The 136,345-nt window shown below is 45.1% G+C and overlaps 4 protein-coding genes and 1 long non-coding RNA gene across 7 annotated transcripts in view; 3 read left to right on the forward strand and 2 right to left on the reverse strand.

Moving 5' to 3' along the window:
* Window positions 1-12,922: 12,922 nt before the first annotated feature.
* ADAMTS4 (ADAM metallopeptidase with thrombospondin type 1 motif 4) lies at window positions 12,923-33,613 on the forward strand. The gene is made up of 9 exons (XM_075843291.1): window positions 12,923-14,038; window positions 28,290-28,628; window positions 28,881-29,013; window positions 29,139-29,309; window positions 29,407-29,693; window positions 29,776-29,962; window positions 30,088-30,263; window positions 30,601-30,776; window positions 31,084-33,613. Exons 1-9 carry the CDS (start codon window positions 13,400-13,402, stop codon window positions 31,517-31,519), a joined length of 2,544 nt encoding a protein of 847 aa, XP_075699406.1. The 5' UTR covers window positions 12,923-13,399; the 3' UTR covers window positions 31,520-33,613.
* A 5,133-nt stretch (window positions 33,614-38,746) lies between these two features.
* Window positions 38,747-58,112, reverse strand: LOC142664476 (palmitoyltransferase ZDHHC3-like). 2 transcript variants are annotated; one of them, XR_012851285.1, is made up of 10 exons: window positions 57,871-58,112; window positions 53,087-53,175; window positions 52,799-52,872; window positions 52,601-52,713; window positions 52,456-52,517; window positions 45,314-45,428; window positions 44,698-44,770; window positions 44,128-44,257; window positions 40,621-40,815; window positions 38,747-38,834 (listed from the first exon to the last, which is right to left on the reverse strand). XR_012851285.1 is itself a non-coding variant. In XM_075843558.1 (9 exons), the coding sequence occupies exons 1-9, from the start codon at window positions 57,987-57,989 to the stop codon at window positions 40,727-40,729; spliced, it is 864 nt and encodes a 287-aa protein (XP_075699673.1). In that variant the 5' UTR covers window positions 57,990-58,112; the 3' UTR covers window positions 38,863-40,726. The 2 variants fall into 2 exon arrangements, 1 of the variants encoding a protein (XP_075699673.1); XM_075843558.1 differs by lacking the exon at window positions 38,747-38,834 and having other exon boundaries at window positions 38,863-40,815.
* On the forward strand, window positions 58,070-121,665 carry LOC142664477 (uncharacterized). Of its 2 annotated transcripts, none has more exons than XR_012851287.1 (3): window positions 58,070-58,205; window positions 59,460-59,625; window positions 121,559-121,665. It is a non-coding gene; the product is annotated as an uncharacterized LOC142664477 (long non-coding RNA). The 2 variants fall into 2 exon arrangements; XR_012851286.1 differs by lacking the exon at window positions 121,559-121,665 and adding an exon at window positions 74,694-74,978.
* LOC142665177 (toll-like receptor 2) lies at window positions 62,431-73,533 on the reverse strand. Its single transcript, XM_075844750.1, has 3 exons — window positions 73,492-73,533; window positions 68,141-68,273; window positions 62,431-66,124 (listed from the first exon to the last, which is right to left on the reverse strand). Exon 3 carries the CDS (start codon window positions 66,096-66,098, stop codon window positions 63,594-63,596), a length of 2,505 nt encoding a protein of 834 aa, XP_075700865.1. The 5' UTR covers window positions 66,099-66,124; window positions 68,141-68,273; window positions 73,492-73,533; the 3' UTR covers window positions 62,431-63,593.
* Window positions 121,666-134,323: 12,658 nt separating the features above from the next.
* Window positions 134,324-136,345, forward strand: part of LOC142664249 (ras-related and estrogen-regulated growth inhibitor-like protein) — a 6,810-nt gene continuing 4,788 nt past the window's right edge. The window contains exons 1-3 of the mRNA XM_075843258.1: window positions 134,324-134,586; window positions 134,759-134,812; window positions 134,904-134,980. Coding sequence (XP_075699373.1) covers window positions 134,466-134,586; window positions 134,759-134,812; window positions 134,904-134,980 — 252 coding nt within the window. The 5' untranslated portion in view covers window positions 134,324-134,465. The remainder of the gene's footprint in view (window positions 134,587-134,758; window positions 134,813-134,903; window positions 134,981-136,345) is intronic.

Below are 136,345 nucleotides of genomic sequence, written 5' to 3' on the forward strand. Positions count from 1 at the left end.
AGGATAATGACGCTGACATTTGGGGTACAGGATAATGACGCTGACACTTGGGGTACAGGATAATGATACGCTGACACTTGGGGTACAGGATAATGATACGCTGACACTTGGGGTACAGGATAATGACACTGACACTTGGGGTACAGGATAATGACACTGACACTTGGGGTACAGGATAATGATACGCTGACACTTGGGGTACAGGATAATGATACACTGACACTTGGGGTGCAGGATAATGACGCTGACACTTGGGGTACAGGATAATGATACGCTGACACTTGGGGTACAGGATAATGACGCTGACACTCGGGGTACAGGATAATGACACGCTGACACTTGGGGTGCAGGATAATGACACGCTGACACTTGGGGTACAGGATAATGACACGCTGACACTTGGGGTACAGGATAACGACACGCTGACACTTGGGGTACAGGATAATGATACACTGACACTCGGGGTGCAGGATAATGATACGCTGACACTTGGGGTGCAGGATAATGACGCTGACACTTGGGGTACAGGATAATGACACTGACACTTGGGGTACAGGATAATGATACGCTGACACTTGGGGTACAGGATAATGACGCTGACACTCGGGGTACAGGATAATGACACGCTGACACTTGGGGTGCAGGATAATGACACGCTGACACTTGGGGTACAGGATAATGACACGCTGACACTTGGGGTACAGGATAACGACACGCTGACACTTGGGGTACAGGATAATGATACACTGACACTCGGGGTGCAGGATAATGATACGCTGACACTTGGGGTGCAGGATAATGACGCTGACACTTGGGGTACAGGATAATGACACTGACACTTGGGGTACAGGATAATGACACGCTGACACTTGGGGTACAGGATAATGATACACTGACACTTGGGGTGCAGGATAATGACGCTGACACTTGGGGTACAGGATAATGACACTGACACTTGGGGTACAGGATAACGACACGCTGACACTCGGGGTGCAGGATAATGACACGCTGACACTTGGGGTGCAGGATAATGACGCTGACACTTGGGGTACAGGATAATGACACTGACACTTGGGGTATAGGATAATGACACGCTGACACTTGGGGTACAGGATAACGACACGCTGACACTTGGGGTACAGGATAATGATACACTAACACTTGGGGTGCAGGATAATGACGCTGACATTTGGGGTACAGGATAATGACGCTGACACTTGGGGTACAGGATAATGATACGCTGACACTTGGGGTACAGGATAATGATACGCTGACACTTGGGGTACAGGATAATGATACGCTGACACTTGGGGTACAGGATAATGATACGCTGACACTTGGGGTGCAGGATAATGACACTAACACTTGGGGTACAGGATAATGATACGCTGACGCTTGGGGTACAGGATAATGATACGCTGACACTTGGGGTACAGGATAATGATACGCTGACACTTGGGGTACAGGATAATGATACGCTGACACTTGGGGTACAGGATAATGATACGCTGACACTTGGGGTACAGGATAATGACACTGACACTTGGGGTACAGGATAATGACACGCTGACACTTGGGGTACAGGATAATGACACGCTGACACTTGGGGTACAGGATAATTACACTGACACTTGGGGTGCAGGATAATGACACTGACACTTGGGGTACAGGATAATGACACTGACACTTGGGATACAGGATAATGATACGCTGACACTTGGGGTGCAGGATAATGACACTGACACTTGGGGTACAGGATAATGACACTGACACTTGGGGTACAGGATAATGATACACTGACACTTGGGGTGCAGGATAATGACACGCTGACACTTGGGGTACAGGATAATGACACGCTGACACTTGGGGTACAGGATAACGACACGCTGACACTTGGGGTACAGGATAATGATACACTGACACTCGGGGTGCAGGATAATGATACGCTGACACTTGGGGTGCAGGATAATGACGCTGACACTTGGGGTACAGGATAATGACACTGACACTTGGGGTACAGGATAATGATACGCTGACACTTGGGGTACAGGATAATGACGCTGACACTCGGGGTACAGGATAATGACACGCTGACACTTGGGGTGCAGGATAATGACACGCTGACACTTGGGGTACAGGATAATGACACGCTGACACTTGGGGTACAGGATAACGACACGCTGACACTTGGGGTACAGGATAATGATACACTGACACTCGGGGTGCAGGATAATGATACGCTGACACTTGGGGTGCAGGATAATGACGCTGACACTTGGGGTACAGGATAATGACACTGACACTTGGGGTACAGGATAATGACACGCTGACACTTGGGGTACAGGATAATGATACACTGACACTTGGGGTGCAGGATAATGACGCTGACACTTGGGGTACAGGATAATGACACTGACACTTGGGGTACAGGATAACGACACGCTGACACTCGGGGTGCAGGATAATGACACGCTGACACTTGGGGTGCAGGATAATGACGCTGACACTTGGGGTACAGGATAATGACACTGACACTTGGGGTATAGGATAATGACACGCTGACACTTGGGGTACAGGATAACGACACGCTGACACTTGGGGTACAGGATAATGATACACTAACACTTGGGGTGCAGGATAATGACGCTGACATTTGGGGTACAGGATAATGACGCTGACACTTGGGGTACAGGATAATGATACGCTGACACTTGGGGTACAGGATAATGATACGCTGACACTTGGGGTACAGGATAATGATACGCTGACACTTGGGGTACAGGATAATGATACGCTGACACTTGGGGTGCAGGATAATGACACTAACACTTGGGGTACAGGATAATGATACGCTGACGCTTGGGGTACAGGATAATGATACGCTGACACTTGGGGTACAGGATAATGATACGGTGACACTTGGGGTACAGGATAATGATACGCTGACACTTGGGGTACAGGATAATGATACGCTGACACTTGGGGTACAGGATAATGACACTGACACTTGGGGTACAGGATAATGACACGCTGACACTTGGGGTACAGGATAATGACACGCTGACACTTGGGGTACAGGATAATTACACTGACACTTGGGGTGCAGGATAATGACACTGACACTTGGGGTACAGGATAATGACACTGACACTTGGGATACAGGATAATGATACGCTGACACTTGGGGTGCAGGATAATGACACTGACACTTGGGGTACAGGATAATGACACTGACACTTGGGGTACAGGATAATGATACACTGACACTTGGGGTATAGGATAATGACACGCTGACACTTGGGGTACAGGATAATGATACGCTGACACTTGGGGTACAGGATAATGACACTGACACTTGGGGTATAGGATAATGACACTGACACGGGGTACAGATAATGATACGCTGACACTTGGGGTACGGGATAATGATACACTGACACTTGGGGTACAGGATAATGACACGCCGACACTTGGGGTACAGGATAATGACACGCTGACACTTGGGGTACAGTATAATGATACGCTGACACTTGGGGTACAGGATAATGATACACTGACACTTGGGGTACAGGATAATGGTACACTGACACTTGGGGTACAGGATAATGACACGCTGACACTTGGGGTACAGGATAATGAGACTGACACTTGGGGTACAGGATAATGAGACTGATACTTGGGGTATAGGATAATGACACTGACACTTGGGGTACAGGATAATGACACGCTGACACTTGGGGTACAGGATAATGATACGCTGACACTTGGGGTACAGGATAATGACACTGACACTTGGGGTATAGGATAATGACACGCTGACACTTGGGGTACAGGATAATGACACTGACACTTGGGGGTACAGGATAATGACACTGACACTTGGGGTACAGGATAATGACACGCTGACACTTGGGGTACAGGATAATGACACGCTGACACTTAGGGTACAGGATAATGATACACTGACACTTGGGGTACAGGATAATGATACACTGACACTTGGGGTACAGGATAATGACACTGACACTTGGGGTACAGGATAATGACACTGACACTTGGGGTACAGGATAATGACACGCTGACACTTGGGGTATAGGATAATGACACGCTGACACTTGGGGTACAGGATAATGACACGCTGACACTTGGGGTGCAGGATAATGACACTGACACTTGGGGTACAGGATAATGACACGCTGACACTTGGGGTGCAGGATAATGACGCTGACACTTGGGGTGCAGGATAATGACACTGACACTTGGGGTACAGGATAATGACACTGACACTTGGGGTACAGGATAATGACACGCTGACACTTGGGGTACAGGATAATGACACTGACACTTGGGGTATAGGATAATGACACGCTGACACTTGGGGTACAGGATAACGACACGCTGACACTTGGGGTACAGGATAATGATACACTGACACTTGGGGTGCAGGATAATGACGCTGACACTTGGGGTACAGGATAATGACACTGACACTTGGGGTACAGGATAATGACGCTGACACTTGGTGTGCAGGATAATGACGCTGACACTTGGGGTACAGGATAATGAGACTGACACTTGGGGTATAGGATAATGACACGCTGACACTTGGGGTACAGGATAACGACACGCTGACACTTGGGGTACAGGATAATGATACACTAACACTTGGGGTGCAGGATAATGACGCTGACATTTGGGGTACAGGATAATGACGCTGACACTTGGGGTACAGGATAATGACGCTGACACTTGGGGTACAGGATAATGATACGCTGACACTTGGGGTACAGGATAATGATACGCTGACACTTGGGGTACAGGATAATGATACGCTGACACTTGGGGTACAGGATAATGATACGCTGACACTTGGGGTACAGGATAATGATACCCTGACACTTGGGGTACAGGATAATGACACTGACACTTGGGGTACAGGATAATGACACGCTGACACTTGGGGTACAGGATAATGACACGCTGACACTTGGGGTGCAGGATAATGACACTGACACTTGGGGTATAGGATAATGACACTGACACTTGGGGTACAGGATAATGATACGCTGACACTTGGGGTACGGGATAATGATACACTGACACTTGGGGTACAGGATAATGACACGCTGACACTTGGGGTACAGGATAATGATACACTGACACTTGGGGTACAGGATAATGACATGCTGACACTTGGGGTACAGTATAATGATACGCTGACACTTGGGGTACAGGATAATGATACACTGACACTTGGGGTACCGGATAATGGTACACTGACACTTGGGGTATAGGATAATGACACGCTGACACTTGGGGTACAGGATAATGACACTGACACTTGGGGTATAGGATAATGACACTGACACTTGGGGTATAGGATAATGAGACTGACACTTGGGGTACAGGATAATGAGACTGACACTTGGGGTATAGGATAATGACACTGACACTTGGGGTACAGGATAATGACACTGACACTTGGGGTACAGGATAATGACACTGACACTTGGGGTACAGGATAATGACACTGACACTTGGGGTATAGGATAATGACACGCTGACACTTGGGGTACAGGATAACGACACGCTGACACTTGGGGTACAGGATAATGATACACTAACACTTGGGGTGCAGGATAATGACGCTGACATTTGGGGTACAGGATAATGACGCTGACACTTGGGGTACAGGATAATGATACGCTGACACTTGGGGTACAGGATAATGATACGCTGACACTTGGGGTACAGGATAATGATACGCTGACACTTGGGGTACAGGATAATGATACGCTGACACTTGGGGTACAGGATAATGACACTAACACTTGGGGTACAGGATAATGATACGCTGACACTTGGGGTACAGGATAATGATACGCTGACACTTGGGGTACAGGATAATGATACGCTGACACTTGGGGTACAGGATAATGATACGCTGACACTTGGGGTACAGGATAATGATACGCTGACACTTGGGGTACAGGATAATGACACTGACACTTGGGGTACAGGATAATGACACGCTGACACTTGGGGTACAGGATAATGACACGCTGACACTTGGGGTACAGGATAATGACACTGACACTTGGGGTGCAGGATAATGACACGGACACTTGGGGTACAGGATAATGACACTGACACTTGGGGTACAGGATAATGATACGCTGACACTTGGGGTGCAGGATAATGACACTGACACTTGGGGTACAGGATAATGACACTGACACTTGGGGTACAGGATAATGATACACTGACACTTGGGGTATAGGATAATGACACGCTGACACTTGGGGTACAGGATAATGATACGCTGACACTTGGGGTACAGGATAATGACACTGACACTTGGGGTATAGGATAATGACACTGACACGGGGTACAGATAATGATACGCTGACACTTGGGGTACGGGATAATGATACACTGACACTTGGGGTACAGGATAATGACACGCCGACACTTGGGGTACAGGATAATGACACGCTGACACTTGGGGTACAGTATAATGATACGCTGACACTTGGGGTACAGGATAATGATACACTGACACTTGGGGTACAGGATAATGGTACACTGACACTTGGGGTACAGGATAATGACACGCTGACACTTGGGGTACAGGATAATGAGACTGACACTTGGGGTACAGGATAATGAGACTGATACTTGGGGTATAGGATAATGACACTGACACTTGGGGTACAGGATAATGACACTGACACTTGGGGTACAGGATAATGACACGCTGACACTTGGGGTACAGGATAATGATACGCTGACACTTGGGGTACAGGATAATGACACTGACACTTGGGGTATAGGATAATGACACGCTGACACTTGGGGTACAGGATAATGACACTGACACTTGGGGGTACAGGATAATGACACTGACACTTGGGGTACAGGATAATGACACGCTGACACTTGGGGTACAGGATAATGACACGCTGACACTTAGGGTACAGGATAATGATACACTGACACTTGGGGTACAGGATAATGATACACTGACACTTGGGGTACAGGATAATGACACTGACACTTGGGGTACAGGATAATGACACTGACACTTGGGGTACAGGATAATGACACGCTGACACTTGGGGTATAGGATAATGACACGCTGACACTTGGGGTACAGGATAATGACACGCTGACACTTGGGGTGCAGGATAATGACACTGACACTTGGGGTACAGGATAATGACACGCTGACACTTGGGGTGCAGGATAATGACGCTGACACTTGGGGTACAGGATAATGACACTGACACTTGGGGTATAGGATAATGACACGCTGACACTTGGGGTACAGGATAACGACACGCTGACACTTGGGGTACAGGATAATGATACACTAACACTTGGGGTGCAGGATAATGACGCTGACATTTGGGGTACAGGATAATGACGCTGACACTTGGGGTACAGGATAATGATACGCTGACACTTGGGGTACAGGATAATGATACGCTGACACTTGGGGTACAGGATAATGATACGCTGACACTTGGGGTACAGGATAATGATACGCTGACACTTGGGGTACAGGATAATGATACCCTGACACTTGGGGTACAGGATAATGACACTGACACTTGGGGTACAGGATAATGACACGCTGACACTTGGGGTACAGGATAATGATACGCTGACACTTGGGGTACAGGATAATGATACGCTGACACTTGGGGTACAGGATAATGATACGCTGACACTTGGGGTACAGGATAATGACACTGACACTTGGGGTACAGGATAATGACACGCTGACACTTGGGGTACAGGATAATGACACGCTGACACTTGGGGTACAGGATAATGACACTGACACTTGGGGTGCAGGATAATGACACTGACACTTGGGGTATAGGATAATGACACTGACACTTGGGGTACAGGATAATGATACGCTGACACTTGGGGTACGGGATAATGATACACTGACACTTGGGGTACAGGATAATGACACGCTGACACTTGGGGTGCAGGATAATGATACACTGACACTTGGGGTACAGGATAATGACATGCTGACACTTGGGGTACAGTATAATGATACGCTGACACTTGGGGTACAGGATAATGATACACTGACACTTGGGGTACCGGATAATGGTACACTGACACTTGGGGTATAGGATAATGACACGCTGACACTTGGGGTACAGGATAATGACACTGACACTTGGGGTATAGGATAATGACACTGACACTTGGGGTATAGGATAATGAGACTGACACTTGGGGTACAGGATAATGAGACTGACACTTGGGGTATAGGATAATGACACTGACACTTGGGGTACAGGATAATGACACTGACACTTGGGGTATAGGATAATGACACTGACACTTGGGGTATAGGATAATGACACGCTGACACTTGGGGTACAGGATAATGACACTGACACTTGGGGTACAGGATAATGACACTGACACTTGGGGTACAGGATAATGACACTGACACTTGGGGTACAGGATAATGAGACTGACACTTGGGGTATAGGATAATGACACTGACACTTGGGGTACAGGATAATGACACTGACACTTGGGGTACAGGATAATGACACGCTGACACTTGGGGTACAGGATAATGACACTGACACTTGGGGTACAGGATAATAATACGCTGACACTTGGGGTACAGGATAATGACACGCTGACACTTGGGGGTACAGGATAATGACACTGACACTTGGGGGTACAGGATAATGACACTGACACTTGGGGTACAGGATAATGACGCTGACATTTGGGGTACAGGATAATGACGCTGACACTTGGGGTACAGGATAATGATACGCTGACACTTGGGGTACAGGATAATGATACGCTGACACTTGGGGTACAGGATAATGATACGCTGACACTTGGGGTACAGGATAATGATACGCTGACACTTGGGGTACAGGATAATGACACTTGGGGTACAGGATAATGACACGCTGACACTTGGGGTACAGGATAATGATACGCTGACACTTGGGGTACAGGATAATGATACGCTGACACTTGGGGTACAGGATAATGATACGCTGACACTCTGGGTACAGGATAATGACACTGACACTTGGGGTACAGGATAATGATACGCTGACACTTGGGGTACAGGATAATGACACTGACACTTGGGGTACAGGATAATGACACGCTGACACTTGGGGTACAGGATAATGACACGCTGACACTTGGGGTACAGGATAATTACACTGACACTTGGGGTACAGGATAATGACACGCTGACACTTGGGGTACAGGATAATTACACTGACACTTGGGGTACAGGATAATGACACTGACACTTGGGGTACAGGATAATAACACTGACACTTGGGGTACAGGATAATGACACTGACACTTGGGCTGCAGGATAATGACACTGACACTTGGGGTACAGGATAATGATACGCTGACACTTGGGGTACAGGATAACAATACACTGACACTTGGGGTACAGTATAATGACACACTGACACTTGGGGTACAGGATAACGATACACTGACGCTTGGGGTACAGGATAATGACACACTGACACTTGGGGTACAGGATAATGACGCGCTGACACTCGGGGTACAGGATAATGACGCGCTGACACTCGGGGTACAGGATAATGACGCGCTGACACTCGGGGTACAGGATAATGATACTCTGACACTTGGGGTACAGGATAATGACACGCTGACACTTGGGGTACAGGATAATGACACGCTGACACTTGGGGTACAGGATAATGACACGCTGACACTCGGGGTACAGGATAATGACGCGCTGACACTCGGGGTACAGGATAATGATACGCTGACACTTGGGGTACAGGATAATGACACGCTGACACTTGGGGTACAGGATAATGATACGCTGACACTTGGGGTACAGGATAATGACACGCTGACACTTGGGGTACAGGATAATGACGCGCTGACACTCGGGGTACTGGATAATGATATTATCTAGTGATGTCATTGGTTGCGGAGCGGTAATTACAGAGGTGTTACGGCATCTTGGGCAGTGTCACGGTGGCCGCTCTCTGTTCCCCGTCACATATAACGCACTTTTTGCACACAGAACCCACTACCTGGATATGGAAAAAAAAGTCCTAATATTGCAGCAAAAATCATTTGATGTTCACGGAGTCTCACCGCAGAGAATGTAACGATTATGACATCATTAAATTGTAAGCTCTTTGGACTGTCTAATTACGTCATCACCTATCATTTTTGAGCTCTGATGTCATCACTTATCATCTGTAACTAATGATGTCATCACTTATCATCTGTGACTAATGACGTCATCGTTTATCGTCTTTGAGTAATGACGTCATCACTTATCATCTGTAAACTGTGATGTCATCACTTCAGCCATATTTGCATATAACACACTTTAGGAGGCCTGTAGACTGTTATATACTGGAGAATACTTCAAATCCATTGACTTGTAATAAAGACTTTTGTAATTTCCTCATAATTCACACAGTGACCCACAACTCCCATCATGCCCGCAGTATTGCAGTCACTATCCCACATATAACGCAAGGCTCTTGGGACAGGTTTTATTTCCATATCAGCACTAGATTGCAAGTTCTTGGGTCATCAGAGTGCATATATCTGCGGGCCACACATTAGTATATCATGATACCCTAATCTAAATGGAGGATCTCATGGGTAGACTGAGGGCATCCTGGGCCCCAAGGCTGTAGCAAGTGACATCACTGAGCCCCAAATGATGATGTCATTAAATATGAACGCCTCAGCCAATCAAAAGCAGCACCTGTTGTTGACAAAGTCCCTGGCACTGTCATGGCCTGATACCTCAATCACTTAGGACTATTCCTTATTATATCCCTATATTCTTCCCATAGTATCCAAATCAATGGTGCCCAGAGAAGTCCGGTGGCAACATGATGCCCACTGTAACGCCCTGACTTGTAATAAATCACAATCCCGCCATGGTCTTCATTGCCACGCTCAAACATCAGCTCAACGTTCCTCAACGACCAAATTCCAGGATAAATAATCTTAGTGGTTCAGTCACATGATAAATAAATACCCCCCGGGCATGTCAATATTATCTGCTCCGTCTTATTTCATTGCCCGTCCAGGGAAAAGGTTTTCATAAGAGATTCCGGTTGTTTTTCCCACAATGTCCATAAACCGCATCTTCCTGGAGCGTCAGAGGAAGGAGACGTGAGAGATGACCAGACTGGGGTAGGCCAGCGATATATTAGGAGGTCTACAGAAGGGTCATCAAGATTACGAGAACATGCCCTAATAACAATACTAGAGGACCCAACGGGGTGGACACGGGGTTCATATATGCTCCTCGCCTCCGTGAAGACTCAGCAGCCATGGAGGTCGTGTGATACACTTTTATGTAGCCCTTTCACCTGGGTCAAGTTTATGAAGAGTCAAGGGGGCGGAGCTTACATTTTCTGGTGCCGTTAAACCAAGTAGTTCAGCTTTGATAGGGCATCGTACATCATTCATGACGGGTAGAACGCAATCTACAACCGCTTAGTGACCGTCACTCAACATTTCTGAACTATGGAGGACAGCAAAACATGGGTGACAAGAACATCAAGAGTTTAGACGAGAGAACATCTCAGGGACAGAGATATCCTTGTTATTTCTTGGTTTTCGGTGGACATGGACTTGGCTCCGGTTTCCACCGCTCATGACAACGTCAAACACCGTATAGAATAGACCAACACTGGAGAACATGAAGAAGATGAGGAGTCGAAAGGAAGACGTTGGTTCATCTTGAGATTTGATGACCTCAGGTGACACTTAAGACCATCCAAGAAAGAAGTGATGGACGTAGATAGAGGATCCTTATCGGTGATATGTTGGGTAGACATTATTATGGGTTTTCAGTCAAAAAAGGGGCCCATGAATGGAGGAAAATGATCTAAACTGGTGACAGGGCATGAAGGAGGATAAGAGTGAAGTGGACGAGACTGGTCGTATCAATAACGGCGGTCGTTAAAGTCTTGTATTACGGCCCAGTGGCCCAAGGACGTCATTTATGAGTGGAAGATACTGTGGCCACATGGGACATCACTCCAGAAAAAAAAATGGTAGACTCATTGGGTGAGATGTATCAACCGTGCCGGGTCAGTTTCAACATCACAGAGAATGGCGCTAATTGTTGTTATGCCCGCCATTTGTTGAAAGAAAGCCTGTTTAGAAGATCCAGCCCACCATATTTTTGTCGCGAGAAGCGCGGGCGTAATGACCGGTCATGTGTATTGCAGCATGGCCATCGGGGTGACATCAAGGCCATCATGTGCCGCCATATTTAGCACAACTATTGAGGTGGTCAATCCTTTCTTTCCAACCTTATCGGGAATTTCTAGAAGGTCCCGGGCAGATCCCATTTCTTCTGTTCCCAGCAGTCAAGTTCTGGAATGGGTTAGGTAAAAATTTGACCTAAAAACGAAAATAATCCAAAAAAGAAAAAAAATACGACCCCGGTGGAGAGACGGGCAAATTGCGCTCAGTAGTACGAAGCTGGGAACGAAGGGCGAGTAACAGACATACATTAAAACAGCTGTGTCAGAAGTTGGAACGAAGCCTCAATCTTTGTTCTCCGCAGCCTCCTGAACTTGGAAGGCTGGATTATGGTGAGCTTAACCCTTCGCGAGCTTAATGACTTCCTTTCAGAGGTACTTTTTTTTTTCCTAGAAGGGGGGTGGGAGTAGTTCGGGTGTGGGGGGGGGGGGTTGCAGGATATTAATCATCATTTATGAAAAAAAAAAATCTCCAGTGTTCCCCTGCGTCTCAGCTACATCAATTTTTGTTTAGAGAGAGGAAAAAAAAAGCTCCAGCCAATCTCGGCACAGCTGAGGCAGCTGTTAAATACAGCGCGCTGCAAAATGATCAGTCAGTTCACAGAACAAGAGGGGAAAGGGAGGTAGTGAGAAGCCAGGAGCGCGCGCACCAGAGAACTTGCTGCAAGGAGGAAAGCCAAGACCGTTTAGAAGGTCCTCCAACTTTTTATTTTTGGGCAAAGAAAAAGTTCTTCACGGGTCGAGATCTTCTCAGGTTTATTCCATCGCTGGATTCACATCTCAAGTTTTTGCAATTTTGGAACAGAATCGGCAAAACTTAAATTTCTAAGAAAAGGAATATTTTATTTTTTTTAAAAACGCCCTAAATTTGACCCGAAGGCTGGAAAGATGGATCTTCTCCCAATGAAAAAAAGTTCTTGAACCTTAGAAGGAATCTTTCAAGTTCTCGTCCTAGTAGGAGCTTCTTCTTGACGTCAGGACTCTTTACTTTGGGTTTGTCATTTTTGGTGCTACATTCGATATATTTGTGGGTTTAGGGCTAATAGATTGTTCTAGGATATTTTGTAGGTCCTCCGAGTGACCGGGTGAAGATGTCCTTCTCTACGTTCATGTCCTGCCTCATTGTTGTTACTGCTGCTTGGGTACACGTGGTTCTGGCTCTTGGGGAGAGACCTCAAGCCGGTTACAAGGAGGAAATTGTGTTTCCGGAGAGACTAAATTCCAGCTTCCGCCAAGAGAAGCCAGGCTGGCCTGGAAATGGTTTCGAGGTATCCTCGGAAAGCCGCCTAATTTTCCGATTCCGTGCTTTCGGTGAAGAATTGGTTCTAGATTTGGAGAGAGATCCTAGCTTCCTCTCTGAGGACTTGACGGTACAATATTTTGGCAGAAACGGACAGTCGGATGCCAACGGTCTCTCTGAATCTGGCAGTTACTTTACCGGCGCTGTAAATTCTGACCCGGAATCTATCGCTGCGGTCAATTACAACGGAGCATCTCTCTTGGGCGTCCTCCAGTTCAGAGGGGCAGAATACCATATCCAACCATTAGAAGGTGGTGGACCAAACAGCGCCGAGGGTGTTGGAGCTCACATCATTCGGAGGAAGGTGCCAGAGAAAGGCAATGGACCTATGTGCAACGTTGGTCCTCAAGTTTCCACGAAAGTTCCAGGAGAACCGGACGCCAATAATCACCATGGGAAACACCAGCCAACCTCATCAAAGAGATCTAAGGTAAGATCACCCAGTGCCCTCATTGTTTCTAGTCCTGAAGGTTGCTTATGACAGATACGATCTTACTGGGCAAGTAATCATGTCATAGTTGGCACCGGTCAGATCCCACTGATGCCTAGTACCACAGGTAGGTCTAGGTTCTTCAATAGTCTGGAATAAACCAGGGTCATCTTTATTATAATCACTTATTTATATAGTATCAACGTATTTGGCATAGAACGGACCCATGGAACTCTCATATATGCATAGACTGGCGCCAGGTAGCATATAACTGGTGTGAGAGGAAACGGGAGATTCTGCCAAATCCTAGTTATATTGGAAACCATGATGCCAGGGATGGACGGCAGCTGTGCCAACCACTATGCCTTGGTCAGCACTGCAGTTCTAACTTGCCGAAACTCAGCTAGCAACATCCACTGTTTGCTATTGGTGGACCTTTAGGAAGGCATCAGGCATGACATATGGAGAGGATGGTGTATCTTGGTTCCAATTATTGCCAATATATAACCATTATTGGCAGCAGAATATTGTTGGCAGAGGTTGTATATATTGGGTCAAATGAATTGGTTTTTTTTTGGGGGAGAAAACAACCATTTGGTAAGAGGGGAGATGCAGGGAGGATGTGGTGGACTGGTCACAATATTCGGGGAGATATCCTAGTCCTGAATTACTCATCTATGGAAACTCAGCAAAGGCTGTATATGCCGAGATGGAAGCCAGTTGAAAAGTAGGTCGGAAAACCGAACTGCTATAGTGGATGACATCTCGTAGGCTTTCATGTATAGGTGAATCAGTTTGTGGCAAAATCCTTGTGTGTAGAAGAGGGCATTGATACAATGGACTGGCATCAATCATAGTGAAGTTCCGGAGAGCTCAGCGTCAGGCTGCCCCTGTAAAGCCGGGTATTTTGATCTATTGTTGAAATCACACATATCGAAATATCTATATTCTTTGCAGGAATGTATTGGCAGCGTGTTTCATGTTTTAGGGAGGTGGGATGAGGTCGTTGTACGATTCCCAGATTAGAATTTAGCCTGAAAGAAAAAAATAAAGGAGGAAGAGCACTAAACATGATGAGATCTGGATGTTATTCCATTATGTTGATGTTATCATCTGATGGCGTGAGGTTATAAGAGACTTTTGCCGTAACTAACGCGGCGGAAGCAGATGACAGGTAGCAGATCTAGAACATACTTTGATGTTTCTTTATTTCTCTGATCTGGTTATTAGAGGGATAAGTCACGAGTATCTAATGCAGATTATTTTGAGCTCCTTGTCCCAACCTGTTCTACATTCCGCTCAAAAGTTCCAAGAAACATTTACTTTGAGCCTCATTCAAGAACCCGTCCATGGAATATCAAGTGGCCCGGCCTCTACTCTAGGTCCTGACACGAGATTGCCGGACGTCTGCCATATTCGGTCACACTTGGTTTAACATTTGGATCGTGGCCCCCTTTCTTTCTTAGCCAGCCCGGTGGGAATCCAGTACCATGGCAAACATCTCCGGTAAGCTTGTACCAGGTGGACACTGAAGGAGAACGTGTCTGGAGATAAGAGGTTTGGGCTGAGATTTCTGATGGCAGGAATCCAACCGTAGAATGTGAAGGTCCTAATCTGGAAGATGATCCATCAGTAGTGGTCACCTAGAACGCCCCCCACACCTCCGGGAGACTGTTTACATACAAGCACGTGCTGCCGCGTCATCAAGAACGTCACAACGAGACCGAACAGAGGACAAATCTATAGATTGTATAATCCACGTAACGAAAGGGTCATACAAGAACATACACTGGAATAAGCCGTCCGATAAGGAAACTCTCCTACCATATTCTTGTATATAGCGTCAGTATTATAGTAGTTATATTCTTGTATATAGGAGGCAGTATTATAGTAGTTATATTCTTGTATATAGGAGAATTATTATAGTAGTTATATTCTTGTATATTGGGGGCAGTATTATAGTAGTTATATTCTTGTATATAGGTGGCAGTATGATAGTAGTTATATTCTTGTATATAGGAGCAGTATTATAGTAGTTATATTCTTGTATATAGGGGCAGTATTACAGTAGTTATATTCTTGTATATAGGAGCAGTATTATAGTAGTTATATTCTTGTATATAGAAGCATTATTATAGTAGTTATATTCTTGTATATAGGGGGCAGTATTATAGTAGTTATATTCTTGTATATAGGGGCAGTATTACAGTAGTTATATTCTTGTATATAGGAGCAGTATTATAGTAGTTATATTCTTGTATATAGGAGCATTATTATAGTAGTTATATTCTTGTATATTGGGGGCAGTATTATAGTAGTTATATTCTTGTATATAGGTGGCAGTATGATAGTAGTTATATTCTTGTATATAGGAGCAGTATTATAGTAGTTATATTCTTGTATATAGGGGCAGTAGTATAGTAGTTATATTCTTGTATATAGGGGCAGTATTATAGTAGTTATATTCTTGTATATAGGAGGCAGTATTATAGTAGTTATATGCTTGTATATAGGAGCAGTATTATAGTAGTTATATTCTTGTATATATGGGGGCAGTATTATAGTAGTTATATTCTTGTATATAGGGGGCAGTATTATAGTAGTAATATTCTTGTATATAGGGAGCAGTATTATAGTAGTTATATTCTTGTATATAGGAGCAGTATTATAGTAGTTATATTCTTGTATATAGGAGCAGTATTATAGTAGTTATATTCTTGTATATAGGAGCAGTATTATAGTAGTTATATTCTTGTATATAGGAGGCAGTATTATAGTAGTTCTATTCTTGTATATAGGAGCAGTATTATAGTAGTTATATTCTTGTATATAGGGGGCAGTATTATAGTAGTTATATTCCTGTATATAGGAGCAGTATTATAGTAGTTATATTCTTGTATATAGGGAGCAGTATTATAGTAGTTATATTCTGGTATATAGGGGGCAGTATTATAGTAGTTATATTCTTGTATATAGGGGGCAGTATTATAGTAGTTATATTCTTGTATATAGGAGCAGTATTATAGTAGTTATATTCTTGTATATAGGGGGCAGTATTATAGTAGTAATATTCTTGTATATAGGGAGCAGTATTATAGTAGTTATATTCTTGTATATAGGAGCAGTATTATAGTAGTTATATTCTTGTATATAGGAGCAGTATTATAGTAGTTATATTCTTGTATATAGGAGCAGTATTATAGTAGTTCTATTCTTGTATATAGGAGGCAGTATTATAGTAGTTCTATTCTTGTATATAGGAGCAGTATTATAGTAGTTATATTCTTGTATATAGGGGGTCAGTATTATAGTAGTTATATTCCTGTATATAGGAGCAGTATTATAGTAGTTATATTCTTGTATATAGGGGCAGTATTATAGTAGTTATATTCTTGTATATAGGGGCAGTATTATAGTAGTTATATTCTTGTATATAGGAACAGTATTATAGTAGTTATATTCTTGTATATAGGAGCAGTATTATAGTAGTTATATTCTTGTATATAGGGAGCAGTATTATAGTAGTTATATTCTGGTATATAGGGGGCAGTATTATAGTAGTTATATTCTTGTATATAGGGGGCAGTATTATAGTAGTTATATTCTTGTATATAGGGGCAGTATTATAGTAGTTATATTCTTGTATATAGGAGCAGTATTATAGTAGTTATCTTCTTGCATATAGGAGCAGTATTATAGTAGTTATATTCTTGTATATAGGGGCAGTATTATAGTAGTTATATTCTTGTATATAGGGGGCAGTATTATAGTAGTTATATTCTTGTATATAGGAGCAGTATTATAGTAGTTATATTCTTGTATATAGGAGCAGTATTATAGTAGTTATATTCTTGTATATAGGGGCAGTATTATAGTAGTTATATTCTTGTATATAGGGGGCAGTATTATAGTAGTTATATTCTTGTATATAGGAGCAGTATTATAGTAGTTATATTCTTGTATATAGGGGGCAGTATTATAGTAGTTATATTCTTGTATATAGGGGCAGTATTATAGTAGTTATATTCTTGTATATAGGGGGCAGTATTATAGTAGTTATATTCTTGTATATAGGGAGCAGTATTATAGTAGTTATATTCTTATATATAGGAGCAGTATTATAGTAGTTATATTCTTGTATATAGGGGCAGTATTATAGTAGTTATATTCTTGTATATAGGGGGCAGTATTATAGTAGTTATATTCTTGTATATAGGGAGCAGTATTATAGTAGTTATATTCTTATATATAGGGACATTATTATAGTAGTTATATTCTTGTATATAGGGGCAGAATTATAGTAGTTATATTCTTGTATATAGGGGGCAGTATTATAGTAGTTATATTCTTGTATATAGGGGCAGTATTATAGTAGTTATATTCTTGTATATAGGGGGCAGTATTATAGTAGTTATATTCTTGTATATAGGGGGCAGTATTATAGTAGTTATATTCTTGTATATAGGGGGCAGTATTATAGTAGTTATATTCTTGTATATAGGGGGCAGTATTATAGTAGTTATATTCTTGTATATAGGGGGCAGTATTATAGTAGTTATATTCTTGTATATAGGGGGCAGTATTATAGTAGTTATATTCTTGTATATAGGGGGCAGTATTATAGTAGTTATATTCTTGTATATAGGGGGCAGTATTATAGTAGTTATATTCTTGTATATAGGGGGCAGAAATATAGTAGTTATATTCTTGTATATAGGGGCAGTATTATAGTAGTTATATTCTTGTATATAGGGGGCAGTATTATAGTAGTTATATTCATGTATATAGGGGGCAGTATTATAGTAGTTATATTCTTGTATATAGGGGGCAGTATTATAGTAGTTATATTCTTGTATATAGGAGCAGTATTATAGTAGTTATATTCTTGTATATAGGGGCAGTATTATAGTAGTTATATTCTTGTATATAGGGGGCAGTATTATGGTAGTTATATTCTTGTATATAGGAGCAGTATTATAGTAGTTATATTCTTGTATATAGGGGGCAGTATTATAGTAGTTATATTCTTGTATATAGGGGCAGTATTATAGTAGTTATATTCTTGTATATAGGGGGCAGTATTATAGTAGTTATATTCTTGTATATAGGGGGCAGTATTATAGTAGTTATATTCTTGTATATAGGGGGCAGTATTATAGTAGTTATATTCTTGTATATAGGGGGCAGTATTATAGTAGTTATATTCTTGTATATAGGGGGCAGTATTATAGTAGTTATATTCTTGTATATAGGGGGCAGTATTATAGTAGTTATATTCTTGTATATAGGGGGCAGTATTATAGTAGTTATATTCTTGTATATAGGGGGCAGTATTATAGTAGTTATATTCTTGTATATAGGGGGCAGTATTATAGTAGTTATATTCTTGTATATAGGGGGCAGTATTATAGTAGTTATATTCTTGTATATAGGGGGCAGTATTATAGTAGTTCTATTCTTGTATATAGGAGCAGTATTATAGTAGTTATATTCTTGTATATAGGGGGCAGTATTATAGTAGTTATATTCCTGTATATAGGAGCAGTATTATAGTAGTTATATTCTTGTATATAGGGGCAGTATTATAGTAGTTATATTCTTGTATATAGGGGCAGTATTATAGTAGTTATATTCTTGTATATAGGAACAGTATTATAGTAGTTATATTCTTGTATATAGGAGCAGTATTATAGTAGTTATATTCTTGTATATAGGGAGCAGTATTATAGTAGTTATATTCTGGTATATAGGGGGCAGTATTATAGTAGTTATATTCTTGTATATAGGGGGCAGTATTATAGTAGTTATATTCTTGTATATAGGGGCAGTATTATAGTAGTTATATTCTTGCATATACGAGCAGTATTATAGTAGTTATATTCTTGTATATAGGAGCAGTATTATAGTAGTTATATTCTTGTATATAGGGGCAGTATTATAGTAGTTATATTCTTGTATATAGGGGGCAGTATTATAGTAGTTATATTCTTGTATATAGGAGCAGTATTATAGTAGTTATATTCTTGTATATAGGAGCAGTATTATAGTAGTTATATTCTTGTATATAGGGGCAGTATTATAGTAGTTATATTCTTGTATATAGGGGGCAGTATTATAGTAGTTATATTCTTGTATATAGGAGCAGTATTATAGTAGTTATATTCTTGTATATAGGGGGCAGTATTATAGTAGTTATATTCTTGTATATAGGGGCAGTATTATAGTAGTTATATTCTTGTATATAGGGGGCAGTATTATAGTAGTTATATTCTTGTATATAGGGAGCAGTATTATAGTAGTTATATTCTTATATATAGGAGCAGTATTATAGTAGTTATATTCTTGTATATAGGGGGCAGTATTATAGTAGTTATATTCTTGTATATAGGGGGCAGTATTATAGTAGTTATATTCTTGTATATAGGGGGCAGTATTATAGTAGTTATATTCTTGTATATAGGGGGCAGTATTATAGTAGTTATATTCTTGTATATAGGGGGCAGTATTATAGTAGTTATATTCTTGTATATAGGGGGCAGTATTATAGTAGTTATATTCTTGTATATAGGGGGCAGTATTATAGTAGTTATATTCTTGTATATAGGGGGCAGTATTATAGTAGTTATATTCTTGTATATAGGGGGCAGTATTATAGTAGTTATATTCTTGTATATAGGGGGCAGTATTATAGTAGTTATATTCTTGTATATAGGGGGCAGTATTATAGTAGTTATATTCTTGTATATAGGGGGCAGAAATATAGTAGTTATATTCTTGTATATAGGGGCAGTATTATAGTAGTTATATTCTTGTATATAGGGGGAAGTATTATAGTAGTTATATTCTTGTATATAGGAGCAGTATTATAGTAGTTATATTCTTGTATATAGGGGGCAGTATTATAGTAGTTATATTCTTGTATATAGGGGCAGTATTATAGTAGTTATATTCTTGTATATAGGGGCAGTATTATAGTAGTTATATTCTTGTATATAGGGGGCAGTATTATAGTAGTTATATTCTTGTATATAGGGGGCAGTATTATAGTAGTTATATTCTTGTATATAGGGGGCAGTATTATAGTAGTTATATTCTTGTATATAGGGGCAGTATTATAGTAGTTATATTCTTGTATATAGGAGCAGTATTATATTAGTTATATTCTTGTATATAGGGGCAGTATTATAGTAGTTATATTCTTGTATATAGGGGGCAGTATTATAGTAGTTATATTCTTGTATATAGGGGGCAGTATTATAGTAGTTATATTCTTGTATATAGGAGCAGTATTATATTAGTTATATTCTTGTATATAGGGGCAGTATTATAGTAGTTATATTCTTGTATATAGGGGGCAGTATTATAGTAGTTATATTCTTGTATATAGGAGCAGTATTATATTAGTTATATTCTTGTATATAGGTGCAGTATTATAGTAGTTATATTCTTGTATATAGGGGGCAGTATTATAATAGTTATATTCTTGTATATAGGGGGCAGTATTATAGTAGTTATATTCTTGTATATAGGAGCAGTATTATAGTAGTTATATTCTTGTATATAGGGGCAGTATTATAGTAGTTATATTCTTGTATATAGGGGCAGTATTATAGTAGTTATATTCTTGTATATAGGGGGCAGAATTATAGTAGTTATATTCTTGTATATAGGGAGCAGTATTATAGTAGTTATATTCTTGTATATAGGGGCAGTATTATAGTAGTTATATTCTTGTATATAGGGGCAGTATTATAGTAGTTATATTCTTGTATATAGGAGCAGTATTATAGTAGTTATATTCTTGTATATAGGGGGCAGAATTATAGTAGTTATATTCTTGTATATAGGGGGCAGTATTATAGTAGTTATATTGTTGTATATAGGAGCAGTATTATAGTAGTTATATTCTTGTATATAGGGGCAGTATTATAGTAGTTATATTCTTGTATATAGGGGCAGTATTATAGTAGTTATATTCTTGTAGATAGGGGCAGTATTATAGTAGTTATATTCTTGTAGATAGGGGGAGTATTATAGTAGTTATATTCTTGTATATAGGGGGAGTATTATAGTAGTTATATTCTTGTATATAGGAGGCAGTATTATAGTAGTTATATTCTTGTATATAGGGGCAGTATTATAGTAGTTATATTCTTGTATATAGGGGCAGTATTATAGTAGTTATATTCTTGTATATAGGGGGCAGTATTATAGTAGTTATATTCTTGTATATAGGGGGCAGTATTATAGTAGTTATATTCTTGTATATAGGGGCAGTATTATAGTAGTTCTATTCTTGTATATAGGGGGCAGTATTATAGTAGTTATATTCTTGTATATAGGAGCAGTATTATAGTAGTTATATTCTTGTATATAGGGGCAGTATTATAGTAGTTATATTCTTGTATATAGGGGCAGTATTATAGTAGTTATATTCTTGTATATAGGGGGCAGTATTATAGTAGTTATATTCTTGTATATAGGGGGCAGTATTATAGTAGTTATATTCTTGTATATAGGGGCAGTATTATAGTAGTTATATTCTTGTATATAGGGGGCAGTATTATAGTAGTTATATTCTTGTATATAGGGGCAGTATTATAGTAGTTATATTCTTGTATATAGGGGCAGTATTATAGTAGTTATATTCTTGTATATAGGGGGCAGTATTATAGTAGTTATATTCTTGTATATAGGGGGCAGTATTATAGTAGTTATATTCTTGTATATAGGGGGCAGTATTATAGTAGTTATATTCTTGTATATAGGGGGCAGTATTATAGTAGTTATATTCTTGTATATAGGGGGCAGTATTATAGTAGTTATATTCTTGTATATAGGGGGCAGTATTATAGTAGTTATATTCTTGTATATAGGGGGCAGTATTATAGTAGTTATATTCTTGTATATAGGGGGCAGTATTATAGTAGTTATATTCTTGTATATAGGGGGCAGTATTATAGTAGTTATATTCTTGTATATAGGGGGCAGTATTATAGTAGTTATATTCTTGTATATAGGGGCAGTATTATAGTAGTTATATTCTTGTATATAGGGGGCAGTATTATAGTAGTTATATTCTTGTATATAGGGGGCAGTATTATAGTAGTTATATTCTTGTATATAGGGGGCAGTATTATAGTAGTTATATTCTTGTATATAGGGGGCAGTATTATAGTAGTTATATTCTTGTATATAGGGGGCAGTATTATAGTAGTTATATTCTTGTATATAGGGGCAGTATTATAGTAGTTATATTCTTGTATATAGGAGCAGTATTATAGTAGTTATATTCTTGTATATAGGGGGCAGTATTATAGTAGTTATATTCTTGTATATAGGAGCAGTATTATAGTAGTTATATTCTTGTATATAGGGGGCAGTATTATAGTAGTTATATTCTTGTATATAGGAGCAGTATTATAGTAGTTATATTCTTGTATATAGGGAGCAGTATTATAGTAGTTATATTCTTGTATATAGGGGCAGTATTATAGTAGTTATATTCTTGTATATAGGGAGCAGTATTATAGTAGTTATATTCTTGTATATAGGAGCAGTATTATAGTAGTTATATTCTTGTATATAGGGGCAGTATATACTAGTTATATTCTTGTATATAGGAGCAGTATTATAGTAGTTATATTCTTGTATATAGGGGCAGTATTATAGTAGTTATATTCTTGTATATAGGGGGCAGTATTATAGTAGTTATATTCTTGTATATAGGAGCAGTATTATAGTAGTTATATTCTTGTATATAGGAGGCAGTATTATAGTAGTTATATTCTTGTATATAGGGAGCAGTATTATAGTAGTTATATTCTTGTATATAGGGAGCAGTATTATAGTAGTTATAGTCTTGTATATAGGAGGCAGTATTATAGTAGTTATATTCTTGTATATAGGAGCAGTATTATAGTAGTTATATTCTTGTATATAGGGAGCAGTATTATATTAGTTATATTCTTGTATATAGGAGCAGTATTATAGTAGTTATATTCTTGTATATAGGAGCAGTATTATAGTAGTTATATTCTTGTATATAGGAGCAGTATTATAATAGTTATATTCTTGTATATAGGAGGCAGTATTATAGTAGTTATATTCTTGTATATAGGGAGCAGTATTATAGTAGTTATAGTCTTGTATATAGGAGGCAGTATTATAGTAGTTATGTTCTTGTATATAGGAGCAGTATTATAGTAGTTATATTCTTATATATAGGGCCAGTATTATAGTAGTTATATTCTTGTATATAGGGGGCAGTATTATAGTAGTTATATTCTTGTATATAGGGGGCAGTATTATAGTAGTTATATTCTTGTATATAGGGGGCAGTATTATAGTAGTTATATTCTTGTACACAGGGCGCAGTATTATAGTAGTTATATAATGTTATATATATGGCGTCAGTATTATAAAGACAAACATTTTTATGAGGTGTAACAGTGAGTATAGGAGGAAGCCCATATCATGGTAAGAAGAATATGAAAACTCTGCTCCATCCTTCAGCTTGATTTGCGGTACAATTAGATCACTTCGCTATTGGTCTTCTACTTCCATTATCCAGATCAGCCTCAAGAATCTTTCGAGTTGCTAAGTCTGAGGGTGAGGAGACCAGATCGTTTATCTTTATTCAATGGAAGGGTTGGATGCTTTTTTTTCTCTGGCAGCCTCCTGGGGTGATGGATACAGACGGAAGGATAGCAGTAGAAATCCCACTCGAGCAAGGAAGGAAGGAACCGGTCAATAAAGACGGCTCTTAACCTGAGTCATTGAAGTCTCCCACTGACTTGTGTCTGGGCCTATTGTGGGGGCCGATAGGAGATGGAAAACTGACATGTCCGTGTCTCCAGGAGCTTTGAAGGGACTCGAGTTGTCTGGTCTCGAGCCAAGGAATGTAAGGGGTTACGTTGGTTAATGCCTTTACCACAAACCTATTTTTCCTACAATCATCCATTTTCCAGCAAGACTCTACCAAGACGTTTTTTCCATCTTAACCCAGATATAGGAGTATAAACGGAAAAACCTTATTACAGATGACGTTCTGCTGAGGGGGATTTTCCTTGCGGTTATATCGTCTACAGCTCTGAGGGCGCTTAATGGGAGTTGTAGTTCCCCAATAGCGGAGGAGCCACAGGTTGGAGACCACGGATCTAGATGTGCAGGACTGTCCCGTCGTGAAGGGACCTACAGCTCCGTCTAGTCTGGTTGAGATCCCTTTTCTGTAGAGATCCTTGTATAAAACCCTCTTCCCCTTAGTCCTGGTTTTCTAGAAACGTGATATTTGGAAACGATCCCCGAATCGGAAACGATCGCCTCGCCCACTCTCTCCTCAAGATCAGCACGATCCGACCCCGCCTGTAGCATTGGCAGTTCCAACGCCATGAGATCGGATACACTCGGATACACTAACAATGTTGTATTTTGCTGGTCGACTTTTAGTAGGCCGACAATGTGAAGGAGAACATTCGGCTCTGGCAGAGCAATTCCGGATTCTTTTTTTTTTTAAATGTGCCGGCGCCGGAGCCCCGTTACCCATCTTCTTCCTAATTCTTTTGACTTCTTCCTATTTGCTCTTATTCCAAGCTGATTTTTCAGGTGGTCCTTATTGTTTGAGCCGAGACATTCGTCCAGGTTGGGTTGACAAAGTGATGGCTCTCAAGGTCTATCTCTGCTTCGTACGCATTGACTCCAGCGATTGCTATGGGTGTATTTCACTCAATACACCCACAGCACATGCGGTTCTTTCATCTTCTCCTCCCGGTCTTCATATCTGTGTAATATGAAAAGGGAGTCTCTTGTATGGCAGATAAAACAAGCCTATACAGCATGCAGTGGCAGTATCCTATAGATCAGGAAAAACAAGCCTATAGCTCAGGGAAAACAAGTCTGTGTCCATGAAGAGGTAGTCTCTTGCATAGCAGATAAAACAGGCCTATATAGCATGAAAGGGCAGTCCCTATAGCTCAGGAAAAACAAGTTTGTGTCCATGAAGAGGTAGTCTCTTATATAGCAGTTAAAACAGGCCTATACAGCATGAAGGGGCAGACTCCTATAGATCAGGAAAGACAAGTCTGTGTTCATAAAGAGGTAGTCTCTTATATAGCAGTTAAAACAGGCCTATACAGCATGAAGGGGCAGACTCCTATAGATCAGGAAAGACAAGTCTGTGTTCATAAAGAGGTAGTCTCTTATATAGCAGTTAAAACAGGCCTATACAGCATGAAGAGGCAGTCCCTATAGATCAGGAAAGACAAGTCTGTGTAACGTTAAGAGGGAGATGTTATATGATTTGCTCTTGCACAGCCGATAACACAAGCCTGTGTAGCGCAAAGTGACAGTCCCCTATAGAGCAGGGAAAGCAAGTCTGTAATATGAAGAGGAAGTGTTTAGTACAGCAGATAAAACAAGCCTGTGTAGCATGAACGGACAGTGTCCTATAGAGCAAGGAAAACAAGCCTGTGTTCATGAAGAGGAAGTCTCTTGCATAGCAGATGAGGCAGTAAATTGTACAGCTGACAGAACATTATGTGACTAGTAGCTCCATGTATCCAATGGTGGTCCCCCGACAGGAAAACAAGCCATAGTTAGACCAATCGAATTCACACACCCTGAAGGATACACAAAGGAGAGGGCTGCGAGGGCAGAAGTAAACCTAGATCATGCAGTTATGTGCACGCACCTATGGCAGAGGATCAGTAAGGATCAGATATATCTACGGGCTCCATGGCATGGCGGCATGATGGTAGAGTTTTCTCTTGTGTTGGCACCAGAGCGTAGACAGGAACCATGAGTGGAGAGTTGCCAGCGATCACTCATCATGGGGTCCAAACATGAGGCTCCGATGTATGATTGCTTACTCAGTCAACCTATACCCCCCCCCCACCCCAGACAGCGAATGAATGAATGTTTTCTTTGTACGTCTTGAAGGAAGGGGTAGGGTTACCGTACAATGCTCAATAGGTGAACAGCATCCAGGGCCAATGACCCATAAAATCCTGTGATGAGCGACAACGCCGAGTAAATGGGATAAGGAGCCTTCGAGGAAATGAAAGAAAGTCGGAGAGGAAATAAGTCCCTATTAGTCTATTGTCTCGGTAACTGTACCGTATCGATAAGATCTGCGGCCCGGCCGCTCGGGGCCTCTTTCACCGCGCTCTACATTTTCTCAGCCTTCGTTGTATCTTGGCTGTAGCTTGAAAGGAGACGTCGGATCATTCTGGGTAATGGCCGTATCAAAACGCGTCTCCTTCCAAGAAATACCCTAATAAATCGAAGACGAGTGACGTGACAGGCGACGTGGTACAGATGAAGATTTTCTGAGAGATTTCAGTAAGACTAGGACGTCCCGTCCCCATCAGTTGTCCCCCCCCGCCCATCCCTCGCATATGTCTTAATACATATCACGCAGCGTTTACGTAACGCGTGGCCAGGACATCTTATTAATACTGGATTTGCGCAAGCCTCGACGAGACATAAACATAAGCAGCCGTCAGCCTTCGGAGGCTTCTTCCAGGAAGCTGTCATCAAAAAAACATTGGGGATGTACTGGTATTAAGAGAATCGGCTCAGTTATTTGCTGGCGGCGAGCGACTACAGTATCGGAGAAACGCGTAAGCAGTGATGTAATCCTTATGGATGGAGATGTAGAAGCCAGGCCTAAGTCCGAGACCCCCCCTTCCCCCACTCATCCACGTTCTTGGGATTAAGGCCTTTCTACGGTCATAACTCATATGTTCCGCGTTGCAACACCGCGCTCCGATTATCTGCTCTCTAAATATCTGTCTGTTCTCGTAACCCTTTCCACGCTGGCGAGGCCAACTCAAGGTTTGACGTCTTCAACCCAGAAGAGTAAAATCTCCGGCGAGCTGCCATTTTGCCTCCCGCCATCGACACGTTATAACAACGTGTTTCATCAACGCGACATAATTGCGCCAATGTATGATGCCATTTCGTTGCATTATCAGATCTCGCTTTCATTCCTCTACGTCAGCAGTTTCCAACCTGGGACTACAACTCCCAGCATTGACAGCCGCAGGTTAAGTGGTTTCTGGGAACGCTACGATATAGGACTAGAGGACGCGGCTTCTGGCATTTTCCATCCAGGAAAGTGGAGTGACAACCGGCGTGGCAGCCATATTAGTGGTCACCCAGCTTTCCCAGAAATAGATCAAAAAAATATTTTTGTAATGAACTTCGTTTTGTTTCTTTATTAAATGTTTTTCCGTTCTCTTATTTTCCGTAGCGTTTCGCGTCCGTCCCTCGTTACGTGGAGACCCTGGTGGTTGCGGATGAGACGATGGCGACGTTCCACGGTGCAGGCCTCAAGCGTTACCTGATGACGGTCATGGCAGCGACGGCCAAATTCTTCCGACACCCGAGCTTGAAAAACCCAATTAACGTAGTGGTGACGCGGCTGGTGGTGATAGGCCGGGCGGATAAAACCAACACCTATGGCGGACTGAAGATGACCACGAACGCTGCCGAAATGCTGAGGAACTTCTGTGAGTGGCAGAAAGGCCTCAACAAGCCCAACGACTCAGACTCTGAACACTTTGACACGGCCATACTCTTCACCAGACAGGTATGTGTTTATCAGGTCTTCTACTCCAGTCACATCCAAAGCTGCATTTACAATTTTACCGAGTCCGTTAGTCACAGCCCTCACAGTTTAGATGATATTACATAATGGCCTGTGCTCCTCATCTTCTACATCGGACAGCCTGGTGAAAAAACAGCAGAACTGTGAATGCAGCTCTGGATGTGACTGGAGTATAAGATCCATTTTAAGGAATGACTGAAACGCGCGTATACTGACTGTATGTTTCGTTGTTAGAACCTCTGCGGAGTGTCCACTTGTGACACGCTGGGGATGGCCGATGTCGGGACGGTCTGCGATCCCTCTCGCAGCTGCTCCATCGTGGAGGACGACGGCTTGCAGTCCGCGTTTACGGCCGCACACGAGCTCGGTAAGTTAAACGAAGGATCGATCGCGGACCACGTGGCTGCGTAACTTGAAATGTTTTCTCCGTGGAGGACAAGCTGATGACGTCATCGGTAACCGTAGTAACACGCGGTCTCTTATCCTCCGTAGGACACGTGTTCAACATGCTGCACGACAACTCCAAACCGTGCGTCGACATCAACCGCCCCGCAAGCAACACCAGACACATGATGGCGCCAGTCATGTCCTATGTAGACCCAGAGGAGCTGTGGTCACCTTGCAGCGCCAAGTTCATCACGGACTTCTTGGACAACGGAAACGGTACGTTTGGCGACCCGACCTCGATCTTCCTCTTTGGCGTCAATGACCTTAAACCATAAAAAAATCTAAAATCCCGACTATGCTTCTCCCCCTTCAGGTCGTTGTCTTCTGGATAAACCTCATTCTCCGCTCCGTCTACCGGTTCCATTCCCGGGTAACGACTACGACTCCGATCGTCAGTGCCAGTTGACCTTCGGGCCGGATTCTCGCCATTGCCCCAACCTGCACACCCCCTGCTCATCCCTGTGGTGTACGGGCAGGATAGACGGTCACTTCATGTGCCAAACGAAGCATTTCCCATGGGCTGATGGCACCCAATGTGGAGTGGGCAAGACCTGCATGAACGGGCGATGTATCAACCGGGTGGAGATGAAAGCTTATAATGTAAGTACTCGTGACCTTGACTCATAGGAATAATCAACACCGAAAGATTTGGGGGGTTTTAACGTGGTCCTTCTCTCGGCAGACACCAGTAAATGGAGGCTGGGGCACTTGGGGTCCCTACGGAGAATGCTCCAGGACGTGCGGAGGCGGCGTGCAATTCTCTCACCGCGGGTGTAACAAGCCCGTCCCGCGGAACGGAGGCAAATATTGCGAGGGGAAGCGGACGCAGTATCGGTCGTGTAATATCCAGGAGTGCCCTACCGGCAACGGTGAGTACAACTTGTCCTACCCGCCAACTTTTTGAGAGTCATCCGCAAAAACAAAAACGGAGGTAGATGGTTGCGGAAACCAAGAGGATGATGGGAATGTGAACAATCTTTTCTTGATATTGCAGCGATGACCTATAGAGAACAGCAGTGCGCCGTATACAACCACAGGAACGACCTCTTTAAGGGGTTCCCATCACCCATGGACTGGGTGCCCCGTTACAACGGAATTGCCGAGAAAGATCAGTGTAAACTCACCTGCCAGTCCCGACCATTGGGATATTACTACGTCCTGGAGCCAAGAGTGAGTATCAAGGACTAAAGAGTAACCAAAACGTTGCTTTATTTCACTACATCGAGTATTTTCCAGTCACATCCAAAGCTGCGTTCACAAATCTGTTGAACGCAACTTGGAATCTGTCGGCACTGTGCTGACAGACACGCCTCCAACAGTTTCATATGAATCCAATGCTCTAACCAGACATGGATCCGGCAAAGGGTAACGGTGTAGGGACCTGAAAGACTGAGAGTTGACAGAAAAGCAGCAGAACTATAAATGCAGCTCTGAATGTGACTGGAGTTTAAGACATGAAAAAAAAAAGTATTTGCCAAGTTACGAACCCTTCTCTTTTCTTGTATAGGTGGCAGACGGCACTCCTTGTACTCCGGACTCCACCTCCGTGTGCGTTCAGGGCCGTTGCGTCCATGCCGGATGTGACCGTGTCATCGGATCCAAGAAGAAATTCGACAAGTGCATGGTGTGTGGAGGAACCGGTTCGGCCTGTACCAAGACTTACGGATCCTTTACAAAACCCCGGTAAGAAGTCGCCGGTGCTGCTTTCTCTACCTATCCCACTTTATAGGACCTAATGGGTGACCGTTTCTGCAGCAGTCACCCCACAATCACCCACTTCCCTCAAAGGTCAAACCAAATGACCGTATGGAAACCTCCCCCAAATTTATGGACGGTCATAAACGAGACAGGAAACGATCACTTAGTGAGACCTTACTAGTACGGGAGTCTATAAAACCCCACACGTGTCCACCAGCTGGTGGCATCCTCTAAAATATAGGTCCACCATAGAGTAGACAAGTAATTTTCTGAATTATGATTTCACTTCCAGGTACGGCTACAACGATGTGGTCAACATCCCGGCCGGCGCCACCAACATCCTGATACGTCAGAACAGCGGCTCATCCTCCACCAGCGACGGGGTCTACCTGGCTTTGAAACGTCAGAATGGATCTTACGCCCTCAATGGTAATTACATCCTGGTGCCATCTGAAACGGACGTCAACGTTGGAGTCGGATTGACCTTACGCTACAGCGGAGCAACCAAATCCATGGAGACCATCGTAGGACGCGGACCTCTGAAGGAGTCCTTGATGGTTCAAGCTTTGGTGGTGAGTGACCAGAGAGCGCCACGTCTCAAGTACACCTTCTTTGTCCCCAAACCGTCCACACGTTCAACCCAACCCAAGAAACCAGCAGAAGACTGGATGAAACGAAGAGCGCAAATTCTCGAAATTCTCAGGAGGACAAGAAACAGCCGAAAATAAGCAAAAGCTCAAGACTAGGTCGGAGATATAAAGAGGCTCAAATAAGTTTTTGGTTTTTTATTATTAGGCTGGAAAGGTATCAAGAAGTTCTTCAAGAACCAAGATGAAGATCTAAACCAACCTCGTTTTCTTAAGTATCTTGGTAAACTTTTAAGGCAACTTGGCCATGTGATGGTCATTCCTACGTCTACCTGGTTGGCTCACAGAGCACATAATCATCCGAAGACTCGTAATAAGGGGTGATCTCCGCAGTGGTACGGACGCCCCACATTGGAAATCTCAAGAGCCTTGGAGACTCTTGTATAGGAACAATAAGACTAGAGACTCCTACCATAATCCGGTGACGATGGCTGGTCCACCACTGGTGGCTTCTCCCACGTCTTCCTCTTGGCCTTCTTCTCTGCCTGGACATTTCCTTACATCCCCCCTAAGAACTTTGAAGGCCAGAGGTATCAAGGGGACCACCCAACTTTACTGCATGTCGCAGAACTCACAACGTTGAGGCTTTCGAAGGACTTGAACATACTCTAAAGAGTTGATTGAGGAGTAAAAAGTAGGGTCTGGATACCCGAAAATATTTAATATGAACATTAATTATATAGGATAAATATGTTAATACCCAAACCTTGAGGAAAGCCCTGAGAGCGCAAGTAGCTATCCCCAAATGCAATAATAACGATGGTGGGTCAATAGAAGGTCTTGATTTGAGGAACATTTTAAAGGTCATTAGAAGGTGCCGGGTCAAAGAGTAAGAATGATAGGTCAATAATGGGAGATCTAATGTTGAGTTGAAGACTTTGACCACCTCAGGATTGGAGGCCTTGCTACTATAAAATCCCACCTCACGAGGTCTACCAAGGAATACGTCTATCCTGGTGGCCTCAATCTTGGTGCTTCTCCCAAGCAATGTCCATAAGATTGTAGATGGTCTCTTCAAGTGGAAGACTTCGATTTCTGGATCACAACCAACAAAATGTAGGACCTACCAAAAGTGTCTTCACCTAATGAAGAGTCTAGAGGAGGGTCAAACCGGTTCCTTAGAACATAACCAAACCTTGCGATGGTGCTGAAGCTACCAAAGTGCGTAGCTTGAAAGGAACATATTTATCCCATTGTCACGAGAAGGGCACGCAAGTGGGCCAAATATCTGTATTACCGGGTGTCTTCAACTAGAACAGGGGCACAATGCCCCCTACTGGAGAGGAGGCAGCCACATTTATATACTATTAGTACAGTCCGGCCCACTGAGCTCAAATATTCTATTCTATTTATGTATTTATTCATTGGTCCGCTTATTATTTTATGGTACAAGAGCCCCTGTAGTACGTCTATGGCACAGGTCCAACTCTCCGCTCCCAAAAACCACATACCGATACTCACTGATGGGACGGGGATACACAGAATCCACCCCCCCCCCCCTCTCCCCACTACTGGAGCACGAGGATACACAAAGTCCCATCAGACGACTCGCGTCGCCCAACCACCAGTAAACAGGATCTTATGACTGTAGCAAATATGATCGTAAGAAGGAGCTCTAGGACCCCCACCTTTCCGAAGCATCTGCATGTATTAGTTTAGTGACCCATAATGCTTTTCACTGAAAACTTTTGGTTTTAATTAATACGGGATAATCCCACATTTAGAGCGTTACTGAACTGACACATTTTTATGGTCTTGTGACCACACAAGGCGTCGCATTGAGACAACGCGATGCCACCAAGCGGCTCTATCTATGTATGGTAGCACGTCGAGAGGACAAGACTGATCCGAAACACTAAAATACCAAACAGCTCCCCCCGGAGAGCATGACACTACTAATCTATAGGACTACTCATAGTCCAGCACATAATCAGACACAACCCTCCTACTGGGGGAGGCAGGTACCCGGCCAGCGCAAAGGTACAATCTGCACCCTCGGTCCACGGAGATGGGACTCTCAGGTCTGGGAAGGGTTAACCGTATGGAGGGATGAAAACCAATCCTCAAGTCCGAAATGTATAGGGATGATGTTTTTATATTATTGTACTTTTTTCTATTGTTAAAAATGCACAGAATTATTTAAAACCTATTTATATAAAATAAGAACAAGTCGCACTTTATTGTGTCCGGTGTGTTATGTTGTGCGGATGGATGAGGGACTCCTTTATTCACATGATGGGGATTCTACCTACAGCGGGGCTGTGTGTGGCACTACCTACAGGGGGGCTGTGTGTGGCACTACCTACAGGGGGGCTGTGTGTGGCATTACCTACAGGGGGGCTGTGTGTGGCATTACCTACAGGGGGCTGTGTGGCATTACCTACAGGGGGCTGTGTGTGGCACTACCTACAGGGGGGCTGTGTGTGGCACTACCTACAGGGGGGCTGTGTGTGGCACTACCTACAGGAGGGCTGTGTGTGGCACTACCTACAGGGGGGCTGTGTGTGGCACTACCTACAGCGGGGCTGTGTGTGGCATTACCTACAGGGGGGCTGTGTGTGGCATTACCTACAGGGGGTTGTGTGTGGCATTACCTACAGGGGGCTGTGTGTGGCACTACCTACAGGAGGGCTGTGTGTGGCACTACCTACAGGGGGCTGTGTGTGGCACTACCTACAGGGGGGCTGTGTGTGGCATTACCTACAGGGGGTTGTGTGTGGCATTACCTACAGGGGGCTGTGTGTGGCATTACCTACAGGGGGGCTGTGTGTGGCACTACCTACAGGGGGCTGTGTGTGGCACTACCTACAGGAGGGCTGTGTGTGGCACTACCTACAGGGGGGCTGTGTGTGGCACTACCTACAGGGGGCTGTGTGTGGCACTACCTACAGGGGGCTGTGTGTGGCACTACCTACAGGGGGGCTGTGTGTGGCACTACCTACAGGGGGGCTGTGTGTGGCATTACCTACAGGGGGTTGTGTGTGGCATTACCTACAGGGGGTTGTGTGTGGCACTACCTACAGGAGGGCTGTGTGTGGCACTACCTACAGGGGGCTGTGTGTGGCACTACCTACAGGGGGGCTGTGTGTGGCACTACCTACAGGGGGGCTGTGTGTGGCATTACCTACAGGGGGCTGTGTGTGGCATTACCTACAGGGGGTTGTGTGTGGCATTACCTACAGGGGGCTGTGTGTGGCACTACCTACAGGAGGGCTGTGTGTGGCATTACCTACAGGGGGCTGTGTGTGGCACTACCTACAGGGGGGCTGTGTGTGGCACTACCTACAGGGGGCTGTGTGTGGCACTACCTACAGGGGGGCTGTGTGTGGCACTACCTACAGGGGGGCTGTGTGTGGCACTACCTACAGGGGGGCTGTGTGTGGCACTACCTACAGGGGGGCTGTGTGTGGCACTACCTACAGGGGGGGCTGTGTGTGGCACTACCTACAGGGGGGGCTGTGTGTGGCACTACCTACAGGGGGGCTGTGTGTGGCACTACCTACAGGGGGGCTGTGTGTGGCAATACCTACAGGGGGGCTGTGTGTGGCAATATCTACAGGGGGGCTGTGTGTGGCATTACCTACAGGCGGGCTGTGTGTGGCATTACCTACAGGGGGCTGTGTGTGGCATTACCTACAGGGGGTTGTGTGTGGCATTACCTACAGGGGGCTGTGTGTGGCACTACCTACAGGAGGGCTGTGTGTGGCACTACCTACAGGGGGCTGTGTGTGGCACTACCTACAGGGGGCTGTGTGTGGCACTACCTACAGGGGGGCTGTGTGTGGCACTACCTACAGGGGGGCTGTGTGTGGCACTACCTACAGGGGGGCTGTGTGTGGCACTACCTACAGGGGGCTGTGTGTGGCACTACCTACAGGGGGGCTGTGTGTGGCACTACCTACAGGGGGGCTGTGTGTGGCACTACCTACAGGGGGGCTGTGTGTGGCACTACCTACAGGGGGGCTGTGTGTGGCACTACCTACAGGGGGGCTGTGTGTGGCACTACCTACAGGGGGGCTGTGTGTGGCACTACCTACAGGGGGGCTGTGTGTGGCACTACCTACAGGGGGGCTGTGTGTGGCACTACCTACAGGGGGGCTGTGTGTGGCACTACCTACAGGGGGGCTGTGTGTGGCACTACCTACAGGGGGGCTGTGTGTGGCAATATCTACAGGGGGGCTGTGTGTGGCAATATCTACAGGGGGGCTGTGTGTGGCATTACCTACAGGGGGGCTGTGTGTGGCATTACCTACAGGGGGTTGTGTGTGGCATTACCTACAGGGGGCTGTGTGTGGCACTACCTACAGGAGGGCTGTGTGTGGCATTACCTACAGGGGGCTGTGTGTGGCACTACCTACAGGGGGGCTGTGTGTGGCACTACCTACAGGGGGCTGTGTGTGGCACTACCTACAGGGGGGCTGTGTGTGGCACTACCTACAGGGGGGCTGTGTGTGGCACTACCTACAGGGGGGCTGTGTGTGGCACTACCTACAGGGGGGCTGTGTGTGGCACTACCTACAGGGGGGATGTGTGTGGCACTACCTACAGGGGGGCTGTGTGTGGCACTACCTACAGGGGGGCTGTGTGTGGCAATATCTACAGGGGGGCTGTGTGTGGCAATATCTACAGGGGGGCTGTGTGTGGCATTACCTACAGGGGGCTGTGTGTGGCACTACCTACAGGGGGGCTGTGTGTGGCATTACCTACAGGGGGCTGTGTGTGGCATTACCTACAGGGGGGCTGTGTGTGGCATTACCTACAGGGGGCTGTGTGTGGCACTACCTACAGGAGGGCTGTGTGTGGCATTACCTACAGGGGGCTGTGTGTGGCACTACCTACAGGGGGGCTGTGTGTGGCACTACCTACAGGGGGCTGTGTGTGGCACTACCTACAGGGGGGCTGTGTGTGGCACTACCTACAGGGGGGCTGTGTGTGGCACTACCTACAGGGGGGCTGTGTGTGGCACTACCTACAGGGGGGCTGTGTGTGGCACTACCTACAGGGGGGCTGTGTGTGGCACTACCTACAGGGGGGCTGTGTGTGGCACTACCTACAGGGGGGTTGTGTGTGGCAATATCTACAGGGGGGCTGTGTGTGGCAATATCTACAGGGGGGCTGTGTGTGGCATTACCTACAGGGGGCTGTGTGTGGCACTACCTACAGGGGGGCTGTGTGTGGCATTACCTACAGGGGGCTGTGTGTGGCATTACCTACAGGGGGTTGTGTGTGGCATTACCTACAGGGGGCTGTGTGTGGCATTACCTACAGGGGGCTGTGTGTGGCATTACCTACAGGGGGCTGTGTGTGGCATTACCTACAGGGGGCTGTGTGTGGCATTACCTACAGGGGGCTGTGTGTGGCATTACCTACGGGGGCTGTGTGTGGCACTACCTACAGGAGGGCTGTGTGTGGCATTACCTACAGGGGGCTGTGTGTGGCACTACCTACAGGGGGGCTGTGTGTGGCACTACCTACAGGGGGCTGTGTGTGGCACTACCTACAGGGGGGCTGTGTGTGGCACTACCTACAGGGGGGCTGTGTGTGGCACTACCTACAGCGGGGCTGTGTGTGGCACTACCTACAGGGGGGCTGTGTGTGGCACTACCTACAGGGGGGCTGTGTGTGGCAATATCTACAGGGGGGCTGTGTGTGGCAATATCTACAGGGGGGCTGTGTGTGGCAATATCTACAGGGGGGCTGTGTGTGGCATTACCTACAGGGGGCTGTGTGTGGCACTACCTACAGGGGGCTGTGTGTGGCACTACCTACAGGGGGGCTGTGTGTGGCACTACCTACAGGGGGGCTGTGTGTGGCACTACCTACAGGGGGCTGTGTGTGGCACTACCTACAGGGGGGCTGTGTGTGGCACTACCTACAGGGGGGCTGTGTGTGGCAATATCTACAGGGGGGCTGTGTGTGGCAATATCTACAGGGGGGCTGTGTGTGGCATTACCTACAGGGGGCTGTGTGTGGCACTACCTACAGGGGGGCTGTGTGTGGCATTACCTACAGGGGGCTGTGTGTGGCACTACCTACAGGGGGGCTGTGTGTGGCACTACCTACAGGGGGGCTGTGTGTGGCACTACCTACAGGGGGGCTGTATAGAGATCCGGCTGGGGTTTGAATCCTACACCCCCGTCCTGTGTATATTGCGCCCGGCAGGCATAGACTGGCAGTGACTGGCATTATTACGGGTGTAGAGCGGCAGACAAGGCTCCTTATGTTCTATGGACTGAAGAGAAGACAAACAACAGTCCAATGACACAATAGCGGTAACTATACGAGCGTGAATTATACCGCCGCCCCTCCCCCGCTGCTACACCTTATAATGTCTCCGGAAAGCACAGGACGGTTGGGAATTATCTACGAGGGAAACAACGCGGCTCATTATGTGGACGGCTGGGACGGCGAGTAACACACGGTATGGCCGCCAGTACAGTTCTCACCGGCACGTCACCCAGCTTTTCCAGAATCCTGCATGTGAAATCTTCCTGGCTCTGGAGCAGGGAACGATCAGACGTGATAATCTGGACTATAGGAAAGCTGGGTGTCAGCCACAGAATATATACGAGCTGCAGCACGGGCAGTGAAGGAGTTAACGAGCCAGATGATGAGGGTTGTTGTTGCTAGTAGTGCTGCAGCCTGTAATACCATCCACGTCCCGCAGGAGGCGGAGTTTTATGGGCGTCCTGCAGCACGATCGGGCCCATCAGAGGGCCACACAACGTTCTAGGAGGGCCAAGGAATCCGCCTGATCTCTCATTATTTACATATCCTCGGATGATGAGGGTTCACATCTGGACTGGTAGATAAATAAAACATCTGCTCGCCCCCCCCCCTCTTCCAGGAAAACAGCCTTAAAGGGCCAGCGCGCCTAAACCACAAGAGCCTCTGATAACAACCCCTAATGTATGAGCTAAAGCCTTAATATCAGTCACCCCAAAACCACACGGGATAAGGGGCCCCATATTTCACCACATTGCAGTCATTGCTCCTTGTTGCCCATAGCAACGAACCAGTGACTACCTTGTTTTCCCATCACAGTTCAGAAAATGAAAGAAGGACTCTGATTGGTTATTATGGGTACACAGGCAGTCATGGTTTCCACCTGGATTGGTCGCAGTCCTGTACGTTCTCTATTATCAGCCATTCAGGCCAGAGATCGGCTGATCGTCGTGATCAATGAGGAGTGACAGGAAGTGCAGAAATCCCTCCCGCGCCGATCACTGCTTTATGTCACATATGTCCGGTGCCGAGACAGTTATATCATATGTGTGAGTGATCTCATCCTCTTATAACGCTACTGACCTTTTATAAGCTCGGGCCTTTAAGGTTACTGGCCCTTTAAATCCAAGCGGTTCTACCTCTTAGGGATGGTGGCGACTTTGTATCGTGACTGCGAGAGACAAGAAGAATAAGACGGAGACGATCATTGGTTTATTCCAGATCACCCCAAAAAAAAAACAGAGGGGGTGGAGTCTATAGACGGCGTAAAGAGAGACAAAGGCGATGAATACACGTCCCAGCGAGCGAGGATGATGAGGATAATACTGCAGTGATAGAACGAATTACACCTCAATGCTAAATAATGCTGCAGCGCCATTACCCACAGTGCACCAGGGCCGCGCCAGAGCTTCCTGCAGTCCAATAACCGCCCTGTACCCCCCACTGGTCTCTATGAACTTCTCAGCTATAAATAATAGAGGTGACCAGTGGCCCGGCTGCGATGTTTGGCAGCGGACGGTGGGGGTTGTAGTGTACAGCTGGCGTCCCTCGTCTATCGCTCAGGAGATGGGATACGTGGCTCTCTCTGTAAATCGACCGCAGCCTCCAAAACCTGCACAAACAGCGCCCTCTGGTGGCCACTCAAAAAAGTGCAGTGATGAAAAAAAGAGCAGGAAATACATATATATTCTTGGGTATTCAATAACCGAGAATATTGTATAACAGCAACTAACCAGCAGGGGGCAGCAGAGAGAGGTGAGGTATTCGGCCTTGTTCACACAGTGCAGGTTTTGCCCGCATTTTTTAATTCCAAACCAGAACGTGATCCAGGAGAGCCGCCCTATAAGACCCTCCTTTGTAGGTTTCGTCTGCTCAGGTGCCGTCCCTGGTTTTAGAAAATCTGCATTGTGTGAACAAGGCCTTGCAGGCAGAGCTGTCTGGGACTGGAGACATAAGACACGATGCAGCTCTGGATGTGACTAGAGTAGAAGACATTATAAAGCCATATTTACTTAGGACCGTCCCCTATAAATAGCCTTAGATTGAAGGGGAACAGATGGGCTGATTTCCAGGAATAAAAGGGGTTGTCTCGCCCGCACGTAGATTATAATACATATTATACACTCACAGGATGAACCACACACAGACATAACAGGAGAGAAGTGGCCGCCTGACACGCTGATCTGTAATAACACTTATTCTGCCTCCTATCATTTACTCACAATGACCCTGGCATCAAGGAGGGCACATCATAGAACTATAGCATCTTACAAACGTAAAGTCTATAGGTTAGCTCCACCCCTTTAAAGAGGCCCCTCCTCCTAAGACTCCTCCCCTCAGTTTACTGATAATCATCTTCTTACTAGTGATGTTTTCCGTTTCCGAGTAAGGAAAGAATTATAAACCATCTCTCCATGCACTGACTTCCTGCTGAGCTTGTGATTATACACAGCAGCCAACCTGAGTGAGAAGTGCTGCAGTGTAAAGCATAGGGGAGGGACAAAGAAGAACCCTGAGCCTCTAATGAGATAGGAGGCGGATATCAGACTTCCTCGGACTCCAGACAGTGTCTTCAAGAATAACGTAGTAAAAAAAAAAAAACAACAATAAATACATTTTAAAAAATTCCAGTGCAGATGAGCGCCCCTACTGGTGAGTGTCGTTAATTACAAGATTCAACTCAAAGCATGAGCGGGTAAATGTCTGTCAGGCTTGAACCGTAGAAAATCCACTCCAGCAGGAAGTAATAAAATCCAACAAGGCCGATAAAAAACAGAGTAACAAAAAAAGGAACGGACAAATCACCCAGTGCATTCTGTACACCGACCACCAGAGGGCAGCAGAGTAGCAATAATTGTACACAAGTAACAATACTTCAGTAGTGCGGCCGATCCCAGGATCCCTACTGTGTGACGCAGGGGGAGCGCTCCAGCTCGAAAACCAACCGCAATACTGACCAGCGACAGGACCCCGAATCCTCAGACGTGGCGGTACCAGTGGTAGATGCGGAGCAGTAAATGCGAACTGGTCAATCCAGAGACTTCAGAATCAGGACAGGCGTTTCTAGACATCATAGTCAGGGAGGTAGCTGTATGCGGGACCACCGGAGGACGGGGGGCTGTTACACGGGAAGAACCAGCAGATCATGAAACCTGCAGGACAAGAATACAGTCTCAGTGATGTCACCGCTGCTCTCTAGTGAGTGGATAGGCTGTATTCTCAGTGATGTCACTGCTGCTCTCTAGTGAGTGGATAGGCTGTATTCTCAGTGATGTCACCGCTGCTCTCTAGTGAGTGGATAGGCTGCATTCTCAGTGATGTCACCGCTGCTCTCTAGTGAGTGGATAGGCTGCATTCTCAGTGATGTCACCGCTGCTCTCTAGTGAGTGGATAGGCTGCATTCTCAGTAATGTCACCGTTGCTCTCTAGTGAATGGATAGGCTGCATTCTCAGTGATGTCACCGCTGATCTCTAGTGAATGGATAGGCTGTATTCTCAGTGATGTCACCGCTGCTCTCTAGTGAATGGATAGGCTGCATTCTCAGTGATGTCACCGCTGCTCTCTAGTGAATGGATAGGCTGCATTCTCAGTGATGTCACCGCTGCTCTCTAGTGAGTGGATCGGCTGTATTCTCAGTGATGTCACCGCTGCTCTCTAGTGAGTGGATAGGCTGCATTCTCAGTGATGTCACCGCTGCTCTCTAGTGAATGGATAGGCTGCATTCTCAGTGATGTCACCGCTGCTCTCTAGTGAGTGGATCGGCTGTATTCTCAGTGATGTCACCGCTGCTCTCTAGTGAGTGGATAGGCTACATTCTCAGTGATGTCACCGCTGCTCTCTAGTGAGTGGATCGGCTGTATTCTCAGTGATGTCACCGCTGCTCTCTAGTGAGTGGATAGGCTGCATTCTCAGTGATGTCACCGCTGCTCTCTAGTGATTGGATCGGCTGTATTCTCAGTGATGTCACCGCTGCTCTCTAGTGAATGGATAGGCTGTATTCACAGTGATGTCACCGCTGCGCTCTAGTGAATGGATAGGCTGCATTCTCAGTGATGTCACCGCTGCTCTCTAGTGAGTGGATAGGCTGCATTCTCAGTGATGTCACCGCTGCTCTCTAGTGAGTGGATAGGCTGCATTCTCAGTGATGTCACCGCTGCTCTCTAGTGAGTGGATCGGCTGCATTCTCAGTGATGTCACCGCTGCTCTATAGTGAGTGGATCGGCTGTATTCTCAGTGATGTCACCGCTGCTCTCTAGTGAGTGGATAGGCTGCATTCTCAGTGATGTCACCGCTGCTCTCTAGTGATTGGATAAGCTGCATTCTCAGTGATGTCACCGCTGCTCTCTAGTGATTGGATAGGCTGCATTCTCAGTGATGTCACCGCTGATCTCTAGTGAGTGGATAGGCTGCATTCTCAGTGATGTCACCGCTGCTCTCTAGTGAGTGGATAGGTTGCATGCTCAGTGATGTCACCGCTGCTCTCTAGTGAGTGGATAGGCTGCATGCTCAGTGACATCACCGCTGCTCTCTAGTGAATGGATAGGCTGTATTCTCAGTGACATCACCGCTGCTCTCTAGTGAGTGGATAGGCTGCATGCTCAGTGACATCACCGCTGCTCTCTAGTGAATGGATAGGCTGTATTCTCAGTGACATCACCGCTGCTCTCTAGTGAGTGGATAGGCTGCATTCTCAGTGATGTCACCGCTGCTCTCTAGTGAATGGATAGGCTGTATTCTCAGTGATGTCACCGCTGCTCTCTAGTGAGTGGATCGGCTGTATTCTCAGTGATGTCACCGCTGCTCTCTAGTGAGTGGATAGGCTGCATTCTCAGTGATGTCACCGCTGCTCTCTAGTGATTGGATCGGCTGTATTCTCAGTGATGTCACCGCTGCTCTCTAGTGAATGGATAGGCTGTATTCACAGTGATGTCACCGCTGCGCTCTAGTGAATGGATAGGCTGCATTCTCAGTGATGTCACCGCTGCTCTCTAGTGAGTGGATAGGCTGCATTCTCAGTGATGTCACCGCTGCTCTCTAGTGAGTGGATAGGCTGCATTCTCAGTGATGTCACCGCTGCTCTCTAGTGAGTGGATCGGCTGCATTCTCAGTGATGTCACCGCTGCTCTATAGTGAGTGGATCGGCTGCATTCTCAGTGATGTCACCGCTGCTCTCTAGTGATTGGATAAGCTGCATTCTCAGTGATGTCACCGCTGCTCTCTAGTGATTGGATAGGCTGCATTCTCAGTGATGTCACCGCTGATCTCTAGTGAGTGGATAGGCTGCATTCTCAGTGATGTCACCGCTGCTCTCTAGTGAGTGGATAGGCTGCATTCTCAGTGATGTCACCGCTGCTCTCTAGTGATTGGATAAGCTGCATTCTCAGTGATGTCACCGCTGCTCTCTAGTGATTGGATAGGCTGCATTCTCAGTGATGTCACCGCTGATCTCTAGTGAGTGGATAGGCTGCATTCTCAGTGATGTCACCGCTGCTCTCTAGTGAGTGGATAGGTTGCATGCTCAGTGATGTCACCGCTGCTCTCTAGTGAGTGGATAGGCTGCATGCTCAGTGACATCACCGCTGCTCTCTAGTGAATGGATAGGCTGTATTCTCAGTGACATCACCGCTGCTCTCTAGTGAGTGGATAGGCTGCATGCTCAGTGACATCACCGCTGCTCTCTAGTGAATGGATAGGCTGTATTCTCAGTGACATCACCGCTGCTCTCTAGTGAGTGGATAGGCTGCATTCTCAGTGATGTCACCGCTGCTCTCTAGTGAATGGATAGGCTGTATTCTCAGTGATGTCACCGCTGCTCTCTAGTGAATGGATAGGCTGCATTCTCAGTGATGTCACCGCTGCTCTCTAGTGAATGGATAGGCTGCATTCTCAGGGATGTCACCGCTGCTCTCTAGTGAGTGGATAGGCTGTATTCTCAGTGATGTCACCGCTGCTCTCTAGTGAATGGATAGGTTGCATTCTCAGTGATGTCACCGCTGCTCTCTAGTGAATGGATAGGCTGCATTCTCAGTGATGTCACCGCTGCTCTCTAGTGAATGGATAGGCTGCATTCTCAGTGATGTCACCGCTGCTCTCTAGTGAGTGGATAGGCTGCGTTCTCAGTGATGTCACCGCTGCTCTCTAGTGAATGGATAGGCTGCCTTCTCAGTGATGTCACCGCTGCTTTCTAGTGAATGGATAGGCTGTATTCTCAGTGATGTCACCGCTGCTCTCTAGTGAGTGGATCGGCTGCATTCTCAGTGATGTCACCGCTGCTCTCTAGTGAATGGATAGGCTGCTTTCTCAGTGATGTCACCGCTGCTCTCTAGTGAGTGGATCGGCTGCATTCTCAGTGATGTCACCGCCGCTCTCTAGTGAATGGATAGGCTGCATTCTCAGTGATGTCACCGCTGCTCTCTAGTGAATGGATCGGCTGCATTCTCAGTGATGTCACCGCTGCTCTTACCTCTACCGAACACCTCCCTCAGGAGCGCCATCTTTGGTTTGCGGCTGTGGGTGACCTCCTTCTTGGCCTCCTTCAGGAGTCTGTTCCTCAGTTGTTCTATGGGAGTCTCATCTGTGATGATCGAGACGATCTGCAAAAAAGAACTTAAAGTGTGAGAAGCCGCTCCACGACCCCCCCAATAATTAGGCCGGGTTCACACTGAGTTTTTTGCTCGTGCCCATGGAGCGCCACGGGCAAATAACGCAGCGGAACACTCTTTCTCTGCCTCCCATTGATGTCAGAGGGAGGTCAGAGACGTAAACGCTCGAAGATGGGGCATGTCGCTTCTGTTTCCCGCGAGACTATTTTTCCGCTCGCGGGAAAAAAACGCCTCCGCCTCCCATTGAAATGAATGAGAGGCATTTCCGGATGTTTTTTGGGGCGTTTTCCGCGTCAAAAAACTGTGTGTGAACTGACCCTAACTGGTCTTGGTGACAAATCCTATTTCCTGCAGCAATATCAAACTTGCAGTCAGCCCCTCCCACCTGAAACGGCAGATAACAGGGAGGAATAGCGGCAGGTAGCACTCACCTGATCATAGAAGATAACGGTGACGAAAAGCCCGAAGAGCGCGGACTCCACGAGGAGGAGGATGCAGTGAGCCCTGAGGGAAAGGAGGATCTCATATAAAAGCTGCCGAGTCTGGTCTTATACTCTAGTCACATCCAAAGCTGCATTCATAAAGTGGTGAGATCCCTGGTAGCTCTCAGGCAGCAGGACCTCTTCACAAGCTATATTCTGCTACACTGCGTTGTGGGAAATGTAGTGTTTGCACCGTGCAATGAGTCCATGGTTAAAAAAACGATACAATGTATCAGTGCGCGCTGTCTGTGAGGACTGATCACGTTGTGTACGCAGCTCTAGAGGTGACTAGAGTATAAGCCATGATACTACACAATTGTGAATGCAGCTCTGGGTGTGACTGGAGTATAAGCCATGATACTACACAATTGGGAATGCAGCTCTGGCTGTGACTGGAGTATAAGCCATAATACTACACAACTGTGAATGCAGCTCTGGGTGTGACTGGAGTATAAGACATGATACTACACAATTGTGAACGCATCATTACCAGGCGAGTAGACGTGACGCGCTCAGCTCACCTGTGTCAGAAATGAGAATATTTCCCTGCGCCCCCATGACTTACATCTGTACGTGGCTGTGAGCGGGCGCCTCCTTCTCTGCACCCTCCCCCGATCCCTTCTTGGTTGGCCAGAGCCAAGCGGCCAGCACTAGGCCCATGGCATAAAGACTTGTCAGGCCTGCAGCAAAAAATAAGATGTTATATCAGGAATAGCGCCACCTGCAGGAGTGCAACAAACACGGACAAGTCTGATATTAGAGACGTGTGTTAGGATGAGAGGCGCCTCCTGCTGGACAGAACCTGTAATACCTAATATCAATGTAAAATACTAGACCAGGGCTAATGAGAGAGCGCCACCTGCTGGACAGAACCTGTAATACCTAATACCAATGTAAAATACTAGACCAGGGCTAATGGGTGAGCGCCACCTGCTGGACAGAACGTGTAATACCCAACACTAATGTATAATACTAGACCAGGGCTAATGGGAGAGCGCCACCTGCTGGAAAGAACGTGTAATGCCCAACACTAATGTATAATACTAGACCAGGGCTAATGGGAGAGCGCCTCCTGCTGGACAGAACCTGTAATACCCAACACTAATGTATAATACTAGACCAGGGATAATGGGAGAGCGCCACCTGCTGGACAGAACGTGTAATACCCAACACTAATGTATAATACTAGACCAGGGCTTATGGGAGAGCGCCTCCTGCTGGACAGAACGTGTAATACCCAACACTAATGTATAATACTAGACCAGGGCTAATGAGAGAGCGCCACCTGCTGGACAGAACCTGTAATACCTAATACCAATGTAAAATACTAGACCAGGGCTAATGGGAGAGCGCCACCTGCTGGACAGAACGTGTAATACCCAACACTAATGTATAATACTAGACCAGGGATAATGGGAGAGCGCCACCTGCTGGACAGAACGTGTAATGCCCAACACTAATGTATAATACTAGAACAGGGCTAATGGGAGAGCGCCTCGTGCTGGACAGAACCTGTAATACCCAACACTAATGTATAATACTAGACCAGGGCTAATGGGAGAGCGCCTCCTGCTGGACAGAACGTGTAATACCCAACACTAATGTATAATACTAGACCAGGGATAATGGGAGAGCGCCACCTGCTGGACAGAATGTGTAATACCCAACACTAATGTATAATACTAGACCAGGGCTAATGGGAGAGCGCCTCCTGCTGGACACAACGTGTAATACCCAACACTAATGTATAATACTAGACCAGGGCTTATGGGAGAGCGCCTCCTGCTGGACAGAACGTGTAATACCCAACACTAATGTATAATACTAGACCAGGGCTAATGGGAGAGCGCCACCTGCTGGACAGAACGTGTAATACCCAACACTAATGTATAATACTAGACCAGGGCTAATGGGAGAGCGCCTCCTGCTGGACACAACGTGTAATACCCAACACTAATGTATAATACTAGACCAGGGCTAATGGGAGAGCGCCTACTGCTGGACAGAACGTGTAATACCCAACACTAATGGGAGAGCGCCTCCTGCTGGACAGAACCTGTAATACCCAACACTAATGTATAATACAAGACCAGGGCTAATGGGAGAGCGCCTCCTGCTGGACAGAACCTGTAATACCCAACACTAATGTTTAATACTAGACCAGGGCTAATGGGAGAGCGCCACCTGCTGGACAGAACGTGTAATACCCAACACTAATGTATAATACAAGACCAGGGCTAATGGGAGAGCGCCTCCTGCTGGACAGAACGTGTAATACCTAATACCAATGTATAATACTAGACCAGGGCTAATGGGAGAGTGCCTCCTGCTGGACAGAACGTGTAATACCCAACACTAATGGGAGAGCGCCTCCTGCTGGACAGAACCTGTAATACCCAACACTAATGTATAATACTAGACCAGGGCTAATGGGAGAGCGCCACCTGCTGGACAGAACCTGTAATACCCAACACTAATGTATAATACTAGACCAGGGATAATGGGAGAGCGCCACCTGCTGGACAGAACGTGTAATGCCCAACACTAATGTATAATACAAGACCAGGGCTAATGGGAGAGCGCCTCCTGCTGGACAGAAGTGTAATACCCAACACTAATGTATAATACTGGACCAGAGATAATGGGAGAGCGCCTCCTGCTGGACACAACGTGTAATACCCAACACTAATGTATAATACTAGACCAGGGATAATGGGAGAGCGCCTCCTGCTGGACAGAACCTGTAATACCCAACACTAATGTTTAATACTAGACCAGGGCTAATGGGAGAGCGCCACCTGCTGGACAGAACGTGTAATACCCAACACTAATGTATAATACAAGACCAGGGCTAATGGGAGAGCGCCTCCTGCTGGACACAACGTGTAATACCCAACACTAATGTATAATACTAGACCAGGGCTAATGGGAGAGCGCCACCTGCTGGACAGAACGTGTAATACCCAACACTAATGTTTAATACTAGACCAGGGATAATGGGAGAGCGCCACCTGCTGGACAGAAGTGTAATACCTAATACTAATGTATAATACTAGACCAGGGCTAATGGGAGAGCGCCACCTGCTGGACAGAAGTGTAATACCCAACACTAATGTATAATACTGGACCAGAGATAATGGGAGAGCGCCACCTGCTGGACACAACGTGTAATACCCAACACTAATGTATAATACTAGACCAGGGCTAATGGGAGAGCGCCACCTGCTGGACAGAACGTGTAATACCCAACACTAATGTATAATACTGGACCAGAGATAATGGGAGAGCGCCTCCTGCTGGACAGAAGTGTAATACCCAACACTAATGTATAATACTGGACCAGAGATAATGGGAGAGCGCCTCCTGCTGGACAGAACGTGTAATACCCAACACTAATGTATAATACTAGACCAGGGATAATGGGAGAGCGCCTCCTGCTGGACAGAACGTGTAATACCCAACACTAATGTATAATACTAGACCAGGGCTAATGGGAGAGCGCCTCCTGCTGGACACAACGTGTAATACCTAATACCAATGTATAATACTAGACCAGGGATAATGGGAGAGCGCCACCTGCTGGACAGAACCTGTAATACCCAACACTAATGTTTAATACTAGACCAGGGATAATGGGAGAGCGCCTCCTGCTGGACAGAACGTGTAATACCCAACACTAATGTATAATACTAGACCAGGGCTAATGGGAGAGCGCCACCTGCTGGACACAACGTGTAATACCTAATACTAATGTATAATACTAGACCAGGGATAATGGGAGAGCGCCACCTGCTGGACACAACATGTAATACCTAATACTAATGTATAATACTATATCAGGGATAATGAGAGAACGCCACCTGCTGGACAGAACGTGTAATACCTAATACTAATGTATAATACTATATCAGGGATAATGGGAGAGCGCCACCTGCTGGACAGAACCTGTAATACCCAACACTAATGTATAATACTAGACCAGGGATAATGGGAGAGCGCCTCCTGCTGGACAGAACCTGTAATACCCAACACTAATGTTTAATACTAGACCAGGGCTAATGGGAGAGCGCCACCTGCTGGACAGAACGTGTAATACCCAACACTAATGTATAATACTAGACCAGGGCTAATGGGAGAGCGCCTCCTGCTGGACACAACGTGTAATACCCAACACTAATGTATAATACTAGACCAGGGCTAATGGGAGAGCGCCTCCTGCTGGACACAACGTGTAATACCCAACACTAATGTATAATACTAGACCAGGGCTTATGGGAGAGCGCCATCTGCTGGACAGAACGTGTAATGCCCAACACTAATGTATAATACTAGACCAGGGCTAATGGGAGAGCGCCTCCTGCTGGACACAACGTGTAATACCCAACACTACTGTATAATACTAGACCAGGGCTTATGGGAGAGCGCCTCCTGCTGGACAGAACGTGTAAAACCCAACACTAATGTATAATACTAGACCAGGGCTAATGGGAGAGCGCCTCCTGCTGGACAGAACGTGTAATACCCAACACTAATGGGAGAGCGCCTCCTGCTGGACAGAACCTGTAATACCGAATACCAATGTATAATACTAGACCAGGGCTAATGGGAGAGCGCCTCCTGCTGGACAGAACGTGTAATACCCAACACTAATGTATAATACAAGACCAGGGCTAATGGGAGAGCGCCTCCTGCTGGACAGAACGTGTAATACCCAACACTAATGGGAGAGCGCCTCCTGCTGGACAGAACCTGTAATACCCAACACTAATGTATAATACAAGACCAGGGCTAATGGGAGAGCGCCTCCTGCTGGACACAACGTGTAATACCCAACACTAATGTATAATACTAGACCAGGGCTAATGGGAGAGCGCCTCCTGCTGGACAGAACGTGTAATACCCAACATTAATGTATAATACTAGACCAGGGATAATGGGAGAGCGCCACCTGCTGGACAGAACCTGTAATACCCAACACTAATGTTTAATACTAGACCAGGGATAATGGGAGAGCGCCACCTGCTGGACACAACGTGTAATACCCAACACTAATGTATAATACTAGACCAGGGCTAATGAGAGAGCGCCACCTGCTGGACACAACGTGTAATACCTAATACTAATGTATAATACTAGACCAGGGATAATGGGAGAGCGCCACCTGCTGGACACATGTAATACCTAATACTAATGTATAATACTATATCAGGGATAATGAGAGAACGCCACCTGCTGGACAGAACGTGTAATACCTAATACTAATGTATAATACTATATCAGGCATAATGGGAGAGCGCCACCTGCTGGACAGAACCTGTAATACCCAACACTAATGTATAATACTAGACCAGGGATAATGGGAGAGCGCCTCCTGCTGGACAGAACCTGTAATATCCAACACTAATGTTTAATACTAGACCAGGGATAATGGGAGAGCGCCTCCTGCTGGACATAACGTGTAATACCCAACACTAATGTATAATACTAGACCAGGGCTTATGGGAGAGCGCCTCCTGCTGGACAGAACGTGTAATATCCAACACTAATGTATAATACAAGACCAGGGCTAATGGGAGAGCGCCTCCTGCTGGACACAACGTGTAATACCCAACACTAATGTATAATACTAGACCAGGGATAATGGGAGAGCGCCACCTGCTGGACAGAAGTGTAATACCCAACACTAATGTATAATACTGGACCAGAGATAATGGGAGAGCGCCACCTGCTGGACACAACGTGTAATACCCAACACTAATGTATAATACTAGACCAGGGCTTATGGGAGAGCGCCTCCTGCTGGACAGAACGTGTAATATCCAACACTAATGTATAATACAAGACCAGGGCTAATGGGAGAGCGCCTCCTGCTGGACACAACGTGTAATACCCAACACTAATGTATAATACTAGACCAGGGCTAATGGGAGAGCGCCACCTGCTGGACAGAACGTGTAATACCCAACACTAATGTTTAATACTAGACCAGGGCTAATGGGAGAGCGCCACCTGCTGGACAGAAGTGTAATACCCAACACTAATGTATAATACTGGACCAGAGATAATGGGAGAGCGCCTCCTGCTGGACAGAACGTGTAATACCCAACACTAATGTATAATACTAGACCAGGGATAATGGGAGAGCGCCTCCTGCTGGACACAACGTGTAATACCCAACACTAATGTATAATACTAGACCAGGGCTTATGGGAGAGCGCCTCCTGCTGGACAGAACGTGTAATACCCAACACTAATGTATAATACTAGACCAGGGCTAATGGGAGAGCGCCACCTGCTGGACAGAAGTGTAATACCCAACACTAATGTATAATACTGGACCAGAGATAATGGGAGAGCGCCTCCTGCTGGACAGAACGTGTAATACCTAATACTAATGTATAATACTAGACCAGGGCTAATGGGAGAGCGCCTCCTGCTGGACAGAACGTGTAATACCCAACACTAATGTATAATACTAGACCAGGGCTAATGGGAGAGCGCCTCCTGCTGGACACAACGTGTAATACCTAATACCAATGTATAATACTAGACCAGGGATAATGGGAGAGCGCCACCTGCTGGACAGAACCTGTAATACCCAACACTAATGTTTAATACTAGACCAGGGATAATGGGAGAGCGCCACCTGCTGGACAGAACCTGTAATACCCAACACTAATGTATAATACTAGACCAGGGCTAATGAGAGAGCGCCACCTGCTGGACACAACGTGTAATACCTAATACTAATGTATAATACTAGACCAGGGATAATGGGAGAGCGCCACCTGCTGGACACAACATGTAATACCTAATACTAATGTATAATACTATATCAGGGATAATGAGAGAACGCCACCTGCTGGACAGAACGTGTAATACCTAATACTAATGTATAATACTATATCAGGGATAATGGGAGAGCGCCACCTGCTGGACACAACGTGTAATACCTAATACTAATGTATAATACTATATCAGGGATAATGAGAGAATGCCACCTGCTGGACAGAACGTGTAATACCCAACACTAATGTATAATACTAGACCAGGGCTTATGGAAGAGCGCCTCCTGCTGGACAGAACGTGTAATGCCCAACACTAATGTATAATACTAGACCAGGGATAATGGGAGAGCGCAATCTGCTGGACACAACGTGTAATACCTAATACTAATGTATAATACTGGACCAGAGATAATGGGAGAGCGCCACCTGCTGGACACAACGTGTAATACCCAACACTAATGTATAATACTAGACCAGGGATAATGGGAGAGCGCCATCTGCTGGACACAACGTGTAATACCTAATACTAATGTATAATACTAGAACAGGGATAATGGGAGAGCGCCTCCTGCTGGACAGAACCTGTAATACCCAACACTAATGTATAATACTAGACCAGGGCTAATGGGAGAGCGCCTCCTGCTGGACACAACGTGTAATACCCAACACTAATGTATAATACTAGACCAGGGCTAATGGGAGAGCGCCACCTGCTGGACACAACGTGTAATACCTAATACTAATGTATAATACTAGACCAGGAATAATGGGAGAACGCCACCTGCTGGACACAACGTGTAATACCTAATACTAATGTATAATACTAGACCAGGAATAATGGGAGAACGCCACCTGCTGGACAGAACGTGTAATACCCAACACTAATGCCATGTGATGCATTTGGCGGCAGGAGACATACCTGTATAAAACAGGAACTGGATGAAATATTTTTGGTTTAATTCCCCGACACAGTTATTTATCCTACGAGAATCCAAAAAACAATCATATTAGCCAAAATAACATGAATAATATTCTCCATGGAGGGGACGGAGGGGGAGACGTACCAGGGGCAGTGGTGATCCATTCTCCGTATACAGCGGTGACAGATGCGGCAGTGGTGAGCTCGCGGGGGGCGGTAGGTCTCGCAGCGGTTGCACACCGTCCAGTCCTCATTACCCTGCGGAGAGATGATGGGGGTTATCCCAGAGTCCAGTTATCGTCTTATGGATGTAGTTCCGGTTCCCCCTGATATCGCCACTTACCCGGTCACTTTTCCGCGGTGTGCTAGAGCGCAAGTCTGAAAAGTCAATGGCGGTTTCCGGTAAAGGGACGGCTCCTGCGGGATTGAAGACACATCGGGGACTGTCACGGGGTTTGTGTGTAAATAAAGTTATTTGTATGAGCTGAAAGCTGTAACGTAATATCTTATAATGTCCCTCCCTGAGCAGATCACTGCAGGCCAGCGGTAAGACTACCACTCCAAGCATGTTCTCCAGCTCTAGGGGCATTCTGGGAGTCGTAGTTTTGCCATAGGTGGTGCCGGGTCTTACCTGGGTCAGAGAAGACGGCGCGGGTGTGACAGGCCAGGAGCAGGAAGACCGTCAGATTGAAGCCGACGGCATGGAGCGGACACCAAATGCTGCAAAGAGAGGAAGGAAACAACCGGAGCGGGAAATAAGGGGAGGGGGAAACAACCAGAGCGGGAAATAAGGGGAGGGGGAAACAACCGGAGCGGGAAATAAGGGGAGGAGGAAACAACCAGAGCGGGAAATAAGGGGAGGGGGAAACAACCGGAGCGGGAAATAAGGGGAGGGGGAAACAACCGGAGCGGGAAATAAGGGGAGGGGGAAACAACCGGAGCGGGAAATAAGGGGAGGGGGAAACAACCGGAGCGGGAAATAAGGGGAGGGGGAAACAACCGGAGCGGGAAATAAGGGGAGGGGGAAACAACCAGAGCGGGAAATAAGGGGAGGAGGAAACAACCAGAGCGGGAAATAAGGGGAGGGGGAAACAACCGGAGCGGGAAATAAGGGGAGGGGGAAACAACCAGAGCGGGAAATAAGGGGAGGGGGAAACAACCAGAGCGGGAAATAAGGGGAGGAGGAAACAACCAGAGCGGGAAATAAGGGGAGGGGGAAACAACCGGAGCGGGAAATAAGGGGAGGGGGAAACAACCAGAGCGGGAAATAAGGGGAGGGGGAAACAACCGGAGCGGGAAATAAGGGGAGGGGGAAACAACCGGAGCGGGAAATAAGGGGAGGGAGAAACAACCGGAGCGGGAAATAAGGGGAGGGGGAAACAACCGGAGCGGGAAATAAGGGGAGGGGGAAACAACCAGAGCGGGAAATAAGGGGTGGGGGAAACAACCAGAGCGGGAAATAAGGGGAGGGGGAAATAAGGAGAGGGGGAAACAACCGGAGTGGGAAATAAGGTGGCCCCCGTCACCCCACGTTCTACATTCTACCCCCGTCACCTCGCATTCCACCCCCGTCACCTCCCATTCTACACCCCGTCACCTCGCATTCTACACCCCGTCACCTCGCATTCTACACCCCGTCACCTCGCATTCTACCCCCGTCACCTCGCATTCTACACCCCGTCACCTCGCATTCTACCCCCGTCACCTCGCATTCTACACCCCGTCACCTCGCATTCTACACCCCGTCACCTCGCATTCTACCCCCGTCACCTCGCATTCTACCCCCGTCACCTCGCATTCTACACCCCGTCACCTCGCATTCTACACCCCGTCACCTCGCATTCTACACCCCGTCACCTCGCATTCTACCCCCGTCACCTCGCATTCTACCTCCGTCACCTCCCATTCTACCCCCGTCACCTCCCATTCTACCTCCGTCACCTCGCATTCTACCTCCGTCACCTCGCATTCTACCTCCGTCACCTCGCATTCTACCTCCGTCACCTCGCATTCTACCTCCGTCACCTCGCATTCTACACCCCGTCACCTCGCATTCTACCCCCGTCACCTCGCATTCTACCCCCGTCACCTCGCATTCTACCCCCGTCACCTCGCATTCTACCTCCGTCACCTCGCATTCTACACCCCGTCACCTCGCATTCTATCCCCGTCACCTCGCATTCTACACCCCGTCACCTCGCATTCTACCTCCGTCACCTCGCATTCTACCTCCGTCACCTCGCATTCTACCTCCGTCACCTCGCATTCTACACCCCGTCACCTCGCATTCTATCCCCGTCACCTCGCATTCTACACCCCGTCACCTCGCATTCTACCCCCGTCACCTCGCATTCTACCCCCGTCACCTCGCATTCTACCCCCGTCACCTCGCGTTCTACATTCTACCCCGCCACCTCCCATTCTACCCCCGTCACCTCGCATTCTACCTCCGTCACCTCGCATTCCACCCCCGTCACCTCGCATTCCACCTCCGTCACCTCGCATTCCACCCCCGTCACCTCGCATTCTACACCCCGTCACCTCGCATTCTACACCCCGTCACCTCGCATTCTACACCCCGTCACCTCGCATTCTACACCCCGTCACCTCGCATTCTACACCCCGTCACCTCGCATTCTACACCCCGTCACCTCGCATTCTACCCCCGTCACCTCGAATTCTACACCCCGTCACCTCGCGTTCTACACCCCGTCACCTCACGTTCTACATTCTACCCCGCCACCTCCCATTCTACACCCCGCCACCTCCCATTCTACCTCCGTCACCTCGCATTCTACCTCCGTCACCTCCCATTCTACACCCCGCCACCTCCCATTCTACCTCCGTCACCTCGCATTCTACCTCCGTCACCTCGCATTCTACACCCCGTCACCTCCCATTCTACCCCCGTCACCTCGCATTCTACCCCCGTCACCTCGCATTCTACCCCCGTCACCTCGCATTCTACCCCCGTCACCTCACGTTCTACATTCTACCCCGCCACCTCGCATTCTAACTCCGTCACCTCCCATTCTACACCCCGTCACCTCGCATTCTACCCACGTCACCTCGCATTCCGCCCCCGTCACCTCGCATTCTATCCCCGTCACCTCGCATTCTACACCCCGTCACCTCGCATTCTGCCCCCGTCACCTCGCATTCCGCCCCCGTCACCTCGCATTCTATCCCCGTCACCTCGCATTCCATCCCCGTCACCTCGCATTCCGCCCCCGTCACCTCGCATTCTATCCCCGTCACCTCGCATTCCACCCCCGTCACCTCGCATTCCATCCCCGTCACCTCGCATTCCACCCCCGTCACCTCGCATTCCACCCCCGTCACCTCGCATTCCACCCCCGTCACCTCGCATTCCGCCCCCGTCACCTCGCATTCCGCCCCCGTCACCTCGCATTCTATCCCCGTCACCTCGCATTCCGCCCCCGTCACCTCGCATTCCATCCCCGTCACCTCGCATTCCGCCCCCGTCACCTCGCATTCCGCCCCCGTCACCTCGCATTCCGCCCCCGTCACCTCGCATTCCGCCCCCGTCACCTCGCATTCCGCCCCCGTCACCTCGCATTCTATCCCCGTCACCTCGCATTCTGCCCCCGTCACCTCGCATTCCGCCCCCGTCACCTCGCATTCCGCCCCCGTCACCTCGCATTCCGCCCCCGTCACCTCGCATTCCACCCCGTCACCTCGCATTCTACCCCCGTCACCTCGCATTCCGCCCCCGTCACCTCGCATTCCGCCCCCGTCACCTCGCATTCCACCCCCGTCACCTCGCATTCCACCCCCGTCACCTCGCATTCTACACCCCGTCACCTCGCATTCTACCCCCGTCACCTCGCATTCTACCTCCGTCACCTCGCATTCTACACCCCGTCACCTCGCATTCTACACCCCGTCACCTCGCATTCTACACCCCGTCACCTCGCATTCCACCCCCGTCGCCTCGCATTCCACCCCCGTCGCCTCGCATTCCACCCCCGTCACCTCGCATTCCACCCCCGTCACCTCGCATTCTACCTCCGTCACCTCGCATTCTACCCACGTCACCTCGCATTCCACCCCCGTCACCTCGCATTCTACACCCCGTCACCTCGCATTCTACACCCCGTCACCTCGCATTCTACCCACGTCACCTCGCATTCCATCCCCGTCGCCTCGCATTCCACCCCCGTCGCCTCGCATTCCACCCCCGTCACCTCGCATTCCACCCCCGTCACCTCGCATTCCACCCCCGTCACCTCGCATTCCACCCCCGTCACCTCGCATTCCACCCCCGTCGCCTCGCATTCCACCCCCGTCACCTCGCATTCTACACCCCGTCACCTCGCATTCTACACCCCGTCACCTCGCATTCCACCCCCGTCGCCTCGCATTCCACCCCCGTCACCTCGCATTCTACACCCCGTCACCTCGCATTCTACACCCCGTCACCTCGCATTCTATCCCCGTCACCTCGCATTCCACCGTCACCTCGCATTCTACCTCCGTCACCTCGCATTCCACCTCCGTCACCTCGCATTCTACCCCCGTCACCTCGCATTCTACCCCCGTCACCTCCCATTCTACCCCCGTCACCTCCCATTCTACCTCCGTCACCTCGCATTCTACCCCCGTCACCTCGCATTCCACCCCCGTCACCTCGCATTCCGCCCCCGTCACCTCGCATTCTATCCCCGTCACCTCGCATTCTACACCCCGTCACCTCGCATTCTATCCCCGTCACCTCGCATTCCACCGTCACCTCGCATTCTACCTCCGTCACCTCGCATTCCACCTCCGTCACCTCGCATTCTACCCCCGTCACCTCGCATTCTACCCCCGTCACCTCCCATTCTACCTCCGTCACCTCGCATTCTACCCCCGTCACCTCGCATTCCACCCCCGTCGCCTCGCATTCCACCTCCGTCACCTCGCATTCTACCCCCGTCACCTCGCATTCTACCCCCGTCACCTCGCATTCTACCTCCGTCACCTCGCATTCCACCTCCGTCACCTCGCATTCTACCCCCGTCACCTCGCATTCTACCCCCGTCACCTCCCATTCTACCTCCGTCACCTCGCATTCTACCCCCGTCACCTCGCATTCCACCCCCGTCGCCTCGCATTCCACCTCCGTCACCTCGCATTCTACCCCCGTCACCTCCCATTCTACCCCCGTCACCTCGCATTCTACCCCCGTCACCTCGCATTCCACCCCCGTCGCCTCGCATTCCACCCCCGTCACCTCGCATTCTACCCATATGATATCCCTATATTACCTCACCATTATCCCTTCCCCTCCCCCAGTATTCTGGCCACATCATTTCCCCACATCTCTAATATCCATAGGAATCTCCCATAGCTGCCACTATCTCCCTCACCCCCCAAACACGCCTATATCTACAGCCCCCATCTTCCCCGCACCTCCCGGTGAAGCTGTGCAGCAGGATGTGCCGCAGGATGACGTAGTCGGCGTAGCCCAGGCTCAGGTAGGTGAGGAGGATACACAGGAGTCCGCAGGGGTCCCGCACACAGCCCGCCATGGCCAGCACAGACACTTCCGGGTGCGAAGCTCCGCCCAGGTGCACTCTACTCCAATCACAGGCCGCAGGCAGCAGCGCGCGCCCGGCTGAATGACAGAAGCGATCAGCTGTCAAAGAGAAGCGGTATACTTCCGGTGTGTGCGGTCGCTATGGAGACTGTGATACTGGGAAGTACGTCATTTCCGGGAAGGAGTTATGTGGCTTATTCCTAGAGAGGTGAGGAGTTTGTCATGTGATCACGTGGGAGGAGTAACGCGCCTATTGTTTCTATACGTCACTCCATGTCAGGTGTATCCTCTACATGAGCCAATCACAGGGGTCATGGTGCGTACATTCCAATATGGCGACTGCCTGGTCATGAGCTGCGAAAACATAGAAGAAATGGCGCAATATGAGGACAAATCTGGCACGTGTTGCAATTACCAAGTTTAACAGTTAACCCCAGAGAATCTAAAAGAGAATATAAAGAAATGTATACAAATCTGAGAAAGTAGTAGTATGGCGGCCATTTTTAGCAGCTGCGGAGCTATGATATAGTCACAGGGTCACCCAGACTTCATAACAATGCACAGTCCCTGCTTGCTCCTCCCTCTTGTTGGCTGCTCCTTCCTTACTGTGCCTGATCTATAGCAGCCTGATAGTGACAAGCTTTAGAGGAACGTCTCACGGCACGTGGAGCTTATTAGCGATGCTTTCCTTCAGTGTGAAAATGGCGTAGACTAAAATTCCTCTAATCCAGTGTCCCCAAGACAACACTTCCGGTCCTGTGTACAGTTCAGCCTTGTCATAGGGATATTGTGTGGGTCCAAATCAGCGTAGAGATCAATATTTGCTAATAACTAGATCCACACAATGTCCCTGTGAAAAGACTACGGGCGAAAAGTGAGGCAGTTACCCACAGCAACCAATCAGATTCCACCTCTTATTTTTCAGAGGCCTTTTGGAAAATGAAAGCAGCAACATGATTGGATGCCATGGGCAACGCGAGAGCCGTTTCTGAAAAACTCTCTGGCGCGTAGAGAGGGGTCCTTAATAGAACATATGGACAGGGGTCGTCTATGTGAGGCGCCGAGAAGCGGAACTTGAAGGTCCTAGACCCAGATGTAAATCCATGAAAGGCCCCCCGACTGTGTACCATTTGGGGTCATCTTACCTGACAGAGGGGGTTTTGGAAAAATCTTCTTATAGGGGTCTTCTTACCAGGATGCCTAACTATTATGGCTGGCGCACCATGTCTCCCTCCAGACACAGCGCCCTACATCGAATTGTGGCTGTGCCTGGTACTGCAACTCACAGCAGCTCAAGTGAATGGCAATAAACTGCAGTACCAGGCACAGCCACAACCAAATGTACGGCGCTGTGCCTGGGGAGACATGGCGCTCACTGGAATGCTGCAGCCGCTTCACCCAGCTGATCGATTACTATCATTATCTTTATTATCATGCCTTATTTTTTGGTCTTTTTCCCCAGATTACCCCCTGCAGAGTATAATAGGACGGGTGCTGTCCGGGTTTATACGAATCGCTGCCGCTGGCTTTATCTTCTATGTCTCAGGAATTAGCCGATCGCTAATCTTCACAAGGATCTTACCGATCACAGGTTATTGCAGTTCTCCGCCAAACCACACGAGGCGCCAGTAAGCAATCTTTAGACATTTTTATGTATATGACTTATGTATATGTAATTGCTTTTTTATCCTTTTTTTTCCCCCCCTAAAACGAATTTGCTGCTTCCCATACAGATAAGAGGGGCTCCTGCCGGGAGGTTCATCTAGACGAGACGCTCCCATGTGTTTTGTGATCCCAATAAAAACAGAAAACCTCTTTTTTACTATTCCTGGACTGTAGTAATCCTCTTTCTCGCCACTAGAGGGCGATAGCAGCACGTCTTTTTACCTTTTAGACTTTTTTGTTTTTTTACATTGTTTTTGTTTTTTTACATGATGAATCCTATTCATTTCTACGCATCTCTCTTCGCTTATATATTCGGAGAGGTGGCTCCATGCCAGATCTGCGAGTCTCTAATCTTTATCTCACCTTCCCTTATCTGCGCAGCTTTTTTTTTTTTTTTTATATATGTGAAGTATTACCGGATCGGTCTCGCTCACTTATCTTTTATACCATACGTTATTTTTAATGGTGCCGTACAGTTTTTTTCTGTCGTCCTGAGAATAGACTCGGAGGTTGTCAGAGCCCCGCCCCTTTCCCAGTCTCTTCTGGTCTGTTATAATATGCGTACAGTTAATTCCGGGCAGATCTGTCTCTTTCGCTGTTTGCATATGGAGAGATATCGCAGAATACAATGTTTACTCAGCAAATTCCAAGCTGTTGTGAAATATTACTAATAGCTGGAGGTTATGTGGGCTGTCATGTGGCTGTTCCTTACCCCAGTTCAGTAGTCACGTCTCTTGTGTACTAATCCAAGCGGGCACAAGGGTGGGACTATGGCAGACACGGAGAAGGAGGAGGGGAGAATCAGTATGTACCTGCATGCAGGCGGGTGGCCGAGTGACCAGAAGACAGCTCCATAAACTCCAAGATGGCTGATAATGATTGCAACTTCCTGTCTCCAATTACAATATGAAGAGCAGCTCCGAAGCACAGACTGCTGCTCTGGTAAGTGAAGTACTGAGCAGTCTGCTTGGAGGTATTCAGTGTATAACTCACCGGTTGTGCGTTTTCTCAGGACGGGGGCACTTACTTTTTCCAGGAGGACGATGAACCGAACACCCTACCGTAAGGTCCGTGTTATGTGAGCTCCGAGTCGTCCACTATCGAGGTGCTAAATATTCCTCCTAGTTATATCTGTTCCATGGGTGACAACCCATCCGGCCGCCATTACAGCTGTCACTGACTCCTGGATGCCACGTGTTATGTTGCCCTATAGGTGCAGAGTATATGACTGAACTTCAGTACCCAATGAACACTAGGTGGCAGCGAGGTTCTCCGCGGTCGTGGCGCGATCATGTCACTGCGGGCAGATATCATTCATATTATACATGGTGGACTGGCGGCCGCCGCTCCTTGTCCCTGCCCCGTCCTCGGATACAAGGCGGTTATGTCAGATGTTTTACCCCAGGCCGTGGCTGGTAACGTCACTCAGGACTGCGATGACACGGCCGTATCCCCGCTCCTTGGTCCTGCCATGGATTGTGCTAATAAAACGGGCACAGATGCCGGCAGAGACCAGTAAGAACCCCCCCCCCCCTGTATACAGGGTCTAGTCCTAGAAACAGAATAAGGAGAGGAAGGAGAACAGACATGAGAAGTCTCACAAGATCGACGTGTCTGCCCTGAGCGGTCAATATCAATGATGTGTGACAGACCTCAAATGTACCAGCAAAACCTGTCACGTAGCCTCTTCTCTGATCATAACGTGTGGCGGCCTGCCACGTCCCAGGATTCATGGAGGCTGTGTATATATATATATATATATATCACAAGGAGGAGGCGGGGCCTGACAACCCAGTGCAGCCTCTGACAACCTAATAACAATTGGATCCAGAGCAGACCTGGCTAACCGATCGTAGGAGGGCAGACCCAGCTAGCCAATCATACAGGGCAGACCTGGATAATTGATCAAACAGTTCAGACTAATCGTACGGGTCAGATCTGGCTGACTGATCCTATGGGGCAAACCCGGCTAGTTGATCATACAGGGCAGACCCGGCCAGTCGATCGTAGGGGGGCAGACCCGGCCAGTCGATCGTAGGGGGGCAGACCCGGCCAGTCGATCGTAGGGGGGCAGACCCGGCCAGTCGATCGTAGGGGGGCAGACCCGGCCAGTCGATCGTAGGGGGGCAGACCCGGCCAGTCGATCGTAGGGGGGCAGACCCGGCCAGTCGATCGTAGGGGGGCAGACCCGGCCAGTCGATCGTAGGGGGGCAGACCCGGCCAGTCGATCGTAGGGGGGCAGACCCGGCCAGTCGATCGTAGGGGGGCAGACCCGGCCAGTCGATCGTAGGGGGGCAGACCCTGCCAGTCGATCGTAGGGGGGCAGACCCGGCCAGTCGATCGTAGGAGGGCAGACCAGGCCAGTCGATCGTAGGGGGGCAGACCCGGCCAGTCGATCGTAGGGGGGCAGACCCGGCCAGTCGATCGTAGGGGGGCAGACCCGGCCAGTCGATCGTAGGGGGGCAGACCCGGCCAGTCGATCGTAGGGGGGCAGACCCGGCTAGTCGATCGTACAGGAAAGACTGATAATACAGGGCAGACCTGGATAATTGACCAAACATTTCAGACTAATCGTACGGGGCAGATCTGGCTGACCGATCCTATGGGGTAGACCTAGCTAGTTGATCATATAGGGCAGACCTGGCTAATTGATCGTAGGGGGCAGACCCAGCTAGTCAATTCTGCAGGCCATGAGTTCTTCTCATATGCTGTGAAATATATGGAGAAGCCAAATTACCAACCAACAAAAAAAAAAGATTTTTCTCATTATTTATAAAAGATAAATATAATTGCATACATGTAACAGCAGATCTTATATACATCATGTATAACGCTGTGCCCTTCATATCACCGTACTGTAACACTGGATATATACGGGGGAGGGGGGGCAGTGGCGTCAATCATATGATCAACACTTCTACAAGCCCCCAGGACCTAGAAATCCTTCCGTCCTCTTCTCCTCGCAAGCGCTAAAAAGTCTATTCAGCCTAGAAAGCTGGGTGACCACGGATACGGCCGCCAGTACAGGGATTACCACCCAGCTTTCCCAAAGCCCTAAACGCCAAAAAAGAATTGATACATAGTAATTAACAAGGTATCACGGTGTAACTAACTAGGCAATTTTGCCATTCAGGAGTCTGGGAAAGCCGGGGGGTCACTCAGCTTTCCTACAAACAGATAAAACTGCACTTTCATACTTCATTGGTCGACTTTGACCACTTACTGTAAAGGTTTAGAATCGCCACCAATCAGCTCGTCCGGCGTAACGAAGCTCCTCCAGCTACTTATAGAAAAATCTGATTAATACGGCAGAAAGAGGAAAATGTGGGCGGAGTCTTGAGGAGCCGCCTCCCCCTTTTTGACCTCCGCTCAGACAGTTCTGTCTTGGGATTAAGGGTCAATCAAAGGCAGCCTGTCCTTAGTCTGTTGTTAGGCAGTGTGTCCCTAGCAACCAGACTGTCAGACCCCATCTCTGCCGGCGTTATTAATCCGATTTTTCGAATACAGCCATATTGACCCGTATAGTTATACAGCAGCTGGAGGACCACGGGCTGATACATGCTATGATGATAATCCACCTATAGACTAAAGGGTTAATTCACATTATATACGGGAGACTGGTCAGCCTCCGAGGTAACTTTTCACCAGCAAGTTATAGGCTTCATCTTTGAAAAATACTCCAGTCACATCCGGAGCTGCATTCACAATAGTGGACCCCTTCAGAGCTGGACTGCGTTGTGATCCTTTTTTTCCCCCCACCTCAATAGAACATGTTCTTTACAGAGATTGAATCAGCAGTGGCAGCAGTAAGACGGGAGGTCCTGCAGCCTGAGAGCTAACAGGAAGACAGCAGTATTGTGAATTCAGCTCTGGATGTGACAGGATTAGAGCTCAATAAATAACGCCAACGGTAACGGCCCATCGTCCGGCTTCAGCTACCGGGCAGGTTTGAGTTACTCTTTGCGGTCTTAGTTACAAGTTCCTCTGAATTATCGTCTACACCCACATCAACCGTCTCATTCACCGATACGTTGTCCTGTCCCGAAAGACTTCTGCTGGCTTTACCAAGGATGTTCTTGAGTTGGACCCAAAAGAACGACTGCCGGTTCTCCTCCAAAGGCCACTCGAGATACGTTTTAGTACTTAGCATTTTTCTCAGCCGGCAAAACTTTTTGGGCAGGTCCTCCATACTGATGTTCTCCTTGACCACCAGAATGACGTCTTCAAAGGCGTGGCCGATGGCCCTCTGGTGGGCGAAGTACAGCTCGTAGTTACACCACTCGCTGTTGACGAAGTTGTGAGACAACACGAAGATGATCTTCCGGCTGTTCTCGATGTTCTCTATGATGTTGTCGATAATCCATTTCCCCGGAAGGAAGTCCCGTTCATGAATGCAAACCCTATACGGAGGGTCGGAGTTCTCCAGACGAGGCAGTAACACTCCTCTTACCCAATCCGCGTCCGAGTAGCTATAGGAGATGAAGGTGTGATAGGCGTAGTCTCGCCTATTCTGACCGTCCTCGGACCGGTATTTGGCTCGAATTATCTGACACGTTGCCCTCAAATACCACGGGACATCAAATCTATAGCAAAGCAACATGCTGACCAGGAGTACGAAAGCGGTCGCCGAGGCGGAGACCGCCACCACCAAGCGGACGTCACACTCCAGCTTCCCCGGGCTGAAGAATTCAATCCTGGTGTCCAATAGGGATGGTGGATGATAGCAGTAGTAGTCGTCCGGCCAGTCCGAAAGAGAAAAGGACTCCTTATTGAGGGTCTCGGTGATGAAGGCGTTGAGGTCACACGTACAATGATAAGGATTGTTCCCGGCAGTCAACTCTCTCAGTTGGACCAAGGTTTGGAAAGATCCTTCTTCGATAACCCCGAATGAGTTCCCTTCGAGGGCCAGGACTTGGAGGTTGGGGTTGTGCCAGCCGGTTGGTATGAACTTGAGTTTATTGTTTCTGAGAATGAGTTGCGTCAGGTTGGTGGCTTGGTCGAAATAACTCATGTTTAGACGTTCCAGTTGGGAATTCGACATGTCCAGATATTCCAGTGTTAGGGGCAGGCACCGAAACACGTCCACCGTCAGCTTATTGTCCATTAAGACCAGGATTTTGATGCTGTTTTTCCACTCACACGACTCGTTGTAGCTCCCGATGAAATTATTGGCCAGGTCCAGTTGGGTGAGCTTCAGCCAACCAGCCGTCAACAACGAGATGGTCCTCAGACTATGGATCTGATTATGGCTGACATTGAAGGTCTCGATGTTGGGCAGCACGTTCTGCTGACACAATAAGTTGAACAGGTACTTGGCAAACAGACGGTTTTCCGATATGTTTAACGTGACGACATTCGCCATTTCACCCCAAGCGTCACAGGGGACAAAGTTGAAGTTGACGTTGATGATGCTCAGGTGGGTGACTTTCCTGAACCACGTGAAGGTCCAGTCAAACCTGAGGATATCTGGGTTAGTGACGTCCTTTATGACCAAGTTCTCCAGAACCAGGTTATCGATGGCCACGTCCGTCCGGTTGACGTTGGGGGAACGAGCAAAATCCACGGACAGCAGTAAAAGGTTTTTGAGATTGGATATCTGAGTGTTCTGCAAGACCAGACGGAGAAGATTCTCGTTAAATTTTCCTCTGTAGAAGACCAGATTTCTCACGTCAATGGCCGGCAAGAAGGAGAAGATGTCCTTGAGACCTTCGTAATAAGAAAACTCAAACAAGTTTCGGAAACGGAGAGTGGCCAAGTTTTTCCCATTCAGGTCCTTTAACATATCGGTTAGCAAATCGGGATTCTTGTCCAGGGCTACGTCCAACCATAAGGCCTCCGTGTTCAGCTCCGAGAACGCCCCTGGTTCATAATGGTCCAAACTTGACTTGGTCTTCAAAGAGAACTTCTTCAGACTGATATTCCGGAGGGCGGCAAAGTCGCGTCTATGAACACTAGAAACTAGAGACCCCCCGATGGATAAATCTTGTAAATTTACTAATTTGCTGAAGTTTGCCCCGAGGGTGGGGCACTTGTAGAAGTTATTGGACAACTCGAGGATCTGCAAGCCCTTCAGAGGTTCCAGGGATGAAATTGGGATCTCCATGAGGGAGTTGTTGAACAAGCTGAGGTTCCTCAGGAGGAGGTTGACCTCGAATGATCCGTTCTCTATGCGGGAAATGTTATTGAAGCTGAGGTTTAGGGTCTGTAGGTTGGGGTAGTGGGAGAACATGCCGGGTCTCACTTCTGTGAGCGTGTTATAGGACAAGTCCAGATATTCCAGGTCCTCCGACATGTCCTGAGGGACATAACCCAGGTTTTTCCCTTTACAGTGGACATGTTTCCCATCTGGTCTAATGTCACAAACCGACCCACACAACGTCACTGCACCGAAGAGAAAGATGAGAAGCAACAGCGGGCGCCCAACACAGTGACACATAGCGAGGTCCTCCGAGTCTTCTATCACTAATCCAAAGAGGGGAAAGGGAGAATTACTTATCTGTGCACAAATCATTATATAACATCATTTCTACCTGAGCCGTGTATCTAATCCCATCATGTGTGATACTGTCTGCTGAGCCGTGTATCTAATCCCATCATGTGTGATACTGTCTGCTGTATCTAATCCCATCATGTGTGATACTGTCTGCTGAGCAGTGTATCTAATCCTATCATGTGTGATACTGTCTGCTGAGCTGTGTATCTAATCCTATCATGTGTGATACTGTCTGCTGAGTCTGTATCTAATCCTATCATGTGTGATACTGTCTGCTGAGCCGTGTATCTAATCCTATCATGTGTGATACTGTCTACTGAGCTGTGTCTCTAATCCTATCATGTGTGATACTGTCTGCTGTGTATCTAATCCTATCATGTGTGATACTGTCTACTGAGCTGTGTATCTAATCCTATCATGTGTGATACTGTCTGCTGAGCTGTGTATCTAATCCTATCATGTGTGATACTGTCTGCTGAGCTGTGTATCTAATCCTATCATGTGTGATACTGTCTGCTGAGCTGTGTATCTAATCCGATCATGTATGATACTGTCTGCTGAGCCACTGTATCTAATCCTATCATGTGTGATACTGTCTGCTGAGCTGTGTATCTAATCCGATCATGTATGATACTGTCTGCTGAGCTGTGTATCTAATCCTATCATGTGTGATACTGTCTGCTGAGCTGTGTATCTAATCCTATCATGTGTGATACTGTCTGCTGAGCCGTGTATCTAATCCTATCATGTGTGATACTGTCTGCTGAGCTGTGTATCTAATCCTATCATGTGTGATACTGTGTGCTGAGCCGTGTATCTAATCCTAACATGTGTGATACTGTCTGCTGAGCTGTGTATCTAATCCTATCATGTGTGATACTGTCTGCTGAGCTGTGTATCTAATCCTATCATGTGTGATACTGTCTGCTGAGCCGTGTATCTAATCCTGTCATGTGTGATACTGCCTGCTGAGCTGTGTATCTAATCCTATCCTGTGTGATACCGTCTGCTGAGCCATGTATCTAATCCTATCATGTGTGATACTGTCTGCTGAGCTGTGTATCTAATCCTATCATGTGTGATACTGTCTGCTGTGTATCTAATCCTATCATGTGTGATACTGTCTGCTGAGCTGTGTATCTAATCCTATCATGTGTGATACTGTCTGCTGAGCTGTGTATCTAATCCGATCATGTATGATACTGTCTGATGTGTATCAATAACGAAAAAAACTCAGCTGGTCATTGAGGGGTTAAAGGGGTTGTCCAGAATTTAAATATATGTCTTTCTACTAAAAACAGCGCCACACCTGTCCACAGGTTGTGTGTGGTATTGCATCTCTGCTCCTAGTTTTATCACCTAGCTGGCAAATGCCTGACCCAGTTCAGCTCCCCCTCCCCCGCCGTCTCCTGGTAAATACTATTGACTTGTGGTTTTTGGGCAGGAGACCAGAGCTCTCCAGGGGGGCAGGAATGTGCCGCTTATCTGCTCTGGAGGGGTTACTGTGTAATCCACGATTGTTTTCCAGGATGTGGGACTCCAGCCACGGTAAATAAAGACTTCTCTGTGTGCAGCACCGCGGCCCATGAGGGATCAGCGGCTGCTTACAGAGATCAGGGGAGCCTCTCACTAGGATTACTGTCTGCAATGAGTCTGTCTGCTGTGAAGGAGTCTGGGGAGGGGCCGGCGTGGGCCAATAACCCACCAAAATGGTGTCTTTATAGGTGGTATGGAGATCTAGAGGGCAGGAGTGGTCTCCCCAATACCGACAGTCTGAGGGACAGCTCCAAATCCTCCTAGGTTCCTCTTACATAGGCCGTGTAAACGAGCGCCGATCAACAAGACAGATCATTGATCGCCGCTTATCATGGGGACCATTTGGCTGGTGCTCGTCATGGGGACCCTTTGGCCGGCACATTTGGGAGTGTATTACTAGCAATTCTCTATTACATTTCCCACATGATCTGACAGAAAACGACATTTACCTCTCAGAACTCATTGTGGGTCCCACAGGCGCCAGGGAAGGACGTAGAATAACATGACCCGCCGTTTATTTCCAGTTTTTTTGTGTTGTGAAATCTGGAACTTCCATCGCAATCCAGAACTCTATACCTAAAACTGAGAATGAGAGAAGGTGTCAGCCAATCAGAGTCCAGATCATACGACGTTCAATAACCTGTAGACCGGCCCCACAAATCTAAACGATAGAGAGGTAACCCATAGCAACGCATCACATGACAGCCCTCATTATACACACTGAAAGCATTAAAGCTGGAATCTGATTGGATCCAATAGATCATGCCTGTATATCATGTGTGAGAGGTTGTCACAGCCCCGCCCCCTGTTACTGACCACCAGCCTGTATATCATGTGTGAGAGGTTGTCACAGCCCCGCCCCCTGTTACTGACATCACTGATATATAATATAATTACACTGTGATCAGACATGAGATCCACACATCTTATGTACAGTAACAGCTATTCATCTATTACTACTGACAACCAGCCTGTATATCATGTGTGAGAGGTTGTCACAGCCCCGCCCCCTGTTACTGACATCACTGATATATAATATAATTACATTGTGATCAGACATGAGATCCACACATCTTATATACAGTAACAGCTATTCATCTATTACTACTGACAACCAGCCCGTATATCATGTGTGAGAGGTTGTCACAGCTCCGCCCCCTGTTACTGACATCCCTGATATATAATATAATTACACTGTGATCAGACATGAGATCCACACATCTTATATACAGTGACAGCTATTCATCTATTACTAGTGACACCAGCCTGTATATCATGTGTGAGAGGTTGTCACAGCTCCGCCCCCTGTTACTGACATCACTGATATATAATATAATTACATGTGATCAGACATGAGATCCACACATCTTATATACAGTAACAGCTATTCATCTATTACTACTGACAACCAGCCTGTATATCATGTGTGAGAGGTTGTCACAGCCCCGCCCCCTGTTACTGACATCACTGATATATAATATAATTACACTGTGATCAGACATGAGATCCACACATCTTATATACAGTAACAGCTATTCATCTATTACTACTGACAACCAGCCTGTATATCATGTGTGAGAGGGTTGTCACAGCCCCGCCCCCTGTTACTGACATCACTGATATATAATATAATTACACTGTGATCAGACATGAGATCCACACATCTTATATACAGTAACAGTAGTAATAGATGAATAGCTGACAACCTGCCTGTATATCATGTGTGAGAGGTTGTCACAGCCCCGCCCCTGTTACTGACATCACTGATATATAATATAATTACATGTGATCAGACATGAGATCCACACATCTTATCTACAGTGACAGCTATTCATCTATTACTACTGACAACCAGCCTGTATATCATGTGTGAGAGGTTGTCACAGCCCCGCCCCCTGTTACTGACATCACTGATATATAATATAATTACACTGTGATCAGACATGAGATCCACACATCTTATATACAGTCACAGCTATTCATCTATTACTACTGACAACCTGCCTGTATATCATCTGTGAGAGGTTGTCACAGCCCCGCCTCCTGTTACTGACACCACTGATATATAATATAATTACATGTGATCAGACATGAGATCCACACATCTTATATACAGTAACAGCTATTCATCTATTACTACTGACAACCAGCCTGTATATCACGTGTGAGAGGTTGTCACAGCCCCGCCCCCTGTTACTGACATCACTGATATATAATATAATTACATTGTGATCAGACATGAGATCCACACATCTTATATACAGTAACAGCTATTCATCTATTACTACTGACAACCAGCCTGTATATCATGTGTGAGAGGTTGTCACAGCCCCGCCCCCTGTTACTCACCTCTATAAATAGTAATATGACTTGATGTGTAATTACAGGATCTTTCCATTCTTTCTATAATTCCAACCTCAAACATAACACCTTTTTTCCCCAACTATAAACAGTGTAAAATGTTGTTAATAACCGCCATTCGTGTAGAAGACGCGTCCTGTAAATCTTCGCGGTTGGTCGGGTGCGATCGTTCTGGTGACTTTACGTGGAACATTCGAACTTCTTCTTCGGACTAAGTTGAGTCAAAGTCAGAAGAATCTGAAGCGTTCACCACCTAATACATGGAACCCACAAGAGTCCGGCCCTCAGCGGCGGTGACTCAGCGGCGCCTCCGGGGATTAACCTCTTCCTCTCTGGTAGGAATCATACAGAGTTATTCCGAGTGGTGACAAAGCAGCGAGTGTCACGGCCCCAGGAGACTTCCAGCGTGACAAACAAACCATAGACTTGAAATGCCGGTTTGTCAACCAGAAAACGAAGCAGAAGTTGTTGTCCCCCCGCCACATAACACATATAATGGCGGCCTAGCGACCGGCGTACAGGAACGACGTGCCACAAAACGGACTGCGGCTGTACGCGGGCACTGTGGTTGCATACGCGCTCACACAGCCGTCCTGCCATCCTGGGTGGCAAATGTCCTTGGTAATGCAAGGGGGGGGGGTGGTCAAGTTTGATCGGAATAAAGGAGAATACCATAAACAAGTAAGGAGAGGGAGGGGGGGGTCGACCATTGTTACTTATTGACTGGTAGTAATATCATTGGTGGAGATCAGCGGGTCTGGCGCCGCTTATCTCTGGAAACAATAATGTTTCTCCGCTTTAAGACTCTGAGGAGGATCGAGCCGCCCCCATAGACACGGGATTAATATTAGGAGTCCTTGAAAAATATCCACGGGCAGCTTCTACGGTTTTTGGCGCCGTTTTAGGTCATCCAAACGCTGCACAGAAAGATGGCGGTGGAAACCCGGCGTAATGTATACGAGAAATGTATGACCACAATTCAGGTTTAGGAAACTTTACGGGAAGCTGCGGCCAGGTGAGGAGAAAATAGAGGAACGTATCCTGAACGGCGACAAAGTCACATGACCGCACGCGGCGCTCGCGGAACATTGAAGGTGTCAATGCAATATTTGGATATGGGCACGGCGGAGATCCTGATATACCGCTATAATAATCGCAGGCGCCCGTCACCGCATCCCCTCCGCTGCTTAAAGAATAACACGAGAAAGACAACAGCGAAAACGGCGCCGTCAATACGCGGCATGTGCCAACTCCGTAAAATGTTGCACAGATTTTGCTAAAAATTACTTTGACCAATCGTCGGCTGGACGTCAATTTTGTAGTAGATAAAAAATGGCAGCCAGATGGCGTACAAATACGGCGCACGAGCAGGTGAGGACTCAGAACGTTTCTCAACAGTTTTGAGGATTGCGGTGACGTTACCATATATGATCTTATATAATACACCGATCCGCCGTAACGTAATACCACTGACGGCTGAAGTGAATAACACTGATGAACCGCTGATAACATCTCGTGCCAGATACCACAGGAACCTTCAGAGCTCTTATGGAGTCAGGACCTGGACGGGGGCACAAGAGGGACCGCGCAATATAATGTGGTACAGAGGGGGGCGCTGTATAGTACTGGACATTATAAGACTATTACAAGCCAGCGAGGACTGGAGGCTGTGCTGAGACCTCTACAGGACCCGGAGGCCACTTGTTACACGTATACGATACACAAAGGACGCAATGATGTCACGTCTCACCCATTATACACCTATAACGTCCGGGAGATTATAATCTGATTGTAGGATCTACAGAGATATCACTGCGACTACTGCACAACTACAACTCCCAGCATCCCTGCAAAGTCCAGACATCACAAGAAGAAAGTCACCTGATCAGCCATGTACTCACCCCCACACCGGAGGACACTCACACCAGAGGACCCTCACCCGCACATCGGAGGACCCTCACCCCCACACCAGAGGACACCCACACCCACACCAGAGGACCCTCGCCCCCACACCGGAGGACCCTCACACCCACACCGGAGGACCCCCATACCGGAGGACCCTCACACCCACACCGGAGGACCCCCACACCAGAGGACCCTCACACCCACACCAGAGGACCCTCACCCCCACATCAGAGGACCCTCACACCCACACCGGAGGATCCTCACACCGGAGGACCCCCACACCGGAGGACCCTCACAACCACACCGGAGGACACCCACACCAGAGGACCCTCACCCGCACATCGGAGGACCCTCACCCCCACACCAGAGCACACCCACACCAGAGGACCCTCACACCGGAGGACCCTCACCTCAACACCGGAGGATCCTCACACCCGAGGACCCCCACACCGGAGGACCCTCACACCCGAGGTCCCTCACACCCACACCGGAGGACCCCCACACCGGAGGACCCTCACACCCACACCGGAGGACCCCCACACCGGAGGACCCTCACACCCACACCGGAGGACCCTCACACCGGAGGACCCTCACACCCGAGGACCCCCACACCCACACCGGAGGACACTCACACCAGAGGACCCTCACCTCCACACCGGAGGACCCCCACACCCACATCGGAGGACCGCCACACCGGAGGACCCTCACACCCACACCGGAGGACACTCACACCAGAGGACCCTCATCTCCACACCGGAGGACCCTCACACCGGAAGACCCTTACCCCCACACCGGAGGACCCTCACACCGGAGGACCCTCACACCCACACCGGAGGACCCTCACACCCACACCAGAGGACCCTCACACCGGAGGACCCCAACACCAGAGGACCCTCACCTCAACACCGGAGGATCCTCACACCCACACCGGAGGACCCTTACCCCCACACCGGAGGATCCTCACACCAGAGGACCCTCACACCCGAGGACCCTCACACCCAAACCGGAGGACACTCACACCAGAGGACCCTCACCTCCACACCGGAGGACCCCCACTACGGAGGACCCCCACACCGGAGGATCCTCACACCGGAGGACCCCCACACCGGAGGTCCCTCACACCCACACCAGAGGACCCTCACAACGGAGAACCCTCACACCCACACCGGAGGACCCTCACACCCACACCGTAGGACACTCACACCAGAGGACCCTCACCTCCACACCGGAGGGCCCCCACGACGGAGGACCCTCACCCCCACACCGGAGGACCCTCACACCGGAGGACCCTTACCCCCACACCGGAGGACCCCCACACCCACACCGGAGGACCCCCACACCTACACCGGAGGACACCCACACCGGGGGACCCCCACACCAGAGGACCCTCACACCCACACCGGAGGACCCTCACACCCACACCGGAGGACCCTAACACTGACACCAGAGGACCCTTACCCCCACACCGGAGGATCCTCACAACGGAGAACCCTCACACCCACACCGGAGGACCCCCACACCGGAGGACACTCACCCAAAGCTGCAGATCTCCCCACAACACATCCTCACTGATCTGCAGCCCCCGAGCAGGAGGTGTGTCACTCCCATCCTCCCAGCACAAGTAACCCTATCATTGCCACTCACTACCCTCCCCATCATGAAATGTCACAGCCTCCTAATAACAGCTTCCAGGGGCAATGTGCTGAGCCGTGTATCTAATCCTATCATGTGTGATACTGGCTGCTGAGCCGTGTATCTAATCCTATCATGTGTGATACTGGCTGCTGAGCCGTGTATCTAATCCTGTCATGTGTGATACTGTCTGCTGAGCTGTGTATCTAATCCTATCATGTGTGATACTCTGCTGAGCTGTGTATCTAATCCTATCATGTGTGATACTGGCTGCTGAGCCGTGTATCTAATCCTATCATGTGTGATACTCTGCTGAGCTGTGTATCTAATCCTATCATGTGTGATACTCTCTGCTGAGCTGTGTATCTAATCCAATCATGTGTGATACTGTGTGCTGAGCCGTGTATCTAATCCTATCATGTGTGATACTGGCTGCTGAGCCGTGTATCTAATCCTATCGTGTGATACTCTCTGCTGAGCCGTGTATCTAATCCTATCATGTGTGATACTGTCTGCTGAGCTGTGTATCTAATCCTATCATGTGTGATACTGTCTGCTGAGCTGTGTATCTAATCCTATCATGTGTGATACTGTCTGCTGAGCTGTGTATCTAATCCTATCATGTGTGATACTGTCTGCTGAGCTGTGTATCTAATCCTATCATGTGTGATACTGTCTGCTGAGCAGTGTATCTAATCCTATCATGTGTGATACTCTGCTGAGCCATGTATCTAATCCTATTATGTGTGATACTGTCTGCTGAGCAGTGTATCTAATCCTATCATGTGTGATACTGTCTGCTGAGCCGTGTATCTAATCCTATCATGTGTGATACTGTCTGCTGAGCTGTGTATCTAATCCTATCATGTGTGATACTGTCTGCTGAGCTGTGTATCTAATCTTATCATGTGTGAAACTGTCTGCTGAGCTGTGTATCTAATCCTATCATGTGTGATACTGTCTGCTGAGCTGTGTATCTAATCCTATCATGTGTGATACTCTGCTGAGCCATGTATCTAATCCTCTCATGTGTGATACTGTCTGCTGAGCAGTGTATCTAATCCTATCATGTGTGATACAGCACTCTGCTCTCCCTTTCTCTAGGGCATTGAGTACATTGGATTTTGGAGAACACTCTCATCAGCCCCCACACAGAGTAAATCAATGATCTACAGTAAAGCAGAATCATTGACCTGCGAGTGATCACCACGGAATGTGAGGAGACGGTCACATAATAATAACAACTCCACCCGAAATATATTATCTAAAACATTGTAATGTCTACCCAGTGTTACCGCTGCAGCCACTATGTTACCGTATACTACAGCACCGGCTATTCATCTATCACTACTGACAACCAGCCTGTATATCATGTGTGAGAGGTTGTCACAGCCCCGCCCCCTGTTACTGACATCACTAATATAATATATATAATTAGTAATATAATTATATTCACCTGAAGCTCCTCCCACATTAGTATTACATCCTTCTTATAAGTCAAACGTGGGCCACAAACTAACAGGATTCAGAGATTTGTTGCTTTCTTAACCTCTTAAATGATGCTACCAACTCATTCAGAGACCAATGCTCCAAATGTTCAGGCTCCTCCCCTTAGTCTTTGCTGATGACCCTTTTCACAGGTGATTTAGTTGCTTGTAATTTATAATGATTCTGTTCCTGCTGTATTGGAAATGATTTCTCCATGCACTAACTTCCTGCAGCCAATCTTAACATTCCAAGCTGCAGTGTAAAGCATGAGGGAGACAGAAGTAGAATTTTAGACCCCAATAGACAATGCAGCTAAGCTCCTAATGGGGACAATACACGAGGCATCAGCCGGGCATGGACTGCTGCGTATATTACCTGGGCATGCAGGGTACACTGTGGGTCCTGTGCCCGCTCTGCCGACTGTTTATTAATAGGTCACCTCCGGGGCGTCTCATTGTCCAGTCATAGGTGAATTATTTCCAGGAATTCTCCTCCATGCTTCACTCACCTCCAGCAACGCCTTAAAAGTCCGCTCCACTCGTCATAGACTGGCAGACTTTATGCTTCATTTACTCACCTCTGCTTGCTGTCAGTGAATGAAAACATTCTTGTTTACATCCCGACTATGAAATGACCTCTTCTTGTTTGCTACAATGTATTCAGAGAAGAGAATTGCTGGTAGGGCAGTTGCGCCATCTCTCAGGATGTTCTTCCTCTGGAGCTCGTATGTAATAGTGACAGTGCCGACCTACAGACACAATATATACAGTGCGGAAAGAAAAGACACTGGACAACCAGCCCCAAATATAACACGTCAGCCCCTCACCCACCAACTGGCATCACATACAGAGGGCGTGGGGTACAGACCTGCCAGGGGGTGATCACAGCATACAAGCCTATGTATTCCTCTATCTATCTATCTATCTATCTATCTATCTATCTATCTATCTATCTATCTATCTATCTATCTATCTATCTATCTATCTATCTCATATCTATCTCATATCTATCTATCTATCTATCTATCTATCTATCTATCTATCTATCTATCTATCTATCTATCTATCTCATATCTATCTATCTATCTATCTATCTATCTATCTATCTATCTATCTATCTATCTATCTATCTATCTCATATCTATCTATCTATCTATCTATCTATCTATCTATCTATCTATCTATCTATCTATCTATCTATCTATCTCATATCTATCTATCTATCTATCTATCTATCTATCTATCTATCTATCTATCTATCTATCTATCTATCTATCTATCTATCTATCTATCTCATATCTATCTATCTAATATCTATCTATCTCATATCTATCTATCTATCTCATATCTATCTATCTATCTCTCATATCTATCTATCTATCTCATATCTATCTCATATCTATCTCATATCTATCTATCTATCTATCTATCTATCTATCTATCTATCTATCTATCTATCTATCTATCTATCTATCTATCTATCTATCTATCTATCTATCTATCTATCTATCTATCTATCCATCTATCTGTTCTCTCTCCGGATATATATCTTTACACATGGTATATACAGTGTGGGTGATCTGGAGCAGAGGAATGTGGGGGGAGACGTCTGGGGCCTCTGATATAACACACATTATGCAGCAGATGTAGCTGAGGGCTACAAGTTCATGTTCACTAGTGGAATTCCTCTGCTATTCCCGGGTCACTGCTTAGAGGGGGGGAATTAAAGGGACAGACATCATTTTAGATCATTACCACTGCGCTGCATATATGAAGTATTGTCACGAATATGTAGAGGATCCTTAAAGATCTGTACCATTGCTCCGCGGCAGACAGCGAGTGACCCTGCCGGGCCTCCGTGATCGTCTGCAGAGACGGTGCTGTTTTTTCTTTCCATGCCATATTTCTCCCTTAAAATTGTATATTTTGGCTTTATTTTTATTTGCTCATTTATAATCCTGTTATACAGATTCGGAAGCATAAACTTAAACTCATAGCCTGGGCCCCAACGCAGAAGCTGCGACTGGGCCCCCTCCCCAACACCACCTTCGTTAGAGGGCAATCCTTGAGGCAGCAGACATGATCTGTGGGTACATTCAGCATACTGTCCCTGGTGGTCAGTGGTATATGTAACGTGCTGTACTTGGTGATCATTGGTATATTCGTGCCCTGGTGGCACAGTGGGTATGAAGGAGGTTTTTTAGTGATGTCTCTTTGGTAGTCAGGGCTATTTGCAATGTCCAGCACTTGATGGTCACTGGTTTATATTCAGTGGTCCGATACCTGGTGGTCCAGTGGGTGTGGAGGTTACAATATATTGACTGACCGATTGAATGGGGAGGAGAGTCGGCTACTTCTAGTACTTAGTGGTCACTGATATATTCTGTGTCCAGATCCCTGCTGTCCAGTGGGCGGTAAGGGGGTTAAAATATATATTTCCTGGTGTAGAGGTGGGGGGGGGGGCTTCATGTATTCATATATTGCCTGGTGTCCAGTGTTTGGGTCGGTAGGTTGTATATTATATTCCCTGGTGACCAGTGTTTGGGTAGGTAGGAGGTATATTATATTCTCTAGTGTCCAGTGTTTGGGTAGGTAGGAGGTATATTATATTCCCTGGTGACCAGTGTTTGGGTAGGTAGGAGGTATATTATATTCTCTAGTGTCCAGTGTTTGGATAGGTAGGAGGTATATTATATTCCCTGGTGTCCAGTGTTTGGGTAGGTAGGAGGTATATTATATTCCCTGGTGGCCAGTGTTTGGGTAGGTAGGATGTATATTATATTCCCTGGTGGCCAGTGTTTGGGTAGGTAGGATGTATATTATATTCCCTGGTGTCCAGTGTTTGGGTAGGTAGGAGGTATATTATATTCCCTGGTGTCCAGTGTTTGGGTAGGTAGGAGGTATATTATATTCTCTGGTGTCCAGTGTTTGGATAGGTAGGAGGTATATTATATTCACTGGTGTCCAGTGTTTTGGTAGGTAGGATGTATATTATATTCTCTAGTGTCCAGTGTTTGGGTAGGTAGGAGGTATATTATATTCCCTGGTGTCCAGTGTTTGGGTAGGTAGTAGGTATATTATATTCCCTGGTGTACAGTGTTTGGGTAGGTAGGAGGTATATTATATTCCCTGGTGTACAGTGTTTGGGTAGGTAGGAGGTATATTATATTCTCTAGTGTCCAGTGTTTGGGTAGGTAGGAGGTATATTATATTCCCTGGTGTACAGTGTTTGGGTAGGTACGAGGTATATTATATTCCCTGGTGTACAGTGTTTGGGTAGGTAGGAGATATATTATATTCCCTGGTAACCAGTGTTTGGGTCGGTAGGTTGTATATTATATTCCCTGGTGTACAGTGTTTGGGTAGGTAGGAGGTATATTATATTCCCTGGTGACCAGTGTTTGGGTAGGTAGGAGGTATATTATATTCCCTGGTGACCAGTGTTTGGGTAGGTAGGAGGTATATTATAATCCCTGGTGACCAGTGTTTGGGTCGGTAGGAGGTATATTATATTCCCTGGTGACCAGTGTTTGGGTAGGTAGGAGGTATATTATATTCCCTGGTGTCCAGTGTTTGGGTAGGTAGGAGGTATATTATATTCCCTGGTGTCCAGTGTTTGGGTCGGTAGGTTGTATATTATATTCCCTGGTGTACAGTGTTTGGGTAGGTAGGAGGTATATTATATTCTCTGGTGTCCAGTGTTTGGATAGGTAGGAGGTATATTATATTCCCTGGTGTCCAGTGTTTGGGTAGGTAGGAGGTATATAATATTCCCTGGTGTCCAGTGTTTGGGTAGGTAGGAGGTATATTATATTCCCTGGTGTCCAGTGTTTGGGTAGGTAGGAGGTATATTATATTCCCTGGTGTCCAGTGTTTGGATAGGTAGGTTGTATATTATATTCCCTGGTGTCCAGTGTTTGGGTAGGTAGGAGGTATATTATATTCCCTGGTGACCAGTGTTTGGGTAGGTAGGATGTATATTATATTCCCTGGTGACCAGTGTTTGGGTAGGTAGGAGGTATATTATATTCCCTGGTGACCAGTGTTTGGGTAGGAAGGTTGTATATTATATTCCCTGGTGTCCAGTGTTTGGGTAGGTAGGAGGTATATTATATACCCTGGTGACCAGTGTTTGGGTAGGAAGGTTGTATAGTATATTCCCTGGTGTCCAGTGTTTGGGTAGGTAGGAGGTATATTATATTCCCTGGTGACCAGTGTTTGGGTAGGTAGGAGGTATATTATATTCCCTGGTGTCCAGTGTTTGGGTAGGTAGGTGGTATATTATATTCCCTGGTGTCCAGTGTTTGGGTAGGTAGGATGTATATTATATTCCCTGGTGACCAGTGTTTGGGTAGGTAGGAGGTATATTATATTCCCTGGTGTCCAGTGTTTGGGTAGGTAGGAGGTATATTATATTCCCTGGTGACCAGTGTTTGGGTAGGAAGGTTGTATATTATACTCCCTGGTGTACAGTGTTTGGGTAGGTAGGAGGTATATTATAATCCCTGGTGACCAGTGTTTGGGTCGGTAGGAGGTATATTATATTCCCTGGTGACCAGTGTTTGGGTAGGTAGGAGGTATATTATATTCCCTGGTGTCCAGTGTTTGGGTAGGTAGGAGGTATATTATATTCCCTGGTGTCCAGTGTTTGGGTCGGTAGGTTGTATATTATATTCCCTGGTGTACAGTGTTTGGGTAGGTAGGAGGTATATTATATTCCCTGGTGTCCAGTGTTTGGGTAGGTAGGAGGTATATTATATTCCCTGGTGTCCAGTGTTTGGGTCGGTAGGTTGTATATTATATTCCCTGGTGTACAGTGTTTGGGTAGGTATGAGGTATATTATATTCCCTGGTGTCCAGTGTTTGGATAGGTAGGTTGTATATTATATTCCCTGGTGTCCAGTGTTTGGGTAGGTAGGAGGTATATTATATTCCCTGGTGACCAGTGTTTGGGTAGGTAGGATGTATATTATATTCCCTGGTGACCAGTGTTTGGGTAGGTAGGAGGTATATTATATTCCCTGGTGACCAGTGTTTGGGTAGGAAGGTTGTATATTATATTCCCTGGTGTCCAGTGTTTGGGTAGGTAGGAGGTATATTATATACCCTGGTGACCAGTGTTTGGGTAGGAAGGTTGTATAGTATATTCCCTGGTGTCCAGTGTTTGGGTAGGTAGGAGGTATATTATATTCCCTGGTGACCAGTGTTTGGGTAGGTAGGATGTATATTATATTCCCTGGTGACCAGTGTTTGGGTAGGTAGGATGTATATTATATTCCCTAGTGACCAGTGTTTGGGTAGGTAGGAGGTATATTATATTCCCTGGTGACCAGTGTTTGGGTAGGTAGGAGGTATATTATATTCCCTGGTGACCAGTGTTTGGGTAGGTAGGAGGTATATTATATTCCCTGGTGTCCAGTGTTTGGGTAGGTAGGCGGTATATTATATTCCCTGGTGTCCAGTGTTTGGGTAGGTAGGATGTATATTATATTCCCTGGTGTACAGTGTTTGGGTAGGTAGGAGGTATATTATATTCCCTGGTGTCCAGTGTTTGGGTAGGTAGGAGGTATATTATATTCCCTGGTGTCCAGTGTTTGGGTCGGTAGGTTGTATATTATATTCCCTGGTGTACAGTGTTTGGGTAGGTAGGAGGTATATTATATTCTCTGGTGTCCAGTGTTTGGATAGGTAGGAGGTATATTATATTCCCTGGTGACCAGTGTTTGGGTAGGTAGGATGTATATTATATTCCCTGGTGACCAGTGTTTGGGTAGGTAGGAGGTATATTATATTCCCTGGTGACCAGTGTTTGGGTAGGAAGGTTGTATATTATATTCCCTGGTGTCCAGTGTTTGGGTAGGTAGGAGGTATATTATATACCCTGGTGACCAGTGTTTGGGTAGGAAGGTTGTATAGTATATTCCCTGGTGTCCAGTGTTTGGGTAGGTAGGAGGTATATTATATTCCCTGGTGACCAGTGTTTGGGTAGGTAGGATGTATATTATATTCCCTGGTGACCAGTGTTTGTGTAGGTAGGATGTATATTATATTCCCTAGTGACCAGTGTTTGGGTAGGTAGGAGGTATATTATATTCCCTGGTGACCAGTGTTTGGGTAGGTAGGAGGTATATTATATTCCCTGGTGACCAGTGTTTGGGTAGGTAGGAGGTATATTATATTCCCTGGTGTCCAGTGTTTGGGTAGGTAGGCGGTATATTATATTCCCTGGTGACCAGTGTTTGGGTAGGTAGGAGGTATATTATAATCCCTGGTGACCAGTGTATGGGTAGGTAGGAGGTATATTATATTCCCTGGTGTCCAGTGTTTGGGTAGGTAGGAGGTATATTATATTCCCTGGTGTCCAGTGTTTGGGTAGGTAGGATGTATATTATATTCCCTGGTGTCCAGTGTTTGGGTAGGTAGGATGTATATTATATTCCCTGGTGTACAGTGTTTGGGTAGGTAGGAGGTATATTATATTCTCTAGTGTCCAGTGTTTGGGTAGGTAGGAGGTATATTATATTCCCTGGTGTACAGTGTTTGGGTAGGTAGGAGGTATATTATATTCCCTGGTGACCAGTGTTTGGGTAGGTAGGAGGTATATTATATTCCCTGGTGACCAGTGTTTGGGTAGGAAGGTTGTATAGTATATTCCCTGGTGTCCAGTGTTTGGATAGGTAGGAGGTATATTATATTCCCTGGTGACCAGTGTTTGGGTAGGTAGGATGTATATTATATTCCCTGGTGACCAGTGTTTGTGTAGGTAGGATGTATATTATATTCCCTAGTGACCAGTGTTTGGGTAGGTAGGAGGTATATTATATTCCCTGGTGACCAGTGTTTGGGTAGGTAGGAGGTATATTATATTCCCTGGTGACCAGTGTTTGGGTAGGTAGGAGGTATATTATATTCCCTGGTGTCCAGTGTTTGGGTAGGTAGGCGGTATATTATATTCCCCGGTGACCAGTGTTTGGGTAGGTAGGAGGTATATTATAATCCCTGGTGACCAGTGTATGGGTAGGTAGGAGGTATATTATATTCCCTGGTGTCCAGTGTTTGGGTAGGTAGGAGGTATATTATATTCCCTGGTGTCCAGTGTTTGGGTAGGTAGGATGTATATTATATTCCCTGGTGTCCAGTGTTTGGGTAGGTAGGATGTATATTATATTCCCTGGTGTCCAGTGTTTGGGTAGGTAGGAGGTATATTATATTCCCTGGTGACCAGTGTTTGGGTAGGAAGGTTGTATATTATATTCTCTGGTGTACAGTGTTTGGGTAGGTAGGAGGTATATTATATTCCCTGGTGACCAGTGTTTGGGTAGGTAGGAGGTATATTATATTCCCTGGTGACCAGTGTTTGGGTACGTAGGAGGTATATTATATTCCCTGGTGTCCAGTGTTTGGGTAGGTAGGAGGTATATTATATTCCCTGGTGTCCAGTGTTTGGGTAGGTAGGAGGTATATTATATTCCCTGGTGTCCAGTGTTTGGGTAGGTAGGAGGTATATTATATTCCCTGGTGACCAGAGTTTGGGTAGGTAGGAGGTATATTATATTGTCTGGTGTCCAGTGTTTGGGTAGGTAGGTGGTATATTATATTCCCTGGTGTCCAGTGTTTGGGTAGGTAGGATGTATATTATATCCCTGGTGACCAGTGTTTGGGTAGGTAGGTTGTATATTATATTCTCTGGTGTCCAGTGTTTGGGTAGGTAGGAGGTATATTATATTCCCTGGTGTCCAGTGTTTGGGTAGGTAGGATGTATATTATATCCCTGGTGACCAGTGTTTGGGTAGGTAGGTTGTATATTATATTTCCTGGTGACCAGTGTTTGGGTAGGTAGGAGGTATATTATATTCCCTGGTGTCCAGTGTTTGGGTAGGTAGGAGGTATATTATATTCCCTGGTGACCAGTGTTTGGGTAGGTAGGAGGTATATTATATTCCCTGGTGACCAGTGTTTGGGTAGGTAGGAGGTATATTATATTCCCCGGTGTTTGGGTAGGTAGGAGGTATATTATATTCCCTGGTGACCAGTGTTTGGGTAGGAAGGCGGTATATTATATTCCCTAGTGACCAGTGTTTGGGTAGGTAGGAGGTATATTATATTCCCTGGTGTCCAGTGTTTGGGTAGGTAGGATGTATATTATATTCTCTGGTGTACAGTGTTTGGGTAGGTAGGAGGTATATAATATTCCCTGGTGACCAGTGTTTGGGTAGGTAGGAGGTATATTATATTCCCTGGTGTCCAGTGTTTGGGTAGGTAGGAGGTATATTATATTCCCTGGTGACCAGTGTTTGGGTAGGAAGGTTGTATATTATATTCCCTGGTGTACAGTGTTTGGGTAGCTAGGAGGTATATTATATTCCCTGGTGACCAGTGTTTGGGTCGGTAGGAGGTATATTATATTCCCTGGTGTCCAGTGTTTGGGTAGGTATTATGTATATTATATTCCCTGGTGTCCAGTGTTTGGGTAGGTAGCAGGTATATTATATTCCCTGGTGACCAGTGTTTGGGTAGGTAGGCGGTATATTATATTCCCTAGTGACCAGTGTTTGTGTAGGTAGGATGTATATTATATTCCCTGGTGTCCAGTGTTTGGGTAGGTAGGAGGTATATTATATTCCCTGGTGTCCAGTGTTTGGGTAGGTAGGATGTATATTATATTCCCTGGTGTCCAGTGTTTGGGTAGGTAGGAGGTATATTATATTCCCTGGTGTCCAGTGTTTGGGTAGGTAGGCGGTATAATATATTCCCTAGTGACCAGTGTTTGTGTAGGTAGGAGGTATATTATATTCACTGGTGTCCAGTGTTTGGGTCGGTAGGAGGTATATTATATTGCCTGGTGTCCAGTGTTTTGGTAGGTAGGCGGTATATTATATTCTCTGGTGTCCAGTGTTTGGGTAGGTAGGAGGTATATTATATTCTCTGGTGTCCAGTGTTTGGATAGGTAGGAGGTATATTATATTCCCTGGTGACCAGTGTTTGGGTAGGTAGGATGTATATTATATTCCCTGGTGTCCAGTGTTTGGTAGGTAGGAGGTATATTATATTCCCTGGTGACCAGTGTTTGGGTAGGTAGGCGGTATATTATATTCCCTAGTGACCAGTGTTTGTGTAGGTAGGATGTATATTATATTCCCTGGTGTCCAGTGTTTGGGTAGGTAGGAGGTATATTATATTCCCTGGTGTCCAGTGTTTGGGTAGGTAGGATGTATATTATATTCCCTGGTGTGCAGTGTTTGGGTAGGTAGGAGGTATATTATATTCCCTGGTGTCCAGTGTTTGGGTAGGTAGGCGGTATAATATATTCCTTAGTGACCAGTGTTTGTGTAGGTAGGAGGTATATTATATTCACTGGTGTCCAGTGTTTGGGTCGGTAGGAGGTATATTATATTGCCTGGTGTCCAGTGTTTTGGTAGGTAGGCGGTATATTATATTCTCTGGTGTCCAGTGTTTGGGTAGGTAGGATGTATATTATATCCCTGGTGACCAGTGTTTGGGTAGGTAGGTTGTATATTATATTCTCTGGTGTCCAGTGTTTTGGTAGGTAGGCGGTATATTATATTCCCTGGTGTCCAGTGTTTGGGTAGGTAGGATGTATATTATATCCCTGGTGACCAGTGTTTGGGTAGGTAGGTTGTATATTATATTCTCTGGTGTCCAGTGTTTGGGTAGGTAGGAGGTATATTATATTCCCTGGTGTCCAGTGTTTGGGTAGGTAGGATGTATATTATATCCCTGGTGACCAGTGTTTGGGTAGGTAGGTTGTATATTATATTCCCTGGTGACCAGTGTTTGGGTAGGTAGGAGGTATATTATATTTCCTGGTGACCAGTGTTTGGGTAGGTAGGAGGTATATTATATTCCCTGGTGTCCAGTGTTTGGGTAGGTAGGAGGTATATAATATTCCCTGGTGACCAGTGTTTGGGTAGGTAGGAGGTATATTATATTCCCTGGTGACCAGTGTTTGGGTAGGTAGGAGGTATATTATATTCCCCGGTGTTTGGGTAGGTAGGAGGTATATTATATTCCCTGGTGACCAGTGTTTGGGTAGGAAGGCGGTATATTATATTCCCTAGTGACCAGTGTTTGGGTAGGTAGGAGGTATATTATATTCCCTGGTGTCCAGAGTTTGGGTAGGTAGGATGTATATTATATTCTCTGGTGTACAGTGTTTGGGTAGGTAGGAGGTATATAATATTCCCTGGTGACCAGTGTTTGGGTAGGTAGGAGGTATATTATATTCCCTGGTGACCAGTGTTTGGGTAGGTAGGAGGTATATTATATTCCCTGGTGTCCAGTGTTTGGGTAGGTAGGAGGTATATTATATTCCCTGGTGACCAGTGTTTGGGTAGGAAGGTTGTATATTATATTCCCTGGTGTACAGTGTTTGGGTAGCTAGGAGGTATATTATATTCCCTGGTGACCAGTGTTTGGGTCGGTAGGAGGTATATTATATTCCCTGGTGTCCAGTGTTTGGGTAGGTATTATGTATATTATATTCCCTGGTGTCCAGTGTTTGGGTAGGTAGCAGGTATATTATATTCCCTGGTGACCAGTGTTTGGGTAGGTAGGCGGTATATTATATTCCCTAGTGACCAGTGTTTGTGTAGGTAGGATGTATATTATATTCCCTGGTGTCCAGTGTTTGGGTAGGTAGGAGGTATATTATATTCCCTGGTGTCCAGTGTTTGGGTAGGTAGGATGTATATTATATTCCCTGGTGTCCAGTGTTTGGGTAGGTAGGAGGTATATTATATTCCCTGGTGTCCAGTGTTTGGGTAGGTAGGCGGTATAATATATTCCCTAGTGACCAGTGTTTGTGTAGGTAGGAGGTATATTATATTCACTGGTGTCCAGTGTTTGGGTCGGTAGGAGGTATATTATATTGCCTGGTGTCCAGTGTTTTGGTAGGTAGGCGGTATATTATATTCTCTGGTGTCCAGTGTTTGGGTAGGTAGGAGGTATATTATATTCTCTGGTGTCCAGTGTTTGGATAGGTAGGAGGTATATTATATTCCCTGGTGACCAGTGTTTGGGTAGGTAGGATGTATATTATATTCCCTGGTGTCCAGTGTTTGGTAGGTAGGAGGTATATTATATTCCCTGGTGACCAGTGTTTGGGTGGGTAGGTAGGCGGTATATTATATTCCCTAGTGACCAGTGTTTGTGTAGGTAGGATGTATATTATATTCCCTGGTGTCCAGTGTTTGGGTAGGTAGGAGGTATATTATATTCCCTGGTGTCCAGTGTTTGGGTAGGTAGGATGTATATTATATTCCCTGGTGTGCAGTGTTTGGGTAGGTAGGAGGTATATTATATTCCCTGGTGTCCAGTGTTTGGGTAGGTAGGCGGTATAATATATTCCTTAGTGACCAGTGTTTGTGTAGGTAGGAGGTATATTATATTCACTGGTGTCCAGTGTTTGGGTCGGTAGGAGGTATATTATATTGCCTGGTGTCCAGTGTTTTGGTAGGTAGGCGGTATATTATATTCTCTGGTGTCCAGTGTTTGGGTAGGTAGGAGGTATATTATATTCTCTGGTGTCCAGTGTTTGGATAGGTAGGAGGTATATTATATTCCCTGGTGACCAGTGTTTGGGTAGGTAGGATGTATATTATATTCCCTGGTGTCCAGTGTTTGGGTAGGTAGGAGGTATATTATATTCCCTGGTGAACAGTGTTTGGGTAGGTAGGAGGTATATTATATTCCCTGGTGTCCAGTGTTTGGGTAGGTAGGATGTATATTATATCCCTGGTGACCAGTGTTTGGGTAGGTAGGTTGTATATTATATTCCCAGGTGACCAGTGTTTGGGTAGGTAGGAGGTATATTATATTCTCTGGTGTCCAGTGTTTGGGTCGGTAGGAGGTATATTATATTCCCTGGTGACCAGTATTTGGGTAGGTAGGAGGTATATTATATTCCCTGGTGACCAGTGTTTGGGTAGGTAGGATGTATATTATATTCCCTGGTGTCCAGTGTTTGGGTAGGTAGGAGGTATATTATATTCCCTGGTGACCAGTGTTTGGGTAGGAAGGTTGTATATTATATTCCCTGGTGTACAGTGTTTGGGTAGGTAGGAGGTATATTATATTCCCTGGTGACCAGTGTTTGGATCGGTAGGAGGTATATTATATTCCCTGGTGTCCTGTGTTTGGGTAGGTAGGAGGTATATTATATTCCCTGGTGACCAGTGTTTGGGTAGGTAGGATGTATATTATATTCCCTGGTGTCCAGTGTTTGGGTAGGTAGGAGGTATATTATATTCCCTGGTGACCAGTGTTTGGGTAGGAAGGTTGTATATTATATTCCCTGGTGTACAGTGTTTGGGTAGGTAGGAGGTATATTATATTCCCTGGTGACCAGTGTTTGGGTCGGTAGGAGGTATATTATATTCCCTGGTGTCCTGTGTTTGGGTAGGTAGGATGTATATTATATTCCCTGGTGTCCAGTGTTTGGGTAGGTAGGAGGTATATTATACTCCCTGGTGACCAGTGTTTGGGTAGGTAGGCGGTATATTATATTCCCTAGTGACCAGTGTTTGTGTAGGTAGGAGGTATATTATATTCCCTGGTGTCCAGTGTTTGGGTAGGTAGGAGGTATATTATATTCCCTGGTGACCAGTGTTTGGGTAGGTAGGAGGTATATTATATTGCCTGGTGTCCAGGGTTTTGGTAGGAAGGCGGTATATTATATTCTCTGGTGTCCAGTGTTTGGGTAGGTAGGAGGTATATTATATTCTCTGGTGTCCAGTGTTTGGGTAGGTAGGAGGTATATTATATTCCCTGGTGACCAGTGTTTGGGTAGGTAGGAGGTTTATTATATTCCCTGGTGACCAGTGTTTGGGTAGGTAGGAGGTATATTATATTCTCTGGTGTCCAGTGTTTGGGTAGGTAGGATGTATAGTATATTCCCTGGTGTCCAGTGTTTGGGTAGGTAGGATGTATATTATATCCCTGGTGACCAGTGTTTGGGTAGGTAGGAGGTATATTATATTCCCTGGTGTCCAGTGTTTGGGTAGGTAGGAGGTATATTATATTCCCTGGTGTCCAGTGTTTGGGTAGGTAGGATGTATATAATATCCCTGGTGACCAGTGTTTGGGTAGGTAGGTTGTATATTATATTCCCTGGTGACCAGTGTTTGGGTAGGTAGGATGTATATTATATTCCCTGGTGTCCAGTGTTTGGGTAGGTAGGAGGTATATTATATTCCCTGGTGTACAGTGTTTGGGTAGGTAGGAGGTATATTATATTCCCTGGTGTCCAGTGTTTGGGTAGGTAGGAGGTGTATTATATTCCCTGGTATCCAGAGTTTGGGTAGGTAGGAGGTATATTATATTCCCTGGTGTCCAGTGTTTGGATAGGTAGGCGGTATATTATATTCCCTGGTGTACAGTGTTTGGGTAGGTAGGAGGTATAGTATATTTCCCGGTGACCAGTGTTTGGGTAGGTAGGATGTATATTATATTCCCTGGTGTCCAGTGTTTGGGTAGGTAGGAGGTATATTATATTCCTTGGTGTCCTGTATTTGGGTAGGTAGGATGTATATTATATTCCCTGGTGTCCAGTGTTTGGGTAGGTAGGATGTATATTATATTCCCTGGTGTCCAGTGTTTGGGTAGGTAGGATGTATATTATATTTCCTGGTGTCCAGTGTTTGGATAGGTAGGAGGTATATTATATTCCCTGGTGATCAGTGTTTGGGTAGGTAGGAGGTATATTATATTCTCTGGTGTTCAGTGTTTGGGTTGGTAGGTTGTAAATTATATTCCCTGGTGTCCAGTGTTTGGGTAGGTAGGATGTATATTATATCCCTGGTGACCAGTGTTTTGGTAGGTAGGCGGTATATTATATTCTCTGGTGTCCAGTGTTTGGGTAGGTAGGAGGTATATTATATTCCCTGGTGACCAGTGTTTGGGTAGGTAGGAGGTATATTATATTCCCTGGTGTCCAGTGTTTGGGTAGGTAGGAGGTATATTATATTCCCTGGTGTCCAGTGTTTGGGTAGGTAGGAGGTATATTATATTCCCTGGTGTCCAGTGTTTGGGTAGGTAGGATGTATATTATATCCCTGGTGACCAGTGTTTGGGTAGGTAGGTTGTATATTATATTCCCTGGTGACCAGTGTTTGGGTAGGTAGGATGTATATTATATTCCCTGGTGTCCAGTGTTTGGGTAGGTAGGAGGTATATTATATTCCCTGGTGTACAGTGTTTGGGTAGGTAGGAGGTATATTATATTCCCTGGTGTCCAGTGTTTGGGTAGGTAGGAGGTGTATTATATTCCCTGGTATCCAGTGTTTGGGTAGGTAGGAGGTATATTATATTCCCTGGTGTCCAGTGTTTGGATAGGTAGGCGGTATATTATATTCCCTGGTGTACAGTGTTTGGGTAGGTAGGAGGTATAGTATATTTCCGGGTGACCAGTGTTTGGGTAGGTAGGATGTATATTATATTCCCTGGTGTCCAGTGTTTGGGTAGGTAGGAGGTATATTATATTCCTTGGTGTCCTGTATTTGGGTAGGTAGGATGTATATTATATTCCCTGGTGTCCAGTGTTTGGGTAGGTAGGATGTATATTATATTCCCTGGTGTCCAGTGTTTGGGTAGGTAGGATGTATATTATATTTCCTGGTGTCCAGTGTTTGGATAGGTAGGAGGTATATTATATTCCCTGGTGATCAGTGTTTGGGTAGGTAGGAGGTATATTATATTCTCTGGTGTTCAGTGTTTGGGTTGGTAGGTTGTAAATTATATTCCCTGGTGTCCAGTGTTTGGGTAGGTAGGATGTATATTATATTCCCTAGTGACCAGTGTTTGGGTAGGTAGGAGGTATATTATATTCCCTGGTATCCAGTGTTTGGTTAGGTAGGAGGTACGGTATATTATATTCCCTGGTGACCAGTGTTTGGGTAGGTAGGAGGTATATTATATTGCCTGGTATCCAGTGTTTTGGTAGGAAGGCGGTATATTATATTCTCTGGTGTCCAGTGTTTGGGTAGGTAGGAGGTATATTATATTCTCTGGTGTCCAGTGTTTGGATAGGTAGGAGGTATATTATATTCCCTGGTGACCAGTGTTTGGGTAGGTAGGATGTATATTATATTCCCTGGTGTCCAGTGTTTGGGTAGGTAGGAGGTATATTATATTCCCTGGTGACCAGTGTTTGGGTAGGTAGGAGGTATATTATATTCCCTGGTGTCCAGTGTTTGGGTAGATAGGATGTATATTATATCCCTGGTGACCAGTGTTTGGGTAGGTAGGTTGTATATTATATTCCCTGGTGACCAGTGTTTGGGTAGGTAGGAGGTATATTATATTCCCTGGTGTCCAGTGTTTGGGTAGGTAGGGACGTATATTATATTCCCTGGTGACCAGTGTTTGGGTAGGAAGGTTGTATATTATATTCCCTGGTGTACAGTGTTTGGGTAGGTAGGAGGTATATTATATTCCCTGGTGACCAGTGTTTGGGTCGGTAGGAGGTATATTATATTCCCTGGTGTCCTGTGTTTGGGTAGGTAGGATGTATATTATATTCCCTGGTGTCCAGTGTTTGGGTAGGTAGGAGGTATATTATATTCCCTGGTGACCAGTGTTTGGGTAGGTAGGCGGTATATTATATTCCCTAGTGACCAGTGTTTGTGTAGGTAGGAGGTATATTATATTCCCTGGTGTCCAGTGTTTGGGTAGGTAGGAGGTATATTATATTCCCTGGTGACCAGTGTTTGGGTAGGTAGGGGTTATATTATATTGCCTGGTGTCCAGGGTTTTGGTAGGAAGGCGGTATATTATATTCTCTGGTGTCCAGTGTTTGGGTAGGTAGGAGGTATATTATATTCTCTGGTGTCCAGTGTTTGGGTAGGTAGGAGGTATATTATATTCCCTGGTGACCAGTGTTTGGGTAGGTAGGAGGTATATTATATTCCCTGGTGTCCAGTGTTTGGGTAGATAGGATGTATATTATATCCCTGGTGACCAGTGTTTGGGTAGGTAGGAGGTATATTATATTCCCTGGTGTCCAGTGTTTGGGTAGGTAGGACGTATATTATATTCTCTGTTGTCCAGTGTTTGGGTAGGTAGGATGTATAGTATATTCCCTGGTGACCAGTGTTTGGGTAGGTAGGAGGTATATTATATTCCCTGGTGACCAGTGTTTGGGTAAGTAGGAGGTATATTATATTCCCTGGTGTCCAGTGTTTGGGTAGGTAGGATGTATATTATATCCCTGGTGACCAGTGTTTGGGTAGGTAGGTTGTATATTATATTCCCTGGTGACCAGTGTTTGGGTAGGTAGGATGTATATTATATCCCTGGTGACCAGTGTTTTGGTAGGTAGGCGGTATATTATATTCTCTGGTGTCCAGTGTTTGGGTAGGTTGGAGGTATATTATATTCCCTGGTGACCAGTGTTTGGGTAGGTAGGAGGTATATTATATTCCCTGGTGTCCAGTGTTTGGGTAGGTAGGTTGTAAATTATATTCCCTGGTGTCCAGTGTTTGGGTAGGTAGGATGTATATTATATTCCCTAGTGACCAGTGTTTGGGTAGGTAGGTTGTATATTATATTCCCTGGTGTCCAGTGTTTGGGTAGGTAGGAGGTATATTATATTCCCTGGTGTCCAGTGTTTGGGTAGGTAGGAGGTATGTTATATTCCCTGGTATCCAGTGTTTGGGTAGGTAGGATGTATATTATATTCCCTGGTGTCCAGTGTTTGGGTAGGTAGGAGGTATATTATATTCCCTGGTGTCCAGTGTTTGGATAGGTAGGCGGTATATTATATTCCCTGGTGTACAGTGTTTGGGTAGGTAGGAGGTATATTATATTCCCTGGTGTCCAGTGTTTGGGTAGGTAGGAGGTGTATTATATTCCCTGGTATCCAGTGTTTGGGTAGGTAGGACGTATATTATATTCTCTGTTGTCCAGTGTTTGGGTAGGTAGGATGTATAGTATATTCCCTGGTGACCAGTGTTTGGGTAGGTAGGAGGTATATTATATTCCCTGGTGACCAGTGTTTGGGTAGGTAGGAGGTATATTATATTCCCTGGTGACCAGTGTTTGGGTAGGTAGGATGTATATTATATTCCCTGGTGTCCAGTGTTTGGGTAGGTAGGAGGTATATTATATTCCCTGGTGTCCAGTGTTTGGGTAGGTAGGACGTATATTATATTCTCTGTTGTCCAGTGTTTGGGTAGGTAGGATGTATAGTATATTCCCTGGTGACCAGTGTTTGGGTAGGTAGGAGGTATATTATATTCCCTGGTGACCAGTGTTTGGGTAGGTAGGAGGTATATTATATTCCCTGGTGTCCAGTGTTTGGGTAGGTAGGTTGTAAATTATATTCCCTGGTGTCCAGTGTTTGGGTAGGTAGGATGTATATTATATTCCCTAGTGACCAGTGTTTGGGTAGGTAGGTTGTATATTATATTCTCTGGTGTCCAGTGTTTGGGTAGGTAGGAGGTATATTATATTCCCTGGTGTCCAGTGTTTGGGTAGGTAGGAGGTATGTTATATTCCCTGGTATCCAGTGTTTGGGTAGGTAGGATGTATATTATATTCCCTGGTGTCCAGTGTTTGGGTAGGTAGGAGGTATATTATATTCCCTGGTGTCCAGTGTTTGGGTAGGTAGGCGGTATATTATATTCCCTGGTGTCCAGTGTTTGGGTAGATAGGATGTATATTATATTCCCTGGTGACCAGTGTTTGGGTAGGTAGGAGGTATATTATATTCCCTGGTGTCCAGAGTTTGGGTAGGTAGGAGGTATATTATATTCTCTGGTGTCCAGTGTTTGGGTAGGTAGGATGTATATTATATCCCTCGTGACCAGTGTTTGGGTAGGTAGGTTGTATATTATATTCCCTGGTGACCAGTGTTTGGGTAGGTAGGATGTATATTATATCCCTGGTGACCAGTGTTTTGGTAGGTAGGCGGTATATTATATTCTCTGGTGTCCAGTGTTTGGGTAGGTAGGAGGTATATTATATTCCCTGGTGACCAGTGTTTGGGTAGGTAGGAGGTATATTATATTCCCTGGTGTCCAGTGTTTGGGTAGGTAGGTTGTAAATTATATTCCCTGGTGTCCAGTGTTTGGGTAGGTAGGATGTATATTATATTCCCTAGTGACCAGTGTTTGGGTAGGTAGGATGTATATTATATTCCCTGGTGTCCAGTGTTTGGGTAGGTAGGAGGTATATTATATTCCTTGGTGTCCTGTATTTGGGTAGGTAGGATGTATATTATATTCCCTGGTGTCCAGTGTTTGGGTAGGTAGGATGTATATTATATTCCCTGGTGTCCAGTGTTTGGGTAGGTAGGATGTATATTATATTTCCTGGTGTCCAGTGTTTGGATAGGTAGGAGGTATATTATATTCCCTGGTGATCAGTGTTTGGGTAGGTAGGAGGTATATTATATTCTCTGGTGTTCAGTGTTTGGGTAGGTAGGATGTATATTATATTCCCTAGTGACCAGTGTTTGGGTAGGTAGGAGGTATATTATATTCCCTGGTATCCAGTGTTTGGTTAGGTAGGAGGTATATTATATTCCCTGGTGACCAGTGTTTGGGTAGGTAGGAGGTATATTATATTGCCTGGTGTCCAGTGTTTTGGTAGGAAGGCGGTATATTATATTCTCTGGTGTCCAGTGTTTGGGTAGGTAGGAGGTATATTATATTCTCTGGTGTCCAGTGTTTGGATAGGTAGGAGGTATATTATATTCCCTGGTGACCAGTGTTTGGGTAGGTAGGATGTATATTATATTCCCTGGTGTCCAGTGTTTGGGTAGGTAGGAGGTATATTATATTCCCTGGTGACCAGTGTTTGGGTAGGTAGGAGGTATATTATATTCCCTGGTGTCCAGTGTTTGGGTAGGTAGGCGGTATATTATATTCCCTGGTGTCCAGTGTTTGGGTAGGTAGGATGTATATTATATTCCGTGGTGACCAGTGTTTGGGTAGGTAGGATGTATATTATATTCCCTGGTGTCCAGTGTTTGGGTAGGTAGGAGGTATATTATATTCCCTGGTGTCCAGTGTTTGGGTAGGTAGGCGGTATATTATATTCCCTGGTGTCCAGTGTTTGGGTAGGTAGGATGTATATTATATTCCCTGGTGACCAGTGTTTGGGTAGGTAGGAGGTATATTATATTCCCTGGTGTCCAGTGTTTGGGTAGGTAGGACGTATATTATATTCTCTGTTGTCCAGTGTTTGGGTAGGTAGGATGTATAGTATATTCCCTGGTGACCAGTGTTTGGGTAGGTAGGAGGTATATTATATTCCCTGGTGACCAGTGTTTGGGTAGGTAGGAGGTATATTATATTCCCTGGTGTCCAGTGTTTGGGTAGGTAGGTTGTAAATTATATTCCCTGGTGTCCAGTGTTTGGGTAGGTAGGATGTATATTATATTCCCTAGTGACCAGTGTTTGGGTAGGTAGGTTGTATATTATATTCTCTGGTGTCCAGTGTTTGGGTAGGTAGGAGGTATATTATATTCCCTGGTGTCCAGTGTTTGGGTAGGTAGGAGGTATGTTATATTCCCTGGTATCCAGTGTTTGGGTAGGTAGGATGTATATTATATTCCCTTGTGTCCAGTGTTTGGGTAGGTAGGAGGTATATTATATTCCCTGGTGTCCAGTGTTTGGGTAGGTAGGCGGTATATTATATTCCCTGGTGTCCAGTGTTTGGGTAGATAGGATGCATATTATATTCCCTGGTGACCAGTGTTTGGGTAGGTAGGAGGTATATTATATTCCCTGGTGTCCAGTGTTTGGGTAGGTAGGAGGTATATTATATTCTCTGGTGTCCAGTGTTTGGGTAGGTAGGATGTATATTATATCCCTCGTGACCAGTGTTTGGGTAGGTAGGTTGTATATTATATTCCCTGGTGTCCAGTGTTTGGGTAGGTAGGAGGTATATTATATTCCCTGGTGTCCAGTGTTTGGGTAGGTAGGAGGTATATTATATTCCCTGGTGTCCAGTGTTTGGGTAGGTAGGATGTATATTATATTCCCTGGTGTCCAGTGTTTGGGTAGGTAGGAGGTATATTATATTCCCTGGTGTCCAGTGTTTGGATAGGTAGGCGGTATATTATATTCCCTGGTGTACAGTGTTTGGGTAGGTAGGAGGTATATTATATTCCCTGGTGTCCAGTGTTTGGGTAGGTAGGAGGTGTATTATATTCCCTGGTATCCAGTGTTTGGGTAGGTAGGAGGTATATTATATTCCCTGGTGTCCAGTGTTTGGATAGGTAGGCGGTATATTATATTCCCTGGTGTACAGTGTTTGGGTAGGTAGGAGGTATAGTATATTTCCCGGTGACCAGTGTTTGGGTAGGTAGGATGTATATTATATTCCCTGGTGTCCAGTGTTTGGGTAGGTAGGAGGTATATTATATTCCTTGGTGTCCTGTATTTGGGTAGGTAGGATGTATATTATATTCCCTGGTGTCCAGTGTTTGGGTAGGTAGGATGTATATTATATTCCCTGGTGTCCAGTGTTTGGGTAGGTAGGATGTATATTATATTTCCTGGTGTCCAGTGTTTGGGTAGGTAGGAGGTATATTATATTCCCTGGTGTCCAGTGTTTGGGTAGGTAGGTTGTAAATTATATTCCCTGGTGTCCAGTGTTTGGGTAGGTAGGATGTATATTATATTCCCTAGTGACCAGTGTTTGGGTAGGTAGGTTGTATATTATATTCCCTGGTGTCCAGTGTTTGGGTAGGTAGGAGGTATATTATATTCCCTGGTGACCAGTGTTTGGGTAAGTAGGAGGTATATTATATTCCCTGGTGTCCAGTGTTTGGGTAGGTAGGATGTATATTATATCCCTGGTGACCAGTGTTTGGGTAGGTAGGTTGTATATTATATTCCCTGGTGACCAGTGTTTGGGTAGGTAGGATGTATATTATATCCCTGGTGACCAGTGTTTTGGTAGGTAGGCGGTATATTATATTCTCTGGTGTCCAGTGTTTGGGTAGGTTGGAGGTATATTATATTCCCTGGTGACCAGTGTTTGGGTAGGTAGGAGGTATATTATATTGCCTGGTGTCCAGTGTTTGGGTAGGTAGGTTGTAAATTATATTCCCTGGTGTCCAGTGTTTGGGTAGGTAGGATGTATATTATATTCCCTAGTGACCAGTGTTTGGGTAGGTAGGTTGTATATTATATTCCCTGGTGTCCAGTGTTTGGGTAGGTAGGAGGTATATTATATTCCCTGGTGTCCAGTGTTTGGGTAGGTAGGAGGTATGTTATATTCCCTGGTATCCAGTGTTTGGGTAGGTAGGATGTATATTATATTCCCTGGTGTCCAGTGTTTGGGTAGGTAGGAGGTATATTATATTCCCTGGTGTCCAGTGTTTGGATAGGTAGGCGGTATATTATATTCCCTGGTGTACAGTGTTTGGGTAGGTAGGAGGTATATTATATTCCCTGGTGTCCAGTGTTTGGGTAGGTAGGAGGTGTATTATATTCCCTGGTATCCAGTGTTTGGGTAGGTAGGACGTATATTATATTCTCTGTTGTCCAGTGTTTGGGTAGGTAGGATGTATAGTATATTCCCTGGTGACCAGTGTTTGGGTAGGTAGGAGGTATATTATATTCCCTGGTGACCAGTGTTTGGGTAGGTAGGAGGTATATTATATTCCCTGGTGACCAGTGTTTGGGTAGGTAGGATGTATATTATATTCCCTGGTGTCCAGTGTTTGGGTAGGTAGGAGGTATATTATATTCCCTGGTGTCCAGTGTTTGGGTAGGTAGGACGTATATTATATTCTCTGTTGTCCAGTGTTTGGGTAGGTAGGATGTATAGTATATTCCCTGGTGACCAGTGTTTGGGTAGGTAGGAGGTATATTATATTCCCTGGTGACCAGTGTTTGGGTAGGTAGGAGGTATATTATATTCCCTGGTGTCCAGTGTTTGGGTAGGTAGGTTGTAAATTATATTCCCTGGTGTCCAGTGTTTGGGTAGGTAGGATGTATATTATATTCCCTAGTGACCAGTGTTTGGGTAGGTAGGTTGTATATTATATTCTCTGGTGTCCAGTGTTTGGGTAGGTAGGAGGTATATTATATTCCCTGGTGTCCAGTGTTTGGGTAGGTAGGAGGTATGTTATATTCCCTGGTATCCAGTGTTTGGGTAGGTAGGATGTATATTATATTCCCTGGTGTCCAGTGTTTGGGTAGGTAGGAGGTATATTATATTCCCTGGTGTCCAGTGTTTGGGTAGGTAGGCGGTATATTATATTCCCTGGTGTCCAGTGTTTGGGTAGATAGGATGTATATTATATTCCCTGGTGACCAGTGTTTGGGTAGGTAGGAGGTATATTATATTCCCTGGTGTCCAGAGTTTGGGTAGGTAGGAGGTATATTATATTCTCTGGTGTCCAGTGTTTGGGTAGGTAGGATGTATATTATATCCCTCGTGACCAGTGTTTGGGTAGGTAGGTTGTATATTATATTCCCTGGTGACCAGTGTTTGGGTAGGTAGGATGTATATTATATCCCTGGTGACCAGTGTTTTGGTAGGTAGGCGGTATATTATATTCTCTGGTGTCCAGTGTTTGGGTAGGTAGGAGGTATAATATATTCCCTGGTGACCAGTGTTTGGGTAGGTAGGAGGTATATTATATTCCCTGGTGTCCAGTGTTTGGGTAGGTAGGTTGTAAATTATATTCCCTGGTGTCCAGTGTTTGGGTAGGTAGGATGTATATTATATTCCCTAGTGACCAGTGTTTGGGTAGGTAGGATGTATATTATATTCCCTGGTGTCCAGTGTTTGGGTAGGTAGGAGGTATATTATATTCCTTGGTGTCCTGTATTTGGGTAGGTAGGATGTATATTATATTCCCTGGTGTCCAGTGTTTGGGTAGGTAGGATGTATATTATATTCCCTGGTGTCCAGTGTTTGGGTAGGTAGGATGTATATTATATTTCCTGGTGTCCAGTGTTTGGATAGGTAGGAGGTATATTATATTCCCTGGTGATCAGTGTTTGGGTAGGTAGGAGGTATATTATATTCTCTGGTGTTCAGTGTTTGGGTAGGTAGGATGTATATTATATTCCCTAATGACCAGTGTTTGGGTAGGTAGGAGGTATATTATATTCCCTGGTATCCAGTGTTTGGTTAGGTAGGAGGTATATTATATTCCCTGGTGACCAGTGTTTGGGTAGGTAGGAGGTATATTATATTGCCTGGTGTCCAGTGTTTTGGTAGGAAGGCGGTATATTATATTCTCTGGTGTCCAGTGTTTGGGTAGGTAGGAGGTATATTATATTCTCTGGTGTCCAGTGTTTGGATAGGTAGGAGGTATATTATATTCCCTGGTGACCAGTGTTTGGGTAGGTAGGATGTATATTATATTCCCTGGTGTCCAGTGTTTGGGTAGGTAGGAGGTATATTATATTCCCTGGTGACCAGTGTTTGGGTAGGTAGGAGGTATATTATATTCCCTGGTGTCCAGTGTTTGGGTAGGTAGGCGGTATATTATATTCCCTGGTGTCCAGTGTTTGGGTAGGTAGGATGTATATTATATTCCCTGGTGACCAGTGTTTGGGTAGGTAGGATGTATATTATATTCCCTGGTGTCCAGTGTTTGGGTAGGTAGGAGGTATATTATATTCCCTGGTGACCAGTGTTTGGGTAGGTAGGAGGTATATTATATTCCCTGGTGTCCAGTGTTTGGGTAGGTAGGCGGTATATTATATTCTCTGGTGTCCAGTGTTTGGGTAGGTAGGATGTATATTATATTCCCTGGTGACCAGTGTTTGGGTAGGTAGGAGGTATATTATATTCCCTGGTGTCCAGTGTTTGGGTAGGTAGGACGTATATTATATTCTCTGTTGTCCAGTGTTTGGGTAGGTAGGATGTATAGTATATTCCCTGGTGACCAGTGTTTGGGTAGGTAGGAGGTATATTATATTCCCTGGTGACCAGTGTTTGGGTAGGTAGGAGGTATATTATATTCCCTGGTGTCCAGTGTTTGGGTAGGTAGGTTGTAAATTATATTCCCTGGTGTCCAGTGTTTGGGTAGGTAGGATGTATATTATATTCCCTAGTGACCAGTGTTTGGGTAGGTAGGTTGTATATTATATTCTCTGGTGTCCAGTGTTTGGGTAGGTAGGAGGTATATTATATTCCCTGGTGTCCAGTGTTTGGGTAGGTAGGAGGTATGTTATATTCCCTGGTATCCAGTGTTTGGGTAGGTAGGATGTATATTATATTCCCTGGTGTCCAGTGTTTGGGTAGGTAGGAGGTATATTATATTCCCTGGTGTCCAGTGTTTGGGTAGGTAGGCGGTATATTATATTCCCTGGTGTCCAGTGTTTGGGTAGATAGGATGCATATTATATTCCCTGGTGACCAGTGTTTGGGTAGGTAGGAGGTATATTATATTCCCTGGTGTCCAGTGTTTGGGTAGGTAGGAGGTATATTATATTCTCTGGTGTCCAGTGTTTGGGTAGGTAGGATGTATATTATATCCCTCGTGACCAGTGTTTGGGTAGGTAGGTTGTATATTATATTCCCTGGTGACCAGTGTTTGGGTAGGTAGGATGTATATTATATCCCTGGTGACCAGTGTTTTGGTAGGTAGGCGGTATATTATATTCTCTGGTGTCCAGTGTTTGGGTAGGTAGGAGGTATATTATATTCCCTGGTGACCAGTGTTTGGGTAGGTAGGAGGTATATTATATTCCCTGGTGTCCAGTGTTTGGGTAGGTAGGTTGTAAATTATATTCCCTGGTGTCCAGTGTTTGGGTAGGTAGGATGTATATTATATTCCCTAGTGACCAGTGTTTGGGTAGGTAGGTTGTATATTATATTCCCTGGTGTCCAGTGTTTGAGTAGGTAGGAGGTATATTATATTCCCTGGTGTCCAGTGTTTGGGTAGGTAGGAGGTATGTTATATTCCCTGGTATCCAGTGTTTGGGTAGGTAGGATGTATATTATATTCCCTGGTGTCCAGTGTTTGGGTAGGTAGGAGGTATATTATATTCCCTGGTGTCCAGTGTTTGGATAGGTAGGCGGTATATTATATTCCCTGGTGATCAGTGTTTGGGTAGGTAGGAGGTATATTATATTCTCTGGTGTTCAGTGTTTGGGTAGGTAGGATGTATATTATATTCCCTAGTGACCAGTGTTTGGGTAGGTAGGAGGTATATTATATTCCCTGGTATCCAGTGTTTGGTTAGGTAGGAGGTATATTATATTCCCTGGTGACCAGTGTTTGGGTAGGTAGGAGGTATATTATATTGCCTGGTGTCCAGTGTTTTGGTAGGAAGGCGGTATATTATATTCTCTGGTGTCCAGTGTTTGGGTAGGTAGGAGGTATATTATATTCTCTGGTGTCCAGTGTTTGGATAGGTAGGAGGTATATTATATTCCCTGGTGACCAGTGTTTGGGTAGGTAGGATGTATATTATATTCCCTGGTGTCCAGTGTTTGGGTAGGTAGGAGGTATATTATATTCCCTGGTGACCAGTGTTTGGGTAGGTAGGAGGTATATTATATTCCCTGGTGTCCAGTGTTTGGGTAGATAGGATGTATATTATATCCCTGGTGACCAGTGTTTGGGTAGGTAGGTTGTATATTATATTCCCTGGTGACCAGTGTTTGGGTAGGTAGGAGGTATATTATATTCCCTGGTGTCCAGTGTTTGGGTAGGTAGGACGTATATTATATTCTCTGTTGTCCAGTGTTTGGGTAGGTAGGATGTATAGTATATTCCCTGGTGACCAGTGTTTGGGTAGGTAGGAGGTATATTATATTCCCTGGTGACCAGTGTTTGGGTAGGTAGGAGGTATATTATATTCCCTAGGGACCAGTGTTTGGGTAGGTAGGTTGTATATTATATTCTCTAATGTCCAGTGTTTGGGTAGGTAGGAGGTATATTATATTCCCTGGTGTCCAGTGTTTGGGTAGGTAGGAGGTATGTTATATTCCCTGGTATCCAGTGTTTGGGTAGGTAGGATGTATATTATATTCCCTGGTGTCCAGTGTTTGGGTAGGTAGGAGGTATATTATATTCCCTGGTGTCCAGTGTTTGGGTAGGTAGGCGGTATATTATATTCCCTGGTGTCCAGTGTTTGGGTAGGTAGGATGTATATTATATTCCCTGGTGAACAGTGTTTGGGTAGGTAGGAGGTATATTATATTCCCTGGTGTCCAGTGTTTGGGTAGGTAGGACGTATATTATATTCTCTGTTGTCCAGTGTTTGGGTAGGTAGGATGTATAGTATATTCCCTGGTGACCAGTGTTTGGGTAGGTAGGAGGTATATTATATTCCCTGGTGACCAGTGTTTGGGTAGGTAGGAGGTATATTATATTCCCTGGTGTCCAGTGTTTGGGTAGGTAGGTTGTAAATTATATTCCCTGGTGTCCAGTGTTTGGGTAGGTAGGATGTATATTATATTCCCTAGTGACCAGTGTTTGGGTAGGTAGGTTGTATATTATATTCTCTGGTGTCCAGTGTTTGGGTAGGTAGGAGGTATATTATATTCCCTGGTGTCCAGTGTTTGGGTAGGTAGGAGGTATGTTATATTCCCTGGTATCCAGTGTTTGGGTAGGTAGGATGTATATTATATTCCCTGGTGTCCAGTGTTTGGGTAGGTAGGAGGTATATTATATTCCCTGGTGTCCAGTGTTTGGGTAGGTAGGCGGTATATTATATTCCCTGGTGTCCAGTGTTTGGGTAGATAGGATGCATATTATATTCCCTGGTGACCAGTGTTTGGGTAGGTAGGAGGTATATTATATTCCCTGGTGTCCAGTGTTTGGGTAGGTAGGAGGTATATTATATTCTCTTGTGTCCAGTGTTTGGGTAGGTAGGATGTATATTATATTCTCTTGTGTCCAGTGTTTGGGTAGGTAGGATGTATATTATATCCCACGTGACCAGTGTTTGGGTAGGTAGGTTGTATATTATATTCCCTGGTGACCAGTGTTTGGGTAGGTAGGATGTATACTATATCCCTGGTGACCAGTGTTTTGGTAGGTAGGCGGTATATTATATTCTCTAGTGTCCAGTGTTTGGGTAGGTAGGAGGTATATTATATTCCCTGGTGACCAGTGTTTGGGTAGGTAGGAGGTATATTATATTCCCTGGTGTCCAGTGTTTGGGTAGGTAGGTTGTAAATTATATTCCCTGGTGTCCAGTGTTTGGGTAGGTAGGATGTATATTATATTCCCTAGTGACCAGTGTTTGGGTAGGTAGGTTGTATATTATATTCCCTGGTGTCCAGTGTTTGGGTAGGTAGGAGGTATATTATATTCCCTGGTGTCCAGTGTTTGGGTAGGTAGGAGGTATGTTATATTCCCTGGTATCCAGTGTTTGGGTAGGTAGGATGTATATTATATTCCCTGGTGTCCAGTGTTTGGGTAGGTAGGAGGTATATTATATTCCCTGGTGTCCAGTGTTTGGATAGGTAGGCGGTATATTATATTCCCTGGTGTACAGTGTTTGGGTAGGTAGGTTGTATATTATATTCTCTAATGTCCAGTGTTTGGGTAGGTAGGAGGTATATTATATTCCCTGGTGTCCAGTGTTTGGGTAGGTAGGAGGTATGTTATATTCCCTGGTATCCAGTGTTTGGGTAGGTAGGATGTATATTATATTCCCTGGTGTCCAGTGTTTGGGTAGGTAGGAGGTATATTATATTCCCTGGTGTCCAGTGTTTGGGTAGGTAGGCGGTATATTATATTCCCTGGTGTCCAGTGTTTGGGTAGGTAGGATGTATATTATATTCCCTGGTGACCAGTGTTTGGGTAGGTAGGAGGTATATTATATTCCCTGGTGTCCAGTGTTTGGGTAGGTAGGACGTATATTATATTCTCTGTTGTCCAGTGTTTGGGTAGGTAGGAGGTATATTATATTCCCTAGTGACCAGTGTTTGGGTAGGTAGGAGGTATATTATATTCCCTGGTGTCCAGTGTTTGGGTAGGTAGGTTGTAAATTATATTCCCTGGTGACCAGTGTTTGGGTAGGTAGGTTGTATATTATATTCCCTGGTGTCCAGTGTTTGGGTAGGTAGGAGGTATATTATATTCCCTGGTGTCCAGTGTTTGGGTAGGTAGGAGGTATGTTATATTCCCTGGTATCCAGTGTTTGGGTAGGTAGGATGTATATTATATTCCCTGGTGTCCAGTGTTTGGGTAGGTAGGAGGTATATTATATTCCCTGGTGTCCAGTGTTTGGATAGGTAGGCGGTATATTATATTCCCTGGTGTACAGTGTTTGGGTAGGTAGGAGGTATATTATATTCCCTGGTGTCCAGTGTTTGGGTAGGTAGGAGGTGTATTATATTCCCTGGTATCCAGTGTTTGGGTAGGTAGGAGGTATATTATATTCCCTGGTGTCCAGTGTTTGGATAGGTAGGCGGTATATTATATTCCCTGGTGTACAGTGTTTGGGTAGGTAGGAGGTATAGTATATTTCCCGGTGACCAGTGTTTGAGTAGGTAGGATGTATATTATATTCCCTGGTGTCCAGTGTTTGGGTAGGTAGGAGGTATATTATATTCCTTGGTGTCCTGTATTTGGGTAGGTAGGATGTATATTATATTCCCTGGTGTCCAGTGTTTGGGTAGGTAGGATGTATATTATATTCCCTGGTGTCCAGTATTTGGGTAGGTAGGATGTATATTATATTTCCTGGTGTCCAGTGTTTGGATAGGTAGGAGGTATATTATATTCCCTGGTGATCAGTGTTTGGGTAGGTAGGAGGTATATTATATTCTCTGGTGTTCAGTGTTTGGGTAGGTAGGATGTATATTATATTCCCTAGTGACCAGTGTTTGGGTAGGTAGGAGGTATATTATATTCCCTGGTATCCAGTGTTTGGTTAGGTAGGAGGTATATTATATTCCCTGGTGACCAGTGTTTGGGTAGGTAGGAGGTATATTATATTGCCTGGTGTCCAGTGTTTTGGTAGGAAGGCGGTATATTATATTCTCTGGTGTCCAGTGTTTGGGTAGGTAGGAGGTATATTATATTCTCTGGTGTCCAGTGTTTGGATAGGTAGGAGGTATATTATATTCCCTGGTGACCAGTGTTTGGGTAGGTAGGATGTATATTATATTCCCTGGTGTCCAGTGTTTGGGTAGGTAGGAGGTATATTATATTCCCTGGTGACCAGTGTTTGGGTAGGTAGGAGGTATATTATATTCCCTGGTGTCCAGTGTTTGGGTAGATAGGATGTATATTATATCCCTGGTGACCAGTGTTTGGGTAGGTAGGTTGTATATTATATTCCCTGGTGACCAGTGTTTGGGTAGGTAGGAGGTATATTATATTCCCTGGTGTCCAGTGTTTGGGTAGGTAGGACGTATATTATATTCTCTGTTGTCCAGTGTTTGGGTAGGTAGGATGTATAGTATATTCCCTGGTGACCAGTGTTTGGGTAGGTAGGAGGTATATTATATTTCCTGGTGACCAGTGTTTGGGTAGGTAGGAGGTATATTATATTCCCTGGTGTCCAGTGTTTGGGTAGGTAGGATGTATATTATATCCCTGGTGACCAGTGTTTGGGTAGGTAGGTTGTATATTATATTCCCTGGTGACCAGTGTTTGGGTAGGTAGGAGGTATATTATATTCCCTAGTGACCAGTGTTTGGGTAGGTAGGTTGTATATTATATTCTCTGGTGTCCAGTGTTTGGGTAGGTAGGAGGTATATTATATTCCCTGGTGTCCAGTGTTTGGGTAGGTAGGAGGTATGTTATATTCCCTGGTATCCAGTGTTTGGGTAGGTAGGATGTATATTATATTCCCTGGTGTCCAGTGTTTGGGTAGGTAGGAGGTATATTATATTCCCTGGTGTCCAGTGTTTGGGTAGGTAGGCGGTATATTATATTCCCTGGTGTCCAGTGTTTGGGTAGGTAGGATGTATATTATATTCCCTGGTGACCAGTGTTTGGGTAGGTAGGAGGTATATTATATTCCCTGGTGTCCAGTGTTTGGGTAGGTAGGAGGTATATTATATTCTCTGGTGTCCAGTGTTTGGGTAGGTAGGATGTATATTATATCCCTCGTGACCAGTGTTTGGGTAGGTAGGTTATATACTATATTCCCTGGTGACCAGTGTTTGGGTAGGTAGGATGTATATTATATCCCTGGTGACCAGTGTTTTGGTAGGTAGGCGGTATATTATATTCTCTGGTGTCCAGTGTTTGGGTAGGTAGGAGGTATATTATATTCCCTGGTGACCAGTGTTTGGGTAGGTAGGAGGTATATTATATTCCCTGGTGTCCAGTGTTTGGGTAGGTAGGTTGTAAATTATATTCCCTGGTGTCCAGTGTTTGGGTAGGTAGAATGTATATTATATTCCCTAGTGACCAGTGTTTGGGTAGGTAGGTTGTATATTATATTCCCTGGTGTCCAGTGTTTGGGTAGGTAGGAGGTATATTATATTCCCTGGTGTCCAGTGTTTGGGTAGGTAGGAGGTATGTTATATTCCCTGGTATCCAGTGTTTGGGTAGGTAGGATGTATATTATATTCCCTGGTGTCCAGTGTTTGGGTAGGTAGGAGGTATATTATATTCCCTGGTTTCCAGTGTTTGGATAGGTAGGCGGTATATTATATTCCCTGGTGTACAGTGTTTGGGTAGGTAGGAGGTATATTATATTCCCTGGTGTCCAGTGTTTGGGTAGGTAGGAGGTGTATTATATTCCCTGGTATCCAGTGTTTGGGTAGGTAGGAGGTATATTATATTCCCTGGTGTCCAGTGTTTGGATAGGTAGGCGGTATATTATATTCCCTGGTGTACAGTGTTTGGGTAGGTAGGAGGTATAGTATATTTCCCGGTGACCAGTGTTTGGGTAGGTAGGATGTATATTATATTCCCTGGTGTCCAGTGTTTGGGTAGGTAGGAGGTATATTATATTCCTTGGTGTCCTGTATTTGGGTAGGTAGGATGTATATTATATTCCCTGGTGTCCAGTGTTTGGGTAGGTAGGATGTATATTATATTCCCTGGTGTCCAGTGTTTGGGTAGGTAGGATGTATATTATATTTCCTGGTGTCCAGTGTTTGGATAGGTAGGAGGTATATTATATTCCCTGGTGATCAGTGTTTGGGTAGGTAGGAGGTATATTATATTCCCTAGTGACCAGTGTTTGGGTAGGTAGGTTGTATATTATATTCTCTGGTGTCCAGTGTTTGGGTAGGTAGGAGGTATATTATATTCCCTGGTGTCCAGTGTTTGGGTAGGTAGGAGGTATGTTATATTCCCTGGTATCCAGTGTTTGGGTAGGTAGGATGTATATTATATTCCCTGGTGTCCAGTGTTTGGGTAGGTAGGAGGTATATTATATTCCCTGGTGTCCAGTGTTTGGGTAGGTAGGCGGTATATTATATTCCCTGGTGTCCAGTGTTTGGGTAGGTAGGATGTATATTATATTCCCTGGTGACCAGTGTTTGGGTAGGTAGGAGGTATATTATATTCCCTGGTGTCCAGTGTTTGGGTAGGTAGGAGGTATATTATATTCTCTGGTGTCCAGTGTTTGGGTAGGTAGGATGTATATTATATCCCTCGTGACCAGTGTTTGGGTAGGTAGGTTGTATATTATATTCCCTGGTGACCAGTGTTTGGGTAGGTAGGATGTATATTATATCCCTGGTGACCAGTGTTTTGGTAGGTAGGCGGTATATTATATTCTCTGGTGTCCAGTGTTTGGGTAGGTAGGAGGTATATTATATTCCCTGGTGACCAGTGTTTGGGTAGGTAGGAGGTATATTATATTCCCTGGTGTCCAGTGTTTGGGTAGGTAGGTTGTAAATTATATTCCCTGGTGTCCAGTGTTTGGGTAGGTAGGATGTATATTATATTCCCTAGTGACCAGTGTTTGGGTAGGTAGGTTGTATATTATATTCCCTGGTGTCCAGTGTTTGGGTAGGTAGGAGGTATATTATATTCCCTGGTGTCCAGTGTTTGGGTAGGTAGGAGGTATGTTATATTCCCTGGTATCCAGTGTTTGGGTAGGTAGGATGTATATTATATTCCCTGGTGTCCAGTGTTTGAGTAGGTAGGAGGTATATTATATTCCCTGGTTTCCAGTGTTTGGATAGGTAGGCGGTATATTATATTCCCTGGTGTACAGTGTTTGGGTAGGTAGGAGGTATATTATATTCCCTGGTGTCCAGTGTTTGGGTAGGTAGGAGGTGTATTATATTCCCTGGTATCCAGTGTTTGGGTAGGTAGGAGGTATATTATATTCCCTGGTGTCCAGTGTTTGGATAGGTAGGCGGTATATTATATTCCCTGGTGTACAGTGTTTGGGTAGGTAGGAGGTATAGTATATTTCCCGGTGACCAGTGTTTGGGTAGGTAGGATGTATATTATATTCCCTGGTGTCCAGTGTTTGGGTAGGTAGGAGGTATATTATATTCCTTGGTGTCCTGTATTTGGGTAGGTAGGATGTATATTATATTCCCTGGTGTCCAGTGTTTGGGTAGGTAGGATGTATATTATATTCCCTGGTGTCCAGTGTTTGGGTAGGTAGGATGTATATTATATTTCCTGGTGTCCAGCGTTTGGATAGGTAGGAGGTATATTATATTCCCTGGTGATCAGTGTTTGGGTAGGTAGGAGGTATATTATATTCTCTGGTGTTCAGTGTTTGGGTTGGTAGGTTGTAAATTATATTCCCTGGTGTCCAGTGTTTGGGTAGGTAGGATGTATATTATATTCCCTAGTGACCAGTGTTTGGGTAGGTAGGAGGTATATTATATTCCCTGGTATCCAGTGTTTGGTTAGGTAGGAGGTATATTATATTCCCTGGTATCCAGTGTTTGGGTAGGTAGGAGGTATATTATATTGCCTGGTGTCCAGTGTTTTGGTAGGAAGGCGGTATATTATATTCTCTGGTGTCCAGTGTTTGGGTAGGTAGGAGGTATATTATATTCTCTGGTGTCCAGTGTTTGGATAGGTAGGAGGTATATTATATTCCCTGGTGACCAGTGTTTGGGTAGGTAGGATGTATATTATATTCCCTGGTGTCCAGTGTTTGGGTAGGTAGGAGGTATATTATATTCCCTGGTGACCAGTGTTTGGGTAGGTAGGAGGTATATTATATTCCCTGGTGTCCAGTTTTTGGGTAGATAGGATGTATATTATATCCCTGGTGACCAGTGTTTGGGTAGGTAGGTTGTATATTATATTCCCCGGTGACCAGTGTTTGGGTAGGTAGGAGGTATATTATATTCCCTGGTGTCCAGTGTTTGGGTAGGTAGGACGTATATTATATTCTCTGTTGTCCAGTGTTTGGGTAGGTAGGATGTATAGTATATTCCCTGGTGACCAGTGTTTGGGTAGGTAGGAGGTATATTATATTCCCTGGTGACCAGTGTTTGGGTAGGTAGGAGGTATATTATATTCCCTGGTGTCCAGTTTTTGGGTAGATAGGATGTATATTATATCCCTGGTGACCAGTGTTTGGGTAGGTAGGTTGTATATTATATTCCCTGGTGACCAGTGTTTGGGTAGGTAGGAGGTATATTATATTCCCTGGTGTCCAGTGTTTGGGTAGGTAGGACGCATATTATATTCTCTGTTGTCCAGTGTTTGGGTAGGTAGGATGTATAGTATATTCCCTGGTGACCAGTGTTTGGGTAGGTAGGAGGTATATTATATTCCCTGGTGACCAGTGTTTGGGTAGGTAGGAGGTATATTATATTCCCTGGTGTCCAGTGTTTGGGTAGGTAGGATGTATATTATATTCCCTGGTGACCAGTGTTTGGGTAGGTAGGTTGTATATTATATTCCCTGGTGACCAGTGTTTGGGTAGGTAGGAGGTATATTATATTCTCTAGTGTCCAGTGTTTGGGTAGGTAGGAGGTATATTATATTCCCTGGTGACCAGTGTTTGGGTAGGTAGGAGGTATATTATATTCCCTGGTGACCAGTGTTTGGGTAGGTAGGAGGTATATTATATTCCCTGGTGACCAGTGTTTGGGTAGGTAGGAGGTATATTATATTCTCTGGTGTCCAGTGTTTGGGTAGGTAGGATGTATAGTATATTCCCTGGTGTCCAGTGTTTGGGTAGGTAGGATGTATATTATATCCCTGGTGACCAGTGTTTTGGTAGGTAGGCGGTATATTATATTCTCTGGTGTCCAGTGTTTGGGTAGGTAGGAGGTATATTATATTCCCTGGTGACCAGTGTTTGGGTAGGTAGGAGGTATATTATATTCCCTGGTGTCCAGTGTTTGGGTAGGTAGGAGGTATATTATATTCCCTGGTGTGCAGTGTTTGGGTAGGTAGGAGGTATATTATATTCCCTGGTGTCCAGTGTTTGGGTAGGTAGGATGTATATTATATCCCTGGTGACCAGTGTTTGGGTAGGTAGGTTGTATATTATATTCCCTGGTGACCAGTGTTTGGGTAGGTAGGATGTATATTATATTCCCTGGTGTCCAGTGTTTGGGTAGGTAGGAGGTATATTATATTCCCTGGTGTCCAGTGTTTGGGTAGGTAGGAGGTATATTATATTCTCTGTTGTCCAGTGTTTGGGTAGGTAGGATGTATAGTATATTCCCTGGTGACCAGTGTTTGGGTAGGTAGGAGGTATATTATATTCCCTGGTGACCAGTGTTTGGGTAGGTAGGAGGTATATTATATTCCCTGGTGTCCAGTGTTTGGGTAGGTAGGTTGTAAATTATATTCCCTGGTGTCCAGTGTTTGGGTAGGTAGGATGTATATTATATTCCCTAGTGACCAGTGTTTGGGTAGGTAGGTTGTATATTATATTCTCTGGTGTCCAGTGTTTGGGTAGGTAGGAGGTATATTATATTCCCTGGTGTCCAGTGTTTGGGTAGGTAGGAGGTATGTTATATTCCCTGGTATCCAGTGTTTGGGTAGGTAGGATGTATATTATATTCCCTGGTGTCCAGTGTTTGGGTAGGTAGGAGGTATATTATATTCCCTGGTGTCCAGTGTTTGGGTAGGTAGGCGGTATATTATATTCCCTGGTGTCCAGTGTTTGGGTAGATAGGATGCATATTATATTCCCTGGTGACCAGTGTTTGGGTAGGTAGGAGGTATATTATATTCCCTGGTGTCCAGTGTTTGGGTAGGTAGGAGGTATATTATATTCTCTTGTGTCCAGTGTTTGGGTAGGTAGGATGTATATTATATTCTCTTGTGTCCAGTGTTTGGGTAGGTAGGATGTATATTATATCCCACGTGACCAGTGTTTGGGTAGGTAGGTTGTATATTATATTCCCTGGTGACCAGTGTTTGGGTAGGTAGGATGTATACTATATCCCTGGTGACCAGTGTTTTGGTAGGTAGGCGGTATATTATATTCTCTAGTGTCCAGTGTTTGGGTAGGTAGGAGGTATATTATATTCCCTGGTGACCAGTGTTTGGGTAGGTAGGAGGTATATTATATTCCCTGGTGTCCAGTGTTTGGGTAGGTAGGTTGTAAATTATATTCCCTGGTGTCCAGTGTTTGGGTAGGTAGGATGTATATTATATTCCCTAGTGACCAGTGTTTGGGTAGGTAGGTTGTATATTATATTCCCTGGTGTCCAGTGTTTGGGTAGGTAGGAGGTATATTATATTCCCTGGTGTCCAGTGTTTGGGTAGGTAGGAGGTATGTTATATTCCCTGGTATCCAGTGTTTGGGTAGGTAGGATGTATATTATATTCCCTGGTGTCCAGTGTTTGGGTAGGTAGGAGGTATATTATATTCCCTGGTGTCCAGTGTTTGGATAGGTAGGCGGTATATTATATTCCCTGGTGTACAGTGTTTGGGTAGGTAGGTTGTATATTATATTCTCTAATGTCCAGTGTTTGGGTAGGTAGGAGGTATATTATATTCCCTGGTGTCCAGTGTTTGGGTAGGTAGGAGGTATGTTATATTCCCTGGTATCCAGTGTTTGGGTAGGTAGGATGTATATTATATTCCCTGGTGTCCAGTGTTTGGGTAGGTAGGAGGTATATTATATTCCCTGGTGTCCAGTGTTTGGGTAGGTAGGCGGTATATTATATTCCCTGGTGTCCAGTGTTTGGGTAGGTAGGATGTATATTATATTCCCTGGTGACCAGTGTTTGGGTAGGTAGGAGGTATATTATATTCCCTGGTGTCCAGTGTTTGGGTAGGTAGGACGTATATTATATTCTCTGTTGTCCAGTGTTTGGGTAGGTAGGAGGTATATTATATTCCCTAGTGACCAGTGTTTGGGTAGGTAGGAGGTATATTATATTCCCTGGTGTCCAGTGTTTGGGTAGGTAGGTTGTAAATTATATTCCCTGGTGACCAGTGTTTGGGTAGGTAGGTTGTATATTATATTCCCTGGTGTCCAGTGTTTGGGTAGGTAGGAGGTATATTATATTCCCTGGTGTCCAGTGTTTGGGTAGGTAGGAGGTATGTTATATTCCCTGGTATCCAGTGTTTGGGTAGGTAGGATGTATATTATATTCCCTGGTGTCCAGTGTTTGGGTAGGTAGGAGGTATATTATATTCCCTGGTGTCCAGTGTTTGGATAGGTAGGCGGTATATTATATTCCCTGGTGTACAGTGTTTGGGTAGGTAGGAGGTATATTATATTCCCTGGTGTCCAGTGTTTGGGTAGGTAGGAGGTGTATTATATTCCCTGGTATCCAGTGTTTGGGTAGGTAGGAGGTATATTATATTCCCTGGTGTCCAGTGTTTGGATAGGTAGGCGGTATATTATATTCCCTGGTGTACAGTGTTTGGGTAGGTAGGAGGTATAGTATATTTCCCGGTGACCAGTGTTTGAGTAGGTAGGATGTATATTATATTCCCTGGTGTCCAGTGTTTGGGTAGGTAGGAGGTATATTATATTCCTTGGTGTCCTGTATTTGGGTAGGTAGGATGTATATTATATTCCCTGGTGTCCAGTGTTTGGGTAGGTAGGATGTATATTATATTCCCTGGTGTCCAGTATTTGGGTAGGTAGGATGTATATTATATTTCCTGGTGTCCAGTGTTTGGATAGGTAGGAGGTATATTATATTCCCTGGTGATCAGTGTTTGGGTAGGTAGGAGGTATATTATATTCTCTGGTGTTCAGTGTTTGGGTAGGTAGGATGTATATTATATTCCCTAGTGACCAGTGTTTGGGTAGGTAGGAGGTATATTATATTCCCTGGTATCCAGTGTTTGGTTAGGTAGGAGGTATATTATATTCCCTGGTGACCAGTGTTTGGGTAGGTAGGAGGTATATTATATTGCCTGGTGTCCAGTGTTTTGGTAGGAAGGCGGTATATTATATTCTCTGGTGTCCAGTGTTTGGGTAGGTAGGAGGTATATTATATTCTCTGGTGTCCAGTGTTTGGATAGGTAGGAGGTATATTATATTCCCTGGTGACCAGTGTTTGGGTAGGTAGGATGTATATTATATTCCCTGGTGTCCAGTGTTTGGGTAGGTAGGAGGTATATTATATTCCCTGGTGACCAGTGTTTGGGTAGGTAGGAGGTATATTATATTCCCTGGTGTCCAGTGTTTGGGTAGATAGGATGTATATTATATCCCTGGTGACCAGTGTTTGGGTAGGTAGGTTGTATATTATATTCCCTGGTGACCAGTGTTTGGGTAGGTAGGAGGTATATTATATTCCCTGGTGTCCAGTGTTTGGGTAGGTAGGACGTATATTATATTCTCTGTTGTCCAGTGTTTGGGTAGGTAGGATGTATAGTATATTCCCTGGTGACCAGTGTTTGGGTAGGTAGGAGGTATATTATATTTCCTGGTGACCAGTGTTTGGGTAGGTAGGAGGTATATTATATTCCCTGGTGTCCAGTGTTTGGGTAGGTAGGATGTATATTATATCCCTGGTGACCAGTGTTTGGGTAGGTAGGTTGTATATTATATTCCCTGGTGACCAGTGTTTGGGTAGGTAGGAGGTATATTATATTCCCTAGTGACCAGTGTTTGGGTAGGTAGGTTGTATATTATATTCTCTGGTGTCCAGTGTTTGGGTAGGTAGGAGGTATATTATATTCCCTGGTGTCCAGTGTTTGGGTAGGTAGGAGGTATGTTATATTCCCTGGTATCCAGTGTTTGGGTAGGTAGGATGTATATTATATTCCCTGGTGTCCAGTGTTTGGGTAGGTAGGAGGTATATTATATTCCCTGGTGTCCAGTGTTTGGGTAGGTAGGCGGTATATTATATTCCCTGGTGTCCAGTGTTTGGGTAGGTAGGATGTATATTATATTCCCTGGTGACCAGTGTTTGGGTAGGTAGGAGGTATATTATATTCCCTGGTGTCCAGTGTTTGGGTAGGTAGGAGGTATATTATATTCTCTGGTGTCCAGTGTTTGGGTAGGTAGGATGTATATTATATCCCTCGTGACCAGTGTTTGGGTAGGTAGGTTGTATATTATATTCCCTGGTGACCAGTGTTTGGGTAGGTAGGATGTATATTATATCCCTGGTGACCAGTGTTTTGGTAGGTAGGCGGTATATTATATTCTCTGGTGTCCAGTGTTTGGGTAGGTAGGAGGTATATTATATTCCCTGGTGACCAGTGTTTGGGTAGGTAGGAGGTATATTATATTCCCTGGTGTCCAGTGTTTGGGTAGGTAGGTTGTAAATTATATTCCCTGGTGTCCAGTGTTTGGGTAGGTAGAATGTATATTATATTCCCTAGTGACCAGTGTTTGGGTAGGTAGGTTGTATATTATATTCCCTGGTGTCCAGTGTTTGGGTAGGTAGGAGGTATATTATATTCCCTGGTGTCCAGTGTTTGGGTAGGTAGGAGGTATGTTATATTCCCTGGTATCCAGTGTTTGGGTAGGTAGGATGTATATTATATTCCCTGGTGTCCAGTGTTTGGGTAGGTAGGAGGTATATTATATTCCCTGGTTTCCAGTGTTTGGATAGGTAGGCGGTATATTATATTCCCTGGTGTACAGTGTTTGGGTAGGTAGGAGGTATATTATATTCCCTGGTGTCCAGTGTTTGGGTAGGTAGGAGGTGTATTATATTCCCTGGTATCCAGTGTTTGGGTAGGTAGGAGGTATATTATATTCCCTGGTGTCCAGTGTTTGGATAGGTAGGCGGTATATTATATTCCCTGGTGTACAGTGTTTGGGTAGGTAGGAGGTATAGTATATTTCCCGGTGACCAGTGTTTGGGTAGGTAGGATGTATATTATATTCCCTGGTGTCCAGTGTTTGGGTAGGTAGGAGGTATATTATATTCCTTGGTGTCCTGTATTTGGGTAGGTAGGATGTATATTATATTCCCTGGTGTCCAGTGTTTGGGTAGGTAGGATGTATATTATATTCCCTGGTGTCCAGTGTTTGGGTAGGTAGGATGTATATTATATTTCCTGGTGTCCAGTGTTTGGATAGGTAGGAGGTATATTATATTCCCTGGTGATCAGTGTTTGGGTAGGTAGGAGGTATATTATATTCCCTAGTGACCAGTGTTTGGGTAGGTAGGTTGTATATTATATTCTCTGGTGTCCAGTGTTTGGGTAGGTAGGAGGTATATTATATTCCCTGGTGTCCAGTGTTTGGGTAGGTAGGAGGTATGTTATATTCCCTGGTATCCAGTGTTTGGGTAGGTAGGATGTATATTATATTCCCTGGTGTCCAGTGTTTGGGTAGGTAGGAGGTATATTATATTCCCTGGTGTCCAGTGTTTGGGTAGGTAGGCGGTATATTATATTCCCTGGTGTCCAGTGTTTGGGTAGGTAGGATGTATATTATATTCCCTGGTGACCAGTGTTTGGGTAGGTAGGAGGTATATTATATTCCCTGGTGTCCAGTGTTTGGGTAGGTAGGAGGTATATTATATTCTCTGGTGTCCAGTGTTTGGGTAGGTAGGATGTATATTATATCCCTCGTGACCAGTGTTTGGGTAGGTAGGTTGTATATTATATTCCCTGGTGACCAGTGTTTGGGTAGGTAGGATGTATATTATATCCCTGGTGACCAGTGTTTTGGTAGGTAGGCGGTATATTATATTCTCTGGTGTCCAGTGTTTGGGTAGGTAGGAGGTATATTATATTCCCTGGTGACCAGTGTTTGGGTAGGTAGGAGGTATATTATATTCCCTGGTGTCCAGTGTTTGGGTAGGTAGGTTGTAAATTATATTCCCTGGTGTCCAGTGTTTGGGTAGGTAGGATGTATATTATATTCCCTAGTGACCAGTGTTTGGGTAGGTAGGTTGTATATTATATTCCCTGGTGTCCAGTGTTTGGGTAGGTAGGAGGTATATTATATTCCCTGGTGTCCAGTGTTTGGGTAGGTAGGAGGTATGTTATATTCCCTGGTATCCAGTGTTTGGGTAGGTAGGATGTATATTATATTCCCTGGTGTCCAGTGTTTGAGTAGGTAGGAGGTATATTATATTCCCTGGTTTCCAGTGTTTGGATAGGTAGGCGGTATATTATATTCCCTGGTGTACAGTGTTTGGGTAGGTAGGAGGTATATTATATTCCCTGGTGTCCAGTGTTTGGGTAGGTAGGAGGTGTATTATATTCCCTGGTATCCAGTGTTTGGGTAGGTAGGAGGTATATTATATTCCCTGGTGTCCAGTGTTTGGATAGGTAGGCGGTATATTATATTCCCTGGTGTACAGTGTTTGGGTAGGTAGGAGGTATAGTATATTTCCCGGTGACCAGTGTTTGGGTAGGTAGGATGTATATTATATTCCCTGGTGTCCAGTGTTTGGGTAGGTAGGAGGTATATTATATTCCTTGGTGTCCTGTATTTGGGTAGGTAGGATGTATATTATATTCCCTGGTGTCCAGTGTTTGGGTAGGTAGGATGTATATTATATTCCCTGGTGTCCAGTGTTTGGGTAGGTAGGATGTATATTATATTTCCTGGTGTCCAGCGTTTGGATAGGTAGGAGGTATATTATATTCCCTGGTGATCAGTGTTTGGGTAGGTAGGAGGTATATTATATTCTCTGGTGTTCAGTGTTTGGGTTGGTAGGTTGTAAATTATATTCCCTGGTGTCCAGTGTTTGGGTAGGTAGGATGTATATTATATTCCCTAGTGACCAGTGTTTGGGTAGGTAGGAGGTATATTATATTCCCTGGTATCCAGTGTTTGGTTAGGTAGGAGGTATATTATATTCCCTGGTATCCAGTGTTTGGGTAGGTAGGAGGTATATTATATTGCCTGGTGTCCAGTGTTTTGGTAGGAAGGCGGTATATTATATTCTCTGGTGTCCAGTGTTTGGGTAGGTAGGAGGTATATTATATTCTCTGGTGTCCAGTGTTTGGATAGGTAGGAGGTATATTATATTCCCTGGTGACCAGTGTTTGGGTAGGTAGGATGTATATTATATTCCCTGGTGTCCAGTGTTTGGGTAGGTAGGAGGTATATTATATTCCCTGGTGACCAGTGTTTGGGTAGGTAGGAGGTATATTATATTCCCTGGTGTCCAGTTTTTGGGTAGATAGGATGTATATTATATCCCTGGTGACCAGTGTTTGGGTAGGTAGGTTGTATATTATATTCCCCGGTGACCAGTGTTTGGGTAGGTAGGAGGTATATTATATTCCCTGGTGTCCAGTGTTTGGGTAGGTAGGACGTATATTATATTCTCTGTTGTCCAGTGTTTGGGTAGGTAGGATGTATAGTATATTCCCTGGTGACCAGTGTTTGGGTAGGTAGGAGGTATATTATATTCCCTGGTGACCAGTGTTTGGGTAGGTAGGAGGTATATTATATTCCCTGGTGTCCAGTTTTTGGGTAGATAGGATGTATATTATATCCCTGGTGACCAGTGTTTGGGTAGGTAGGTTGTATATTATATTCCCTGGTGACCAGTGTTTGGGTAGGTAGGAGGTATATTATATTCCCTGGTGTCCAGTGTTTGGGTAGGTAGGACGCATATTATATTCTCTGTTGTCCAGTGTTTGGGTAGGTAGGATGTATAGTATATTCCCTGGTGACCAGTGTTTGGGTAGGTAGGAGGTATATTATATTCCCTGGTGACCAGTGTTTGGGTAGGTAGGAGGTATATTATATTCCCTGGTGTCCAGTGTTTGGGTAGGTAGGATGTATATTATATTCCCTGGTGACCAGTGTTTGGGTAGGTAGGTTGTATATTATATTCCCTGGTGACCAGTGTTTGGGTAGGTAGGAGGTATATTATATTCTCTAGTGTCCAGTGTTTGGGTAGGTAGGAGGTATATTATATTCCCTGGTGACCAGTGTTTGGGTAGGTAGGAGGTATATTATATTCCCTGGTGACCAGTGTTTGGGTAGGTAGGAGGTATATTATATTCCCTGGTGACCAGTGTTTGGGTAGGTAGGAGGTATATTATATTCTCTGGTGTCCAGTGTTTGGGTAGGTAGGATGTATAGTATATTCCCTGGTGTCCAGTGTTTGGGTAGGTAGGATGTATATTATATCCCTGGTGACCAGTGTTTTGGTAGGTAGGCGGTATATTATATTCTCTGGTGTCCAGTGTTTGGGTAGGTAGGAGGTATATTATATTCCCTGGTGACCAGTGTTTGGGTAGGTAGGAGGTATATTATATTCCCTGGTGTCCAGTGTTTGGGTAGGTAGGAGGTATATTATATTCCCTGGTGTGCAGTGTTTGGGTAGGTAGGAGGTATATTATATTCCCTGGTGTCCAGTGTTTGGGTAGGTAGGATGTATATTATATCCCTGGTGACCAGTGTTTGGGTAGGTAGGTTGTATATTATATTCCCTGGTGACCAGTGTTTGGGTAGGTAGGATGTATATTATATTCCCTGGTGTCCAGTGTTTGGGTAGGTAGGAGGTATATTATATTCCCTGGTGTCCAGTGTTTGGGTAGGTAGGAGGTATATTATATTCTCTGTTGTCCAGTGTTTGGGTAGGTAGGATGTATAGTATATTCCCTGGTGACCAGTGTTTGGGTAGGTAGGAGGTATATTATATTCCCTGGTGACCAGTGTTTGGGTAGGTAGGAGGTATATTATATTCCCTGGTGTCCAGTGTTTGGGTAGGTAGGTTGTAAATTATATTCCCTGGTGTCCAGTGTTTGGGTAGGTAGGATGTATATTATATTCCCTAGTGACCAGTGTTTGGGTAGGTAGGTTGTATATTATATTCCCTGGTGTCCAGTGTTTGGGTAGGTAGGAGGTATATTATATTCCCTGGTGACCAGTGTTTGGGTAGGTAGGAGGTATGTTATATTCCCTGGTATCCAGTGTTTGGGTAGGTAGGATGTATATTATATTCCCTGGTGTCCAGTGTTTGGGTAGGTAGGAGGTATATTATATTCCCTGGTGTCCAGTGTTTGGGTAGGTAGGCGGTATATTATATTCCCTGGTGTCCAGTGTTTGGGTAGGTAGGATGTATATTATATTCCCTGGTGACCAGTGTTTGGGTAGGTAGGAGGTATATTATATTCCCTGGTGTCCAGTGTTTGGGTAGGTAGGAGGTATATTATATTCTCTGGTGTCCAGTGTTTGCGTAGGTAGGATGTATATTATATCCCTCGTGACCAGTGTTTGGGTAGGTAGGTTGTATATTATATTCCCTGGTGACCAGTGTTTGGGTAGGTAGGATGTATATTATATCCCTGGTAACCAGTGTTTTGGTAGGTAGGCGGTATATTATATTCTCTGGTGTCCAGTGTTTGGGTAGGTAGGAGGAATATTATATTCCCTGGTGACCAGTGTTTGGGTAGGTAGGATGTATATTATATTCCCTGGTGTCCAGTGTTTGGGTAGGTAGGAGGTATATTATATTCCCTGGTGTCCAGTGTTTGGATAGGTAGGCGGTATATTATATTCCCTGGTGTACAGTGTTTGGGTAGGTAGGAGGAATAGTATATTTCCCGGTGACCAGTGTTTGGGTAGGTAAGATGTATATTATATTCCCCGGTGTCCAGTGTTTGGGTAGGTAGGATGTATATTATATTCCCTGGTGGCCAGTGTTTGGGTAGGTAGGATGTATATTATATTCCCTGGTGGCCAGTGTTTGGGTAGGTAGGATGTATATTATATTCCCTGGTGTCCAGTGTTTGGGTAGGTAGGAGGTATATTATATTCCTTGGTGTCCTGTATTTTGGTAGGTAGGATGTATATTATATTCCCTGGTGTCCAGTGTTTGGGTAGGTAGGATGTATATTATATTCCCTGGTGTCCAGTGTTTGGGTAGGTAGGATGTATATTATATTCCCTGGTGTCCAGTGTTTGGATAGGTAGGAGGTATATTATATTCCCTGGTGACCAGTGTTTGGGTAGGTAGGAGGTATATTATATTCTCTGGTGTTCAGTGTTTGGGTTGGTAGGTTGTAAATTATATTCCCTGGTGTCCAGTGTTTGGGTAGGTAGGATGTATATTATATTCCCTAGTGACCAGTGTTTGGGTAGGTAGGAGGTATATTATATTCCCTGGTATCCAGTGTTTGGGTAGGTAGGAGGTATATTATATTCTCTGGTGTCCAGTGTTTGGGTAGGTAGGATGTATATTATATCCCTGGTGACCAGTGTTTGGGTAGGTAGGAGGTATATTATATTCCCTGGTGTCCAGTGTTTGGATAGGTAGGCGGTATATTAGATTCCCTGGTGTACAGTGTTTGGGTAGGTAGGATGTATATTATATTCCCTGGTGTCCAGTGTTTGGGTAGGTAGGATGTATATTATATTCCCTGGTGTCCAGTGTTTGGGTAGGTAGGAGGTATATTATATTCCCTGGTGTCCAGTGTTTGGGTAGGTAGGAGGTATATTATATTCCCTGGTGTACAGTGTTTGGGTAGGTAGGATGTATATTATATTCCCTGGTGTCCAGTGTTTGGGTATGTAGGAGGTATATTATATTCCCTGGTGTCCAGTGTTTGGATAGGTAGGAGGTATATTATATTCCCTGGTGTACAGTGTTTGGATAGGTAGGCGGTATATTATATTCCCTGGTGTACAGTGTTTGGGTAGGTAGGATGTATATTATATTCCCCGGTGACCAGTATTTGGGTCGGTAGGTTGTATATTATATTCCCTGGTGTCCAGTGTTTGGGTAGGTAGGATGTATATTATATTCCCTGGTGTCCTGTATTTGGGTAGGTAGGAGGTATATTATATTCCCTGGTGTCCTGTATTTGGGTAGGTAGGTTGTATATTATATTCCCTGGTGTCCAGTGTTTGGGTAGGTAGGAGGTATATTATATTCCCTGGTGTCCAGTGTTTGGGTAGGTAGGCGGTATATTATATTCCCTGGTGTCCAGTGTTTGGGTAGGTAGGAGGTATATTATATTCCCTGGTGTCCAGTGTTTGGGTAGGTAGGAGGTATATTATATTCCCTGGTGTCCAGTGTTTGGGTAGGTAGGATGTATATTATATTCCCTGGTGACCAGTGTTTGGGTAGGTAGGAGGTATATTATATTCCCTGGTGTCCAGTGTTTGGGTAGGTAGGAGGTATATTATATTCCCTGGTGTCCAGTGTTTGGGTAGGTAGGCGGTATATTATATTCCCTGGTGTCCAGTGTTTGGGTAGGTAGGAGGTATATTATATTCCCTGGTGTCCAGTGTTTGGGTAGGTAGGAGGTATATTATATTCCCTGGTGTCCAGTGTTTGGGTAGGTAGGAGGTATATTATATTCCCTGGTGTCCAGTGTTTGGGTAGGTAGGCGGTATATTATATTCCCTGGTGTCCAGTGTTTGGATAGGTAGGAGGTATATTATATTCCCTGGTGTCCAGTGTTTGGATAGGTAGGAGGTATATTATATTCCCTGGTGTCCAGTGTTTGGGTAGGTAGGAGGTATATTATATTCCCTGGTGTCCAGTGTTTGGGTAGGTAGGCGGTATATTATATTCCCTGGTGTCCAGTGTTTGGGTAGGTAGGAGGTATATTATATTCCCTGGTGTCCAGTGTTTGGGTAGGTAGGAGGTATATTATATTCCCTGGTGTCCAGTGTTTGGGTAGGTAGGGGGTATATTATATTCCCTGGCGTCCAGTGTTTGGGTAGGTAGGAGGTATATTATATTCCCTGGCGTCCAGTGTTTGGGTAGGTAGGAGGTATATTATATTCCCTGGTGTCCAGTGTTTGGGTAGGTAGGAGGTATATTATATTCCCTGGTGTCCAGTGTTTGGGTAGGTAGGAGGTATATTATATTCCCTGGTGTCCAGTGTTTGGGTAGGTAGGAGGTATATTATATTCCCTGGTGTCCAGTGTTTGGGTAGGTAGGAGGTATATTATATTCCCTGGTGTCCAGTGTTTGGGTAGGTAGGAGGTATATTATATTCCCTGGTGTCCAGTGTTTGGGTAGGTAGGAGGTATATTATATTCCCTGGTGACCAGTGTTTTCTACCGATCCTGTGATCTCTACAATTCCAAAACTTTTTCTTCTTGGTGTTGTAACTTCATTGTTGAGGCGTTTATTAGAAAAGTTACATGAAGCCGTCAGTTTTCAGGTTGACCAATAGGTGTCAGTGTTGTATTAGAAGCAGGGACAATCTACAGGGATTAGGGATCATTACGGGATTAGGGTTCTTTACATTGTATCTGCAGTCATGTTATGTTATAATTATATTTATTACCTTGATTATTGTATTTTTATTTGTTTTTCAGGAGAAGCTACAAATGTGGGGAAAAAGATGATAAACCATGTAACAAAATATTGTAGAAAATATCCACCGATGAAGAAATAAACCATAAGGCAGGGACTAGTAATAGCCGGTAATAAATAAAAACTTTGAGGGCCACATGAACATTTTCCAAAATTCATACTCAATTCTCATTTTCACCACTAGGTGTCAGTACATATTCCCATTTAAATAGGAGTGTAAACCCCTTGTCATCCTTCTCGGCAGTGTCGCTAGGAGTGGCCGGAGAGGGGAGGGTGACTATAGGACAGCAGAATATAATCTATTGTTCTCTGTTATCAGACATGTCAGGCTGGGGGAGGATGACTGTAGGACAGGTGAATATAATCTATTGTTCTCTGTTATCAGACATGTCAGGCTGGGGGAGGATGATTGTAGGACAGGTGAATACAATCTATTGTTCTCTGTTATCAGACATGTCAGGCTGAGGGGAGGATGACTATAGGACAGCAGAATATAATCTATTGTTCTCTGTTATCAGACATGTCAGGCTGGGAGAGGATGACTGTAGGACAGGTGAATACAATCTATTGTTCTCTGTTATCAGATATGTCAGGCTGTGGGGAGGATGACTGTAGGACAGGTGAATACAATCTATTGTTCTCTGTTATCAGACATGTCAGGCTGGGGAGAGGATGACAGTAGGACAGATGAATACAATCTATTGTTCTCTGTTATCAGACATGTCAGGCTGGGAGAGGATGACTGTAGGACAGGTGAATACAATCTATTGTTCCCTGTTATCAGACATGTCAGGCTGGGGAAGGATGACTAGGACAGATGAATACAATCTATTGTTCTCTGTTATCAGACATGTTAGGCTGGGGGAGGATGACTGTAGGACAGGTGAATACAATCTATTGTTCTCTGTTATCAGACATGTCAGGCTGGGGGAGGATGACTGTAGGACACGTGAATACAATCTATTGTCCTCTGTTATCAGACATGTCAGGCTGGGGGAGGATGACTGTAGGACAGGTGAATACAATCTATTGTTCTCTGTTATCAGACATGGCAGGCTGGGGGAGGATGACTGTAGGACAGGTGAATACAATCTATTGTTCTCTGTTATCAGACATGTCAGGCTGGGGGAGGATGACTGTAGGACAGGTGAATACAATCTATTGTTCTCTGTTATCAGACATGTCAGGCTGGGGGAGGATGACTGTAGGACAGGTGAATACAATCTATTGTTCTCTGTTATCAGACATGTTAGGCTAGGGAGAGGATGACTGTAGGACAGGTGAATACAATCTATTGTTCTCTGTTATCAGACATGTCAGGCTGGGGGAGGATGACTGTAGGACAGGTGAATACAATCTATTGTCCTCTGTTATCAGACATGTCAGGCTGGGGGAGGATGACTGTAGGACAGGTGAATACAATCTATTGTTCTCTGTTATCAGACATGTCAGGCTGGGAGAGGATGACTTTAGGGCAGGTGAATACAATCTATTGTTCTCTGTTATCAGACATGTCAGGCTGGGGGAGGATGACTTTAGGGCAGGTGAATACAATCTATTGTTCTCTGTTATCAGACATGTCAGGCTGGGGGAGGATGACTGTAGGACAGGTGAATACAATCTATTGTTCTCTGTTATCAGACATGTCAGGCTGGGGGGGTGACTGTAGGACAGGTGAATACAGTCTATTGTTCTATGTTATCAGACAAGTCAGGCTGGGGGAGGATGACTGTAGGACAGGTGAATACAATCTATTGTTCTCTGTTATCAGACAGGCAGGGCTGGGGAGAGGATGACTGTAGGACAGGTGAATACAATCTATTGTTCTCTGTTATCAGACATGTCAGGCTGGGGAGATGATGACTGTAGGACAGGTGAATACAATCTATTGTTCTCTGTTATCAGACATGTCAGGCTGGGGGAGGATGACTGTAGGACAGGTGAATACAATCTATTGTTCTCTGTTATCAGACATGTCAGGCTGGGGGGAGGATGACTGTAGGACAGGTGAATACAAGCTATTGTTCTCTGTTATCAGACATGTCAGGCTGGGGGGAGGATGACTGTAGGACAGGTGAATACAATCTATTGTCCTCTGTTATCAGACATGTCAGGCTGGGGGAGGATGACTTTAGGGCAGGTGAATACAATCTATTGTTCTCTGTTATCAGACATGTCAGGCTGGGGGAGGATGACTGTAGGACAGGTGAATACAATCTATTGTTCTATGTTATCAGACATGTCAGGCTGGGGGAGGATGACTGTAGGACAGGTGAATACAATCTATTGTTCTATGTTATCAGACAAGTCAGGCTGGGGGAGGATGACTGTAGGACAGGTGAATACAATCTATTGTTCTCTGTTATCAGACAGGCAGGGCTGGGGAGAGGATGACTGTAGGACAGGTGAATACAATATATTGTTCTCTTTTATCAGACATGTCAGGCTGGGGAGAGGATGACTGTAGGACAGGTGAATACAATCTATTGTCCCTGTTATCAGACATGTCAGGCTGGGGGAGGATGACTGTAGGACAGGTGAATACAATCTATTGTTCTCTGTTATCAGACATGTCAGGCTGGGAGAGGATGACTGTAGGACAGGTGAATACAATCTATTGTTCTCTGTTATCAGACATGTCAGGCTGGGAGAGGATGACTGTAGGACAGGTGAATACAATCTATTGTTCTCTGTTATCAGACATGTCAGGCTGGGGGAGGATGACTGTAGGACAGGTGAATACAATCTATTGTTCTCTGTTATCAGACATGTCAGGCTGGGGGGAGGATGACTATAGGACAGGTGAATACAATCTATTGTCCCCTGTTATCAGCTAGTCTGGAGCCTGTGATGTGATGAATTGTGGGATTGTTGGACAAGTAAACACTCCGCTTGCGCTTCTTAGAAGCCATTGCTGCCTGGCACCAGAAAAACATTAAAGGAAAAGCCTCCGGGAGACACAAGATTCATTCCTGCGTCTCAGCCGAGCGGAGGTGACTCACAGGATCAATACTGATCACATGAACCCAGGAACAGGGCGTGGCCTCAGTGTGGAGCTGTAATGGCGGCCATATTTGTTTTCAAACCATCTTCGCAGAAATAGACGTAACAAATGTCCTATCAAAAACCGGAGACACAAGTCCACCCCGTACATGACCCCACCAAGTGCCAGTCAGGGTCAGAAGAAGTGAACCCGCTAACAAGTGGACTCTTCCTGTCATGTGACCTCTCCTGTCATGTGACCCCTCCTGTCATGTGACCTCTCCTGTCATGTGACCCCCTCCTGTCATGTGGCACTCTCTGCCTTTCTGATTGGCTATAAGGTTGACAGTGATTAGGAGCACGTGACACGTCGTTTCCAGCCCCTGACTGGCACTTTGAGGGGTCATTTAGTTGTAGTTTTACCCTTTAGTTTTTGGTGTTATTAGGGCATCTGTTTCCTCCTTCAATGTGTGCGATTGAGGTACGGAAATTAAATGGTCCTAGCGAATCAAAAGTCTATTTTGTTATAATAGTAAAAGGGGCGGGGCTGTGACAACTTCTGGTCCTTGTCGTGTAATAATGTTTGTAGAAGTGTTCAAGGTGACACTGTGCATGCATATCTGAGTAGATGTGGCAGACATGTCTCCGGTGAAGCCCCATTCTTTGCCGTCTCGCTCATCCACGTGATTGTGGCGCTCCGCGGACCCGACTCAGTACACGTGAGGAGCGATTTGTAAATCCTATAGGGATCATGAATATTTAAAGGCACGGCAGGAAATATCCTCATCATCATATTCAAGAAGAAAACGGGTCACAATGTCATGTGCCTGTTATGCAGATCATAAACTGGGTCATCGATCTGTCCCCGTAACCCACATCTCATGCAAATTATCAGCTGATTACATCTACAGACAATGTGGAGAGCGTAAACACCGCCACCCGCACCCTACAGGCCCAGTACATACCGAGATAGTCTGCAGGATATATCACTATGTATGTCAGGAGGTGGAGGAGCGATGTTCTGCAGATCTGTAGAGAGGTCAGTGGTGTAATAATCTGCAGGATATATCACTATGTATGTCAGGAGGTGGAGGAGCGATGTTCTGCAGATCTGTAGAGAGGTCAGTGGTGTAATAATCTGCAGGATATATCACTATGTATCTGTCAGGAGGTAGAGGAGCGATGTTCTGCAGATCTGTAGAGAGGTCAGTGGTGTAATAATCTGCAGGATATATCACTATGTATCTGTCAGGAGGTAGAGGAGCGATGTTCTGCAGATCTGTAGAGAGGTCAGTGGTGTAATAATCTGCAGGATATATCACTATGTATCTGTCAGGAGGTGGAGGAGCGATGTTCTGCAGATCTGTAGAGAGGTCAGTGGTGTAATAATCTGCAGGATATATCACTATGTATCTGTCAGGAGGTAGAGGAGCGATGTTCTGCAGATCTGTAGAGAGGTCAGTGGTGTAATAATCTGCAGGATATATCACTATGTATCTGTCAGGAGGTAGAGGAGCGATGTTCTGCAGATCTGTAGAGAGGTCAGTGGTGTAATAATCTGCAGGATATATGACTATGTATCTGTCAGGAGGTAGAGGAGCAATGTTCTGCAGATCTGTAGAGAGGTCAGTGGTGTAATAATCTGCAGGATATATCACTATGTATCTGTCAGGAGGTGGAGGAGCAATGTTCTGCAGATCTGTAGAGAGGTCAGTGGTGTAATAATCTGCAGGATATATCACTATGTATCTGTCAGGAGGTAGAGGAGCGATGTTCTGCAGATCTGTAGAGAGGTCAGTGGTGTAATAATCTGCAGGATATATCACTATGTATGTCAGGAGGTGGAGGAGCGATGCTCTGCAGATCTGTAGAGAGGTCAGTGGTGTAATAATCTGCAGGATATATCACTATGTATCTGTCAGGAGGTAGAGGAGCGATGTTCTGCAGATCTGTAGAGAGGTCAGTGGTGTAATAATCTGCAGGATATATCACTATGTATCTGTCAGGAGGTAGAGGAGCGATGTTCTGCAGATCTGTAGAGAGGTCAGTGGTGTAATAATCTGCAGGATATATCACTATGTATGTCAGGAGGTGGAGGAGCGATGCTCTGCAGATCTGTAGAGAGGTCAGTGGTGTAATAATCTGCAGGATATATCACTATGTATCTGTCAGGAGGTAGAGGAGCGATGTTCTGCAGATCTGTAGAGAGGTCAGTGGTGTAATAATCTGCAGGATATATCACTATGTATCTGTCAGGAGGTAGAGGAGCGATGTTCTGCAGATCTGTAGAGAGGTCAGTGGTGTAATAATCTGCAGGATATATCACTATGTATCTGTCAGGAGGTGGAGGAGCAATGCTCTGCAGATCTGTAGAGAGGTCAGTGGTGTAATAATCTGCAGGATATATCACTATGTATCTGTCAGGAGGTAGAGGAGCAATGTTCTGCAGATCTGTAGAGGTCAGTGGTGTAATAATCTGCAGGATATATCACTGTCAGGAGGTGGAGGAGCAATGTTCTGCAGATCTGTAGAGAGGTCAGTGGTGTAATAATCTGCAGGATATATCACTGTGTATCTGTCAGGAGGTAGAGGAGCGATGTTCTGCAGATCTGTAGAGAGGTCAGTGGTGTAATAATCTGCAGGATATATCACTATATATCTGTCAGGAGGTAGAGGAGCGATGTTCTGCAGATCTGTAGAGAGGTCAGTGGTGTAATAATCTGCAGGATATATCACTATGTATCTGTCAGGAGGTAGAGGAGCGATGTTCTGCAGATCTGTAGAGAGGTCAGTGGTGTAATAATCTGCAGGATATATCACTATGTATCTGTCAGGAGGTAGAGGAGCGATGTTCTGCAGATCTGTAGAGAGGTCAGTGGTGTAATAATCTGCAGGATATATCACTATGTATCTGTCAGGAGGTGGAGGAGCAATGTTCTGCAGATCTGTAGAGAGGTCAGTGGTGTAATAATCTGCAGGATATATCACTATGTATCTGTCAGGAGGTAGAGGAGCGATGTTCTGCAGATCTGTAGAGAGGTCAGTGGTGTAATAATCTGCAGGATATATCACTATGTATCTGTCAGGAGGTAGAGGAGCGATGTTCTGCAGATCTGTAGAGAGGTCAGTGGTGTAATAATCTGCAGGATATATCACTATGTATCTGTCAGGAGGTGGAGGAGCGATGTTCTGCAGATCTGTAGAGAGGTCAGTGGTGTAATAATCTGCAGGATATATCACTATGTATCTGTCAGGAGGTGGAGGAGCGATGGTCTGCAGATCTGTAGAGGGGTCAGTGGTGTAATAATCTGCAGGATATATCACTATGTATCTGTCAGGGGGTAGAGGAGCGATGTTCTGCAGATCTGTAGAGAGGTCAGTGGTGTAATAATCTGCAGGATATATCACTATGTATCTGTCAGGAGGTGGAGGAGCGATGTTCTGCAGATCTGTAGAGAGGTCAGTGGTGTAATAATCTGCAGGATATATCACTATGTATCTGTCAGGAGGTAGAGGAGCGATGTTCTGCAGATCTGTAGAGAGGACAGTGGTGTAATAATCTGCAGGATATATCACTATGTATCTGTCAGGAGGTAGAGGAGCGATGTTCTGCAGATCTGTAGAGAGGTCAGTGGTGTAATAATCTGCAGGATATATCACTATGTATCTGTCAGGAGGTAGAGGAGCAATGTTCTGCAGATCTGTAGAGAGGTCAGTGGTGTAATAATCTGCAGGATATATCACTATGTATCTGTCAGGAGGTAGAGGAGCGATGCTCTGCAGATCTGTAGAGAGGTCAGTGGTGTAATAATCTGCAGGATATATCACTATGTATCTGTCAGGAGGTAGAGGAGCGATGTTCTGCAGATCTGTAGAGAGGTCAGTGGTGTAATAATCTGTAGTTATATCACTATGTATCTGTCAGGAGGTGGAGGAGCAATGCTCTGCAGATCTGTAGAGAGGTCAGTGGTGTAATAATCTGCAGGATATATCACTATGTATCTGTCAGGAGGTGGAGGAGCGATGTTCTGCAGATCTGTAGAGAGGTCAGTGGTGTAATAATCTGCAGGATATATCACTATGTATCTGTCAGGAGGTAGAGGAGCGATGTTCTGCAGATCTGTAGAGGTCAGTGGTGTAATAATCTGCAGGATATATCACTATGTATCTGTCAGGAGGTAGAGGAGCAATGTTCTGCAGATCTGTAGAGAGGTCAGTGGTGTAATAATCTGCAGGATATATCACTATGTATCTGTCAGGAGGTAGAGGAGCGATGTTCTGCAGATCTGTAGAGGTCAGTGGTGTAATAATCTGCAGGATATATCACTATGTATCTGTCAGGAGGTAGAGGAGCAATGTTCTGCAGATCTGTAGAGAGGTCAGTGGTGTAATAATCTGCAGGATATATCACTATGTATCTGTCAGGAGGTAGAGGAGCGATGTTCTGCAGATCTGTAGAGAGGTCAGTGGTGTAATAATCTGCAGGATATATCACTATGTGTCTGTCAGGAGGTAGAGGAGCAATGTTCTGCAGATCTGTAGAGAGGTCAGGGGTGTAATAATCTGTAGGATATATCACTATGTATCTGTCAGGAGGTAGAGGAGCGATGTTCTGCAGATCTGTAGAGAGGTCAGTGGTGTAATAATCTGCAGGATATATCACTATGTATCTGTCAGGAGGTGGAGGAGCGATGTTCTGCAGATCTGTAGAGGGGTCAGTGGTGTAATAATCTGCAGGATATATCACTATGTATCTGTCAGGAGGTAGAGGAGCGATGTTCTGCAGATCTGTAGAGAGGTCAGTGGTGTAATAATCTGCAGGATATATCACTATGTATCTGTCAGGAGGTGGAGGAGCGATGTTCTGCAGATCTGTAGTGAGGTCAGTGGTGTAATAATCTGCAGGATATATCACTATGTATCTGTCAGGAGGTAGAGGAGCGATGTTCTGCAGATCTGTAGAGAGGTCAGTGGTGTAATAATCTGCAGGATATATCACTATGTATCTGTCAGGAGGTGGAGGAGCGATGTTCTGCAGATCTGTAGAGGGGTCAGTGGTGTAATAATCTGCAGGATATATCACTATGTATCTGTCAGGAGGTAGAGGAGCGATGTTCTGCAGATCTGTAGAGAGGTCAGTGGTGTAATAATCTGCAGGATATATCACTATGTATCTGTCAGGAGGTGGAGGAGCGATGTTCTGCAGATCTGTAGTGAGGTCAGTGGTGTAATAATCTGCAGGATATATCACTATGTATCTGTCAGGAGGTAGAGGAGCGATGTTCTGCAGATCTGTAGAGAGGTCAGGGGTGTAATAATCTGTAGGATATATCACTATGTATCTGTCAGGAGGTAGAGGAGCGATGTTCTGCAGATCTGTAGAGAGGTCAGTGGTGTAATAATCTGCAGGATATATCACTATGTATCTGTCAGGAGGTGGAGGAGCGATGTTCTGCAGATCTGTAGTGAGGTCAGTGGTGTAATAATCTGCAGGATATATCACTATGTATCTGTCAGGAGGTAGAGGAGCGATGTTCTGCAGATCTGTAGAGAGGTCAGTGGTGTAATAATCTGCAGGATATATCACTATGTATCTGTCAGGAGGTAGAGGAGCGATGTTCTGCAGATCTGTAGAGAGGTCAGTGGTGTAATAATCTGCAGGATATATCACTATGTACCTGTCAGGAGGTAGAGGAGCGATGTTCTGCAGATCTATAGAGAGGTCAGTGGTGTAATAGTCTGCAGGATATATCACTATGTATCTGTCAGGAGGTAGAGGAGCGATGTTCTGCAGATCTGTAGAGAGGTCAGTGGTGTAATAATCTGCAGGATATATCGCTATGTATCTGTCAGGAGGTGGAGGAGCGATGTTCTGCAGATCTGTAGAGAGGTCAGGGGTGTAATAATCTGCAGGATATATCACTATGTATCTGTCAGGAGGTAGAGGAGCGATGTTCTGCAGATCTGTAGAGATGTCAGTGGTGTAATAATCTGCAGGATATATCACTATGTATCTGTCAGGAGGTAGAGGAGCAATGTTCTGCAGATCTGTAGAGAGGTCAGTGGTGTAATAATCTGCAGAATATATCACTATGTATCTGTCAGGAGGTAGAGGAGCAATGTTCTGCAGATCTGTAGAGAGGTCAGTGGTGTAATAATCTGCAGGATATATCACTATGTATCTGTCAGGAGGTGGAGGAGCGATGTTCTGCAGATCTGTAGAGAGGTCAGTGGTGTAATAATCTGCAGGATATGGAGGAGCGATGCTCTGCAGGTCTGTAGAGAGGTGAGTGGTGTAATAGTCTGCAGTGAGTATGTAGCTGTCAGTCGGTTTCTGGTGACACTGCTGGGTACACTGGTGAGGATGATGGGAGTGATGAGACGTGCTATGCTGGGAGATGAATGTTTGCTCTATGATGAGATGTAATGTACATTACACATCCCGGTGCCGTTCATCCTAGAGAAAGAAGGTGCGAATTATCTGGTAATGTGGTGTCTACTCTGTGGGGGGCGCTCATCAATCATCAGTGCACCCGTCACCCAGATATCTAATAGATAGATAGATAGATATGAGATAGATAGATAGATAGATAGATAGATAGATAGATAGATAGATAGATAGATAGATAGATAGATAGATAGATAGATAGATAGATAGATATGAGATAGATAGATAGATAGATAGATAGATAGATAGATAGATAGATAGATAGATAGATAGATATGAGATAGATAGATAGATAGATAGATAGATAGATAGATAGATAGATAGATAGATAGATAGATAGATAGATAGATAGATAGATAGATAGATAGATATGAGATAGATAGATAGATAGATAGATAGATAGATAGATAGATAGATAGATAGATAGATAGATAGATAGATAGATAGATATGAGATAGATAGATAGATATGAGATAGATAGATAGATAGATAGATAGATATGAGATAGATAGATAGATAGATATGAGATAGATAGATAGATAGATAGATAGATAGATAGATAGATAGATAGATAGATAGATAGATAGATAGATAGATAGATAGATTGATAGATAGATAGATATGAGATAGATAGATAGATAGATAGATAGATAGATAGATAGATAGATAGATAGATATGAGATAGATAGATAGATAGATATGAGATAGATAGATAGATAGATAGATAGATAGATAGATAGATATGAGATAGATAGATAGATAGATAGATAGATAGATAGATAGATAGATAGATAGATAGATAGATAGATAGATAGATAGATAGATATGAGATAGATAGATAGATAGATAGATAGATAGATAGATAGATAGATAGATAGATAGATAGATAGATAGATAGATAGATATGAGATAGATAGATATGAGATAGATAGATAGATAGATAGATAGATAGATAGATAGATAGATATGAGATAGATAGATAGATAGATAGATAGATAGATAGATAGATAGATATGAGATAGATAGATAGATATGAGATAGATAGATAGATATGAGATAGATAGATAGATATGAGATAGATAGATAGATATGAGATAGATAGATAGATAGATAGATAGATAGATAGATAGATAGATAGATAGATAGATAGATATGAGATAGATAGATATGAGATAGATAGATAGATAGATAGATAGATAGATAGATAGATATGAGATAGATAGATAGATAGATAGATAGATAGATAGATAGATAGATAGATATGAGATAGATAGATAGATATGAGATAGATAGATAGATATGAGATAGATAGATAGATATGAGATAGATAGATAGATATGAGATAGATAGATAGATAGATAGATAGATAGATAGATAGATAGATAGATAGATAGATAGATAGATATGAGATAGATATTAGACACTACAGCCAAGACTAAGGACGTGGACACCGTCCGAAACGCGTAGGCTTCTGCAGGATCATCCTCTTATTACCCACACACCAGGACCATACTACAATGGACCTTTTAATATTATTTCATTAAACTTGGAAATCCCTTCCATTTTACCTCTACCCAAGCGCTGGATCCAACCTATCTCCTATTTTTGCTTCTGCTACGTGTACCGACACGAAAAGGACCCGGGCGCAGACAGCGACACACACACTGTGTCAGGTGAGCTGGAGGATTCCTCCCCCCCCTTTTTTTCTACTAGATAGATAGATAGATAGATAGATAGATAGATAGATAGATAGATAGATAGATAGATAGATAGATATGAGATAGATAGATAGATAGATAGATAGATATGAGATAGATAGATAGATAGATATGAGATAGATAGATAGATAGATAGATAGATATGAGATAGATAGATAGATAGATATGAGATAGATAGATAGATAGATAGATAGATAGATAGATAGATAGATAGATAGATAGATATGAGATAGATATTAGATAGATAGATAGATAGATAGATATGAGATAGATATTAGATAGATAGATAGATAGATAGATAGATAGATAGATAGATAGATAGATAGATAGATAGATAGATAGATATGAGATAGATAGATAGATAGATAGATAGATAGATAGATAGATAGATAGATATGAGATAGATATTAGATAGATAGATAGATAGATAGATAGATAGATAGATAGATAGATAGATAGATAGATAGATAGATATGAGATAGATAGATAGATAGATATGAGATAGATAGATAGATATGACATAGATAGATAGATAGATAGATAGATAGATAGATAGATATGAGATAGATAGATAGATAGATAGATAGATAGATAGATAGATAGATAGATAGATAGATAGATAGATATGAGATAGATAGATATGAGATAGATAGATAGATAGATAGATAGATAGATATGAGATAGATATGAGATAGAGAGATAGATAGATAGATAGATATGAGATAGATAGATATGAGATAGATAGATAGATAGATAGATAGATAGATATGAGATAGATAGATAGATAGATAGATAGATAGATAGATAGATAGATAGATAGATAGATAGATAGATGATAGATAGATAGATATGAGATAGATAGATAGATATGAGATAGATAGATATGAGATAGATAGATAGATAGATAGATAGATAGATAGATAGATAGATAGATAGATAGATAGATAGATAGATAGATAGATGATAGATAGATAGATATGAGATAGATAGATAGATATGAGATAGATAGATATGAGATAGATAGATAGATAGATAGATAGATATGAGATAGATAGATAGATAGATAGATAGATAGATAGATAGATAGATAGATAGATATGAGATAGATAGATAGATAGATTAGATAGATAGATAGATAGATAGATAGATAGATAGATAGATATGAGATAGATAGATAGATAGATAGATAGATAGATAGATAGATAGATAGATAGATAGATAGATAGATAGATAGATATGAGATAGATAGATAGATAGATAGATAGATAGATAGATAGATAGATAGATATGAGATAGATAGATAGATAGATAGATAGATAGATAGATAGATAGATAGATAGATAGATAGATAGATATGAGATAGATAGATAGATAGATATGAGATAGATAGATAGATAGATAGATAGATAGATAGATAGATAGATAGATATGAGATACATAGATAGATATGAAACAGATAGATAGATAGATAGATAGATTCCTTGCTCTGGGGGAGGGGATTTGCTGTGACATGGGGGTGTGGTCTCTGCCCTGATTGATGACATTAGGCCGGGCGGTGCCACACACATGACTGACCCCCTGCCGGGCACGGTGCTTTGGTCCTGTAAACATCAAACCCTGTGAGGTCCGCTGTGATTGGCTGGTGCTGCTGTCATTTGCCAGGCCTTGCCCGCCCCTTCTCCTATAAATGCAGCAGCCTGGCGCCGGTGCCCTCACACCTCTGCCCGTCCTTCTGATCTGCAGCCTGATCCTGGATTACAAATGGTTGTACAGATCCGCAGCAGCCACCAGCCGCACACCAAGATGACGGACATCGGCCACCAGCAGCAGAAAGTGGAAGCCAACATCCTGGTCTTAGGAGCCGAGAACGTGGGCAAATCCGGTAGGTGCACGTGTTATATCGTCCGGTCTGTAGCGGTCACTAGATGGTCAGCTCTTCTGACAAGTCTGGCGACTGCCCCTTTAAATTTCACCCATTTTTAAATTCTGGATTTTACCTGTAATCTGAAATTTCTGTAACTAAAATTTGACGTGCGTCCGTCTCTTGTTGGCAGCTCTGACGGTCCGGTTTCTGACGCGGAGGTTTATCGGAGAATATGTGGGCACAGGTGAGCTGGAGAATATGAGGAGGGTAATAATACGTGTTATAATGTCCGATAGATGTTATATTTACCCATCCCCCTCCTCTTTATATTACAGAGTCCATCTATACGCACAACGTCACGGTGGATGGCAGAGAAACCTTCTTCAGCATCTGGGACTCCGTCTGTCCGCAGGTAACGATTATAATCTACATGTGGGGGGGGGCTGTATAATCTACACGTGGGGGGGCTGTATAATCTACATGTGTGGGGGGGGGGGCTGTATAATCTACATGTGTGGGGGGGGGCTGTATAATCTACATGTGTGGGGGGGGGCTGTATAATCTACATGTGTGGGGGGGGCTGTATAATCTACATGTGTGGGGGGGGGGCTGTATAATCTACATGTGTGGGGGGGGGGCTGTATAATCTACATGTGTGGGGGGGGGCTGTATAATCTACATGTGGGGGGGGGCTGTATAATCTACATGTGTGGGGGGGGGCTGTATAATCTACATGTGGGGGGGGGCTGTATAATCTACATGTGTGGGGGGGGGCTGTATAATCTACATGTGTGGGGGGGGGCTGTATAATCTACATGTGGGGGGGGGCTGTATAATCTACATGTGTGGGGGGGGGCTGTATAATCTACATGTGTGGGGGGGGCTGTATAATCTACATGTGGGGGGGGGCTGTATAATCTACATGTGTGGGGGGGGGGCTGTATAATCTACATGTGTGGGGGGGGGCTGTATAATCTACATGTGGGGGGGGGCTGTATAATCTACATGTGTGGGGGGGGGCTGTATAATCTACATGTGGGGGGGGGCTGTATAATCTACATGTGTGGGGGGGGGGCTGTATAATCTACATGTGTGGGGGGGGGCTGTATAATCTACATGTGGGGGGGGGCTGTATAATCTACATGTGTGGGGGGGGGGGCTGTATAATCTACATGTGTGGGGGGGGGGCTGTATAATCTACATGTGTGGGGGGGGGGGCTGTATAATCTACATGTGTGGGGGGGGGCTGTATAATCTACATGTGTGGGGGGGGGGGCTGTATAATCTACATGTGTGGGGGGGGGCTGTATAATCTACATGTGTGGGGGGGGGCTGTATAATCTACATGTGTGGGGGGGGGGCTGTATAATCTACATGTGGGGGGGCTGTATAATCTACATGTGGGGGGGGGCTGTATAATCTACATGTGTGGGGGGGGGGGCTGTATAATCTACATGTGTGGGGGGGGCTGTATAATCTACACGAGGGGGGGGCTGTATAATCTACACGAGGGGGGGGCTGTATAATCTACACGAGGGGGGGGCTGTATAATCTACACGAGGGGGGGGCTGTATAATCTACACGAGGGGGGGGGGCTGTATAATCTACACGAGGGGGGGGGGCTGTATAATCTACACCTGGGGGGGCTGTATAATCTACACGAGGGGGGGCTGTATAATCTAAACGAGGGGGGGGCTGTATAATCTACACGTGGAGGGCTGTATAATCTACACGTGGAGGGGCTGTATAATCTACACCTGGGGGGGCTGTATAATCT

This window comes from Rhinoderma darwinii, chromosome 12 (assembly GCF_050947455.1).
Source record: "Rhinoderma darwinii isolate aRhiDar2 chromosome 12, aRhiDar2.hap1, whole genome shotgun sequence".
NCBI classification, from domain to species: domain Eukaryota; kingdom Metazoa; phylum Chordata; class Amphibia; order Anura; family Rhinodermatidae; genus Rhinoderma; species Rhinoderma darwinii.

What these genes read in the sequence shown, in the direction of transcription:
- ADAMTS4 (XM_075843291.1), top strand. Translation starts at nt 13,400, where the DNA reads ATGTCCTTCTCTACGTTCATGTCCTGCCTCATTGTTGTTACTGCTGCT. An exon ending in GGAGTGCCCTACCGGCAACG is followed by an intron (nt 29,963 to 30,087) that starts GTGAGTACAACT and finishes TTGATATTGCAG; the next exon opens with CGATGACCTATAGAGAACAG. An exon ending in GGATCCTTTACAAAACCCCG is followed by an intron (nt 30,777 to 31,083) that starts GTAAGAAGTCGC and finishes TTTCACTTCCAG; the next exon opens with GTACGGCTACAACGATGTGG.
- LOC142664476 (XM_075843558.1), bottom strand. Translation starts at nt 57,989, where the DNA reads ATGGCGGGCTGTGTGCGGGACCCCTGCGGACTCCTGTGTATCCTCCTC. An exon ending in CGCCGTCTTCTCTGACCCAG is followed by an intron (nt 52,873 to 53,086) that starts GTAAGACCCGGC and finishes TCAATCCCGCAG; the next exon opens with GAGCCGTCCCTTTACCGGAA. An exon ending in ATGGATCACCACTGCCCCTG is followed by an intron (nt 52,518 to 52,600) that starts GTACGTCTCCCC and finishes GGATTCTCGTAG; the next exon opens with GATAAATAACTGTGTCGGGG.
- LOC142665177 (XM_075844750.1), bottom strand. Translation starts at nt 66,098, where the DNA reads ATGTGTCACTGTGTTGGGCGCCCGCTGTTGCTTCTCATCTTTCTCTTC.